We start from the raw sequence: 134,986 nt of genomic DNA on the forward strand, positions 1-134,986 counted from the left end.
AGTAAGATACCATTTTTGCTTAAAAAAAAAAACACACACACATACACAATTATTTATAAATCCACATGTGACACATGTAGAGAAAAGGATGGACAATTGAACACCAGACTCTTAACAGTGGAGGGAAATACACGGGATGCACTTTTTATAATTATCTTGAAGTTGATTTTTTTCCCTCTAACAAACATGTTTTTCATTTGAAATTGAAAGTTTTTTTATTTTGAAGAAAAGCCTAGCCACTTTCTATTCACCAGAAAATGCTGATTAGTGCATTGAGAATACTTAGGTGGATACTAAGGAAGAAGCTTTTTCTCTTAGTAAAACAAGACAGCTAATCTGCCTGTATTGAAGAGAGGGCTTGAAGGTGAGCCATGTGCATCAGACTCTAGATTTCATTACCAAGGGAGGATTTTCCACTCGTTTCTTTCCTTGGTTCCCAGTGGACTTGAAAAGGAGAAATATCTTTACCCAGTAAAATTTTAAAACTCTGCTGTTTTTTCACCTGTTCAAGACTTTGAAATGTGATTTATTATTACCGTTGATTTTTATGGAGACAGATGGCAGTAATCTTCTATTTCTTAAATGGAGAAACTAAACTTAAATCTATTATTCTGCATCAAATTATGGACAGAAGCACCAAGGAAAATTCAGGTATGAGTCTAATAAGTCTACAAAGAGGCAGCCTCAAAGGTCTGTCCTTTGATTAAAGGCTAAGTACTTAGTTATCTTTTATTATCTTGTCCCAAGTTTTAAAAACTTTGAAATAAGGACTTCCCGGATCCTCCAGTGATTAAGAATCCTCCTGTCAATGCAGGGGACGTGGGTTCTACCCTTGGTCTGGGAAGATCCCACATGCCACAGAGCAACTAAGCCCATACATCACAACCATTGAGCCCACAATCTAGAGTCCATGAGCAACAGTGAAGACTCAGTGCAGCCATAAATAAATAAATAAAACTTTTTTAAAGATTTTGAAATAAAATGATTATATATAAGCTATTAAGTGTTTCTAGAATTTAGGAAAATACCAGCTGAACTAGTTGAACTGCTACATCTGCTTTCAGTTATGCTTTGGAAAAGTGCTGCAGGGCTTTATTTTGTAGCTATAATTAGCTGTTTAGACCAGGGGTTGGCAAACTATTGGCAATGTGTCCTACCCTACACCTGTTTTTGTCAATAACAATTTTATTAGAACATAGCCACACTCAATCGTGTATGTATTGTCTGCGGCCGTTTCTCACTGTAATGGGAGCGTTGAGTAGTTATAGCAGGGACTGTATGACCCACAAAGCTTTAAATATTTACTGTCTAGCCCTTTACAGAAAATGTTTGTCAACCCCTGAAATAGATTAGTGAAATTTACAGAGTAAAATGTCATAAGCATTTATCCAAGAGTTTTCTTTCCTTCCATATCCAGGTAACACTTTAATATTTGACTGCTTTCTCCACTGGATTGTTAAGCATTGTGAGAGCAGGAGACTCTAAGTCTAAGATACCATTGTATCCCAACCCCCAGAATAGTCCCTGAACTATGTTCTCAAGAGTCTACTGTACTCCCAAATTTTCTTACATCCACAACTGGAAGATTTACCAATTAAACTTCATAGTGTTTTTTCTTTTTCTTTTAATTTTTCAAGGTGAAAATACCTTTAACATTTTTCTGATTATAAAATGACACATACTCATTATAAATTAAAATTAAAGAAGCAAACATAAAACATCCTGTACTCTAGCACCTTGAGTAACAAATGTTAAGTTATTTTTGGTGAACATCTTGATAATCTTTTCATTCACTTAACAACCATTTTTGCAGTGTCTCATGTATGTTAAAACACTTGAGCACTTTTATCAGCAGAAGATTATGTCAGATTATAATTTTGCCTGCTGACATTGACATTGTCTAAAGGACAGAGCCAAATACAAAAAGAAATGCCTGTATACAGTATGATACCTAATACTACACTCACAGTATATATAATATTGTATATATATTCATAGTATATATAATACTGTGAAAGTCTTAGGAGGTCACAAACTATTTCATCACAGTTTTTAAAAATTGAGGAAACAGTGTCAGAGCACAAAACTAGAGGGAAATGCCAGAATTTCTAAAATAACAGTTATCATGTAACATTTATAATAATATTGCTCTTTATTTGCTTTAATTCGTTATTTCCTTTTTGAATTGTGATCTCACCATGTGAGTACTTGCAATATATGGAGAGTAATATGGCATGTATTATTTTTGTGTTCTAGATGTGGAAATAGATTCAGAGAAGTTAAATAATTTCCCAAGGTCTCAGAGCAAATAAATGGGTTTTGAACTAATATTCAAGTGCTTTTTTGGTATACTTAATTTTTCTTGATTGCTTACTGTTCTAAGCACATTATGTGCATTTGTTTTCATTTAAATTCACATTACTGGTGTCCATTCTGCTACTATTCTATAACTCTCAAAGAAGAAAATTTATGTAAATGGAAAAGGAGACGTTCCATGGATCTTCAAAAATATGTTTTCTGTGGTTTTTGTAAAGAAAAATTGGGAGGTGGTGGCATAATTCTGTATTTGTTTTTCTTGAGGACACTGGTGTATGTTTGTTGTTTAGTCACTAAGTTTAGTGACTTTATTTCCCTCTTCATCTACAGCCAGGATTTACCAACATCTCAAACTTTTTAGTCTCATGATTCCTTTTTACTCTTTGAAATTATTGAAAACCTAAGGAATTTTTGTTTGTACTTGTTATATATATATATATAGTTATTTGTTGTTATTGTGTTCAGTTGCTAAGTCATTTCTGACTCTTTGCGATCCCCTGGACTGTAACCCATCAGACTCCTTTGTCCATGGGATTATTCTGGCAAGAATACTGAAGTGGGTTGCAATTTCCTTCTCTAGGAGATCTTCCCAACCCAGGGATTGCATTAGCAGGCAAATTCTTTAACGCTGAGCCACACGAACTTCCCTCATAGTGTTATTTACCATATAGAAATTAAAGCCAAGATATTTTTTAAATAATCATTCATTTGTAAATTGACATTAGCACAAGTAACATTTTTGAAAATAACAAATTTAGTGGCAAGAGTGGTATTGTTTTATATTTTTCAATCTTTTTAATTTCTGCCTTAAAAAGATAGCTCTATTTTATTATCTGTTCCTTCATTCAGTCTGTTCCAGGGTCCAAGTTGTGTAACCTCTGGAAAACTTCGTCGTTTACTGATGAGAGGAAAGTGAAGAAGGCAGATAACATCTTGGTATTATCATGAAGTAGTTTGAACTTAGGACCCCCTGGAAGGATCTTGAGGTCCTTTTACTTTACTTTGAGAATTGCTGCTCTAGACAGTAGACACAGTAATGTGTGTTGAAGACACAAGGCCTAATCTGTCCCCTGGAATTAATGCTATCCAAGACTAAAGAGAAGGCAATGGCACCCCACTCCAGTACTCTTGCCGGGAAAATCCTATGGGCAGAGGAGCCTGGTGGGCTGCAGTCCATGGGGTCGCTAAGAGTCAGACATGACTGAGCAACTTCACTTTCACTTTTCACTTTCATTCCTTGGAGAAGGAAATGGCAACCCACTCCAGTGTTCTTGCCTGGAGAATCCCAGGGACGGGGAGCCTGGTGGGCTGCCATCTATGGCGTCACAAAGAGTCAGACACGACTGAAGAGACTTAGCAGCAGCAGCAGCAGCAAGACCAAAGAAACAAAAGAAACAGTTAATTTATAAAAGAGCCTAATACATTCTATAAATTACTACTGAAACTGATCAAGACCCCCAAAACAGACAAAATAATGGTTTGATAAGTACACTTAAGAGTGCAAGGAAGAGAGAATCTGTTTCAGACAGGGTGACCAGGAGAGGTCTCGGAAGAAGTGACATTTAAGCTGAGACCCAGCAATGTGAAGAGAGGGAGGACCATGTCCTCTGAACTAGGAAGTAATTTGGGCTACCTTACATTATTTCCTTGTTTATTATCTGCTCCTCCCACAAGGAGGACAGGGTCTTTCTCTTTCTTGTCCTTTGTTACATTCCCAGCACCTCATACAGAACCTGGCATGTAGGATATACACATTGACAGGTTTTTTGTTTGTTTGTTTGTTTTTGTCAGCACCACACAGCATGTGGGATCTCAGTTCCCTGTTGTTATTTAGTTGCTAAGTCTTGTCTGACTGTAACCCCATGGACTGTAGCCAACCAGCCTCCTCTGTTCATGGGATTTCCTAGGCAAGAGTACTGGAGTGGATTGCCATTTCCTTCTCCAGGGGATCTTCCTGATCCAGTGATTGAACCCACGTCTCCTGCTTGGCAGGCAGATTCTTTACCACTGAGTCACCTGGAAAGCCCTCTTAGTTCCCTGACCAGGAATCAAACCCGTTCCCCTTACATTGGAAGCATAGAGTCCTAACCACTGGACCACCAATGGAGTTCCATAATGACAGGTTTCTGAATGAGTAAAACAAGTCCTAAAGAATAGTGAGCAGGAGAGAGACACAGCAATTCAGAAGACAGGATTCCAGTCCCACTAAGATGTGTGGGCTATTAGAAGGTTGGGACTGTATTCCAGACACATTGGGAGATATTTAAAGCAGAAGGAGGCCATGTTCCACTTAGGTTTGAGTCCACATTTTCAGCTGTATGGAAGATGGACTGGAGGGGAGCAATAGTGGAGTGACATCAGGTAGGCTTTTTGCAAGTCTGGTTGTGAAATGATGGCCTGGACTAATAGCAACAGTGATGGAGAGAAGAGGCAGAAGCAAGGTATATTTTAGACCTATAACTAACATGACTTGCGGATGGAGTTAATTTGGAGAATAAGGATAGGGTGAATCAAGATGATGCCAGAATTACTTATTAGACACCTGAACAGGTGGTCCAGCATATGGAGATGAAATAGTTCATGGGGCTGCAGTGGAGAAGACCAGGCTGGAAGGCAAAAATCAAGGGTACTTTTCTGAGTACAGTCAGTCCCCTCTTACACAGGCTTTCACTTTGCAAAGTTTCAGTCACCTACACTGAATTCCATAAATGGAAAATTCCAGAAATAAGCAATAAGCTTTAAATTGCACACTGTTCAGCATAGTGTGATGGCATCTTGGCTGCCCTGGGACTGAATCATCCTTGTCCAATGTATCTATCTCGCCCCTCAGTCACTTAGTAATCATCATCAGATTGTCATGGTATCACAGTGCTTGTGTTCAGGTCACCCTTATCTTGCGATCCACACAGTCAAAGGCTTTAGCGTAGTCAATGAAGCAAAAGGAGATTTTTTTTCTAACTCCCTTGCTTTTTCTATGACCCAGCTATGTGAAAGCCTTTGACTGTCAGGATCACAACAAACTGGAAAACTGTTAAAAGAGATGGGAATACCAGACCACCTTACCTGCCTCCTGAGAAACTTTTATGCAGGACAAGAAGCAACAGAACCCAACATAGAACAAGGGACTGGTTAAAAATTGGGAAAGGAGTACATCAAGGCTGTATATTATCACCCTGCTTATTTAACTTATATGCAGAGTACATCATGCAAAATGCCAGGCTGGACGAAGCACAAGCTAGAATCAGGATTGCCAGGAGAAATACCAACAACGGCAGATATGCAGATGATACCACTTTAATGGCAGAAAGTGAAGAGGAACTAAAGAACCTCTTGATGAAGGTGAAAGAGGAGAGTGTAAAAACTGGCTTAAAACTCAGCATTCAAAAAATAAAGATCATGGTATCTAGTTCTGTCACTTCACAACAATAGGAAATAGGAAAAAGTGGAAACCGTGACATTTTATTTTCTGGGGCTCCAAAATCACTGCAGATGGTGACTGCAGCCACCAAAATAAAAGGCACTTACTCCTTGGAAGAAAAGCTACGATAAATCTAGACAGCATATTAAAAAGCAGAGATATTACTTTGCTGACAAAGGTCCATATAGTCAAAGCTATGGTTTTTCCAGTAGGCATGTACGGATGTGAGAGGCCATAAAGAGGGCTGAGCACCAAAGAATTGATGCTTTCAAACTGTGGTGCTGGAGAAGACTCTTTCAAGAGTCTCTTGGACAGCAAAGAGATCAAACCTGTCAATCCTAAAGGAAATGAACCCTGAATGTTCATTGGAAAGACTGATGGTAAAGCTGAAGCTCAAATACTTGGGCCACCTGATGGTAAGAGCCAATTCATTGGAAAAGACCCTGATTCTGGGAAAGATTGAGGGCAAGAGGAGAAGGCGGTAGTAGAGGATGAGATGGTTGGATGGCATCACTGACTCAATGGACATGAGTTTGAGCAAACTCAGGGAGATGGTGAAGGACAGGGAAGCCTGGTGTGCTATGGTTCATGGGGTCGCAAACAGTCCAACATGACTTACTGACTGAACAACAACACCCTTAATAATGACCCCAAAGCACACAAGGAGTGATGTGGCAATTCAGATATGCCAAAGATAAGACATAAAGTACTTCATTTAAGTGAAAGAGTAAAAGTTCTCGACTTAGTAAGGAAAGGGAAAAAGTCATCTGCTGAGATTCCCATGATCTTCGGTAAAAACAAATGTTCTATAAAATTGTGAAGAAGGAAAAAAATTTGTGCAAGTTTTGCTGTCACATCTCAAACTGAAAAAGTTACCACCACAGCAAGTGATAAGTGCTTCATTAAGATGAAAAATATCCAATTTCTACACAGTATTTTGAAAGAGACCACAGTCACATAACTTTCATTACTATATAACTGTCCTACTGTTATCATTTATTGTTGTTAATCCCTTCAGTTCAGTTCAGTTGCTCAGTCGCATCTGACTCTTTGCAACCCCGTGGACTGGAGCACGCCAGGCCTCCCTGTCCATCACCAACTCCCGGAGTTAACTCAAACTTATGTCCATTGAGTAGGTGATGCCATCCAACCATCTCATCCTCTGCTGTCCCCTTCTCCTCCCACCTTCAATCTTTCCCAGCATCAAGGTCTTTTCAAATGAGTCAGTTCTTTGCATCAGGGGGACAAAGTATTGGAGTTTCAGCTTCAACATCAGTCCTTCCAATGAATATTCAGGACTGATTTTCTTTTGGATGGACTGGTTGGATCTCCTTGCAGTCCAAGGGACTCTCAAGAGTCTTCTCCAACACCACAGTTCAAAAGCAGCAATTCTTCAGCACTCAGCTTTCTTCACAGTCCAACTCTCACATCCATACATGACCACTGGAAAAACCATAGCCTTGACTGGACAGACCTTTGTTGGCAAAGTAAGGTCTCTGCTTTTTAACATGCTGTCTAGGTTTGTCATAGCTTTTCCTCCAAGGAGTAAGCGTCTTTTAATTTCATGGCTACAGTCACCATCTGCAGTGATTTTGGAGCCCTCAAAATAAAGTCTGGCACTGTTTCCACTGTTTCGCCATCTATTTGCCATGAAGTGATGGTGCTGTGCCTAATTTGTAAATTAAATCTTCATCATAGATGTATGTTTAGGGAAAACCATAGTATATATAGGGTTCAGTACTATCTGTGGTCTCAGGCATCCACTGGGAGTCTTGGAACATACTCCAGGCAAATAAGGGGATATATACAATTTGATATGTTGGTTTAAACACCTAAATGGATATGTCAGCTAGGCACTGTGGATATTCAAGTCTGGAATTGAGAATAGAGGTCAGGACTGGAGACAGAAAGTTGAGACTCTTAACTAGAAAAGATATTTAAATCCATAGAAATTGAGGCAGTCACTTAGGAAAAGAGCGTAAGAGAAATGTCTCAAGGCAAAATCTTGAACCCCAGCATTTAGGCTGGATAGAGGAAAGGGAGCCAACATAGGAGTGAAGAGTGGTCAGTGAGGTGGGGAAAAACCAAGAGGGAAGTAGAAGGCAGTTGAGTGAGGCTGGATGCTGTTGAGTAGGGGTGCTCTGAAAACAGAAGCAGAGAGTACACGAGGGTGGGGGGGGGGCGGGGTGGGGGTAGCCCTGGGAAGTAGGTGAGGTGCTATCCAGGTCTTAAAGGATCTGTAGGAATCATCCTAGCATAGGTAGGGGGAGGGTTGGCATTTTCTAGGCAGAGAGAACAGGTTTGACCGAAGTCCTGCAGACAAGGAGCAGGAGATTGGATATTCCAGGAAGTTACAATCAGAACAGGAGGAAATGAGCAGTGAGGCTTGAGAAGTGGGCAGGAACCACCATATCACAAAGGGCCCTCCATGTAGCAGGGTTGGATAGGACCTTCTATTCCTTATTATCAAGGTAATAAGATGGTCATAACCTTGTAGAATCCACCTGCAATGCAGGAGGAGTCTGCCTGCAGAGTCCACCTGCAATGCAGGAGACCCCAGTTCGATTCCTGGGTTGGGAAGATCCCCTGAAGAAGGAAATAGCAACCCACTCCAGTATTTTTGCCTGGGAAACCCTATGGACAGAGAAGCCTGGCTGGCTAGAGTCCATCGGGTCACAAGAGTTGGACACAACTTAGCGACTAAACCATTACAAGATGCTCATTATAGAAAATTCGTAAAAACAAGAAGTCAAAAAGGAAACCACTTCCCTGAGACTTTATATCTATTTTCCTATACATTTCCTTACATAGTTGAAACTGTATATTTTATAGCTTTTGTTTGTTTTATGTTTTAGGAAGTTTTGTTCAACACTTCTCCATGACACCAAAGGCTTCATAAACATCTTTAATGGCTTGACAGTATTTCATAATGTAATCAAAACAAATTAATTCCTTTAATGTTCTGTGTTTATTCCCAACATCGCAAACTTACATAGGATGCTTTAAAATCTTTTCGTATTTTACATAAATTGCTTTTAAAAATCCTTGGTAGACGTCAAACGGCTTTCTACCGAACTTCTGCGATTTACTCTTGGAAGATTCTGCTTCAGATTGTTTACAACAGTCACCATGGATGCGGTGTGATGGATGGATGAGGACGGGGTGGGAGTGGACACCTGTGTGGTCCAGGTATGAGTACCTGGGCGTCCTGCAGCCCGGCTACAAGGATGGGCGCCACCCCCAGGCGTGGGGCTTAGCCCGGGAGCTAGTCAGAAACAGAACTCCAGATCTCAGCTCAGCTCACCGCCCACCCGCCCCCCGCCCCCCGCCTCCCCCAGCCAATTCGAATCTGCATGTTAACAAGATGTCCAGATGACTCCTATGCCCTTTCAGGTGTGAGAAGCACTGATCTAGACCAGTGGTTTCAAATTGCACACTGAGAATCACCTGGGGAGCTTTAAAAATTCCAACGTCCCCGTTACACCCCATTCCTATTGAATCTCCGAGAGTGAAACAAAAAACAAAACCTCCAAGGGGTCCCCATGTATAGCCAATTTTGGGAACGTGTGATCTAGAGGCAGAGCCTAGAAGGAAACAAGGGTTTGTTGGGCTCAAGGTGGCTGAGGAACAATTATGAGGGGGGAAAACGTACATTGCGCTTGGAATTCTGCACATTGCACACCCAGCGCCCAGGCAGAATAATTACTGTAGGAAAGCCTGACTGATGCCCGTTCCCTGAACTAGGCGGTCAGCCAACCAGGCCAGGGCAGGTGGCCGCTCACCTAAGCGAGCGCTCCCAGATTCCGACTGCTCGCCCCGCCTCCGTCCGCTTGATCCCAGCGAAAGACTTGGGGCGCAGGCGCACTTGCCGCCGCGGCTGGGACGGCCGCCGCTGACGTCAGGACGCCTCGCGGGTTCTAGGCCCCCGCCCGGGCTCCCGAGTTCCGCGCGGGCTGTGCGGGGGCGGGGCGTTGGGCCAACTGAGCTATCCCGTCAGACCGCGCCAGTTTGAATGAAAGCTCCTCAAGATGGCGGCGGCCGGGGCCGAGGCGCCAGGAGGTGAGGGCTGGAGAGCGGCGCCCCGCACTGTCCCCTGTCCGCCGGGCAAACTCCCGAGGCCCGGGAAGCGGGGTCGGAACGCGCGGGCCGGCCGCAACTCGACGCGGCGAGACACCGCCTTCCGCGCGGCTGACACTGCGGCCCCCAGACGCGCGCCGAGGGCTCCTCCCTGCCCCCGGCCCCTGACCCTCCTCGCGGCTCGGCCCGCCCGCTGCCCGCAATCTCTTCCCGCGCCCGGCCCTCGCGAGGCCCGGCCCCCGCCCTCCGCTGCCGTCCCACGGACCCGGCGGCCCAGCCCCCGCCGCTGGCCGGCCCAGAAACCCCACCCCTCCCGACCGCTGTTTGGGGGCATCCGGGTGGCTACGGCGGATCCTTGGGCGCCTCGAGGTCCGTGGACACGAGGGGGGCGCGACTCCTTTGTGATGGTTTGAGCGGGACGTTTGCGGTCGGGCTGGTTTTGGAACTGGGAGCGGTAGGATCCCGGTGGTGTGGGTGTGACCTCAGTGTCGGAGGAACAGAGAGAGGTCGGGGCTGAGACGTGTGAAGGCTAAGAAAGGAAATGAGTGAGGATGTACCCCGATTCGTACGCACGGGGAGGACCGGTTCCCCTTTGGAGGAAGTCCCACTAAGTGGGTACTGGAGGCGTTAGCCCCTGGCTCACGGGAATCGTCATCCCCGCCGGGAGGGAACTTGCGTGCTATTTCTGTGGTCGCCAAAGAATTCGGTACTGAACGTGTGTTTGTGCGCGCGCTCCAAGACTGGAACTTTCAATGCCTTCTGAAACGGAAAGGTGTTTTCCAGCACTGCGCCTCTCCGCATGGATTATGGACTCATTATCGTCCAACTTTTCCTCCGCTAGGGGTTAGTGTGAACTTCTAGTGTCAAGTTTTTGTGGTGGTCATGAAATGTTTACTCTTACCAATGAATTCTCTTTCTACGTTATTAGAGACAGTCAGATTGGTTACCATGGGGGTTGCGGTGTCGTGTGTTCCAAGTTTTCTTACTCTCAAAACTAGCATTTCCGTGGAGGGTTGCGTCTTGAATTCTTCTGTTACTTGCACTAAGTGAAAATGTCTAAGCAGACATACACCTTGGGTAGAAAGTCCAGGTGATCAGGATAACGAGGTTAACTCCACACAAAACATCCTGAGGCTTTTTAAATGGAAGGGATGGATATAAGGGAGGGGGGGGGTTGTATTTCCACTACTCCCCTACCCTCAAACCACCCCTCAAATTTTTTAGGGGAAAATACATTTCACTTTCTTGATCTAGAACTGAGTTCTTTTTTGGGGGGTGGGGCGGCTGGAAATCATATTTCAGGTTTTCTGACCATGAGACCCCTGAGTGAGTTTGGGAGGGCGAGGAACGGGTATACTAGGAACAGCTCTTCTCTCTTCCTGGGAAATTACCTCCAAACCCAAAAGGTTATCACAACTACCTTGGAGAGCTGCCAAGTAAAGCGTGCGTTTACTGATGGGCTTTGTTTGGTTTACTCCCAGTTTACTTCAGCCCTCACATTTTTTTTCAGTGAAGCTGAAACGCGGAAAGATGGAAACCTCCCTCAAGTCATGTAGCTAGGGGGCCTCGCGGGGGCTGGAACAGAGGACCCTTGATCCTCTCTGGGGCTTCTCGTGGCACTAGCCGGAAAGCCAAGTTTATTCTGTGTTTCTAAACGTCAGTTTGTGTTAACCTATTTTAAAAAAATATATTTATTTACTTAATTTGGCTGCGCCAGGTCTTAGTTGGAGGTACACCGTATCTTTTGTCTTAGATGCAGAGTATGGGATCTAGTTCCCTGACCAGGAGTGAATCTGGGCCCCTGTATTGGGAGCTTGGAGTCTTAGCCGCTGGATCACCACCCTGTGTTAACCTGTTTTTAATGCAGTGTGGTGGCATACTCTTCACAGGAATTTGAGGGTAGACTCTTCCACAGCACTGTTACTGGCTTCTAGAAGGTTGATGATGAGAGTATCTAATTTTCTTCAGGCTTGGTGTAAATTGAATACTCTGTATTGTCATCCTTGGCTTTGAAAACAATACAGGAAGTGAGTATTACAAAACTCAATATACTCTTCATTATTTTATTGTAGCCCTTGGGTTAATTTACCTTGCTAAACTACATTGCTGCATGGGCAAAATTGAAGTTAAAACTTCATACAACCTTCTCAAATAGGAAAAGTGGATCATATGATGTCACGAGTATATAACTATAGAATTAGATTTCAGTTCTTATTGCTGGACAAAGAGAAAGGGAAAATTACTTTTTAACAATGTAAGATTATTTTTGAATATATTTAAGATGTATCTCTAACTAATAATTTTGTGCTTGAGGTCTACATTTGACTAAAACAGCAGTTCTATATAGAATACAATGAAAAAGTTAAAAATACTATCCCAGCCTATCTATGTGTAATCTTATGAAAGCTTATAGACATGAAACATTTTGTTCAGGTGGCCTAGTGGAAATTGATATAGTAGGGCAGACACACATGAGAAAATCCAGGAAGAAATATTTACTAAAATAGTTCTTCAGTGGTTAAATTTTCTTAGACATGTAAATGGTTTCTTGAATTTTTAGTCTTATAAAATTGCCAGTTGAAGGGTGGGGATATAGAAATCAAGATTTTTTTGTTTTGTTTTATTTTAATTGAGTAGCTATTTCATTAGTAAAGAATTCTATTTTCTTATTGTAGCTTGGTGTGTGCCTTGCCTAGTTTCACTTGATACTCTTCAGGAATTATGTAGAAAAGAAAAACTCACATGTAAATCGATTGGAATCACCAAAAGGAATCTAAACAATTATGAGGTGGAATACTTGTGTGACTACAAGGTAGTAAAGGTAAGGCAAATATCTAGACCCTTAAAAAAGACCTAATCAGACCTCCCTTTAGAATTTCATATTTCTGTAACATAAAAATAACCTTAAAAGTAAGCAAAGCTCTTCTTAATGGTTACAGTTCTTAGCCATGATAAATTTATATGTCCTGTCATCTGTTTTGCCAACTAACATTGAAAGGATTTTGAAGCATAAAATGTTCTTACATTCAAATATTTCAAGGTACTTATGTCATTGTACATCCAACTCTTGATTATCTCCATGTGGATTACCAGAGCAAATGTTTTAGCTCAGATTGGCTTCTCCTGTCATTCGTTTTGTTCCTGAATCATATTTCCCCACTATCACCTGAGATTAACCTAGAAATTCAAGCCAATTTTAATGTTACCAAATCTCAAGAAGCATCACCATTTGTATTTCCTGCCGTCCTGTCAAACTCCAGATAGCAATGAGGTTTTGTTGTGCAGTAGGACAGCCTGGAGTTCAGTCATTTCTAGCCTTTGTCTAGTACCTTGTGATTCCAGAAAAGTCATTTAACTTCCCTGGGCCTCCCTGTGTTTCTGTTTCTCTTGAAAATGACAGGGTTCTTCAAGAAGCTCTTAGAATCTAAACTTTACCATATACTTTTGAGTAATTCATTTCTCCATTGCCTACCTATTCTGTAAGAACTCTGGTTGTTCATCTGTCAGTTCTTCTGGATGAATGAATCAAATCCTGTTTCCTTGTTTTCCTTCTCTTTCATCTTCCATATGGATTCTGCCATTAAATCAAATTCTTCTTTTGAAGCATCCATCTTCTTTTGGTCTCACTGGCTTCCTCACTCAGTGGAATGTTGTGATGAAGCATTTCACCTACCTAGCAACTAAACAACAAAATTTTACCTACACTGTCAGCACTCTCTGTACTCAGGGTAGTAGTCTTCAACCCGCAGACAGCCCAGTCCTCTGCCATTTCAGTTTCTAAACTCTTGGCTGGCTAGTATAGCTGCAGGGGTCATATAATCACACTTCTTGGCTCCATTATATATTCTTTCTGTTCTCACACTGCTCAGTTCCACTGGACAAGCTTTTTATCTTTCTCTTGCTTCTTCCATTCTTGTCATCAGTTTTCCCAATTATAACTTTTCTGGTCTTCTTACTCTGTCCCTCACCCTATCAGCTGCAGACTTCTACCTCTTTGGATCCTTCAAGTATGACCTCTCAACTTACTTCACACCAGTTATCTGTATCTTTGTTCAGAGGTTGCACCTATTTTTCTTTTTTTTCCCCTGCCCATCCCCTTTAGAACTTTGCTTAATCTTTGATGTCTTTTTTTTAATCAAGTGCTATTTTTCCACTGGTTTATCTTAATTGATAAATCAGATTTTCCCTAATCTTTCTTTGATCTTGCATCCCCACTCAAGCATTTCCTATCTTTTCCTTCTTCCTCATTTCCCATCAACTTTTAAATACAGCTTTATTGACATATGATTCACATACCCTACAATTCACCAGTTGAAGCTGTACAGTTCAAAGCTTTTTGCACACTCACAGAATTATTCTAAAATTGGTTGTAGCAGTGGTTGCACATTTTCATTAACCTAAAAAGAAACCCCATACTGCTTAGCCATCACCCCCCAAACCTCTCCAGATCTTTTTCCCATTAACCCTCAGCAACCACTAGTCTACTTTCTGTCTCAATAGATGTCCCTATTTGGACATTTCATGTACATGGAATCATGTAGTATGTATGTGGTCCTTTATGATTGGCTTCTTGCACTTAGCATAATATTTTCAAGGTTCATTCATACTGTACTAGATATCAGTACCTTTTTTATTGCCAAATATGTCATTATATGGACATAGCACATTTGATTCATCTGTTTATTACTTCATGGACATTTGGGTTGTTTCTCTCTGGGGGCTGTTATAGATAATGTTATGAACATTCACGTGCAAGTCATGGTGTGGGCATGTTTTCATTTCTCTTGGATATATACCTAGGAGATGAGCTGTTGGGTCATATGGTACCTGTGTGGTTTAACCATCTGAGGAACTGCCAAACTGTTTTCCAAAGTGACCTCACCATTTTACATTCCCACCACCAGTGTATGAAGGTTTTGATTTCTCCACATCTTCACCAATACCTGTTATCTGACTTTGATTATAGCTGTCCTACTGGGTGTGGAACATCTCATTCTTTCGATTTGCATTTCTCTGATGGCTAATGATGCTGAACATCTGCTCCAGTGCTTATAGCCATTTGTGTATCTTCTTTAGAGAACTATCTATGCAGATCCTTTACCTATTTTTTAAAGTTTTTTAAAATTTATTATTTATTTTTGTCTGCACTGAGTCTTCGTTGCTGTGCAGGCTTTCTCTAGTTGTGGTAAGCAGGGGCTACTCTCTAGTTGTGGTACACAGGCTTCTCACTGTGGTGGCTTCTCTCGTTGCGGAGCCAGGCTCTAGGGCACAGGTTCAGGGTTAATGGTGCACGGGCTTAGTGGCCCCATGTATGTAGGGTCTTCTTGGACCAGGGATGGAATCTGTGTTCCTTTCATTGGTAGGCTGATTCTTTACCACCGTATCACCAAGGAGGTCCCTACCTATTTTTTTTGAATTGGGTTGTCTTTTTCTTACTGAGTTGTACTAGTTCTTTGTATATTCTAGATAGTCCCTTATCAGATACACAGATTGCAAAAAGTTTGTGCTGTAGCTTGCTTGTAGTTTCTCGTCTTACTTTTTAACCCACTCCAGTTTGATTTATGCTCCTATCAGTGACCTCCTGATTGCCACATTTGAGGACCTCAGATCTGTTCTCCTTCTTTGCAACGTCCTACCCTGTTGGCTACTCTTTCTTCCTTGAACCTCTTGTCCTGGAGATTCCGCCTCTTCCATGTACTAGTTGCATGACCTTCAATATATTACCTGGTTCTCTTTCCTTTGGTTTCTTCCCTGAGATGAATGGACAGTACGACCTCATAGGATTTCTGTTAGCAGACTGACCCGTGGTGGTCATGTGGGAGCAGCATGTGCTGTCATTGTTTCTCACCTCAATCTCCACTCTTTCCACCACCAGTTTCTCTTAACGTTCTATCTGAAGCTCCTTTGGTGTCTCTTGCCTGTCCTTCCTCTGAAATGTCGATACGTACTTGTCAAGGCGCTCTCCTCGGCCCTCTTCTCACCTGGAATCTGCTCTGTGGACGGCCTCTTCTTGGTGGTCTCTACTTACATTGATTTGGCTGCTGCTGCTGCTAAGTCGCTTCAGTCGTGTCCGACTCTGTGGAACCCCAGAGACGGCAGCCCACCAGGCTCCTTTCCCTGGGATTCTCCAGGCAAGAACACTGGAGGGGGTTGCCATTTCCTTCTCCAGTGCATGAAAGTGGAAAGTGAAAGTGAAGTCGCTCAGTCATGTCTGACTCTTCGCGACCCCATGGACTGCAGCCTATCAGGCTCCTCCGTCCATGAGATTTTCCAGGCAAGAGTACTAGTGACCCTCAAATCTCTGTGAAGCATTGTGTTCTTTTTGAGCTTCATTTCAAACTGGGCACCCTGTAGGTAACCACACTGAACATATTCAAAACTGTACCCATTTTCCCCATCAAACCTGCATCCTGATCTAGTGTCCCCTATCTAGCTTCATCGAATTATAATCTTCACAGTGACCTATCCTTATAAATTCTTCTTTCCTCCCTACCCTCTAAATCTAATAGGTCATCTGATTATATGGTCTCTACCTCTTAGAGACCATATGTCTCTGTTGTTTGCTGTTAATTCCTGATCCACTTTAATAGAGAGTTAATTACCAAGGAATCTGTGCTTACATTGAAGGAGCTGCCAATCTTTTTTCTTATTCAGAATTCTTAGTCTTACAGTTCAGTTTGGGTAACTTTTGCTGTCCTTCAACCTTCTCCTTTTGGTTTCTTACTTTGGAATAAGCATGCTTCCCGCACGTATGTCCTCGACAACCCACTTATATCCCTCACTTCTTCTGCCTAACACAGGTTATTGAGTCTGTAAGCCAGTATTACTTCAGTATATGTCTACCTTTTCTGTCTGTGTCTCTCTGTCTTATAGTCAGGGCAGGTGAGAGATCTTATGACCCTGTCCTTTTCTTAAATATTCCCCCCCATTTAACTCATAAAAGAGATTGTTCAGCACCATATTCTTCAGAGTCATTAGTTTCTGAAACACAGAAACTAATTGCACCTTCTGATTGCACTAGGACCTTCCTTTAGCCCTTTCAGTGGCTCCCTGGTGTCTGCCAATCTAAGCTGAGTCCTTTTGGACTGATGTTTTCTGTCATTGGGCCTCCAAACCCCTTTCCAGCTTCATCTCCTATAACATATCCTACTTCCCAACCACACTGATATTCTAGAAAGTTCTTCCATGTAGCTAAGGCTTACTGAATGTGTAGTATGGGCTGAGCAGTCTTCTGAGCATTGAGAATTTAGCTTAACAACAGACAGAGCTTATATTCTAATTCCTGAACACATCATACACCTTGGTGCCTTTTGACTTTTCTCATCCACTTCTCTCTGAAACATTGTTTTTCTTCTCTCCTTTGCAAAATCCTGCATGCCTGCAAAGTTCAGCTGAAAGGTTACACCAACCACAGAGGCTCCTTCCTTGCTCATCTCAGCAAAATTACTTTATGTTCAGGATAAGCACTGTTCTTGTCATTATTCTAAAACTTTTCCCATTTTGTGGCTTTGTTTCATACCTTCCCTGCTTAACTATCAACGATTTGAGGGCCAAGACTATGTCTTACTATAAACCATAGTATACAGTGGGTATTTAGTTCATGGTTGATGAATTGGTTTTTTATGTCAGTGGTTTCTCCAGTCCTCACAATGACCTTTGGACCATGTCTTCATAGCTTCATGCTTAAATGACAGCACCAATTTACTGACTGATGTCTGCCGATTCATCTTTCTGTAGTCTCACTCAGTAAACATTTGAGATTCTTCTTTGTATCAGGTGCTACATTAGGCAATGGGAACATAAAGATTAATGAGAAATGGTCCTGAACCTTAAGGAACTCACAGCCCAGTGAACAAGATTGATGAGTAAACCATCCAAGGCTGTATAGACTAGTAAGCACTAGGACAGGCATCCTGACATGATTGATGGGAGGAAGGCCTAGGCTGACTCAGAGAAGGCTTCCTGGAAAAGATAACATCCAGCTGGGACCTCGTAACACGAATGGAGTCTTTCCTTAAGGCTTTAGCACAGAGAATGGAGGGGAAGGATCTGGGATTTGGAGATGGTGAGAGACAAGTGAAGGAACTCCAGCCATCCTACTGCAGAGAGCATCATCTGGTTCTAAAAAGTGTGACACTATATTCAGAGGGTTTTCTCTTCTCAGTGAGGGAGAGAGCGGATTAGCAGGAAGGGAAATGACACATGTACAACTTACATGTTCTGAAAGGCTGTTGTAATGTAGGCGAGAAGTGATTGTGTTTGAACTAAAGTACTAACAATCAAGATGAAAAGAAGTAGATGATTTGCTTAATTATCAAGGATGTAAAATTTCAGTCTGTGGTTTAGCAGTCAGGGTGTTGGCTGGGGATCCAGCACTGGAAAGCTTGCAGTGGTGTTGGTAGTAGTCCTGTTCACCAAGACCCAGGAATACAGGAAGATGAGGCTTAATATAAGGAGGAGTAGGATAGGGGGCCAGATTGAGGTTGGAGAAGAAGGTTGAGAACATTTAAATGTGAGCTGAACCAGTAGGTGGTTGGAAGTGAAGTGAAGTGAAGTGAAGTCGCTCAGTCGTGTCCAACTCTGCAACCCCATGGACTGTAGCCTACCAGGCTCCTCTGACCACAGGATTTTCCAGGCAAGAGTACTGGAGTGGGTTGTCATTTCCTTCTCCAGGGGATCTTCCCAACTCCGGGATCAGGCCCAGGTGTCCCACATTGCTGGCAGACTCTTGACCCTCTAAGCCAACTTGAAGAAAACAGGTGGTTGGAAATGTGGCTTTAAATCAAGAGTGAGAACTGACTGGTGCCATGGCCCTTGAAGTGATTGGTGGAAGAATGGGGACTGAAGCCCCGGGACTGGGTACACTTACCCCTTCATTAACCCACAGATATTTCTCCAGTCTTCTACCACCTATCATGTCACACCCTGGGCACTAGCAATCTCAGTGGTGAATGACACAGAAGTATGGTCCCTGATGTCATGGAGTTTGCCTTTTGGTGAATGTAGAAAAACCTTAACTATCACTGTACCAAGAACTGAATAATAGTTGAGATGAGGCTAGTGTAACAGAAGGCGGTAACTCATCCTGGAGAGAGTAGGCAGTTGTCCATGAGGAACTGATTTCAGACTTAGTACTAAAGGGTGTAGAGATAATGGGGAAAGGTCTTGAGTCAGAAGAGAGCCTGACTCCTGCAAAGACTTTGAAGTACGGATGGAACATAATAAGCCAGAAGGATTGAAATGCGGCTGGAAGGATAGGGCAGGGCCCAGAAAGTGCCACTTCTTGTAGGCAGAGAGAGGAATTTTTGACTCTAAGTTCTGATCAGGGGAGTAACATGGGAGAGAGGGGTCAGGAAGGGGGCTGTTGCACCATGAGTGGATTGAAAGGATAAGAGGCCCATTACAGTAATCCACGCAAAAAAAATGGGAGATGAGCCAAGATCGAGGAACAGGAAGGGGTACTCACAGGGAAGAACTGTCCAAGGACAGGCACAACCTGGCAAGAAAGGTAGGAGAATCAGAAGAGTAAACCACGGAAGCCTGAGGAGCAGTTCTTGTCAGCAAGACAGAGTGATGACCAGCGGGGTCAAAGCAGAAGTAGAACGTTACCCTCTGGACTGAGTAGTGGACACTGATGTCCTGAGAGCATTTCTGTGGTTTGGATAGAAGAAGCCAAAATAGAATGAATTAAAGAATAAGTTGGAAATGAGAAAGTAAGGTCAAGTAGCGTGGGCAACTCTTCAAGAACTCTCACTTTCAAATATGGATGTGTAGGGTCTAAGAGTATTGATAATTTAATTTAAAAAAATATCTGACTAGATAATGTGAATTTTAAAATTGAATGTTATAAAGCATTTTATACTGAAAAAAAATCTTCCATTCCTTGACCTTAGTCTCTGATCTCTACACTTTTAGTAATTTATCATATCTTTTAGAGGTCCCTTCTTTATTCAAGCATTTATATCTCAAAGGAGGTTTAGTTTAATTTTGCTTTTAAAAAATTAGGGGAGAGTCAGATGCTAGTGAAAATCAGGAGAGAGCAAGAAACTGAAGAGACAGGAGAGGGAAGGAATTGATGGAGGAAGGGCATCTCTCCTGCCGTATCCTTGGTCCCCTTCGTCTCTAGTTCCATGTCCATGGAAGGATGGAAAGTCGAAAGTCAGGGCTATGTGCTCCCGAAAATAATAGGGGGAGGCGGGGGATAGGGACCCGGAAGAAAATGGTGAAGGTCTGGAATAGCCAACTCAGGACGGGGAAGGAATACCAACTGGGGGAACAACGGGACGGTTACCATGATGGGCTCCTGTTGGGGTCCAGTGGAACTCAAAGGATGTGAACTGGAGTCTCGGTGCTATGTGATTTTTTTTTTTTTTTAATGCCACATGTTTGCCATTGTTGCCCCTTCATGCAGAAAAATTTGTGACAAAACTGGGTGCTCTTTATTGACAAACTCAGCTCATCAGTGAAGAAGTCCTTAGGAATCAAATATTAAAGAAATATTACCTAAAGGTTTGACTTCTTAAAGTTTCCAGGTCATTCTCTGTCTCTAGGACTAGCACTAGACTGAATGACACATATTAACAAAATATCCACATTTCACCATAGTCATATTCCTTAAAGACAACTGCAATTAGGGTGGTTTGTTAAGAAATGGAATAATAGAAATCATTAGACTAAAACCCAAATTGTAGAGGTCAGGAAAACAGAACTCCAAGAAGGACTTTTCCAGGGTCATGTTGTTCATTTGTGTCAGTTTTGGGCCTCTAACCCAATCCTCACAATATGTATACTTTCTCAATTAGTGGTGCGAAAATCCAGTGACTTTCCATTGACCAGAATAATTCTCAAACTGTGTTCCCATGTAACAGTGTGATTTTCATATTCAGATTCATGCTCTTGTACCAGTGGCACCCCACTCCAGTGTTCTTGCCTGGAAAATCCCATGGATAGAGGAGCCTGGTGGGCTGCAGTCCATGGGGTCACTAAGAGTCGGACAAGACTGAGCGACTTCACTTTCACTTTTCACTTTCATGCATTGGAGAAGGAAATGGCAACCCACTCCAGTGTTCTTGCCTGGAGAATCCCAGGGACGGGGGAGCCTGGTGGGCTGCCGTCTGTGGGGTCCCACAGAGTCGGATACGACTGAAGCGACTTAGCAGCAGCAGCTCTTCTACCATTAATATTGAATATTATGATCTCAAAACTTGCAGGGGAAAATTAGCTAATGAGAGGTAGATTTTAATTGTTTTTCTTTTTTGTGCTCCCACATATATGCATTTTAAAGAGTTTGTGCTTGCTACCTCTTACTGGCTACAAGCAACAGGTAACAGATACTAACAGACATTTAAAAAAAAACACCATGAATTGTTATCTTCAGGTTAAATTGAACAGCTTGTATTTCTTTTAAGGATTCATATGGTTACTATTGTGATTTTTTAATATTGCGTACATATTGGTAGTCACAGTTTTTGTTACACATTCAGAAATGTTTAGTAAGTGCCTAGGATATAGTGGGGAATTCTGCTTGGTGCTAGGGCTACCAGGAATAAGATTGCTTCCCTCCTGCAAATGAGTTGGCCAGTATTGATTTGGCCAAAATATTTGTTTGGGTTCTTCCATCAGATTGTACAGAAAACCCAAACGAACTTTTTGGCTAACCGAACAGTTTCTATTAGAAATGGGAACACAAGTTGGCAATAATCAGTCCTCCTTGGGCAAGAGTGGCAAGGAAGACTCCACAGGAGAGAGGACATTTGAGCTGAGTTTTAAAAATGGGTGAGTTTTTCTGCACAGAAAAGATGAGACTGAAATAGGTGTTCAATAGACAAATGGAAGCAGACATTCTAACTAGAAATAACTGTGAGCAGAGCAACATAAAGGTAGGAAGACAGCAGTTCAGTGTGGCTAGAGGGTGGTATGTGAATGGGGCCATATTGGAACACTGAGTCAGGGGAGCATCAAAGACCCAATCAAGAATAATCTTTGTTATAATTGGAAGTTTGAGTTAATTCTTTAGGCAGTGGGGAAGCCATTAAAATTTTTTAGCAAGAAAATAACAGAATGACTGGTACTGTGGTGGGGGGGTGCTTTTTGTTTTTATTAAAAATCTACACAGTAGAGAAGGATAGATGGATTGTTGTTAGTCTGGAGGCAGGGAAAACAGTAGGAGATCAGTGCCATAATCTGGGCAAGACTGAAGGCTTGAAGTAAATAGCATTATGTTAATAGAGATGGGTGAAAGGATCTAAGGAAGCTTGCTGATGGGGGATTGAAGGGAAGAAAGACATGAGATTGACCTCCTGATTTGCAGCTTGTGTGACCAGGTAGAGGAGGGTAAGGCTGCTTTGAGGAGAATACAGAGGGGAACTGCTTAGGAACAGCAGTGGTGAGTTCCCTGTGGGTAGATGAAGAACCTACGGGACATCTAGTAAGTCAGTGACTCCATGGGGTTGCAGCTCAAATTCTGGGAGTGTCAGCATACAGTTAAAACCATTGGAGTAATGAGGTTGCCCAGAGAGAACGTTTAGAGGAAGAATTCTTAGACTAGAATCCAAATATCCTGAAATTACCCATTGTATCATACATGTAACTTTTGATAGGGGAAAGTCTGTAGCTCTCTGGAGATTCTCAAAAGAGACAAACACTTGTTTAGTGTGAAAAGGGACCAAGGACAGAATCCTGAGTGACTACATTGTTTTAAGTGATGAGCAGAGATCTCAGCAAAGAAGGCAGAGAAGGAACAAAAATGGAGAGAGAACTATGATATCAAAGCCTAAGGAATGGTCAGATGAGGACTGAATTGGCTTGACAGTTGGAAGATTGGTAAAATGTTCTAATAGACAAGATAAAATTAAATGTATTTATTTTGAATGACACTTCCTACAGAAACACCGTGGTTTCTAAGTGTTGTTAAAACCATTAGCCTACAATAAAGCTCTGATGCCTCAGTCAGGTGTTCAAGGCTATCCCAAATTTGCTCTTCCCTTGCTGTTGCAGTTTAATCTCTCGCTTCAGTGTTCTCAACCTCAAAGCTAGCTAAATCTGTCTCTTCACTGTTTTCTGGATACTTCATGCAAATCTTAGCTCCAAGCTTCGCTTGTGTTTCTCATCCTGCCTGCCCTGTGCCCTGCCCAACAAACGCTATCAGTCTTTCACAGCGTAGTTTGTTCTGCTTCCTGTGCCTTTTTCTCATTGACCTATATTGATTTCCTTCTTTATGTTTTAGTGGTATTTATTGTCTTACTTTTTTTGGCCTTTAAAGTTGTACCACCTCGCATTGCTCTTTATTTTACATACTACTGCCTTCCTTTCCCAATGAGATTTTACACTTAAAGGCTAATATTATCTTACATCTCATCCCGCCCCCTAGTGACTGAACTTCCATATGCTCATTATAGACACTAAAATATTTGAATGAATTTAACCTAAGCCAAACATAGTGGGGGAAAATGTCTTGAAGAAAAAATTTCATGTGATGCATTCCAAATTATACAGGAGTGATTAATGGATCATTTTTATGACTCCATTCCATTTTTATAGGTAATCAAGAGTTGACTGCATGTCTGAATAAGATAATTGACATCCTGTGAGACTTAAGAAATTTTTGACTTTTATTTGAGAGTTTAGGGTATTGAAGTCATTGCATTTAAGTCAAACTGATTTCTGTATAAAATTATCTTATTTTTTAAAAAGGGAAATTTTTTATATAAAAAGTAAAATGAGACATATATATAAAAAGTAAAATTTTCATTCTTATAAAATGAAAGAAATCTACAGAGTAGAAATAAAATGTTACTTATATTTACATTGCACTCATACTTTAGAAGCACCTTTACCATCCTGTAAGTTAAGTAGATACAATGTAATTAACATACAAAATAATCACTAAAAATGCAAATGACTCATCATTGAACAATATATTCTTTTGAAAGCGGACTTCAGTGGCTTAGTGTTTTTAGTGTTTCTTTCATTGTTTGCTGGCAACTTTTGGTGTATAACTCAGGGCTATGGTAGGAAAAAAAAAGAGGACCAGGGTTGCACTGTTTTATTTTGGAATCAGAAAAAAGTAACTTTTATTTATAATTAAGGGGAATAGGTAATGTTACACGGTGCCAAACCGTCCTCATTGTTATTGAGCCTATATCTGCTAACAACAGTTGCAAATTGTAGTCACCTGACAGGAGGGAGAAACCCATGTTATGTTTTAGTGAGCCAGTTTGACGAACACTTCAATATATGTCTAGGCTTTTTCTTCCCTGGAATCATAGTATATATTTTCATAGAAGTACAGTTTTTGTGCATATGTTCATGCCATAATTTAATCTTTTTTTTTTTTTGACTAAACATTTTTACCAGTTTCACAAAGAAGTAGAGCTCTTTTCATTAACAAGCATTATTGTGTATTGAGTAGAATATAGTAAAACATGGAGATAAGCTCCCTGACTAGCCAGGTGAGCTCCTGCAAGGCTGCCTTAATGCTCCTTACCCCATCGTGCCTCAATACATTTTCTGGAACTGCCAGGTCATATAAACTAGAACTAGTAGACACCCTTATTTTATAATAAAACCTCTATTTAAAATTCCAGGCGAAATCAAATGTATCCCAGTTAATTTTTTATCAATATCTATGAATTAAAATGCTAACTAAAAACCATAGAATGCAGTTTAATTACTTTATATTTCAGAAGACATTTTACCCTAGCACTCACAGGTATATGTTCGCTATTCTAGAGAACAAAGAAAATTGAGACTTTACTTGAATAATTTATTACGTACAGTATGTACACTAGACTTCTGCCTGCCAGTGCAGATAGATATAAGAGACCCAGGTTCGATCCCTGGGTTGTGAAGATCCCCTGGAGGAGGAAATGGCAACCCACTCCAGTACTCTTGCCTGGAGAATCCCATGGACAGAGGAGCCTGGCGGGCCACAGTCCATGGGGTCGCACAGAGTCGGACATAGTGGAAGCGACTTAGCACACGTGCATGTACACTAGACTACGTTTCTAAAGAGAAACGTAATATAGCGTTGGGAAGAAGACACAGCCTGACTCCTGGGGTGAGAAAGCAGGATTTCAGGTACCATGGTGGCCAACAGCAGACTGAAGGATAAATCAAAATATTTGATCTTTGGTGCTTTGAGGGCCTGTCACCTAATCCAGCCACAGGCAAGTGTCTCTGGAATTGTGCTGTTCAATAGAAATATGATGCAAACTACAGGTGTATACACTCGGCCCTCTGTATCCCCAGGTTCTGCACTACAGGATGCAACTAACCTCAGAGAGAAAATATTTGAAAAAGAGAAAGTTGCAAAGCAAAACTTGGATTTGCCGTGCGCTGGCAACTATTTATATAGCATTCACATTATATTAGATCTAGAGATGATTTCTTTGGAGAAGGAAATGGCAACCCACTCCAGTGTTCTTGCCTGGAGAATCCCAGGGACGGGGGAGCCTGGTGGGCTGCCGTCTATGGGGTCGCACAGAGTCGGACACGACTGAAGCGACTTAGCAGCAGCAGTAGCAGAGATGATTTAAAGTGTACAAGTAGGTTGTATGCAAATACTATGCCATTTTAATCTGGGACTTGAGCATAGTGGATTTTATTATCTGAGAGGGGTCCTGAAACCAATCCTCTGGTGAGTACCAAAGGACAACTGTAATTTAAAAAGCATTTTCTCGTAACTGTGTTAAACAAAATGGAAAGAACCAGGTGAAACTTCTTTTAATAATACATTTAATTTAACCCCAAATATTATTTCCATGTATAATCAATGTTTTTAAATTAATAGTGTACATTATTTTTGTGCTGCGTCTTTGAAGTGCAGTGTTTATCACACACAGAGCACATCTCAGTTTGGACCAGCCACATTCAGTAGTGACCTCCGGCCAGGCATGACGGAGACAGTTCACTCTAGAAGATCTAGGGAGGTGTGTCCTGGACATTAATGAAAAAGAACTACCCTCATATCCAGTGTAAAATATTAAATTATAGACCTTGTTCAGTCACCAAGTCGTGTCCAACTCTTTGTGATCCCATGGACTGAAGCACTCCAGGCCTCCCTGTCCCTCACTATCTCCTGGAGTTTGCCCAAGTTCATGTCCATTGAATCGGTTATTACAGGTCTTAGAGGGTGGTGCTTGCAGCTGTGCTGGCCAAGCAAGCCACTGACCTATGTCATAAATTCGTTTTGGTACAATTTATTTCCATATAAAGATAAATACTGTTTTGTTTAACTTGATCACTGGTAACATATTCATGAATTTCATTACTTTTATCTTTCTCCAGGTGTGACTCTTTTGCCTGCGGTCAAACATAATGCTATATCTAAGTTTTCTGTACATATTTTATGTAATATAAAGAAAAACAGGTTTATTTTATGATTTGTATTTTATCTGCTAGTAATCTGTAACTGTGTATTATGAACTTTATTAAGAAAAATAATAATACCCTTCAAGATATTAAATTATTTTCGATAAATGGATATGTCATAATCTGATTTGCATTTTCTTTTATATTTTAAGGATATGGAATATTATCTTGTAAAATGGAAAGGATGGCCAGATTCTACAAATACTTGGGAACCTTTGCAAAATCTCAAGTGCCCATTACTACTTCAGCAGTTCTTTAATGACAAGCATAATTATTTATCTCAGGTAAAGAAAGGCAAAGCAATAACTCTAAAAGAAAATCACAGAGCCTTGAAACCTGCTGTTGCTGAATATATTGTAAAGAAGGCTAAACAAAGGATAGCCCTGCAGAGATGGCAGGATGAACTCAACAGAAGGAAGACTCACAAAGGAATGATTTTTGTTGAAAATACTGTGGACTTAGAGGGGCCCCCTTCAGACTTCTACTACATTAATGAATACAAACCAGCTCCTGGAATCAGCTTAGTAAATGAAGCTACCTTTGGTTGTTCATGCACAGATTGCTTCTTTGAAAAATGTTGTCCTGCTGAAGCTGGAGTTCTTTTGGCTTATAATAAAAATCAACAAATTAAAATCCCACCTGGTACCCCCATTTACGAGTGCAACTCAAGGTGTCAGTGTGGACCCGACTGTCCCAACAGGATCGTACAAAAAGGCACACAGTATTCACTTTGCATCTTTCGAACTAGCAATGGCTGTGGCTGGGGTGTAAAAACCCTTGTGAAGATTAAAAGAATGAGTTTTGTCATGGAATATGTTGGAGAGGTACGTTCACCTTCTCTCATAGCAGATAATGTACAAGGAAGGTTTATGCTTTTGACAAGTTGCCTTTTTAACCTCCGTGACAAACATTTGATATGTTTTGATATTATCGTTGCCTATATGTACAAATTTCAGGTTTGAAAGAAGGGTTCACTGGCATCATTAAAAATATAAACTTGAATATGAATCAAAAAATTATATATAATGACAAATGTAGTAGTCATCTTTCAACAAACACCCAGTCATAGTCACTGAACTGGCATTTGTAAATTTGAAACTATGACAGCTATTTTACACAAGAGTCCTAAGACAATTTTGAAAATCAGATCTAAAAACATCCTGACTTGGAAACTTTGGGGGCAGAGGGATGGTTACTTTTTAATTGGAGGAAAATTGCTTTACCATGTTGTGTTGGTTTCTGCTGTACAACAACGCAAATCCGTCATATATATATGTATCCCTACCCCCTCCCTCTTGCGGTTCCCTCCCCACATCCCACCCCTCTAGGTCATCACAGAGTACCAGGCTGGGCTCCGGAAACTGTTAAATTGTAATTCACTTCATCCATTTGACCAAATATGATTATGTGTAGTTGGCAAAACTCAGTTTTGTATCAGTAGGAAAGACTGTAGAGTAAATGGATGTTTTATGAGCAAGCACTGTAAAATACACATAAAAACATGTATTGCACCCGCCAGCAAGGAACGTCCAAATCCTTTGTAACTCAGCTACAAAGACTGTTCTCTAAATTACCAAATACTAAGCAAATTTGTTTTTATATATGCAGTGTAGATCTACAGAAGATAGTATTTACCGCATACTATTCTAAGCACCTTGTGTTTTAACTTATGAATTCTGTCAACAACTCTATGACATGGTAGCATTCTCTCCGTTATTACACAGGAGGAAACTGAGGCACAGAGAAAAATAAGCAACTCATCCGGGGTCACTTAATAGTAACAAAGAACCAAGATTCAAAACCAAGGCTCTAGAATCTTGACCCCTGCACCATTCTTCCCCATACTGAATGGTGGGAGAGGCTGTGGCTAGAAAAATACAAGTGTGACGGCATATCTGGGGTTGTCAACTCAGTATTTTAGAAGTTGTTTGGAATTGGATCACCTTTAAGTATCTGCATTCACCCAGAATTCTCAGGTTAAATTGCATCCCTATTTTGATCCTTAAATTTTTAGACAGTGGCAGATTATTATAAATCACTATTCAGGAGACTGGATCTCGTATAATCAAATCATTCTCTTTTTGAGTTTAATAAATGCAGCTGAATTTGGTTGCCACCATGAATCACTTGAGACATTTTTGGTTTCTTAATCTGAGCATGTGGTGAAGCTGTGTTCTTCAGAGCGGAACTGTATAGATGATGATCGTGAGTTGCAGAATTTCATGAAAACCACCTGTTCTACAAAACTAAACTTGCCATACAGTTAACTGTGGATTTAACATACCTTCTCTCCTGTATTTGCAACTAATTTCCGTTTGTAACTACACACAGATTAATTATAGGAAAATTATGCTTTAGAGCACAGATACTTACTTGTAAACTTAGTTCTTTACATTCTGGTGTGTTCTACAGAGAGCTATCGTGTAGCTCCTGTATTGACATAGTGAACATATCAATAAATTAGAACCAAAGTAGTATACTATTTCAGCTTGATAATTGTTGGGTTGTCCTAATTCTCATTTAAGTAGTCATACTTGGCACCCTCATTTTCTCCTCTTGTTTCCCCACCTCTTTTCATCTAGTTTTTCTAGAATAGTTTATGGTAAATGTTTATTTTGATGGCACTTTTATTTCTTTTTATGTACTTGAAGGCCATTAATATATTAATAGATTTATGGATGAATGTTTCTTCAGTTCAGCAACAGCTATATAATACAGTTTTTTCTTTTTAGGTGATCACCAGTGAGGAAGCCGAGAGACGTGGCCAGTTATATGACAACAAAGGAATCACGTATCTCTTTGATCTGGACTATGAATCTGATGAATTCACAGTGGATGCAGCTCGATACGGAAATGTGTCTCATTTTGTGAATCACAGTGTAAGAGATACTTATTATAGACAGGACTAGGACCACTTACTACAGACAGGACAATTAGTACTGTTTTAAAAGATTTTCTGTACTTGAGGGATAATTATATACTTTTTCATTATTTCCAAAGTATTTTTATACAAGGGCCTTTTCTGTTAATTCCTGGTATTACTGCTCTTTTAGGAAAATTCATCAAGGTGCATACCAAATACTATCCATTTTAAGAATCTTTACATGTATTACTTCATTTAAACTTTCCAACAACTTTATAAGATAGGTATTATCCTCATATAGAGAAGGAAATTAATCACCAGAGGAGTTAAGAGGTAAAATGTTGAAGAATTAACAAAGCTTTATAAGTTACAGAAGTTAACACAGCTAAATTCAGGATGCATGACTAAAGAAAGACTGCTGTGTTCTCTTAAAATGTAAACATGTTAACATTTTTATAAAATTTTAGGATTTCTAGAGTACTGAAGTATTTAGGGCTACTTTTCCAAATTATGGATTAGTATTCTTAATTTCTATTTGAAACAAATTTAGAATACAGTTAGAACTTTAACTTCAGAAACTTACACTCTAAAAAACTACACTCTATAAAAACTATAAGGGAGGTTAGGAGTTATTAGACACCTATTTAGTGCTCGATGGATAACAAAGTTTTAGGCTTGTGAGATTGGCATTGTCTCCATTTTATAGATATAAGGAAAATGTATCTCACAGAGTAAGTCTTACAGTTGGCCATAGAAGGAAGGTAGCCCATGATAATCTTTTATTGGGTTTTATACCAAGAAACTAGTTTATGATGAGTAATGAAATATCAGAGACCTTCTGACATTTTAGTTTTCTGGTTTACTTAAACATTTAATTTTTTCTTAATGATAAAATGCTTTCAAAATAGTTACTCTATTCAAGGATAATTAAACAGTCATTTTTATTTCTTAGTATGATTCACTGGATCTTTCTTGCATATTATAGAATTTAGTGTAGAGTTCTCAAAATGATGAATAATTCCAATCAAAAATTTTAAGAAATGAAACTCCATGCAATATGAAATTGCATGATTTGATTTTTTAATAACAATTACTTGCAGTTCTTTAAGCCTTACTAGAGCATCTTTTACTTTTAATAATCTATTTCTAGATGTTCTGTGTGGGCCTTTTTTGACTGTTTCTAGGCTTTTCAATAAACTTTTGATACAGTAGTCCCTGTTTATCTGCAGTTTTACTTCCCATGATTTTAGTTACTGCTGTCAAACATTCTCCAAAAATATTAAAAATTTTAGAAACAAGCAGAAAATATATAGATGCCTTACTAAAATATTTACAGGTGAAATGATATTATCTAATACTTGCATTAAAATTCTCCAGAAACAATTAAGAAGTTGGGATTAGATGAAACTAGAATGACAAAAATGTTGAGTCCTTGAAGCTGCATAGTGGATGTATGTGAACTTACTTTCTCTAGGTTTATGTCTGAAATTTTCTGTAAGGGAACACTTTTTCAGTGTGCATGCCTCAAAACCCTCTAAACAGTAAGCCACTTAATTTCTCATAGAATTTAACACTAATACTTTGGGAAATTAATGATTTCATGTCTTATTCATTGATTTCATGAGCTTATTCATGTCATTTTTACTTAAGTGGGATCTCATGTTCCTTTTTAGTGTGACCCAAACCTTCAGGTGTTCAATGTTTTCATTGATAACCTCGATACCCGTCTTCCCCGAATAGCATTATTTTCCACGAGAACTATCAATGCTGGAGAAGAGCTCACTTTTGATTATCAAATGAAAGGTATGATTTTCAAATAGTTTCTTTGATGGAACTTCAGTGTGAAAAATCTAATTAGAATAGAAGACTTTAGAACATCTGAACCAAACTAAATACTAACTAAATAGAAAGGGGCAAAAAAGGCTATAAGAGTTTGTCTTTTCAATCAAGGGCACAAAGCTAATCTGATAGAGCTAATGCTAGAATCCAGGTCTGCCTGACCTTGGGGGCTGAGTAATGCTATTTCTTTATATCACATTGCTGCCTGCTTTTTTCAGAACTTCCACATAGAAGTTTATTTATTATAAGATTTTTTCAATATTACTTGAATTAAAAAAATTTTCAGCCTTACATTTCTGAATGTTTACTAAGATGTATATTCAAAAGATTGAAAATATGATGTAAATCATATATGAGCTTATTCCATTTCTACTTGAATCTGGCTTTTAAAAAGAACATTGAATTCTCTTTGCTTTCCTGTGAACACTTAATTTTATGTGCTTTACTGTTTTCTTTGCTTAGGAAAGAAAACACATACTGTTTTTCTAAGTATGATGCCCTTTACATATTGTTACTATTTGACCTTGCTTTGTGGCTCTTAAGAAATTTATGAAATGAATGCTTGTATATTGAATTTTACGAGTAAGTTTCATCATTTCACAAATCCATCCTCATAAATATCGGGTAATAACAAACACTTTACCTCTGACTAGCCTACACCATCCTTTCATGACATTTCATAATGATTTGTCTCTGAATATTCACACTTACTTGTAACTGATACAAAATTTGAAACTCATTATGAATTGTCTTGACTCTTTCTCCTGTATTTCTTTTTCTATATATCCAGGTTCTGGAGATGTATCTTCAGATTCTATTGACCACAGCCCAGCCAAAAAGAGGGCCAGAACTGTGTGCAAATGTGGAGCTGTGACTTGCAGAGGTTACCTCAACTGAATTTTCAGGAAATAGAACTTATGACGATTATAGTGTTTTTTCTAATGTTAACATTTTAAAAGTATTTTGGACTCTTTTCATATTATCAAGATTATACACTACGATGATTTACAATTCACCTTTCAGACTATTGACCAAATGCGTTACTGATCCTTTTGAAGAGAGGAACGTAGGGTCACATAGACTAATTCTACATATACATATTCAGTGGTTAGATACCAAACGTGAAGGGAAAACTGTTTGCAAATCAACAGCTATATACTTAACAGGAAGTCTATGTGACTATAGAGAAATGCCTCCTTCAGTGTTTAAGTGTTAAACTGATGATGTAACAGTTGCTAAGATTGAACATTCAATTTGCCATACACCTTGAATTTAGAATTGGACAAATACACAAGTTCTATTTTTGTTATTGTCATTCCTGTTTACCTACTTAACAACTGTTTGTACTTGTATTTGAGACAAATAGGTGATACTGAATTATACTCTATTTTCTACTTTCATTAAAACATTGGTATCTTAATGATATAGAAATTTAAGGTCTAAAATTAAATGTAAAAAAATTTAATTACAGCTTGATTTAATACTTTGAAGCAATCTAGACCAGTAGGAGGAATGGATATCTAAACCAGTAAAAGATTTTTTAATCTTATAGAGGAAAGGTATCTGAAGTTTACCTAAAATTCTAGAATGGCTGGCTGATGCACTTCTTAGAAAGGATGGGGCATGGGGTCATGAGGGTCTTTTGGAGTGCCAAGCAGGGGAGATGGAGCACTTTATAGGACCCTCTTGATAATATGAATCAGGCGATCTCTGCTGAATACCTCTGGTCTCCACAGTAAAAACAATATCTCTTTAGAGCAGCTGTATGTAATGATAATGTTCCACACAATAATTAACATTGCATCTTCTGAATTTCAGGTAGTTTTAACATTTCCTTGTCACTAAATTTAATTATTTTTATAATTAATAAAGGGCCTGCATGCCTTTCTTAAGAAGTGATGTATATTTTGAATGGATACTTATTTTATACGTGAATTTTTTTAATGTGATAAAGCTAAACTTGGCTTGGCCAAAGTGTGTCTGAATTATGAGACCATTTATTACTTGAACTCTGAAGACTGAAGTGACTATATTTATTGTTTGGGGCGAGGGGGTTGTTTTGTTTTTTCCTACATAGTGAAACCTAAGTTGGGAAAAAAACTATTTCCATCTCCCTCAGATCCTGGGACAGTGTGACAGCGACAGCAGCTGAGTCTGGCTGTTGGTATTCCTGACCCGCAGAGCCCTTGGGTAAAACTGAACTGACTTCAGGGATGCAGCACTTCACATCTTAATCCCTAACCTCTCTTCTTGGGAGAAGCTGCACTTTGTTAGTATTGCTGTCACAGGACTTTGCTTTTTCATAGTACAGGGTGAATTGTTTACATGTTTGGAGCCTCGGAGTATATCTGCTTACCAAAATTTGGAGGCGTCAAAGAAAAAAATATTTTTTTAGTGCCATTTCTTGATTTAAAAAAAAAATAGTCACAAGGTGTCAGTGATTTTTAAAAAAAAGTCACAAATTTACAGCTGCCCCCAGGGGCCAGACTCACTTTGAATTATAATTCTCACAGGTTCAAGATGTAACATTGGTCAGTGTTTTACTGTCTAGTTATTTGATCTTGTCTACTCTGTTAAAGAAATGTAAAGCTGGAGAACAAAGGGAAAAATGACTATTTTCGGTAAACTCGCATTTGGTCCTTATTATAATAGAAATGTAATGAGCTTTTGACATTTTAAATACCCGCATTAACCGTGAGTCGTTAAAAAAGCTGAACTTAAGCAGTAAAATAATAGAAACTAAATGAAGCTGTTAGGAGCTTTAACTATTTTAAGTCAACATCTAGCTTCTTGTTTCCTAAGTTGTCAGAATTTCTTCTCTCAATATCAAGCAAATATGCAAGGGTAATATTTAGGTCAAGTTTACAATGTTTAGATCAAGTTAACGCTGTAAATTAATCCACTGTTCAAGTTGTATTGATGGCACTGTTTTCAGTATCTACAGAAAAGGATTCTGACACACAGTCGGTAAGCTCAGGGTTTTCCCCACATATGCACAAAATCTAGACTGCACTTACTCATAGTTAAGCAGTTTCTCTTAAAATAAATGTAGTTTAGCATTTGGTTTTCTTTTATTATGCCTTAGCTGTATTTCTGAATATTTTACTGTCATTTTCAGTAAAGCTAAAGGGGCAGAAAATTATTGATGCATTCCTGAGTACCTGTTACTGAGATTAACCAAAGGTTTATACCATTCTTTTAAATATTACTTTTAAGAAAGTTTTTTTATTGTCATGGCTCATGCATTTGAATATTAAAGTACCATTTTGTGCTTAGCATAAGGTAGATGGATGCTTAAATTTTTTGAGCATTAGTCACCAAGTACTTAAACAATTTTGCTAAGTTCTGCCTGGAAGTACAGAGGAATTTTAGAATTAGAGCTGATAACCTTTGAGCAAGTCTTAGGCCCTATGTGTGTCCTCCTGTGCTTCTCATGAGTCGAGGAGGTTGGTGCTGTCTTCCCTAAACACACTGAAGAAATGGGCTTAGACTGCCGCGGTTAACATTAACATCCCCCAATCAGAAACTACACTTGACTGCTTTTAACGTATTTGACCAGCTTCAGGCAGACTTTTTTTTTTTTTTTTAATCAGTTTCTACTGTTAGTTTAAACAAACTGCAGAGTCCTGGATTCCTAAAGAAATGTGGCTAGCCATGGGTTTCTTTTGTGATAATATAGCTTGGCATTTTGAAACTTTTTTCACTTATACATCACAGTTCTTGAAGTAAAACTCAAACAGCCAGTGTTCTTTTTGAGAGGCTTTAGTGCACAGTGGTTAAGAGCATGGCTTGGGGTGCCTGAGTGTCTTGTTTGAGTTCTGGCTTCACATCTTACTAATGAACTAACCCCTCTGCCTTAGCCTCATCCTTTGTGAATGCAGATGGTAAGTGTGCCTACCTCATAGGGTGGTTGTAAGGAGTAAAAAGTATGTGAAAGAATTAAGCCTTGTTACAAAGGAAGTACCATATATCAGTATTAGCTGTAATTATTCTGTACTGTAAAATATTTGGTGATCACTGCAGGGTTTTTGATCAAAGTCTGTTGTAGTACTCTTAGCCATTAAATACATTCAGCCAGCATTTATTATGCTAGAATGACATATAAAACAATAAAAATATGGCCATATGGAATATTAAATTGATGGTGATCATAAAATACTACAAGTATATTCAGAAGAATGTTTACAGGCATGTTTTGAACACCCACCTTGGATCATAAGCTGTTAAGATGAAGTCTTTATGGTCAGTGAGTATGTACAAATGTATACAGTAGTTACATTTGATTATGTGACTTATGATAATGAAGTATAATTAATTTTTAGAGCTAAAAATTAAAAAGGAAGTCTCTGGGTTCCTGTAATAGGCCGGTTGTAGTTATGAGAGTTAAACATTTTGTAGTTGCCACTGGTAGTCTCTAGTGACTTTATATTCACGTTGAATTTAGGTAATGGTACTCACAGGGGAGCTGTGCAAAATAGAATAATATATAATTCTTCCCCAGTCACACTGAGTCTGTAGAGTGTATTTTATCAAAAACTCAGGGTAGCATCTGAACTAGAAAAAAGGTTCCGTGTCCCCTTAAAACTCTGCATTCTTCAGCTCCTTCGCCAGCAGCTATATGATGATGCTCAGCCCAGTTTCTGTTGGTGTATGTATTAACAAACTAATTGTTGAGTAATTTAGGACAGAGACACTTGCTGTAAATTATGATTCAACATATTCCTCAAAGAACAGAAAGGAGTAGCACCAGGCCCCCAACCCTCAGCCCTGAGCCTTATCATGTTGGGTTACCCCTCTCTGGTGCCAGTTTCTTAGCTGAAACTTAAAAGTCACTGTCCAGGTTTCCTCCCATGTAAATGGACATGGGCTGATTTATCCTTCTCCCAACACTTGGGAATGGAAAATTCCCTTCTGGACAAGTGAGAGGGCTGGCTTCCCAGGTCCATTGGTATTGGCTCCTCTGAACACCCAGTTTATTCTCCTCTCCCACTGATTCTGTCCTATAACCTTAATGAGTCTTGTGGATTCAGTACTTATTTTTGGTTTATCTACAATGCAGCATGGTGATAATGCATTTCAGTTTCACTGATCTGCAAATTGATTTTTAAAGACTCCACTTAAGTCAAAGCTCTGCTTTTGCTTTCTTAATATGAAATATCAGCAAACCAAAGTGTTTATGAATATCTGTGAATGAGTATATTAAATGCACATACATAACCTACTGGTGGATTTTAAAGAGGTTGAATGCCTTTTAAGTATTTTCTTTAGGTTTTAATTTTACCACTGTCTTCCCCCAATATTCTTAAAGATGATGGAACACCTGAGGTAGGTAAAGGGCTGACTTTCTTCTGTAGCCATCAATTTATAATAATAGATTCAAGCTTATTTAAGTTTGAAGTGTGTTTATGACCTAGGATATGATCCATCAGTGAACATCGTCCTGTGTGAACTTGAAAAGCTTGTATTCTGCTGTGAAGTGTACTTTTATCAGTTAAATCCAGTTGGTTGAGGGTGCCATTCTGTTCTTCCATATCCTTATTTTTCTAAACTTATTCTGTTATAGTTGTAATCGTGCATTAGTTTGTCTTCTTTCAGTTGTTTTCGCTTTGTGTATTTAAATGTTGTTAGGTACTTACTCATTTAGGATTCGATTCTGTCTCAGTGAACTGGACCTTTTAACATTAGAATATAGACACTGCATCTTTATGTAATGTTTACAGGGTAAAGTTTCCCATTCTTTCACTGGTACACCTACCCAAGTCTTTTGAAGTCAGTTTCCTATAGGTAGTATATAGTTGGTTTACTTTTTTCCCCTATTCCCATGTAATTATTGATATGTTTTGGACATGAGTTTGAGCAAACTCTGGGAGGTAGTGAAAGACAGGGAAGCATGGGGTGCTGCTTTTTCGGTCATCCATTTCCTCTTTACTGCCACCTTTTAGGTAATAGGATCATTTCTAAGTATTCCATTTTTACCTATTATGATTTTGACTGGTATCTGTTAGTATAGATTTTTTAGTGGTTGCTCTAGAATGAAGTAAGCCTTTTCTTTTTTCAACGACTATACTCTCCCCTGTTGCCAACTTCTCATATAAATACTGTAAATGTTCTTGTTTAGGAAGCTCAGCTTCTGGAGTGCAGGGAATTTCAAAATCAGAGGAGCTTTGTGAATCTGCACTGCTGCTAAGAGTCAATGGCCTTTTCTCCTGAAGCATCTGTTTGCTACCACTTAGAGTGGTGGTTTCTCCAGCACTAGGAAGCATATTTACGTCTTGATCTCCGCTTTTGGAATCCGAGTAAGTGGCCTTTAGGCAAAGCACATTTTGTGCTGGCTGAGGGGCAGGAATATTCTCTTTGATTCCTGGCCTATAGACCCCTTTGTTCAAGGAGCTAACATCCCCACTGTTTCTGTCCTGGGAAGATAACAAAACAGTGTCCGATTGGCTGTCCCAGCCTTGACTTCCTTGTTCTGATATGTGTGTTGACTGAGAGGAGGCCTGGGAAGAAATGTGCGTTGATTCCCCATCAGAATCGCTGAAAAGCTTTGGGGACTGGGAGCTCCCCGCCTCTGTGGAAGATGGGAGGTTTTCCAAACAGTCGTCTGTGCCTTCGGCATCTCTTTTAAAGAACACTTCCCACTGCGGTACTTCCCCATCAGCCCTCTGCTGGGGCTGGAAGACAGGACCCGTGTCTCCTTGAGCTGATCCTAGAACTTCTGATTCTTCACTTTCACTGTTGGATTCCTCACAATCTATAAAGTTTGCCCAAAGGAACGTTGGCATACTCTCTGCTTTGAAGCACCCTGTGCTTTCTCTCCTTTTCTCAGGCTGGTTTTGTGATATAGCAGGCGTGGGAAATACCTCAGGGTGAAGAGTCTGCTGGTTTGGAACCTTGTGCCTTAAAGGTGCCAGCAGAAGATCATCAAAGAGACCATCGTCGTCTTCCTCCTCTGTGAGACAAACAGAACAGGTGTGTAGGTGACAGAATGCAGAAGGAACCAATTCATGCTTTTAATTAAAAATCCAATTTGCAGCACTTAGCTGCATTTTTAAATTTGTAGAATTGCAAATAATGGGAATTCACTCTTCTTCCAGGAGAAGTTAAAAGGCCGCTTATTATTCTGAACAGTCTGACCTGACTACCAGCCTTTAGCTTGTCATAAAGCCAGGCAGGGAGTTGAGACTAGAGATCTGCGTGCCCCAAATAAGACCACAGAGTCTTAATCAGTGGTTCTTACCTGGAAAGCTTTTTAAACAAAATAGCTTTCTATGTTTCATTTCAGACCTACTCACTCCCTGAAAGTAGGGCCGAATAATTTATTTTTTAAGTTCTACAGCTGATTCTCTACATCAGTTCGGCTTTGAAACCATCTACACTAGGAGAGACATTTGCAAACTCTTTGTGCTCTGCAGCCAGTAGATGTTCAATGCATTGGCTGATTTAATAAAAAGACAATTTTTTTCTAAAGTTTTCCTTCTATGAAAATTTTTTGATATCTGTTAATTCATGCATGTTACAGGCTAAATGTCTGTGGTCCTTTCAAAATTCTTAATTTCTAACTCCACAATGGTATTTGGAGGTGGGACCTTTAGAAGCTAATTAGCTCATGGTGGGGGAGGGGGGACACATACGATGGGATTGGTGTCTTTGTGAGGAGAGGAAGCAGATTTCTCACTTTCTCTAGGCCCATGTACAAAGGAAAGGCCATGTGTGTGCACAGTGAGAAGGTGGTACAAGCCAGGAAGTGGGCCCCCACCAAGACCCAGACCTGCCAGCACCTTGATCCTGCCATCCCAGCGGCCCCCAGGACCGTGAGTAGCACCCAGTGTCTGCTCGTTGCCATGCAGCCTGTGCCAAGTGCACAAGGCCACTAGACACACCAGGGGGCGGGAGGAACAGGAGACTTTAACCAAAATGCCGAATAAGCCACGTCTGGTGTCACGTTACTGTCTCAAGCATGCTGCACTTGCCTGAAGTGAGCCTTGTCCACTTACATCCTGAAAATGAGGAAATCTTACATAGAGAATGTACTTTACGTAAGTGAAAATGACAAGGCAGGGAATTAGGGAAGATGGTACCTAAGTTTGAAGAATGAAACGGAATGCTCATGAGACTGCTTACTGGATAGGGTAACTTACTATTCTAGTGCTGAAGCTGGTGTTAAGACGCAGGTAATTATAAGTTAACTATTTTCCCAGTGACAAAGGGTATAGCTTAAAACTACATTTTTTAAAGCTGCTTTAATGGGGTAGGGGGGCAGGTATAGGAACCATCATCGAGCTTCCCATCTTAGCACTGAGGAGACAGGCCTGGAGGTGTGTGACAACGCGAAGGTCAAGAAACCAGACCGGCAGATTGAGGGACGAAACCCAGCTCTTAAAGTCCAGGGTTCTGTTAGAACTGATAATTGTTCAAACAAGCAACTGTTTATATCTTCTCATCTTCTAAAGGACTCAGGGTGACGTAAGATGTCTAGCTGCTGTATCTGTAGTCATCCTAATGTCCAAGTTATGGCTTTATTTTAAGCCAGGGATTAATACATTTGTTACAGCTCCTTCACAGTGTGCCAAAGTTACCTTTCTGTGGAATGTGTTTGTATCACCTCTAAAGCTGGACAGCTTCATGTTCTGAATCAGTGACTATAACAGTATCGTGGTATGTTTCAACTCTAATCTGTCAGAACATTTTCACATTAACTCACCTGTATGTGTCTGAAAAAAAGTAAAATTTCTATGCTATTAGAAGTTTATTTTGATATTATTCTATGCTATGACAATATAAACACTGTAATTTCTACAGTTCAATTTAACCCAATAATAATGAGAGCTGTGAAATAGATTTAACATATAATGTTCATCACAATATTTATACAACTGAAAAGTTCAAAATAAATGTACAATGACAAACATCAGATATACCATTATGTAGTTATGGCACCCAATAGGTGTGTAGAAAGGTGAGAAAATAAAACCTATAATAAGGAAAAGTCAAAATTGACCCAGAAATGATAAAATATGATAGTAAATCCTCATGATCTTGGATTAAGCAATAGTTTTTCTTAGATATGACACCAAAAGCAAAAGCTATAAAAGGAATTAGATAAATTGGACTTCATTAACAGTTAAATTTTTACACTTCAGAAGACACCACAAAGACAGCTTTCCCCAGACCAGAACACCCTGAAAAGCAGCCTTGCAGGGAAACCCATATCCATGATGCCAGGGTCATTCTTCCTACCTGGGTCTAGGTGGATTGTTCTAGCTCTCTTCAGTTTTCCAAGTGGTTTGTACTTGGGCTCAGTACTTTGGGAAGATCGGCATAAAGGCTTTAAGCTGAAATAATACAAACATGTTATTTTTCCTGTTGGAAAAGCTGCTGGAATGTAAGTGTTACAGAGGTTATGAAAACCTGACTGGGGGGCGGGAGCCACTACTGTTAAAAGCAGAAAAGCAATGTTTAATAATCAAAAATTACTTTCCTATAACAAAGTGGTAAATACGAGCATTTAAACAACCTAGTAGACCTCCATCTCTAATTGTAGGACTGGGGAGAGCAAAACTTTTCTCTTTGTTCTTGCACTGCAGAAAAGCAGGTCTTTATAGAGGAACACCTTCTGGCATTCAGGGAATTTCAGTATTGCAACAGCTTCCTTCTGCCAGATTCCCAGAAGCCTTTAGGATTATGTAGAACACACTTGCTTGAAGAAAGCCCATGTGCCCCTAAACTAGCCTGTTTCACATCCTTGCTCCCACTTTCAGCCCAAAACTATTCTCTAGGTCCATCCCATTCAACAACATAAATGCCCCAGGTAGTCCACTCACATTTCTTTAACTTTATCCATAGTTGTGCCCAACGGGATGACATTTGGATAGACATTCACGGGACAGATGTAGCTCAAGAAATCTTTAATCTGGAAGAAGGAAAACAAAATGCATCAAGTTATCTTTCCCATGAAAACCCTGGCTGTTAAAGAAGAGCGAAGCAAGGAGAAGCTAAAGTCTCTCAAGACTGTGGCTCCCAATGTCGGCTGCACCCGGGGAGTGTCTGGGCCGTTTCAAGAAGAGATGCACAAAGTGCAGGCCCTATCCCCCAAAGATCCCCTAACACCAAGCTGCATGGGGCCTGGGAAGCAGTGATTCTGGCTGCCAGTAAGGTGTGAGAAACTGATGACTGGGATTCAGAGATTCTGTCCTTCACACGACATTAGTTTCCTTACCCATAGTGACCCATTAGGTCACTCACCCATAGTAAATACCTCTCCTTCCAGGAAGCTGGAATTTAGCTGAGTATTTAATATGCACAAGGAAACAAGGTCTTCAAACTCCATTCCTTTCCTCTGACATGAAATTGTTAGGAATACACCAAGAGGAACTACACCTTTGAGATTGCCTAATTTGTTCTCAGGATTTATTCTAAACAAGGACAATGACATGCAAACATGTCATGTCATGAATACCCTCTGCAAAGCTCGGAATGCTAAACAAGAACCTCCTCAAAACATCTCTTAACAACCCAGACAGGCTTCTGCTTTGTCACTTACTAGATCTTGGTGAGCTTGTGATTGATCTCAGTCAAGTTACCTCATGTCTCTTCGATTCTTCATCTAAGCATATAAATGGCATAACGCGTGTGATGTGCTTAGCCTGATACCTAGCACATGGTTAAATATTCAATAAAACTATTAGGAGTTGGTCGTCATGGCAACACAAAGATTTTTTTTTTTTTCTTTCTGCACATGGGGAGACTGAGGCACAAAGTAAGTATTAGCACTCAACTTTTTCAAGTAAAGCACCACAAGAGGTAGGGAACTCAGCAATTATTAATAACTGGTTTAAAACAAAACGGGAACCTTAATTAAGCCTGGGGGAAAGACAAAGATCCATTCTTTGGCTACTTTTCATAAACAATTTCATTTGCACTTTGAGAGCAGGCATGCAATGAAAAACCATTGTTACCTGCCCACAACCTATATGATTTGTACAATTGTCCAAAGTTGAGGCTGGTAGAAATCTGAGGCTTTTGAAGGGAATAAGAATGAGGAAAGGAAGGTCAAACCTACACACCAGAAACAGTTCAGGGAGACAGACACCCAGTACACTCTCCTGCTTGTCCATAAAGTCACTGCAAACAGTGGACCGCTGTTCCTGGTGGAGTAACTACAGGGTTCTTGTGAGCCTCTAGTCACAGCACTTTGTCAACCAATCAAATACACAGTCTTGCTTTATGTGAGTTTCTCTTTAAAGATATCTTACATAATATATACTTTTGGTCCATGGACACTGAACTCATGGCCAGTGGCTCTGTAAGTCACAACTGAACAAAAATCAAACAGGTACCTCCTCCATAAGGCACACTGCAGCCTCCTTGCGCTTAGGAACACTTGCCAGCACTTCAGCATTACACCTGGGGGCTCTTTCAAACAACAAAATCACCCCAAAAGCACAAAAATATGGAAAATGTAGCAGTAAATAGTTTAAAGGACACTTGTTTACAGTCTACGAGCTGAAACATGAAGGCAGGAGACCACCATGTGTAACCTGAGTCAGGAATGTGCGTGTCAGGCGAGTCCAATCCTTTGCTTCCCGGGTGTACATGTGTGCAAAGGACCACAGAGCACCATGCACACTGATGTAAGGGTTCATACAAGTGTCAGTAAACAGGCGGGTTTGTAATAAGGAATCTACGAATAATGAGAATCAATAATACTTGGGGGCGGGGGGAGGGAGAAAGGATATAGAAAACAAACCTATGGTTACCAAAGGGGAAAGGGGGCGGCAGAGGTATAAATTATGAATTTGGGATTAACAGATACACACTATAATGTATTAAATAGATAAACAAGGACTTGCTGTAGCACAGGGAACTATATCCAGTATTTTGTAATAACCTATTAAGGGAGAAGAATCTGAAAAAGAATGTATGTGTGTCAAATAACTGAATCACTAAACATTAGTGAATTTGCTATACATTAGAAACTAACACAACATTGTAAACTAACTATACTTCAATAAATTTTTTTTTTTTTTTAAGAATGTCATTGCCTGGAGCTGTTCAAATCACTACCATGCCCACAGCTCACTGCTGCAGAGCTGTATCTGTGTAGCTCCAATACGAAAAATAACCATTATCAGGGAAATGCATTAAGTGCAGCAGTGGCAAAACTACAATCATATATGACAAAGTATCATAAAAAGCCAGCTTTGATCTCGCTTTTTCTCCCATATATGAAATTACTGAACCCCTGCACTTGTAAGATGCTAGCATTTACTTTGGAAATGCTTGAGAATTTTGCAAATAAATTACATATGTCAGGCTTCCATCCTAGTAGGTCAATATCCTATATAAAAAGTATCCTCACATAACCATATTAAGTCCTCTTCAACTGAGTAATTCTGCTATACTGATCCTTACTCAGGACAGAGTGTATACCCAAATCAGCTTTGTTCTTCCACACTTCTGAATATTGAGGACTATTTTGTAAATGGCTTTTCAGTACCATCAAAATCCAGAAGGGGCCAAGAATCTGGCCAGTACCAGGCAGCTTATCATGAGGTTTTATCTGCAGTGCTCCTTCAAATAAGATTTAAGATATTTTTTCAGTCTTTCTTTTTATTGAAGTACTCCTTCAAAGAAGATTTAAGATTTTTTTTCAATTTTTTTATTGAAGTATAGTTTATGTACAGTATTATATGTCATAGGTATACAATGTAGTGATTCATAACAGGTTATACTCCACTTATACAGTACTGACTATATTCCTTGTGTTGTATAATGGAGTATTTTACCTTAACTATGACTTCATTAGGGACACTTTTTTTTTGTCTGTTAGCCTTTGAATTTTATTTATTAAACTATAGCTGATTTACAGTATTGTGTTCACTTCAGGTGTACAGCTTCAGATTCTTTTCCATTATAGGTCATCACAAGTCAGTGAATATAGTCCCATGTGCTGTGTAAGATTTACGATGCTTTTATGACAAACAGAACTGAAGTGGGGTATTTCAAATAAATTTAGAAAGCAAGGCAGAGAGAACACCTTAATCGTATGTTTTCTTTAATGTTTAGGTTGAAAATGGTGATGATCAGCAATTTCCTTTAGACTTAGTGACATACCTCATACACTGAGATGTCTTCCCTGCATTTCTTTAGGAAAAGCCACAGCCCACCTTGAGCAGTAGAAAAAGAGATGCCCCCAGAAGCCATGAAGGCTGCCGAGGTTCTGAGCCTATGGGATCCTCTTACCTCACTGTAGGAGGAATGAAAAGAAAAGCAGGCTCTGTAGGAACTCTCTCCAGTCCTGGTGGGAGATGCAAACACAAAATTAAAGGTCACTTGATCAAAACTAAGTTCTAAACTTCAAGTATTTTCATGTAGGCTACTGCAGTGTGAAATCATCCTATCATCAGTAATTTCTTCCTGGCACAGGGGAGAATCCTTTCCAGAAATATAAATTTTTGTAGACATTCTGAGGAGCGAACATTAAGGAAATGTGCTAAAACACAATGATCAGTGTGGGGCTCCTCTACTCCACCAAGGGCTCTACTTCCTACAACATCCATTCATGACTCCCCGCCAAGCAAGACACCTCAAATCTAACCCTCTTGTCTGTCTAATGCAGGTAGACCCTGGGAGATACTGGCCAATAGATAGGTTTGGAAGCAGCATTTCTTTAGTTCAAACAGAGTTTAAATTTCAGAGGTTATTTTCCACAATTGTAATGTATTCTCTTCTTGGGCTTAGGCTGCTGCTGCTGCTGCTAAGTTGCTTCAGTCGTGTCCGACTCTGTGCGACCCCATAGATGGCAGCCCACTAGGCTCCTCTGTCCCTGGGATTCTCCAGGCAAGAATACTGGAGTGGGTTTAGGCTAGACTGCATTTAAACCATTGATTTAATTGATGCCTTCAAATTGTGGTGCTGGAGAAGACTCGAGAGTCACTTGGACTGCAAGGAGTTCAAACCAGTCAATCCTGACTGAATATTCATTGGAAGGACTCATGCTGAAGCTGAAGCTCCAATCCTTTGGCCACCTGATATGAAGAGGCAACTCACTGGAAGAGACATTGAGGCTAGGAAAGGTTGAAGGCAAGAGGAGAAGGGAGCAACAGAGGATGAAATGGTTTGGATGGCATCATCAACTCAATGGACATGAGTTTGAGCAAGCTCTGGGAGATGATGAAGGACAGGGAAGTCTGGTGTTCTGCAGTCCATGGTGTCACAAAGAGTCAGAAATGACTTAGTGACTGAACAACAAGGTTTCTCTCCAAAGACACTGCTTGCTTACCTCATAATGATGTTGGTTTTTCTGGTTCTTTCTCCAAACCACATGGTAGATGGCTTAATGCTGATTGTGTGGAGTGGAATTCTATTTTTGGAAGTAATGCCACATGGTAACTTATTCCACTGAAAATATTCCTCTGCCTAAAAACATTTTTTAAAAAATCAGTTTTAACATTTTCAACAAATCTGTTTGTAGGCAGGGTCTCAAAAACAAACATAGATGGATTTTCAGACATAGATAATAGACAGAGAGACATGAGGAAACAGGTAAGTCCAAAGTGAGGAACATTCCATACAATAACTGGCCTGGGCTCTTCAAAAATGTCGCTGTAATGAAAGAAAAGCAAAAGACTGGAGATTTACTTGATTTACATCAAAAGAAACTAAGGAGATCTGAGTGAATGCAACACATGATTCTAAATAATATCCTGGGGACTTCTCTGGTGGTCTAGTGGCCAATACTCTACACTCCCAATGCAGGGGGCCCAGGTTCCATACCTGGTCAGGGAACTGGTTCCTACATGCCGTAACTGAGAGGTCATATGCCATGCTAAGATCCGGTGCATCCAAATAAATAAATATATATTTCTTTAAATCCTGGACAGCCTTGCTTCTCCCTCCACAAGCCATAAAGGACACAATTGGGACAACTGGATATTTGAATATGGACGACATCACATCCAACAGTGTTGTATCAATGCTGAATTTCCTGAGTGTGAGAACTGTACTGTGGTCATATAGGAGAATGTCCTTGTTTATAGTGAAGTGTCATGACTCAGATGGGTTGGTGGGGAGTTGGGGGGGAGTGGCGTGCTGGTTACACACACACAGGAGAGAGAGATGAGGCTGCCAGGAAGAAGGCATGGGGGTGTTAACACAGTGGAATCCGGATGAAGAGGACGAGGTGCTCATATGACTCAGTGATTCCACTCCAGGGTATACATCCGGGAAAAAAAAAAACAAGAACACTAATTTGAAAAGATATATGCACCCCAGTGATCACAGCAGCATTACTTATAATTGCCAACATGTGGAAGCAACAAGATGTGGTACATATATACACCATGAGCTATGAGAGGGAAGTTTGGGGGAGGATGGATACATGTATATGTATGGCTGAGTCCCTTCACAGTTCACCTGAAACTATCACAACGCTGTTAACTGGTTATACCCCAATACAAAATAGAAAGTTAGACAAGAAAAAAATAATACAAAATGAGCATTATCACCTCAACTAATGCTGATAATGTGCCGTAAGAAAAGAATGAAATTTTGCCATTTGCAACAATGTGCATGGACTTGTAGGGTATTAAGTGAAATAAGTCAGACAGAAAGACAAATACTATATGATATCACTTATTTGTAGAATGCAAAAAATACAACAAACTAATGAACATAACAAAAAACAAGCAGACTCACAGACACAGAGAACAAACTAGTGTTAACAGTGGGGAGAGGGGAGGGGGAGGGGCAGACAGGAGTAGAGGATTAAGACGTATAAACTATTAGGTATAAAATGAGCTACAAGGACATACTGTACAGCATGGGGAAACAGAGCCAATATTTTATAATAACTATAAATGGAGTGCAGCCTCTAAAAACTGTGAATCACTATATTGTACACCTGCAACATGTAATATTGTACATCAACTATACAAAGTGTAGCACTCAGTTGCTCAGTCACGTCTGACTCTATAGCCCCATGGTCTGTAGCTCACCAGGCTCCTCCAACCATGAAGTTTTCCAGACAAGAATACCGGAGTGGGTTGACATTTTCTATACCAAGCAAAAAGAAATCTGCCAATTAAGACATTTATGGGGTGTTGGTGGGGAAAAGACTACAAGTCCCACAGAAAAAGGACAAAACAGTTTCTACTTGGTATCAACATTATTTTTATCCATCCATTAAATAACTGCATGGTGTGTGTCTGTGTTTGTGTGTATATATACATAAACAAAATGATGAAGTAAATTCATGATGTAAATTATAATATGCAGCTGAACAATCATCAAAAGAATTTCTTAGCTCGTATCTCTCCCCTAAGGTGGTTTGAAATAGAATACTCCATGGTATGAATAACAATCTTTTTTTTAAATTTTGCTTTACTTTAGGGCAAAGAAACTTTAGGATTTTGGCTGATGGAGTTACATAGTATTACTACTACAGTGATTATCCAAATGTATAAATGTGCTATTTACTAAAATAAAAATTACTCAGCATTTGAATGCCAAGATTAAAAATTTAGAGAAAAATTATGATCACACAAACCCCCTGCATTTGACGGTCACTAATTAGTAGTTGAGTTACACTGAATGACTATATAAATTAAAATGGAACTGTTAAAGCCAAATTCAAAATTGAATCCCTGGCAGTTAATAAGAGAAGGAAGTTCTATGATGGCATCAGAAAGTCAATTACCAGTGAGTTTGAAAGACACTAAAAATATTCATTTGAAACTGGATCACCAATACACGTAACTACTTCCAAATTTAAGGGACTTCCCTGATGCTCCAGTGATTAAGACACCACACTTCCAATCCAGGGGGCAAGGGTTTGATCCCAGGTTGGGGAACTAAGATCCTGTATACCGTGTGGTGTGGCCAAAAAATTAAAAAAAAAAAAAAATCAAAGCAAAGTTATATTTAGATATTTACCTCAAATGATAAAAAAATAAAGTTTATAAATATGCATGTGTCATGAGTTTCAAAAGTAAACCACAATGGATGGTGATTACCTTTTGTTAAATTTTCAATTATAAGCTCTAATGTTACTACTTTCCTTACAAATAAATTGTTCGTTACATAATTCATTACAAATAAACATATATCAATTGTATAAATATATTTCATTAGAAATTACAAGTATCTGTGTCTATTTACTAATTAGGTTTATGATAATGGAATATAGTGATGTAATGCTGCATGACCCTGATCTAATACTGGGATCTCAGCCTCACTTTTCACATTTGGAAATTGAAGAGCCTAGAAAATGGAATTTCTGAGGTTCCTTCTGAATCTAAAATTCTGGTTTCTGTGAATCATACAAACAGTAAGAAAAAGAGTTCACCATGTACCTTTGGATGTCGACACGCGTGGATCTGAGTGTCACGGTCTGTTGTCAGATGATGGAGAATGTCAGGCATGTTTCGAAACATGTCTAGTTTATCCACATGAACCTGAGGAAAACAACACAAATAAGCACGTTATTGGAATTGTATTTCCTGTAAATAAAGTATTCAAGGGTAAATCGGGCAGGGGTAAATCATCCAGTTAGAAAATAACTCTTTCTTCTTCCTCAAAGCCTAGTTTTCAACTCTTTCAATGCCTTTTAGTATCTGCCAGGACATCGAGAACCCATGCTGTGCAATCAGCATTACTGCCCATTGTGGGTGGCAGTGAAAAGTGTGGTGACTTGGCTGGTGGATTTCATTGGATCCGTCCATCAAGTCATTCAATTCATATTTCTTGTACATCTGTTCTACATCATGCTGTATTCTAAATATTGGGTTTATTGCAGTGTACATAGCAGACGAAAACAATCAAGAATCACTTGCTGGACTTCCCTAGTGGTACAGTGGATAAAAATCTGTCTTCCAATGCAGGGGAAAAGGGTTTGATCCCTGATCCAGGAAGATCTCACATCCAGCGGACCAGCTAAGTCTGTGTGCCACAACACCTGAGCCCGAGGGCTTCAACTACCGAAGCCTGCCTAAAGCCTGTGCTCTGTAACAAGAGAGGCACCACAATAAGAAGCCCGCACACTGCAATGAAGGGTAACCCTGCTGCTGCTGCTAAGTCGCTTCAGTCGTGTCCGACTCTGTGCGACCCCATAGACAGCAGCCCACCAGGCTCCCCCGTCCCTGGGATTGTCCAGGCAAGAACACTGGAGTGGGTTGCCATTTTCTTCTCCTTTGCATGAAAGTGATAAGTGAAAGTGAAGTTGCTTAGTCATGTCCGACTCCTAGCGACCCCATGGACTGCAGCCCACCAGGCCCCTCCATCCATGGGATTTTCCAGGCAAGAGTACTGGAGTGGGTTGCCATTGCCTTCTCCAAGGTTAACCCTACTTATCGCAAAAAAGAAATCCTGAGAGCAGCAATGAAGAACCAGTTAAACAAAAAATTAAATAAATAAATAATTTAATAATAATTTTTAAAAAAGAGTCACTTGCTCATGGAATTCCTTAGCAGGTTTAGTCTGTAGGACTTGGTGCTTTCACTGCCAGGGCCCAGGTTCGATTCCTGGTCAGGGAATTAAGAGTCTGCAAGCAGTGAGGCATGACCAATGAATAAGTAAATAAAATGTTTAGAAAAGGACTCACTTGCTCACAAAACACACACAACATGCTGTATACCGGCAGCTGGCAGGAGGGGAGGCCAGCAGGAAGAGGAAGCAGAGACCCAGATCCTCCCTTTCCACACTCTTCTTTATTGGGTGAAAGGAGGACTCTGGCAGATGCAACAAAGCAAAACAGAACAAAGCTCAGCCACCTTCAGAATTTTAAAGCTAATACATTTTAAATTGTTAAAACCAACATGTCGGTTTTACTTAAATCTTCTGGGTATTTTAGAGTAAACAACAAGTACCTAAATTGATATAAGGATAATGAAATGGCACCCTCCCCAAAGCATTCTAATTTTGAAGTCTGAATAACAAAACAGATTAGACTAATGTTAAATCAGTGTGGAAATTAAATACCCAGACAGGTGTAGAAAGAATCCAAGCCTGACTGTGACTTAGCCTTATTCCTCTCGCTGCCTGTTTTCCTAATGTCTAACAAGAAGAAACAACAAATGGATTTTTCTGGCCTAAGAAGATAAAAAGAGGTAAATTCTGAGATGTACAGAGAGACAGGGAAATTTTCATCCGCACGAAAATGAAGGTGCTTGAAGAGGTTGCTATAAATCAACCCTCAGATCTCATCTCTCAGATCCCTCTGACAAAAAACCTCACTTTTCTCCCCTTTTCTGTGTGCTCTTTTCCCACCAGGCATGTAGGATCTTAGTTCCTCAACCAGGGATCGAACCTGTGCCCCCTGCACCAGGAGTGCAGAGTCTTAACCACTGGACCGCCAGGGAAGTCCCTATACTCCCTTGTCTCTAAAGTTGTTTCTGTTCCCTACAGAGGGATTAAGAGACTGGCAAGAGGGCTCACTCCAGGGTCACTTTCCTAGGACCTGCCTCCTCTCCACCATCCCTGGGCACTTCCTAGGCCCAGGGTTTCTCCCTGCCAGGCCTCAGAGCTGGAGTTCCAGTCTTGTAGATTTCACACACCACTGAAATTTACAAAATAAATTCAGGATTGACAACTGGTGGCTAGCTTTATATTTTGCCAAGAAAGGACATGAGGGGGAAAAAAAGCAGACTGTAAACTATGCAAGTTTGCGCACACACACAACATATAATTACTGTGATTTTTATTTAAAAGGCCATTTTAACACCAAAAACACATACGAACCACAATCTCAGAATGAAAGCAAATCTGTCCCAAAATGGAGAATTGGGAGCTTTATGCCAAAAATATTTGGACAGGAAAACTTAAGGAAGGAAGAAATTAAGGAAAGAAGGACTTAGGAAGTAAGGCTTATGGACAGTGGCAGAAATTGTTTAAATTTCAAATATAAAAGACTCAAACCTTTTTAGTTTTACTAAATTGTGTTGTATATAAGTTAAGTTCATGGCAGAAGTCTGTTAACCAGAGGATCAATAAAAGGTGCCAAATGAAGCAGAATTTAAACGTCCAACTCGTTCCAGCATTTGTTTTGTTCAGAGCCACCACCAAAAATCCATCTTCTCTCAGGGGCCGTGGGCACTGCCAGAAGCACTCTGCTCACCTTGTTGCCGGGGTTCCCAAAAGCCCAGCACTCAGCTCCCATGGAAGGGACAGGTGAATATTGACTCCCAGCCTAACCTGACATGTTTCCTTCAAGGGGAAGAGGCTTAGTGCCCTAGGACAGTATTCTCCATACACTTTTGACCATGATCTCCAGTAAAAAATATTTTTTGAATTGTGATCTTTTCCCAAGCTGGCGATTTGTGGCACACTCCTTTCTCAGGATACTGGGCAGAGGCAGAGCCGCAGCCCCTGGCCAGGCATGCAATCATGAGGGTGAACAGCTCACACACTTATTGTATGCTATAAGTGAAAACCAGAATGGTTGTATGTCCAGAACACACAACCATTCTGGTTTTCACTTACAGCATTCAATAAGTTACACGAGACTCCCAACACTTCATTTAAAATAGGCTTTGTGTTAGACGGTTTTGTCCAACTGTAGGCTAATCTATGTTCGGAGCACATTTCAGGTAGATGAGGCTAAGCTATGATGTTCAGTGGGTCTTGGCTATTAAAGGAATTTTTGACTTAATGGTAAGCAATGGACTTAGCAGGACAAAGCCCTGTGGTTAACTTGAGGAAGGTCTAGATAGGCATGTGTCTGATTCCTGACGTAAATTTTCACAAGACAGTCATTACTCTTAACTGTAAGCAACCCCCTCAGATATTTCCTAGTTCAAATGTATTCTCATTGCTGGTCACAAACACTAAATTTCATGACCCGCGATTTTGAAAAAAATACGTCCTTTAGGGGACTTCTCACCAAAGGGCTCTTCCCACTGTCCATTCTCCCAAGAGGAAGCAAATAAAGATGACAAAGGCTGTGCTCAGGGCTTCCCCGCTGGCTCAGTGGTGAAGAATCCACCTGCCAATGCAGGAGACACATGTTTGATCCCTGATCCAAGAAGATTCCACATGTCACGGAGCAATTAAGCCCATTCGCCACAACTATTGGGCCTGTGCAGCACAACTGCTGAGCCCAGGTGCCACAACTACTGAAGGCTGCGTGCCCCGGAGCCTGCGCGCCACAACAAGAGGAACCTCTGCAAGGAGAGGCCCGTGCACCGCAGTGAAGAGTAGCCCCAGCCTGCCACAACTAGAGAAAACCCCACACAGCAACCAAGACCCAGCACAACCAAAAATAAATTAAATAATTAAAGACTGCATTCATCTGTTATGGTTTTCAGTCTGGGGGATGCTGGGAGCGGGCATGAGGAAGGGGAGGAGACGAGAGGGGAGGATGGAAGCTCAGAGCAACAGAAAAGAAAAGAGTCGTCAGGTACCTGGAGTCCAAACTCCTCGCTGAGGTTGGTGAAGAGATACTCGTAACCATAGGCAGCCTTGCAGTTCAGCCACACCACGTGGTAGCGGCTCCGTGAGATCCAGCTTCGGACCAGCTCCATGATTCCACGCAGACACTCCTCCTGGGCAGGAGGGTTCAAAGGCAGTTAACACTGCTCCACGCCCGGGCTTCCCAGACACCCACGGCAACAGGAACAATTAACATCCCATCTGTTACACCCCAAACCACCCTCTTAAGAAATACAGCTGTGCTCCAAGGAGACGTACCCGACTAGGAATTTGATAGTATTTTGGGTCGCAGAAAGTTGTGTCTAAGTACACACTCTGGATGTCTTTCACTCTGAAAACAGTTCAAACAAGGGGTGTGACTCATTTCACGGGAAATAAAATACGAAGCCTACACTTTCAGTTATTTTACAGTTTGTTCTGTCATTTGGATTTTTTTCTTACATCAACTTTGTTGGGAAATGATTTCCATATGATGAAATAATACAGCTCTTGCATATATAGTTCAGTGAATTTAGACCAATTCATGTAATTACCACCTTGATCAACACATGGAATGTTACCATCCCCTCATTTCAAGAGGAAAAAGGTGCCTTTCTGTTACAAATATTATTATAATCCAGCTAGATTTCTAAGAGAAACAAAGCCTGGTATTTAGTGGGGAGAAATGAACAATAAAACCTTTAAAACAATGCAGTCATTAGGTTCCAGAACTCCACAAAGCCCAGTACCTGCCCCCAGAGTGCAGAAGCTCCATTCTGGCAGCTTCTCCTTTAGCCAATCTGAAGTCTCCTGTGTACAAGACAGTTCCATTGTTGCCCTGAAATAAAAACCTGGAAAGAAAATAGATCTCAGTGGCTTCTAAGTCTCATACAAAATTCTAGTAAATTTATTCTAAATCCATATACTAAATATATGTGCTGTGCTTAGTCACTCAGTCATCTCTGACTCTTTGCGACCCCATAGACTGTAGCTCTCCAGGCTCCTCTGTCCATGGGTATTCTCCAGGCAAGAATACTAGAGTGGGTTACCATGCCCTCCTCCAGGGGATCTTCCCAGCCCAGGGACTGAACCCAGGTCTGTCATATGACAGGCAGATTCTTTACCATCTGAGCCACCAGGGAAGCCCAAGAATACTGGAATGGGTAGTCTATCCCTTATCCAGGGGATCTTCCCAACCCAGGAATCAAACCAGGGTCTCCTGCATTATAGGTGAATTCTTTTTTTTTTTTTTTCTCATAATTTTTTTATTTATTTGTTTTTGTCTGTGCTGGATCTTCCTTGCTGCATGGGCTTTCTCTAGTTTCAGTTCGCAGGCTTCTCATTGAGGTGACTTCTCTTGTTGCAGAGCACAGGCTTAGTAGTCGTGGTGCATGGGCTTAGTTGTCCCGCAGCATGTGGGATCTTCCCAGACCGGGGATTGAACCTGTGTCCCCTGCATTGGCAGGCAGATTCTTTACCACTGAGCCACCAGGGAAGCCCTGCAGGTGAATTCTTTACCAGCTAAGCTACCAGGGAAGCCCACTAAATATATACTAAATACAAATATATACTAAATCCATAGCCCATGTTGCCTGCCAAACGCAGCTGCTGTGATACGGTGCTGATGTAATTCCCAAACTGTTAAACCACACTGAACCCTCAGCTGCCATGTCTTGCCAAAGAGGGAAAACATAACATGGTGGAGATATTGCTGAGTTTGCAAGAGATGTCCCCTAAAATGCATCAGCACCTTTGACTGTATACAGGAGAAATCTTTTTCTCCTGCTCATGGAGAAAAAGATCCATATGACAAGAAAATGCAAAGCCCATGGAAAGATTGCTACTGAAGTCTTCCATTGTAAGAAAGCCACATTTCGAACTTGACCTGTGCCCCAGTCCCCCCTAGTTTAACCCTGGAAATGAAGGTTAAAAGAATTGCTATCACAAGAAGCAAATCTCCTGGTACATGTTATTTTCTAGACCCTACAAGTTTATTTCTACAAATGTAATACATATCAACACAAAATAAATGGGTAAAATAAATGATCCCCCTTACATAACTGATCCTGGGCAATGACCAGCAGGTAAAAGAGTCACAACAATCTCTTCCTTCTAAAAAGAAAGAAAAAAAAATAATAATAGAAGTTATCATTAGGACCCAGCTAAACAAAGCCCTCCTGAGTAGAACGTACACAAGTACTTCTCAAGAACGTGCAATATCTTGCTCCTTTCCCCACTCTCCAAATCCTGGAAACAAGTGGACTCCTCATTCACAAAACAAATGGTTAAAAGTAGAGTTCCAATGCAAAACAGCATTTCCACTCTTGGGAGGAAAGAAATGAAGTGACGGGCCTAGAGATTGTCATACTGAGTGAGGAAGTCAGGCGGAGAAGAAATATCACATCCCTTACATGCAGGATCTAAAAAGAAATGATAAAAATGAACTTATTTACAAAACAGAAGCAGACTCAGAGACTTAAAGAATGAACTTATAGTTACCAGCGGGGAAGAATGGGGGGAAGGGAAGGGATAGTTAGGAAGTTTGGATGGACATCAACACAATGCTGTATTTAAAATGGATAACCAACAAGGTCCTGCTGTACAGCACAGGGAACTCTGCTCAACGTTATGTGGCAGCCTGGATGGGAGGGGAGTCTGGGGGAGAATGGATACATGTGTATGTATGGCTGAGTCCTTTCGCTGTTCACCTGAAACCATCACAACATTGTTAATCGGCTATGCTCCATCATGGCAACCCCTCCAGTTATGTTTCACATTGTTCATTCCCCAGGCCCCTTTAAAACAGGCTCTCCCACTGGTTGGAGCTGGAGACAAACACACAAGCTTCAGTGTGTGAGAAGAAACAGAAAGGACCAGAGTGGGGCGGCAGGACTCTGACCACTGAGGGCCACCTGCTGCCTGCTGTCCAATTCTGAGAAAGCCACTCACTAACACAGGCCGCCAGCGACTGAGAGCATCTCCCAAAAGTGTCAGCTAACGGAGCTCAGGATGGCATTCAGGAAGGTTCCAGGCCATCCCTTCCCTCTCCCTCGGAACAGTTACTGTAAAAGTACTTCAATGTCTGATCTCCTCCAGGGAGGACATGTGAAAACTCCGTCCCTGTCCCATGACAGCCACACCACCAAGGACACTCTTCAGATTTAAACGTGTCAACAAAGCAGGTTCTAATTGGGCTACGTAACAAATGTTAACTGGATTTGCTGTAAGACAGGAAAACACCTCCCAGTCCGATGTATAATTTGACGTAAAAATAAATACATACATAAATGGTGGGTCTGCAATCCTAGCTACAATTAAAAAAAATTTTTTTTGAATGCACAACACAAAAGTACCTGCATCTGAATTTAAGGACAAAAAAATAAACTAGATCCACTTGAACATGTCTTTTTCTTGAATAAGAAAATGATTCAGAAAAAAAAAAATCACAATATACATAAATTTGCTGCAAAAACATTAAACACTGTTTTATATACCTAACATTATAATAAACTTAATACATGTGACAGTCATACTACATAGTAATCATACCATTACTATGGCACTCCTATAACTAGCATGTGACACTAATGGAAGCAATTCTGTTCTTAGAATTGGATAGAAGCAACGTTCAGTCCCTTAGATGTAGAAAATAAATACATCACAAACTTTTTTTTTCCTTACAAACTCATTCATTTACTATAAATTTTATTTCTGGCTAAATGAGCATTCAAAATCAAGGAGAAAGATAATCATTTAATGCTAAATAACAATATTTAGAAATACAATATTTAATATTTAGTTACCTCGCCTGATGCTTCATCGACTAAAGATATCTGGGTAGGAGTTTCAATTTCAATTGATACCTATTAAAATAAGACATCAGGTATATATCATATTGTACACAGTCTTTCATGACTTTATATGCCTTTGCCATCTAAACACAGAAAGGGAACTAAGAGATATTACAGACTCTCAGTGGAACAATTTCTGATTTCACTATAAAAACAGTTTTACAGCTTGAAAACATGATAAAGTTAAAATTACACCTTTCTTGAGGTTGATATGGCAATATGTATATATATTGGATGCCTTACAAACCTGTACATCCTCTGACACAGCATTTCTACTATGAATTCAATTTCCCCCCTTCACCTCCCCAACCCTCCCATTCCCATTGAACTTGAGTCTTTGTACAACATGTAGTCACATGTTCTTTGTAGATTTTCTGCTGCAGAACACAGTCTGCCATCAGTCTGTGATGTGTTGGCCTAATTCACAGATTCAAGAAGCTATCCGCACACTTTATAGAATGGCAACCAGCACAGAGAGGCATTCAGTAAGTAGTTGATGAATGAAGATAATTTTTCATCTTTTTAGTCCACTGATGTCATAATACCTTCAGTGAGGTTCAGGTGTGAAAATAACTTTCATTTTTGGATTAAACACACAGTATTCATGATGTACTATTTTTTTAATACTGTTAGATTCAGTATTAGGATGTTCAAATGTGCTCATATAGAAATGGCCTTTTTTCCCCATGTATTATCCATTTGACAGTGAGGTTGAGCAGCTTATCTTTTTATTCTTTCCTACAGTAGGGATTATTTGTTCTTCGAATATTTGGCAAAAGGCAAGATAAAACCATCTGGGCCCGAGGCTTTTTTTGAAGAAGAGATCTTTGAAAACTGCTTTAATGTCTTTGATGGTTACTTCTTTATTCAAGTTGTCTACTTTTCTTGCCCCAATTTGGGATTTTCCTACTTTTCCTGGTATTTATCCACTCTAGCTAAATTATCAAATATACTATATTAATTTTCAAAACAAGGCACTGCTGTTCATTAAGTTATTTTCCTTTATATCATTTGTTATTTTTATATGCATCTTTGTTTTTTTCAGTCTTGGCAGAAGTTTATTTCTCTACAGACCAGCTTTTACTTTTATTCATCTTCCTTTTTATTTTCTGTGGTAGTTTATTTTCTATGGTAGGTAGGGTAGAACCCAGGCAGGGACAAAGTGGCTTGTGTGGCCTGAGAAAATGGGAGTGAGTGGTCCTGGTTTTTACTGTGGTTACAGGGTGGGCCTGGGATTGCATCTTGGAATGCCATGTAGGTGCCAAGGAAGGTGTAAACTTTTTTAAAAATCAGTTTGCACACAGGTAGGGCAGAAGGGAAAGGTGGACATGGGAGCTGAAAGTTGCCAGCAGTCAGACATCAAACAGACTCTTGTTCAGAACTCTCTGCTGCTGCTGCTGCTGCTAAGTCGCTTCAGTTGTGTCCGACTCTGTGCGACCCCATAGACGGCAGCCCACCAGGCTCCCCCGTCCCTGGGATTCTCCAGGCAAGAACACTGGAGTGGGTTGCCATTTCCTTCTCCAATGCATGAAAGTGAAAAGTGAAAGTCAAGTCACTCAGTCGTGTCTGACTCTCCGCAACCCCATGGACTGCAGCCCACCAGGCTCCTCCGTCCATGGGGTTTTCCAGGCAAGTGTACTGGAGTGGGGTGCCATTGCCTTCTCTGGAACTCTCTGCTAGCTCCCCTAATTATTGATGGTTTAATCCATATAACAACCCCTAATTCTATCTACTCATTGTGGTTGTTTCTCTGATCAATCACTGAGTCATCAGGGACTACTATATCTGGTTTGAAGCTATTTTGTTAGTTGCATATATGTTGATATCTTTTCTCTCTTTTTTTGGCTGCACTTTGCAGCTTGCAGGATCTTAGTTCCCCAACCACAAAGTGGCATCTTCTTGATACTTTTAAGAGGTTGTCCCTTTGAATAGTAAAAACACAGTCTTTGAAATTAATGATATTTTTTTTGCCTTCAACTCTCTGCGTGATATAATAGTTGCTACCCTGGCATTTTTAGTTTCTACTTTTCAATATATCTTTCCCCCTTTTTTTTTTCTCCCACTTCAACCTGAACTTTTCCTTTAGTGTTATCTATGTGTCTTGTAGACCAAAACTTGGGGATCTATTTTTTTTAACCTAAATCAAGAATTTGTCTTCTGATCAAAAGTTGAAATAAATCCATTTATATTTAGAGCAATTACTGTTATGACATAACCTTGCCTGCCATCTTCACATTTTCATACCATGCTTTGTTTTTCTCCCCTTTACTATAACTTTCTATTGGAGCTATCCATTTTATTTGGCCAGATTCAAAATTATCCATTCTACTTTTATTTCGGTTCTTTATTATAAATAATGTTATGTTTATTTTTCTTATTATTTTTCCTAATCTATTCCATGATCTAAATAAAAGGTTTATTAGTTCTGTCAATAAACAGTTTACACTTTAAAGCATTAAAATGCAACTCAGAAAGACACCTTGTGAGATTAGACAAAACTAAGCATCTAGGTCATCATGTTGGGGGACAAGAAAGAAAAATCAACAATAAAATGTCAACTTCTTCTAAACTAATGAATTGCAAAGGCTGAATATTGACATGGTGGTTACTGTGGATAAATACATTGTGAGGAAGTGGGCTTTGAATAACGACAATATTTTGTTCAATACACCTCAAAAAATATTTTCCACTTGAAAAAAAGAATTAGTATCATTCAAAAAATAAAACTTACAATTCGTTTCTCCCAAAACCTGTACTTCGGGCTTGTTAACAACAACTCTTTAGTAACAGGTGAACAGTATAAGCAAACCTTCAAGCTGGGGAAAAAAGACAAAAGAAAAAAGTCATTTGAGTGCAATTCAAAATGAGCCGCCATCTGGGTGACTAGGAAATATGTTTCAATGTGTGTCAGTTGTCTCGAATAAATCAGAAACTGCACTGACACAAACGTATTAGAATAGCTCCCAGCAGGCCAACAGTCCAGTGACCACTTCAGTCCCATGATGGTGTAAAGGGACAGGCAAGCAGCAGAGGACAGATCAGACGGGGCCCTCTGACCTCCTCAAAGGCTGGTCCTCACCATTCTCATCTTAAAGACAGGAATTTTACAGGATCAGCTGTGTCTGGAGAGATACGTGAGTAAACTACCTCTGCAGAAGGGGCAAGGGGACAGAAGACATCTGCCTTGTACTTCATACAAATCTATTCCATTTATGTTTTTAGTTGGTAGAAATCAATTTCATGACAAACTTTAAAACTTCAACACTCCAGTTTCAGTTCAGTTCAGTTGCTCAGTTGTGTCCGACTCTTTGCGACCCCATGGACAGCAGTACGCCAGGCTTCCCTGTCCATCACTAACTCCTGGAGTTTACTCAAACTCATGTCCACTGAGTCGGTGATGCCATCCAACCATCTCATTCTCTGTCGTTTTCTTCTCCTCCCGCCTTCAATCTTTCCCAGCATTAGGGTCTTTCTTCACATCAGGTGGCCAAAGTATTGGAGTTTCAGATTCAATATCACCCCTTCCAATGAATATTCAGGACTGATTTCGCCTAGGATGGACTGTTTGGATCTCCTTGCTGTCCAAAGGACTCTCAAGAGTCTTCTCCAACACCACAGTTCAAAAGCATCAATTCTTCGGCACTCAGCTTTCTTTATGGTCCAACTCTCACATCCATACATGACTACTGGAAAAACCATAGCTTTGACTAGACGGACCTTTGTTGGCAAAGTACTATCTCTGCTTTTTAATATGCTGAGGTTTAATATGCTAGGTTGGTCATAACTTCTCTTCCAAGGAGCAAGTGTCTTTTAATTTCATGGCTGCAGTCACTATCTGCAGTGATTTTGGAGTCCAAAAAAAATAAAGTCTGTCACTGTTTCCCCATCTATTTGCCATGAAGTGATGGGACCAGATGCCATGATCTTAGTTTTATGAACGTTGAGTTGTAAGCCAACTTTTTTACTCTCTTCTTGCACTTTCATCAAGAGGCTCTTTAGTTCTTCACTTTCTGCCATAAGGAATCAGCCTTCAATGCAGGAGACCCCGGTTCAATTCCCGAATTGGGAAGATCCGCTGGAGAAGGGAAAGGCTACCCTCTCCAGTATTCTGGCTCTGGAGAATTCCATGGACTGTATTAGTCCATGGGGTTGCAAAGAGTTGGGACACTGCAATTTAGAGGTTAGGAATGCAGTCTATGGCAGATCATACTTTCCAAAGACGGCCATGTTAACCATATATCCCCCCAACTACACACGGCCTTCTTAACAAAATGGTCATGGAACTTCCACTGACAGGAGGGGTCTGTGTTGACCTCCCCTTGAATCTGAACCAACAGAATGTAATGGAAGTAATACTGTAGGGCTTCCGAGTCTAGATCTCTGGACAATATGGCTGCCTCTAGATCTCTTTTATAGGTCTCAGGTGGCCAGATGGTCAAGAATTCGCCTGCAATGCAGGAGACCTAGGTTCAATCCCTGGGTGGATTGATACCTTGGAGAAGGAACTGGCAACCCACTGAAGTATTCTTGACTGGAGAATCCCAAGGACAGAGGAATGTGGTGGGCTATGTCCATGGGGGTCGCAAAATTGAGTCAGACACAATTGAGCAACTAACACAGCTCTCATTTGGGATGTACACTTTTTTTTTCCCTTTAAAAACTCCAGCTATCCTGAAACCACTATGCTGAAGAGATATTTTTAGAGGTGGAGATACCCAAAGGGCCCCAACTGTTTGAGTCTGCCTAACTCAGGTGTCAGACATTGAATGAATAAGCCTCCACGACGTAATGCCAGCCCCATATAATACCCAGTCAGGCAGAAACCAGCCATCCCCACTATGCCCTGTCAGAGCTCCTGACCCTCAGAAACAGAATAGAGACAGAATACATGATTAGGGTTATTTTAAGCCACTGAGCTTGTGGGTAGTTTGTTACACAGCAATAGATAACTAATATACCGGCTTTAAAATCAAACAAACCTGGTAGGAATCCTGGTCCTGCCACATTACTAGCTGTGTGGCCTTGGGCAACTAATCTAACCCCTCTGGTTCCTCAATTTCCTCATCTATAAGATAGAATTGATTTTACAACCAAAAGCTAAACAATGATGACAGAAGTCAGAAGACAGGTTATCTGTGAGTGGGAAAGACTGAGTGGGGGAGGGACAGAGTTCTGTACCAGGTGAGTGCTGTTCTGTTTCTCAGGCTGGGCAGAAGCTGCACATGTGTTTACTTGTGAAAGTTCATCAGACTGTTTCCTTATGATGTAAGTACTTTCCTATGTAGATGTTACAGCTCAATTAAAATCTTTACTTAAAAAAGCCCACACAAATAAATAGCAATAAAAAATTACCTGCATTCCAACCTTCTTTTCAAGCTAGGGGCTCTTAATCCTTTCATATGATCTGAAAACATAAAAGAATCAGATATCATAAATACATTATTTTTTCAGAGGATTCCTTGACCCAGGGAAACTGAGTTGTCTGTTGTTTATAGATTTCCTTTTAAGAGAAAATAAATGAGAGTTTCACTTTTATAGGAGCATTGATTTGTATGAGCTCTTGCTTCTGCAAGTGAAGAATCCACCGAAAACAGGACAAAACCACCAAAGTTGACCATCTCTGAGCCAAGAGAAGCCATTTAAAAGGAGAATGAGCCTCTGTATTTTAGGGCAGAGTCTAAATCACTTGGAGTACCCACAGAAGAATGCATGACCAGGGTCTCATTTGGAACTGCTTCCATCATTTTCCTCTACTCTCTTTTATTTCAATCCAACCATCTTCAGACCATGCTCTCGCTAACCCCTTCAATTCCAGTCACTAAGTTAGTCCATCTGGAAATTCAAGTTTGCTTCCATGGAATCCTTGAGGAAACCATTCAGGCTTAGGCCAGAATAAGAAGAGTTTCATTAACTTCTCAGCCAACTGTGACTGCTGGGTTGAAAATCATTAAAGAGACACTGGACTTAAACAAACATTAGAGTAGATGAACTTCACAAATATATACAGAACGTTCCATGCAAAAGCAATAGAACACACATTCTTCTCAAATGCACAGGGAACACTGTCCAAGACATACACATATTAGGCCACAAAATGAGTCTCGATATATTTAAGAAGATTAAAATTATATCAAGCATCTTTTCCAACTACAATGGTATAAAACTAGAAAGAAAATTAATTATAAGAAAACTGGAAAATTCACAAATATATGGAGATTAAACAACACACTACTGAACAACCAATGGGCCAAAGAAGAAATCAAAAGAGAAATTCCAAAATACCTTGAAACAAATGAAAATGGAAATAAAACATACCAAAATATGTGGGATGCACAAAAACAGTTCTAAGGGGGAAATGCAAGTGATAAATCTCTACCTCAAAAAATAAGAAAAATCAACCTAATTTTACACTTTAAGGAACTAGAAAAATAACAAAGCCCAAAACTATTAGAAGGAAGGAAATAACAAAAATTAGAACAAAAACAAAGAAATAGAGACTAAAAAGGCAACAGAGAAAAATCAATAACAGCTGGTTCTTTAAAAAGATAAACAAAATTGGCGAGTCTTTGCTAGACTCACCAACAAAAAAGAGAGAGACACATAGGACTCAAATGAATAAAATCAGAAATAAAAGAAGAGTTATTACAACTGTTGCCACAGAAAAGAAAGAGTAAGAGACTATTATGAACAATTATACACCAACAAAGCAGACGGCCTAGAAGAAATTGATAGTCTTAGAAACATACAACCTAGAAGGACTCAATCATGATGAAACAGAAAGTCTGAGCAGACTGATTACTAGTAAGGATATCAAATATCCTTTCTAATATCAGTAATTTTAAAAAATCCAACAAACAAAAGTCCCAGACCTGATGACTTTGCTGCTGAATTCTACAAACATTCAAAGAACTCATTTTATGAAGCTAGTATTACCCTGATACTAAAACCAGACAAGGACACCACACACAAAAAAAGAAAATACAGCCCAATATCCCTGGTGTACATAGACTAAAAAATCCTCAACAAAATATTAGCAAACAGAATTCAACAATATATTAAAAGGATCATATATCATGGTTACGTGGGATTTATTCCAGGGATGCAAACTTGGTTCAACATCCACAAATCAATCAATGTGATACTCTCATTAAAAAAATGAAGGATAAAAATCATATAATCATCTCAACAGATGCACAAAAGCACTGGACAAAACTCAATATACATTTATGACAAAAAATCTCAATAAACCAGGTACAGATGGAACATATCTTAATATAATAAAGCCATATGTAACAATCTCTCAGCAAACATTCACAACTACATCAAAAAGAATAAAATGCCTAAGAATAAACTTAACCAAGGAAATGAAGGCTTGTATATTTAAAACTATAAGACATTAATAAAACAAATCGAAGATGACACAAATAGAAAGCTATTCCATGTTCATAGACTGAAAGAATCAATATTGTTAAATTGTCCATACCACACAAAGCAATCAACAGGCTCAATGTAACCAATATCAAAATTCCATTGACATTATCCATATAAAAAGTTCGAATAATCATAAAATTTGTATAGAACCACAAAAGACTCCAAATAGCCAAAGTAGTCTTGAAAAAACAAAACTGGAGATATGTTTTCTGATTACAAAATGTATTTCAAAGCTATAGTAATTAAAACAGTATGGTACTGGCATAAAAACACATAGATAGATCAACAAAACAATAATAAGCCCAGAAATAAACCCACATATATAGTGTCAATTTATGATAAAAAGTGAAAATGTTAGGCACGCATTTGTGTCCGACTCTCTGTGACCCCATGGACTGTAGCCAGCATGCTTCCCTGTCCATGGAATTCTCCAGGCAAGAATACTGGAGTGGGTTACCACGCCCACCTCAAAATTTAAGACTGCTGCTGCTGCTGCTAAGTCGCTTCAGTCGTGTCCGACTCTGTGCGACCCCAGAGACAGAAGCCCACCAGGCTCCCCCGTCCTTGGGATTCTCCAGGCAAGAACACTGGAGTGAGTTGCCATTTCCTTCTCCAATGAATGAAAGTGAAAAGTGAAAGGGAAGTCGCTCAGTTGTGTCCGACTCTTAGCGACCCCATGGACTGCAGCCCACCAGGCTCCTCCATCCATGGGATTTTCCAGGCAAGAGTACTGGTAGAGTGGGGTGCCATTGCCTTCTCCAAAATTTAAGACTAATTACTCCCAAATCCATTGTTGTTTATATATATATATATATATATATATATATATATAAAATCTTTACTTTTTTATTTTTGGCTGTGCTGGGTCTTTGTTGCTATGCTCAGAATGAAACCTAACCACTATCTTATACTATACATAAGAATTAACTCAAAACAGATTAAAGACTTGAATGTAAGATCTGAAACTATAAAATTTCTAGATGAAAACACAGGCAGTAAGCTACTTGATATGGGTCTTGATGATGATTTTTTTTAATCTGATACCAAAAGCAAAAATAAACAAATGATCAATACAAAGTGATTTTTTTTAATGGGCAGATCTAAATATACATTTTCCCTAAGACATACAGATGGTCAACAGGCACATCAAAAGATGTTCCACATCACTAATCACCTGCTGCTGCTGCTAAGTCGCTTCAGTCGTGTCCGACTCTGTGTGACCCCATAGACAGCAGCCCACCAGGCTCCCCCGTCCCTGGGATTCTCCAGGCAAGAACACTGGAGTGGGTTGCCATTTCCTTCTCCAATGCATGAAAGTGAAAAGTGAAAGTGAAGTCGTTGAGTCGTGTCTGACTCTTAGCGACCCCATGGACTGCAGCCCACCAGGCTCCTCTGTCCATGGGATTTTCCAGGCAAGAGTACTGAAGTGGGGTGCCATTGCCTTCTCCGCACTAATCACCAGTGAAATGTAAATCAAACCCAGTATAAGATATTACCTCATACCCATTAGAATGGTTATTATCAAAAAGAAAAATAACAAATGTTGAAAAGGATGTAGAGAAATGGAAGCCCTTGTGCACTGTTGGTGGGAATGTAAATTAGTGCAGCCCATTTTATAGAAAACAATATGGAATTTCCTCAAAAAATTAAAATATAGAACTATCATATGATCTGGCAATTCCAAATCTGTGTATTTATCTGAAGAAAGGCATCTGCACCCCAGGTTCATTGCACTGTTATTTACAACAGCCAAGACATGGAAACAACCTAAGTGTCCATCAGTGGATGAATGTATAAAGAAAACTGTGGTTTACATGCACGAAGGATATTATTCAGCCATAAAATTGCTGTCTAACCACAAATTAACAACCTTCATTATAAGTTTTCTAAAAGCTGATAATAAGTTTAGTAAGTTTAAAGCTAATTAAAACAAAAGTATTCTCTCTATATAACTTTTTTTTCAGCTCTTTTAAGGTTAATACATAAATGCTGCTGGAAATTAATTTTACTTAAAACTATAACTAAGTTGGTTATTTTGAAAGTTATTCCCTCCTCAAATCATTTACCAAAACTGACTTTCATTTGCATTTATGTAAACACTGCCCATTATCACCCCTGATGAAAGCAAAGACAGTCAAGCTTGGTTGTTGGGGAGACAATGTTAAATAGCGTGGCAATAACCCACAAGACAAATATCTAATTACCCTATTCACTACCAACACTGGAAAAGGTCAGTTTTCATTCCAATTCCAAAGAAAGACAATGCCAAAGGATGTTCAAACTACCCCACAATTGCACTCATCTCACACACTAGCAAAGTATTGCTCAAACTTCTCCAAGCCAGGCTTCAACAGTACATGAACCGTGAACTTCCAGATGTTCAAGCTGGTTTTAGAAAAGGCAGAGGAACCAGAGATCAAATTGCCAACATCCACTGGATCATCAAAACAGCAAGAGAGTTCCAGAAAAACATCTACTTCTGCTTTATTGACTATATCAAAGCCTTTGTTGTGTGGATCACAACAAACTGGAAAATTCTTAAAGAGATGGGAATATGAGATCATCTTACCTGCTTCCTGAGAAATCTGTACGCAGGTCAAAAAGCAACAGTTAGAACTGAATATGGAACAACAGACTGGTTCCAAATTGGGAAAGGAGTACATCAATGCTGTATATTGTCACCCTGCTTATTTAACTTATATGCAGAGTACATCATGCAAAATGCCAGGCTGGATGAAGCACAAGCTGGAATTAAGACTGCTGGGAGAAATATCAATAACCTCAGATATGCAGATGATACCATCCGTATGGCAGAAAGCAAAGAACTAAAGAGTCTCTTGATGAAAGTGAAAGAAGAGAGTGAAAAAGTTGGCTTAAAACTCAACATTCAAAAAACTAAGATCATGGCACCCAGTCCTATCATTTCATGGCAAAAAGATGGGGAAACTGGAAACAGTGACAGACTTTATTTTCCTGGGCTCCAAAATCACTGCAGGTGGTGACTGCAGCCATGAAATTAAAAGACACTTGCTCCTTGGAAGAAAGTATGACCAACCTAGACAGCATATTAAAAAGCAGAGACACTACTTTGCCAACAAAGGTCCGTCTAGTCAAGGCTATGGTTTTTCCTGTGGTCATGTATGGATGTGAGAGTTGGACTGTGAAGAAGGCTGAGCGCCAAAGAATTGATGCTTTTGAACTGTGGCGTTGGAGAAGACTCTTGAGAGTCCCTTGGACTGCAAGGAAATCCAACCAGTCCATTCTGAAGGAGATCAGCTCTGGGATTTCTTTGCAAGGAATGATGCTAAAACTGAAACTCCAGTACTTTGGCCACCTCATGTGAAGAGTTGACTCATTGGAAAAGACTCTGATACTGGGAGGGATTGGGGGCAGGAGGAGAAGCGGACGACAGAGGATGAGATGGTTGAATGGCATCAGTGACTCGATGGACATGAGTTTGAGCAAGCTCTGGGAGTTGGTGATCGACAGGGAAGCCTGGCATGATGCAATCCATGGGGTCTCAAGGAGTCAGACACAACAGAGCAACTGAACTACCAACACACACATCCTCAAATTTGTATGTAATGATCCTTAACTAATGAAAATAAGGCCATCACCACACCTCACGTGGCCGACACTGACCAAACACATGCCTCTACAGGACAGTCCACCTGCCCCCTCAGAGGGTGCATCTCTTCACGTCACTGCTGGTCCAGGCTTTTCAGGACAATGAGCACATCCCAGAGCAGGACTCTCTGTTATGTAGTTTCTAAACTGTTTGAGTCATGACAAATAGAAGGCTGACTCAGGACTCTGCTCCATGTTCCCAAACCAATTCAGTGGGCAGCACCCTGTTCCATCAAGACAGTCCAGCCCACCACCCCAGGCTCCTTCCTCATGGGTAGTCAAGGGAACCTGGATGCCTTTACTTTGTGATGCTAGTGGCTCAGTGGTAAAAAATCTGCATGCAGTGCAGGAGACCCAGGTTTGACCCCTGAGTCAGGAAGATTCCCTGGAGGAGGAAATGGAAACCCACTTCAGTGTTCTTGCCTGGGAAATCCTATGGACAGAGGAGCCTGGTGGGCTACAGTCCATGGGGTCACAATAGTTGGACGCGACTGAGTGACTCAACAACAACAAGGACTGCACCCAGAGTCTCTCTTCCAGGGCCTTTTTTGTTCTCCTTGACCAGAATAAATTATCTTAAGTTGTCTCCAGAAGGGGTCCTCCCCGGCTCTGGGCCACTGTCTTAAGGCTATGGGTCCCCTCTTGTCCTCCAGGCCTCACTGGTGCTTAGTCAAGTCTGCCCTGAGCACAGCACTGGATTCCAGATGGGCCATAAGCAAGCGTCAAGCAGGTCCATGGCCCACCTTAACTTTCATCAAGATGTGATGCTAAGAGTGTATGTGCATGTGTTAACAAGAGGCCATAGATCTTGTCAGACATCCTGTGTCCCTCAGCTCAGACTGCAGTAACAAAATATCAGAGTCTGTGTGGCTTAAACAGAAATGCATTTCTAGCACTGCTGGCAGCAAAAGTTCAAGATTAAGGTGACAAGACTGGTTTCTGGGGATGCCTCTCCTCCTGCCTTACAAACAGCCATGTTCTTGCTATGTGCTCACACCTTTCTTCACTGTGCAAATGGAGGGAGTGAGCTCTCCTCCTTTTCTTCTAAGGCCACCAATCCTATCAAATTAGAACCTCACCCTTACAATCTCATTTAACCTTCAGGTGTTATTTACTCATTTGTGTCTGACTCTTTGCGACCCCATTCAGTGTAGCCCACCAGGCTCCTCTGTCCATGGAATTTTCCAGAACAGTGGAGTTAATCACCTCCTAAAAGTCCCTTTTCCAAATGCAGTCACACTGGGAGTTAGGGACTCAGTATCTGAATTTGGGTTTGGGGGGTGTGGTGTACAAGTCACTGCATAACACATCCAAAGAAATCTGTTTCCCATAAACCACCAGTGGGCAATGTGGCAAACCTCAGAAAGCAGAAGGAGAGTTCTTGCCCTTGATGAGTCTACATCCTTATTGGGAAAACAGACCCACATGGGATCAGAGAACAGGAAAAGTTATTATAAAGTGCTGGACAGGAGAGTCTTCGTTAATGTACAAATTAATGATGATGATTTCACAACTATTCCTCAATTTAAAAAAATAAGTAAAAATATAAATACACATATAAATACAAAAACAAGCAAACACACAAATTCCGTTAGATGAATATGAACTCTTTCTCCAAACTCACTACTGCAAAATATGAAAGCCAAGCCCTGAATCCATTCTTTCATTGTGGCCACCACATGTGAGTTCAGACACCTCCTGTGGAGACTCAACAGAAAGGGTAAAAATATTCTCACCCAGCAGTAAATTCCCAATGAAAAACAAGGCAAAAACAGAAATGTTATCAAGTCACAGAAAGACTGTACAGAGGCTCCTATGCTCTTCAGTGAATCAGGAAAAAGGAGGTCCAGATTTTTCTCATTAAAGAGAGGAAAAAAAAAAAAGGAGCTGAGAGCTGGAAAGCAGAGGCATTTCCCCAAAGCAGAAATTTCATCAATTTACACTACCTTAAAGTGACTGATTCCACACACAAGACAACAGCTGGTCTTCACACCAACCGCACGACGAGAGGCAAGTTTTGGTATTTGCAGTTTACTTTAATATCACACGGTGTGGTTTGTACATGAATAAGTATCTGAGTCACTCCTCAAAATAGGGTTGCGGATCCTACTTAAGCTACTCTGGAAGTCCACACTCAAGAGGCAGCTTCCAGACCGCTCTAGTTAAGCTTCATCTCTGGTCAATGCCCAAGGCTGTGCTAATTAGCACAATGAATATGGAGCCTGTTTTCATAGGTAAAGTTAGTGACCTATCAGTCAGTATGTCAGATGTTAAAATGGAAAGTGGTTGTGAAATCAGCAGGTACCTCAGCCCTGGAGACTGGCTAAAACGTTTTAGAGATGCTCCAGCCTTGCCTGGAGCAGTTAGCCTTGGGACCCTATGGTTAGAGGGTGATGCCAGGCTTAATTCCTAACAGCTTCCAGCTGTGAAACATTTGTATTCTAGTTGCCTGACCTGGCCCTCTAGAAAAGAAACCTGCATCCCACCTCTAGAGAGAACATCTATAAGGGAGGGGAGCTTGCACTTCGTTGAGCTTACAGACAGGACTTTTCAGTGCCTGCATGCTTGCTTATCTGTGTGTAGGAGTATGGCACAAGACGCTTCTCCTCGGAAGAAAAGCTATGACAAACCTAGACAGCATGTTAAAAAGCAGAGACATTACTTTGCCGAGAAAGGTCTGTCCAGTCAAAGCTATGGTTTTTCCAGTAGTCCTGTATGGATGTGAGAGTTGGACTATAAAGAAAGCTAAGCACAGAAAAATTGATGCTTCTGAACTGTGGTGCTGGAGAAGACTCTTGAGAGTCCCTTGGACTGCAAGGATATCCAATCAGTCCATTCTAAAGGAAATCAGTCCTGAATATTCATTGGAAGGACTGTTGCTGAAGTTGAAGCACCAATACTTTGGCCACCTGATGCTTAGAACTGACTCATTGGAAAAGACCCTGATGATGGGAAAGATTGAAGGCAAGAGGAGAAGAGGACGACAGCGGATGGGATGGTTGGATGGCATCACCGACTCGATGGACATGAGTTTGAACAAGCTCCAGGAGTTGGTGATGGACAGGGAAGCTTGGCATGCTGCAGTCCATGGGGTCGCAAAGAGTCGGTCACGACTGAGCGACTAAACTGAACTGTATGGCATAATCCCGAGGATGTGGGGGAAGAACTAAGTAATACCCGTCAACCTCTGATTACTGGGCACTGGGAGAGCTTTCAAAAGAACCGAACAGTTGTGGCAGATCAAAGTGGCGTGGGTCAGTGGCAACTGGTAGTTGCTGTTCTATCCCGCAGTATGAGGGATGAGAAGATAAAGCCTCGGATAGACTGAAGAGCTCGGCTGGACAAGGTCCAAGCTAGTTTCTCGCATAGTCTCCCAAAGCCTGCACTCCCTCCTGCAAGACCCTCGCCTTCCCTCTCTCCAGACATGGGTGACCTCCTCCAGGGGCCCGATCCCGCGTAGCCCGGGTCCCCGGGAGGAGGCGACGCGCTGCGCTCACTCACCTTTGTGGCAGTGGGACAGGAAGTAGGCACGGGCCCTCAGGTTCTCCCTGTCGAAGCGGTCTATGGAGATGGTTGGATACTCTGCCATCTGACCCTCGAAGCAGCTCATAGCGTCGGTCAACCTTGGCGGACTAATCGCCTAGCGAGTGAGCCGCGTAAGCCCCAGCCTCCGCCGGCGCCGCTACTTCCGGGAACTTGCCACCGCCTCACCATTGGCCAGCCGGGCCCAGCAAAGTCCAATCAGAGCAGCTCTGCTTCCGGGGTGGGCGGTGCCAACGAGCTTTCTGTCATTTCCTGCCTCCCGTCACCTGTGGGTTAAAACCAACCACCTGGGCTGCTCTGTGTCCACAGCTGAGAGGCTGGGTGGAATCTAGGCTGTAACGCGAGCAGTGGGCCTCCTCCCGGATACCTTGGCACAACACATTGTCGCCTTGCCTGAGTCTGTGCAGGAACAAGAATGCGAAGGGAGACAACGTCCAGAGCAGGCGACTACATCCAAGGATGCGAAGCGGGATGCGGAGCTTGGCTTTGAAATCAGACTGCATTCTGCTTCCTTCTTGTCCACTGTGTTCCTGAAAGCTTGCTTTGGCTTCTCTTCTTTCTGTCCCTTCCCACTGTCTTCTTTATGGGATAATCGTGAAGACTGTGTGAGAAAATGGTATCAGTCTTGTGGTATATTCGAAAACTATTAGTCCCCGTTTCCATTTATAATCTACAAACTGAGTAAAATACACAATCTCTGACAATCAAGCTCAGATGCATGATCTTAGGGTAGATAAGTAACGATCTCAGGGAGAGTTTAGCTGCTAGCCTCCCCAACCTCCAACTCTTCTGAGGTGTTTTGTTGTTGTTATTGTTTTCTGGAAGTTAGAAAGATGTATAAAAGAAAAACAATGGTAGGGTGATAGATGAAAGGTATAAGTTTTTAAACATCAAAGCAACTTTATGGAAAGGTTTGCTAAAGTATTGTGTGGGCCTACATGCTCAGTCGTGTCTGACTCTTTGTAACTCTATGGACTGTAGCCCACCAGGCTCCTCTGTCCATAGGATTTTCCAGGCAAGAATACTGGAGTGGGTTGCCATTTCCTCCTCCAGGGGATCTTCCCGAACCAGGGATGGAACCCATGACTCTTTTGTCTCCTGCACTGCAGGTGGATTCTTTATCGCTGAGCCATTAGAGAAGTCTTGTGAAAATATTAACATTCACCAAATAGTCGCAATAGCATTACCTGCACCCCCTTTGTAGCAAGTCTCCTTAGACACCACAGTATTATTTTAATCACAACTCCAACACCTGTGAGTTGTGCTCAGCGTTGTGCAAGCTACTACTTTGTGCTAGCACCGTACAAGCCCTGCCATGATGACAGAGATGACTAAGATGTGCCTACGAGTCATTTTCAATCAATTTGGAGATAGACCTTTGTAGAACATGGTACATAAATGCTTCCACAGAGACACAAGGTAACGTAGGAGTAATTCCAGTAACAATTCGTTCTAACCAGGGAAATCAAGAATCAGAATGTCACCCGCAGGGAATATTAGCATATTTCTGCAGCCCTGGCAGTCAGTTCTATTCAAATACAGATTCTGATGAAGTGCTGAGGAGGAGGAGGAGGAGAGGAAGAGTAAGAAGAGAAAGGGGAGAGGAGGGGGGAGGAGTACACACCATTGTCACTACTCTGAGTAAAATACTCTGCTAGTATATATTACCAACACATTTGATTTGGTATGAGATGGCTTGTCATAGGATAAAAGAGGGTGTCACTGTGGCTAGGCTGTCTATACCTAAAACCAGATCTTGCACTGAGCCTGATATATGCAGAATCCAGTGTGTTTACTTCTGAGAATGAAGCTCCTGACCACAGGTCTTGATATGGCTCATATTCTTATTTTTTTATTTGTCCCTTTGTTTATCCTATTCTCTTTCAACAATGGATACAGTACAAGAGAATAAAGACAAATAGAGAGAATAAAAAGAGGATAGGATAGAAAATAGTGAAGATGGATAAGCATAGCCCAGAGGCATGTAATGTGTACTCTTAAGATGAGCGAGCCATATATTTATGTTGTGCTTTTTTTTCAGCTGACAATATAAATAACTTGCATTATACACATACTATGTTCTATGCTATTCTTAGAAAAGAAAATACAGGCCCTGATTAGCATTTCATCTGAGTCACTACTATTTATGTAATCCTGGTTAAGGTAACGTCTCTGAAACTCAGTTTTATCATCTTAAAATGGAGATAACAATAAAGCCCACACAAGGCCCTGGAAAATGCTAAGAGCTCAATAAATAATAGACACTCAGTCGTATCCAACTCTGTGCGACCCCATGGACTGTAGCCCACCAAGCTCTTCTGTCCATGGGATTCTCCAGGCAAGAATACTGGAGTGGGCTGCCATTCCCTTCTCCAGAGGATCTTCCTGACTCAGAGATCCAACCTGGGTCTCCATTGCAGGCAGATTCTTTACCATCTGAGCTACGAGGGAAGCTTCCAATAAATATTAGCCATTATTATTTAGTGGGCATCTACTACTATATGATCTCACTGATATGTGGAATCTAAAGAAATCCAACTCTTGGAAACAAAGAACAGATTGGTGGTTGCCAGAGAAGGGTGAAGGGTGTGGGAGAGATAAGTGAAAGTGGTCAAAAGCTACAAACTTCCAGTTATAAGATGAAAAAGTCATGGAATGGAATGTGCAGCATAGCAACTACAATTGACAATACTGTAGTGGATACTTGTGCTTAGTTGCTCAGTCGTGTCCAGCTCTTTGCGACCCCATGGACTGTAGCCTGCCCACCAGGCTCCTCTATCCATGGGGATTCTTCAGGCAAGAATACTGGAGTGGGTTGCCATGCCCACTTCCAGGGGATCTTCACAACCCAGGGATCAAACCCAGGTCTACCGCATTGCAAGCAGATTCTTTAGCATCTGAGGCACCAGGGAAGCCCAGTGTATACTTGAGAGTTACTGAAGAAGTGGATATTAAAAGTTTTCATCACAAGAAAAAAAACTAACTATATGAGGTGATGGATGGTTAGCTAGATTTATTGTAGTGATCATGTTGGTGCAGCATACACATGTTTCAAGACATTATGTTGTTCACCTTAAACTTATGCAATGTTATATATAAATTATATCACAATACAATTGGAAGAGAAAAAGAATGAGCTATTAATACAACAAAACAAAAGGGATGAGTCTCAAAATAATTTTGCTGAGCAAAGGAAGCCAGACAAAAGAAGAGTACATACTACATTATGCTATTTATATAAAATTATAGAAAAATGTAAACTGATCTAAAGTGACAGAAAGCAATCAACAGTCAACTTTGTACACAAGGAAACAAGTTCATTAACTCAATGTGGTCATGATTTCAAGGGTATATATATATATATATGCCAAAACCTATTGAATTACATGCTGCTAAATATGTGCTATTTATTGCATTTCAATTATAGCTCAATAGATTTGAAAAAAAAATTAGAGAGTATATAGGGCTTCCCTGGTGGCTCAGCTGGTAAAGAATCCACCTGCAATGTGAGAGACCTGGGTTCTATCCCTGCATTGGGAAGATCCCCTGGAGAAGGGAACAGCTAGCTACTCACTCCAGAATCCTGGCCTGGAGAATTCCATGGACTGTATAGTCTATGGGGTAGCAAAGAGTCCGACACAACTGAGTGACTTTCACTCACTCACATAGGAGAATGTAAACAAGATTGGTAGGGATATTCCTTCTCTATAGGAGCCGACTGATTAAGAAGACACTACCTAGCTATGAGGTTTCCCTGGTGGTCCAGTGGTTAAGATTCCACATTTCCAATGTAAGATTCAACACAATCCTATCAAAATAACAAGAGCATTTTTCACAGAACTATAACAAATAATTTTAAAATGTATATGGAAACACAAAAGACTCTGATAGCCAACAATATTGAGGAAAAAAGAACAGAGTTGGAGGAATAACACTTCCTGACTTCAGACTGGACTACAAAGCTACAATCATCAAAACAATATGACACTGGCACAAGAACAGACTCATACATCAGTGCAACAGGATAGAAATCCCAGAAATAAACCCATGCACGTATGGTCAATTAATCTACAACAAGGGAAGCAAGTATATCTAATGGAGAAAAGACAGTCTCTTCAAAAGTGGTATTGGAAAAACCAGACAGCTACATAGAAAAGGTTCTAATTTCATTCTTTTACAATGTCATATACAAAGATAACTCAATATGGATTAAGGACCTAAATGTAAGAACAGAAACCATAAAACTCTTAGAAGAAAACACAGGTGTAATACTCTGACATAAATTATAGCAATATTTTTTTGGAGGTCTGCTCCTAAAGCAAAGGAAATAAAAGCAAAATAAACATATGGCACCTAATTAAACTTAAAAACTATTGCACAGCAAAGATAGCCAGTGACAAGACCAAAAGATAACCTACCAAATGGGAGAAAATATTTGCAAGTAATATGACTTATACAGCCCATGGTAATCTCAAAAGAGTCAAACATGACTTAGAGACTAAACAACAACATAAGGGGTTAATATCCAAAATACATAAACAGCTCATACAATTAACAGCAACCTCCCCCAAACAACCCAGTTTAAAAATGGGTAGAAGACCTGAATAGACATTCTTCCAAAGAAGACATACAGATGACCAACAGGGACTTGAAAAGATACTCAGCATCACTAATCAACAGAGAAATGCAAATTAATACTAAAATGAGATAGCACCTTACACCTGTCAGGATGACTATCATCAAAAAGAACACAAATAACAAATACTGGTGAAGACGTAGAGAACAGAGACCCCTTGTACACTATTGATGGAAATACAAGTTGGTGTAGCCACTGTGTAAAACAGTATGGAAGTTTCTCAATATCCAAAATACCATATGACCCATCAGTTCCACTCGTGGGTACATATCAAAAAAGAAACCCATTAATTCAAAAAGAATTAACCAATGTTCATTGTTGTCATTCAGCCGCTCAGTTGTGTCCAACTCACTGTGACCCCATGGACTGTAGCATACTGTCCTTCACCATCTCCCAGACCTTACTCAAACTCATGTACATCAAGTTGGTGATCCATCCAAACATCTCATCCTCTGTTGTCCCCTTCTCCTGCCTTCCATATTTCCCAGCATCAGGGTCTTTTCCAATGAGTCAGCTCTTCAAATCGGCCAAAGTATTGGAGCTTCAGCATCAGTCCTTTCAATGAATATTCAGGATTGATTTTCTTTAGGATTGACTGGTTTTATCTCCTTGCAGTCCAAGGGACTCTCAAGAGTCTTCGCCAACACCACAGTTCAAAAGCATCAGTTCTTCAGTGCTCAGTCATCTTTATGGACCAACTCTCACAACCATACATGACGACTGGAAAAACCATAGCTTTGACTAGATGGACCTTTGTTGACAAAGTAATGTCTCTCCTTTTTAACATGCTATCTAGGTTGGTCATAGCTTTTCTTCAAAGGAATAAGCATCCAGCAGCATTATTTACAATTGCCAAGACATGGAATCAACAGATGAATGTATCTCCTAGCCACCATGCTATACTGCTTCCACACAGTAGCAGTGGTGGTGAAATACATTTATTCCGAATATGCTGTTTTAGTACCTACTTAGTGCTAGGCACTGTTCTTGGAATTTAGTTAACAATATCTCTCTCGATGGAAACTACATTTGGGTGAAAGATAAATACTAAAATATAAACAGGCAATGGGGGTGGAATGAATTGGGAGATTGGGATTGACACATATACACTACTGATACAATGTGAAAAATAGATAACTAACAAGAACCTACTGTATAGCACAGGAAATTCTGCTCAGTGCTCCAAGGTGACCTAAATGGGAAGGAAATCCAAAAATGAGGAGATATATGTATATGTTCTCTGGTGGATCAGATGGTCAAGAATCTGCCTGCAAGGCAGGAGACCTGGATTCAACTCTGGGTTGGGAAGACCCCCTGGAGAAGGGAATGTCAACCCATTTCAGTAGTCTTGCCTGGAGAATTCCACGGACAGAGGAGCCTGGTGGGTTACATTCCATGGGGTCACAAAGGGTCAGACATGACTGAGAGACTAACACTTTCACTTTCATAGCTGGTTCACTTTGCTGTACAGTAAAAACTAACACAATATTGTAAAGCAACTATACTTCAATACTTTTTTTAAAAGAAACAACCAATATAAAAAACATTACGCTAAGAAAAGGAAAAAAGAAGCAATATAAAAATAGTATATTAGGAGGTGATCAGACTTGCAGAAAAAAGAAACACTAGAACATAGTAAGAGGACTAGAGAACACGATGGAAAGAGAGAGCTAGCTGGATGAAAATGGGTGAATTGAGATATTAACAACTGAAGACAAGGAAGTGAGCCAAGGGGATAAATGGAAGGAGGCAGCTACGACTAAATCCTTACTGTGGGGGCTAGGAGATGAACAGCCAGGTCACTGGTGCTGAGCAGTGTGATCCAGAGCTACAGAACAAGGGAGGAGTGATTGAGTGCAAATCTTGCTGGGCTTTGGTGGTTTTTACTCTGAAAAATGGGAAATCATTGCAGGATTAGGAGAAGAGAAATGACATAATTTTATAAGATCAAGTCTATTGTTTTGCCGAGAATAGACTGCAGAGGACAAGAGAATCCTGTTGGGCACTACTGTAATAACCAGAAGGGTAAAAGTGATGGTTGCTTGGGCTGGATGGAAGCAGTAAAGCCAACAGATTTTGCAGATGGATGGATATGTTGCTGACAAATAGCAAGAGAAAATGGACTCTAGTGACCACTTACTGAAAGTGGGAGACCATGGAAGGGGAAGAATTAAGCATGGGTGTTTGGAGGGTAGTAGTTTTGGACAACCATATGGATGTTGAATAGAGCTTTTCTTGTGGCTCAGCTGGTAAAGAATCCGCCTGCCATGTGGGAGACCTGGGTTTGATCCCTGGGTTGGGAAGATCCCCTGGAGAAGGGAAAGGCTACCCACTCCAGTATTCTAGCCTAGAGAATTCCATGAACTGTATAGGCCATGGGGTAGCAAAGAGTCAGACACAACTGAGCGACTTTCACACACATGGATGCCATATATACCTTGGAGTTTAGAGATCTGGATTAAGGAAATAAATTTGAGAGCTGTAAGTAAAGAGGCAGTATTTTAAATACAATAATGAAGGTAATGTTGGAAAAAATAATTAAAGCTATAGATGTCATTTATCATAGGTTTACTGGTGGCTCAGATGGTAAAGCGTCTGCCTGCAATGCAGGAGACCTGGGTTCGATTCCTGGGTTGGGAAGATCCCCTGGAGAAGGAAATGGCAATCCACTCCAGCACTCTTGCCTGGAAAATCCCATGAACGGAAGAGCCTGATAGGCTACAGTCCATGGGGTCACAAAGAGTCAGACACGACTGAGCGATTTCACTTCTATGCTCAGCTCTATGGATTGGTTAATTTAAGAGGTGGGACAGATAGGAGATATTTAGCATCAGGGACCTGAAGCCCAGTGGCCTCTATACCTTGATCAGCTTTTTAAGGGAATGCTATCTGTGACTGATGCAGTGGCAAGTGACACAGTCCTCTCTCCACCTCTAAGGGGGGTTGAGACAACTGTAAGGCTCCATCCAGAGACCCGCTTTCAAGCTCCAAACTGGGCCCCGCCCCCACGCGCTTGCGCACACAGGCCCGTTCACAGTGGGTGGGGCCTGAGTGAGTACAAAGGGGCCTAAGTAAGCTGCTAAAGGCGTTGCCAAGTAAAGGAAGCGTTGCCAAGGCCGTGACAGTTGGCCTCTGGCTGGCCCAGCCCTGGCCACGGATCCCGGATCCCGAGTGGAGAGCACGAGCACAGCTGGGCTCGCTTGCAAGCCCCTGGGCGGGGCGCCCCGGCCTCTCAAGGATGGCTGAGCGAGGGTTACCCCTGCGAGCAGGACCCAAGGGTGAGAGGCCCCATTGCGGAGGGATGGGTGCGCCCTCTCCGAAGCCATCCAGAGTCCACCCCTTCTTCTTCAGGGTACCTGAGATTTGTCCGCCTCCCTCCTCTATTTTCTCGTTTCCTCTTTTTATGGAAGGGTCTTTAATTTCAACTCTCCGTGGTTTCCAGGCGGCCCTGTGCCCCCTTTGTCTTTAGGGGTCGCGATTCTGGGGCTCCTTTCTGAGTTCCTCCTGCAGGGCGACCATTTGATCCCCAGTGTTGAGGACACTTTCTCCATCCCAGCCTTCTCTAGGCAGATTTTGCCTTACAGACGTGATTGCTGATTTCTGGCAGGGAAAAAAAAAAAGTTTGAGGGACCAGAGAAGTCACATTAGTCACCTTGCAGGGTCCCCGAAAGGAGGGGCTTTATGCTGAAGAGGTACACAGCACACCTGGACGATGGACCACCAAGGCTTGGACTCTGGGAACCAGTTTTGTTGTTCAACTGAACACCAACAACTTTGGGAACTGTGAGAAATTTAGAGGTTATCAAGTGACTTACTAGTTAAAGGGCCCTTCTGCCGTATCCTGCCTTGTCTAGGAACAGAAAAAAATAAAATGGGCAAAAAAAAAAAAAATGGGAGATTAGCCTTACTGATGACTCTTGGAGTTTGAAAAGTAAAAGCACTTTTAAAAGCGAGAAGAAGGTGACAGATGTTTGCACAGAAAGGAGTTTGACAGTACATCAAATGCTTCTTCTGTTAGATCTGAGCCTCAGATTGTCAGGGAATTAATATCAGTTGGATTTTTCAATACCCATGTAAATCCTAATACTGTTTAATAAAACCTGATCTTTGCATAGTAGGGAGGCATTGCCATTTCCTGTGTCTACAGATACAACTTAGTATTACAGAGGTAAAAAGTACTTCATATCAGTAATTTTTTGCTACAGCTATCATTAAAACTTACAAAGTGCTAAAGTTACCAGCAGAATTAGTGCAGTCACTGAATTTCTGAGAATCACTGAAATCTTTAAGGAATTTTAAGTTGATTTTTTCCTATTTTTAGTTTCATTCTGTTTTTAGTAAATAGAAAGCTGTAAGAAGGTTTTGCAGGTGGCACAGTGGTAAAGACTCCACTTGGCTTTAACATCATAAGCATTCATTATTATAACTGAAATACAAATTCACTTACAGGATCTACTTTATTAGGTCTGATTTTAATGTATTTCAGCTAATAGAACCATACTGAAATAGAAAAATGAATTCAAGGAATCATGGTGAAAATTCTGGGCACTATTTTCATAAATGACTATAATATATACTGATACATAATAATTATATTAAAATGTAATATACATATATAATATGTACTATAAAATATTACTGTTCACTGTTTGGTCACTAAGTCATGTCTGACTCTTTATGCCCTGTGGTTTGCCGCACACCAGGCTTCTCTGTCCTTCTCTATCTCCCAGAGTTTGCTCAAACTCATGTCCATTGAATCAGTGATGACATCCAACCATTTCATCCTTTGTTGCCCCCTTCTCCACCTGCCCTCAATCTTTCCCAGCATCAGGGTCTTTTCCAATGAGTCAGCTCTTCACATCAGGCAGCCAAAGTATTGGAGCTTCCGCTTCAGTCCTTCCAATGAGTATTCAGGGTTGATTTCCTTTAGGATTGATTGACTGGTTTGATCTCCTTGCTGTCCAAGGGGCTCTCAAGAGTCTTCTCCAGCACCACAGTTCGAAAGCATTAATTCTTGGGCATTCAACTTTCTTTATGGTCCAACTCTCACATGCGCACATGACTACTGGAAGAACCATACATAACTTTGACTATATGGACCTTTGTGACGCCTCTGCTTTTTAATATGCTGTCTAGGTTGGTCATAGCTTTTCTTCCAAGAAGCAAGCGACTTTTAACTTCAGGCTGCAGTAATTTTGGAGCCCACTAAAATAAAATCTGCCACTCTTTCGATTTTTCACTATCTTTTTGCCATGAAGTGATGGGACTGGATGCCATGATCTTGGTTTTTTGAATGTTGAATTTTAACCCAGCTTTTTCACTCTCATCTTATATATAATAAATATTAAATGAATGATATTTTTGGGTAATAAGAAGTAGCTGAGAAAACAAGTGCAAGATTATGTCTTTGAAAAATTGGCTATACAAGTTTGATGACTATACAGTTACTTAAACGAGTTGAAAATTTAATTTCAGAAACTGTTTTTTTTATTTAAAAAATTTTTAATATAAATTTATTTATTTTAATTGGAGGCTAATTACTTTACAATATTGTATTGGTTTTGCCATATACTGACATGAATCCACCACGGGTGTACATGTGTTCCCCATCCTGAACTCCCCTCTCACCTCCCTCCCCATCCCATCCCTCTGGGTCATCCCAATGCACTAGCCCCGAGTACCCTGTATCATGCTTCGAACCTGGACTGGTGATTCGTTTCACATATGATATTATACATGTTTCAATGCCATTCTCCCAAACCATCCCACCCTCATCCTCCCCCACAGAGTCCAAAAGACTGTTCTATACATCTGTGTCTCTTTTGCTGTCTCACATACAGGGTTATCGTTACCATCTTTATAAATTCCATATATGTGCATTAGTATACTGTATTGGTGTTTTTCTTTCTGGCTTACTTCACTCTGTATAATAGGCTCCAGTTTCATCCACCTCATTAGAACTGATTCAAATGTATTCTTTTTAATGGCTGAGTAATGCTCCATTGTGTATATGTACCACAGCTTTCTTATCCATTCATCTGCTGATGGACATCTAGGTTGCTTCCATGTCCTGGCTATTATAAACAGTGCTGCGATGAACAGTGGGGTACATGTGTCTCTTTCAATTTTGGTTTCCTCAGTGTGTATGGCCAGCAGTGGGATTGCTGTGTCATATGGAAGTTCTATTTCCAGTTTTTTAAGGAATCTCCACACTGTTCTCCATAGTGGCTGTACGAGATTTCATTCCCACCAACAGCGTAAGAGGGTTCCCTTTTCTGCACACCCTCTCCAGCATTTATTGCTTGTAGACTTTTGGATAGCAGCCATTCTGACTGGTGTGAAATGGTACCTCATTGTGGTTTTGATTTGCATTTCTCTGATAATGAGCGATGCTGAGCATCTTTTCATGTGTTTGTTAGCCCTCTGTATGTCTTCTTTGGAGAAATGTCTGTTTAGTTCTTTGGCTCATTTTTTGATTAGGTCTTTTATTTTTCTGGAATTGAGCTGTAGGAGTCGCTTGTATATTTTTGAGATTAATTCTTTGTCAGTTACTTTGTTTGCTATTATTTTCTCCCATTCTGAAGGCTGTCTTTTCACCGTGCTTATAGTTTCCTTTGTTGTGCAGAAGCTTTTAAGTTTAATTAGGTCCCATTTGTTTATTGCTGCTTTTATTTCCAATATTCTGGGAGGTGGGTCATAGGGGATCCTGCTGTGATTTATGTGGGAGAGTGTTTTGCCTATGTTTTCCTCTAGGAGTTTTATAGTTTCTGGTCTTACGTTTAGATCTTTAATCATTTTGGGTTTATTTTTGTGTATGGTGTTAGAAAGTGTTCTAGTTTCATTCTTTTACAAGTGGTTGACCAGTTTTCCCAGCACCACTTGTTAAAGAGATTGTCTTTTCTCCATTGTATATTCTTGCCTCCTTTGTCAAAGATAAGGTGCCCATAGGTGTGTGGATTTATCTCTGGGCTTTCTATTTTGTTCCATTGATCGATATTTCTGTCTTTGTGCCAGTACCATACTGTCTTGATGACTATGGCTTTGTAGTAGAGCCTGAGGTCAGGCAATTTGATTGCTCCAGTTCCATTCTTCTTTCTCAAGATTGCTTTGGCTATTCAAGGTTTTTTGTATTTCCATACAAATTGTGAAATTATTTGTTCTAGCTCTGTGAAAAATACTGTTGGTAGCTTGATAGGGATTGCATTGAATGTATAGATTGCTTTGGGTAGTATACTCATTTTCACTATATTGATTCTTCCAATCCATGAACATGGTATATTTCTCCATCTATTTGTGTCCTCTTTGATTTATTTCACCAGTGTTTTATAGTTTTCTATATATAGGTCTTTTGTTTCTTTAGGTAGATATATTCCTAAGTATTTTATTCTTTTTGTTGCAATGGTGAATGGAATTGTTTCCTTAATTTCTCTTTGTTTTTTCATTGTTAGTGTATAGGAATGCAAGGGATTTCTGTGTGTTGATTTTATACCCTGCAAATCTACTATATTCATTGATTAGCTCTAGTAATTTTCTGGTGGAGTCTTTAGGGTTTTCTATGTAGAGGATCATGTCATCTGCAAACAGTGAGAGTTTTATTTCTTCTTTTCCAATCTGGATTCCTTTTATTTCTTTTTCTTCTCTGATGGTTGTGGCCAAAACTTCCAAAACTATGTTGAATAGTAGTGGTGAGAGTGGGCACCCTTGTCTTGTTCCTGACTTTAGGGGAAATGCTTTCAATTTTTCACCATTGAGGATAATGTTTGCTGAGGGTTTGTCATATATAGCTTTTATTATGTTGAGGTATGTTCCTTCTATTCCTGCTTTCTGGAGAGTTTTTCTCATAAATGGATGTTGAGTTTTGTCAAAGGCTTTCTCTGTATCTATTGAGATAATCATATGGCTTTTATTTTTCAATTTGTTAATGTAGTGTGTTACATTGATTGATTTGTGGATATTGAAGAATCCTTGCATCCCTGGGATAAAGCCCACTTGGTCATGATGAATGATCTTTTAAATATATTGTTGGATTCTGTTTGCTAGAATTTTGTTAAGGATTTTTGCATCTATGTTCATCAGTGATATTGGCCTGTAGTTTTCTTTTTTTGTGGCATCTTTGTCAAGTTTTGGTATTAGGGTGATGGTGGCCTCATAGAATGAGTTTGGAAGTTTACCTTCCTCTGCAGTTTTCTGGAAGAGTTTGAGTAGGATAGGTGTTAGCTCTTCTCTAAATTTTTGGTAGAATTCATATGTGAAGCCGTCTGGTCCTGGACTTTTGTTTGCTGGAAGATTTCTGATTACAGTTTCAATTTCCATGCTTGTGATGGGTCTGTTAAGATTTTCTATTTCCTCCTGGTTCAGTTTTGGAAAGTTGTACTTTTCTAATAATTTGTCCATTTCTTCCAAGTTGTCCATTTTATTGGCATATAGTTGCTGATAGTAGTCTCTTATGATCCTTTGTATTTCTGTGTTGTCTGTTGTGATCTCCCCATTTCACTTTTAATTTTGTTGAGTTGATTTTTCTCCCTTTGTTTCTTGATGAGTCTGGCTAATGGTTTGTCAATTTTATTTATCTTCTCAAAGAATCAGCTTTGTTGATTTTTGCTATGGTCTCTTTTGTTTCTTTTGCATTTATTTTTGCCCTAATTTTTAAGATTTCTTTCCTTCTACTAACCCTGGGGTTCTTCATTTCTTTCTTTTCTAGTTGCTTTAGGTGTAGAGTTAGGTTATTTATTTGACTTTTTTTTTTTTTTTTTTTTTTTTTTTGCGGTAAACCTGTATTGCTATGAACCTTCCCCTTAGCACTGCTTTTGCAGTGTCCCATAGGTTTTGGGTTGTTGTGTTTTCATTTTCATTCATTTCTATGCATATTTTGATTTCTTTATTTCTTCTATGATTTGTTGGTTATTCAGCAGCGTGTTGTTCAGCCTCCATATGTTGGAATTTTTAATACTTTTTCTTCTGTAATTGACATCTAATCTTACTGCATTGTGGTCAGAAAAGATGCTTGGAATGATTTCAGTATTTTTTTTAATCTACCAAGGCTAGATTTATGGCCCAGGATATGATCTATCCTGGAGAATGTTCCATGTGCGCTTGAGAAAAAGGTGAAATTCATTGTTTTGGGGTGAGATGTCCTATAGATATCAATTAGGTCTTACTGGTCTATTGTATCATTTAAAGTCTGTGTTTCCTTGTTAATTTTCTGTTTAGTTGATCTATCCATAGGTGTGAGTGGGGTATTAAAGTCTCCCACTACTATTGTGTTATTGTTAATTTCCCCTTTCATACTTGTTAGCATTTGTCTTACATATTGTGGTGCTCTTATGTTGGGTGCATATATATATTTATAATTGTTATATATTCTTCTTGGACTGATCGATCCTTTGATCGTTAGGTAGTGTCCTTCTTTGTCTCTTTTCACAGCCTTTGTTTTAAAGTCTATTTTATCTGATATGAGTATTGCTATTCCTGCTTTCTTTTGGTCTCTATTTGTGTGAAATATCTTTTTCCAGCCCTTCACTTTCAGTCTCTGTGTCCCTTGTTTCGAGGTGGATCTCTTGTAGACAACATATATCGGGGTCTTGTTTTGTATCCATTCAGCCAGTCTTTGTCTTTTGGTTGGGGCATTCAACCCATTTACATTTAAAGTAATTATTGATAAGCATGATCCCATTGCCACTTACTTTATTGTTTGGGGTTCGAAGTTTATACACCCTTTCTGTGTTTCCTGTCTAGAGAAGATCCTTTAGCATTTGTTGGATAGCTGGTTTGGTGGTGTTGAATTCTCTCAGCTTTTGCTTGTCTATAAAGCTTTTGATTTCTCCTTCATATTTCTATGAGATCTTTGCTGAGTACAGTAATCTGGACTGTAGGTTATTTTCTTTCATCACTTTAAGTATGTCCTGCCATTCCCTTCTGGCCTGAAGAGTTTCTATTGAAAGATCAGCTGTTATCCTTATGGGAATCCCCTTGTGTGTTATTTGTTGTTTTTCCCTTGCTGCTTTTAATATTTGTTCTTTGTGTTTGATCTTTGTTAATTTGATTAATATATGTCTTGAAGTGTTTCACCTTGAGTTTATCCTGTTTGTGACTCTCTGGGTTTCTTGGACTTGGGTGATTATTTCCTTCCCCATTTTAGGGAAGTTTTCAACTATTATCTCCTCAAGTATTTTCTCATGGTCTTTCTTTTTGTCTTCTTCTGGGACTCCTATGACTTGAATGTTGGAGCATTTAACATTGTCCCAGAGGTCTCTGAGGTTGTCCTCATTTCTTTTAATTCTTTTTTTTCTCTCTGTTTCCTTTATTTCTACCATTCGATCTTCTACCTCACTTATCCTATCTTATGCCTCCATTATTCTACTGTTGGTTCACTCCAGAGTGTTTTTGATCTCATTTATTGCATTATTCACTATATATTGACTCTTTTTTATTTCTTCTAGGTCCCTGTTAAACCTTTCTTGCATCTTCTGGATCCTTGTCTCCAGGCTGTTTATCTGTAACTCCATTTTGTTTTCAAGATTTTGGATCATTTTCACTATCATTATTTGGAATTCTTTATCAGGTAGATTCCCTATCTTTTCCTCTTTTGTTTGGTTTGGTGGGCATTTATCCTGTTCCATTACCTGCTGGATATTTCTCTGCCTTTTCATCTTGTTTATATTGCTGTGTTTGGGGTGGCCTTTCTGTATCCTGGCAGTTTGTGGTTCCTCTTTTTTTTGGAGATTCCTCACTGTGGGTGGAGTTGGACAGGTAGCTTGTCAAGGTTTCCTGGTTAGGGAAGCTTGTGTCAGTGTTCTGGTGGGTGGAGCTGGATTTCTTCTCTCTGGAGTGCAATGAAGTGTCCAGTAATGAGTTATGAGATGTCAGTGGGTTTGGTGTGCCTTTGGGAATCCTGTATATTGAAGCTCAGGGCTATGTTCCTGTGTTGCTGGAGAATTTGTGTGGTGTGTCTTTCTCTGGAACTTGTTTGGCCCTTGGGGTGGTGCTTCGTTTCAGTGTAGGTATGGAGGTGTTTGATGAGCTCCTATTGATTAATGTTCCCTGGAGTCAGGAATTCTCTGGTGTTCTCAGGATTTGGACTTAAGCCTCCTGCCTCTGGTTTTCAGTCTTATTCTTACAGTAGCCTCAAGACGTCTCCATCTATACAGCACCGATGGTAAAACATCCAGGTTAATGATGAGAAGTTTCTCCACAGTGAGGGACACCCGGAGAGGCACACAGAGTTACATGGGGAAGAGAGGAGGGAGGAGGGAGATGGAGGTGGCCAGGAGGAGAAGAGGGGGAATCAAAAAGGGTGGGAGCAAGCTAGCCAGTAATCACTTCCCTATGTGCTTTCCACAATCTGGACCCCCTCAGAGATGTTCACGGCGTTATACAAAGAGAAAAGAAGAGAGAGGAAGGAGACAGAGGTGGCCAGGAGGATAAAAGGGGGAATCAAAAGGAGAGAGATCTAGGCAGTAATCAGTTCCCTAAGTGTTCTCCACAGCCCAGAACACACAACGAGATTCACAGAGTTGAGTACAGAAAAGAAGGGGGAGGGAAGAGATAGAGGCGACCTGGTGGAGAAAAAGAAGAGTCCAAAGGGGGAGAGAGCAATCCAGCCAGTAATCTTGCTCCCAAGTAAAAATGGGTACTGAAGATTGGGTTCTTAGAGGTACAAAATTGATAACAAATACCAAAAGCAAAGATTAAAAATCTAGAGTAGAGGTTAGATTCTCAAAAATACAATATTAAAGAAAAAAAACAAAGTCACAGAAATTATAAAATATATATATATATATATATATGAAGTTTGCTTTAAAAATAGGGTCTTTTTTTGCAAAGTAATAGTAGGTTATAAAAATGAAAATTAAAGGAGTAATAGAGGACTTAAAAAGTAAAAAAAAAGTTTTAATTAAAAAATGATAGTAGTAAAAATATATCTAGAACTTTCTCTGGTGGTGTTGTGGACAGTCTGGGGTCAGTTCATTTTCAGATAATTCCTTCAGTTCAGTTCAGTTTAGTTCAGTCACTCAGTCGTGTCCGACTCTTTGCGACCCCATGAATCACAGAACGCCAGGCCTCCCTGTCCATCACCAACTCCCAAAGTTCACTCAGACTCACGTCCATCAAGTCAGATGCCATCCAGCCATCTCATCCTCTGTCATCCCCTTCTCCTCCTGCCCCCAATCCCTCCCAGCATCAGAGTCTTTTCCAATGAGTCAACTCTTCACATGAGGTGGCCAAAGTACTGGAGTTTCAGCTTTAGCATCATTCCTTCCAAAGAAATCCCAGGGCTGATCTCCTTCAGAATGGACTGGTTGGATCCCCTTGCAGTCCAAGGGACTCTCAAGAGTCTTCTCCAACACCACAGTTCAAAAGCATCAAGTCTTTGGCGCTCAGCCTTCTTCACAGTCCAACTCTCACATCCATACATGACCACAGGAAAAACCATAGCCTTGACTAGATGGACCTTTGTTGGCAAAGTAATGTCTCTGCTTTTGAATATGCTATCTAGGTTGGTCATAACTTTCCTTCCAAGGAGTAAGCGTCTTTTAATTTCATGGCTGCAGTCACCATCTGCAGTGATTCTGGAGCCCCGAAAAATAAAGTCTGACACTGTTTCCACTGTTTCCCCATCTATTTCCCATGAAGTGACGGGGCCAGATGCCATGATCTTCGTTTTCTGAATGTTGAGCTTTAAGCCAACTTTTTCACTCTCCACTTTCACTTTCATCAAGAGGCTTTTTAGTTCCTCTTCACTTTCTGCCATAAGGGTGGTGTCATCTGCATATCTGAGGTTATTGATAGTTCCTTGACCCAGCTTATACTTCTCAAGATCTATAGGCCCCTTCCTACGTAGTCGTTGCTAACTGCAGGGTTTTAATCTATTGCACCTGTCACTTCCAAAGCGATTCCCTCTGTTCATTTTAGCTTCTTCTGTTTGCTGGCCTCTTCAGTGTCTAATTTACACCCTGACACAAGGGGGCGGTGGTGGTCACTTATTTAGTCTCACTTGTTCAGTCGTGCTGCAGGGAGAGAGGAACACTGCAAACAAATACCACTGGCATGTGTGAGGAGTGCTCACAGTGTCTCGGCCACACTGGCTTTGCCCCCGCTCATAGCATGTGAGCTTTCCCAGTCTATACTGTTCAGGCTCTAGGTTGCTGTGCTGGGAACTGTCTGAGGCAGGCCCTGGGTTGCATGCATTTTCCAGGTCTAAGCTGCTCAGAAATAGGTTCTTGGGTACTCCACAAAGGCACAGACTTGGTTGAGCCTTCATTTTGTGTCCTTCCCAGGTCTGAGCAGCTCAGGTAACCAGGTGCTTGGTGAGCGCAGTTGCCCCAATTGGGGGCTTTGACTTATTGCCTCCCCCATCCCTGCTGCTCAGTTTCCTGGGTGTACAACTGGCGCGCCTTCTCAGGTGTGCCATGTGTCTCTTCTGGGGAGCTGATCTCTGGCTGCGACCCTCCCGGTGGATGTCGACCATCCAGAATCCCAAGAAGTGTTGGTTAGCAACGAAGCCTGCTTGTAGGTTGGTAGATGATGCCTCTCTGGGGCCACGATTGCCCTCTTCCAGCTCTGGCTGCCCTCGCCTGCTTGTCTCCGGTGGGGGATGGGCTGGTCCACAGTGGGCTAGCTCTGCTCAGTCCTTTGTTCTGTGAGCAGGCCTGGCAGTGTCTTAGGTTAGGGCTTTTCACGGGATAGCTATCCCACAGTTTGGGTTGCTATCTCTAGTTAGTTCTCTCAGATTGCCCTTGGGGCACTCAGGCCCAGTCCTTACCCTAAGCAATGCAGCCCCCGCCTCCCTGTCCAGTCCCCACTTGCTAGTGGCAGATGGGGGTGTCTGCGCTGCTTCTCTGCTGGTAGTTGCCGTTAGGCATGTAATCTGTGGGTTTTAATTATTTATTTATTTTTCCTTCCGGTTATGTTGCCCTCTGAGGTTCCAAGGCTCGCCACAGACTCCCTGGTGAGAATGTTTACTGGTGTTTGGAAACTTCTCTCTTTTTTAAGACTCCCTTCCTGGACGGATCTCCGTTCCTACCTCTTTTGTCTCTCTTTTTATCTTTTATATTTTTTTCTACCTCCTTTCGAAGACAATGGGCTGCCTTTCTGGGTGCCTAATGTCCTCTGCCAGCATTCATAAGTTGTTTTGTGGAATTTGCTCAGCGTTCAAATGTTCTTTCTATGAATTTGTGGGGGAGAAAGTGGTCTCCCCCTTCCTATCCCTCTGCCATATTAGCTGTCTTGCTCCTAAGTTGTTTTAAACTCAGTGATCTCAGTACCAGGACAGAGAGATAGCTTTTACCAACTGCATAGATAGTCCATCTTCTCTCACCAGAGCACAGTGACCTGAGTTACTGGCCTGCAGTGAGTGGCATGTTTCCGAACAGTTAAGAAAAGAAAAAGGAGGAAACCATTGCTTCCCCATAAGAAGAAAAGGAAGACTGATCTTACATTCCCTCTTTAGGGAAAAAGAGGGAGATAAAAATTTGAATATGATTAAATGAAATGATGGTAGGATACTTTGGCAATCTCCTGAGCAGTTAAAAATAAGAGAGTGAGGGGTGGCTTCCCTGGTGGCTCAGTGGTAAGAATCCACTTGTCTGTGCAGGAGACACAGGTTCAATCCCTAATCTGGGAAGATTCCATGTGCCTCGGAGCAGCTAATCTGGTGCACCACAGCTATTGAGTCACCTGGGAGCCACAATTACTAAACCTACGTGCTGCAGCTACTGAAGCCTGTACACCCTAGAGACCATGCTCTACAATAAAAGATGCCCCAGCAATGAGAAGCCTGCACTGCAACTAGAGAAAAGCCCGCGCAGCAAAGAAGACCTAGCACAGCCAAAAACATACATAAATAAAATTAAAAACAAAAATAAGAAAAGGATTTCAGAAATGTGTAAACTATTACTTGAAATGCCAGAATCAGTCTGCACCATTTAAGACATCACTCCAGGATTGACTTTATTTCCAAAATAGAACATGAATCCTTCTTACTTTTTGAATTGAATGTTCAAAAAGCTAACATATTTAATGGGATTCTTAACTCTAATTTTTAAAAAATCTGGTTTGGTTCATTCTTAAAGGGGTTTCCCAAACTGTCACTACTGTGTTATCTAATAAACTTTTTTTTTAACATCCTTCAGAAATACTTAGTAAGAAGACCTGTGTAGCCATGGCTAATTCTGACGTGAAACCAAAATCAATAAGTCGTGCCAAAAAATGGTCAGAAGAGATAGAAAATCTGTACAGATTTCAACAAGCAGGATATCGAGATGAAATTGAATATAAACAAGTGAAGCAAGTTTCTATGGTAAGATTTATGCCTCTACAAATCTGAACTCCAGATGAATTTGTTAGAGGGTGAAAAGCACTAAAAAATAAAAACAAACAGAAAACCCACCACCAATAAAGCACTAGAGAATACTGAAAGGGAATTCTACCCCAACCCCTTGATTTTATTGATAAAGAGACTAAGGTTCAGAAGAATGATTGTCAGGTAGACTGCAGCAAGCGGTCTCAGCACAGAAACATTAAGAATTTTCTAGCTTTTACTGAGCAACTGTGCTGTGACAGACAAATCCTTTATGGTAGGCCATAAAAGCCAGAGTCTCTTTCTCTCACTATGGTGAGGGCTCTGATAAGATAAGTTCTCTTATCAGATATTCAGGTTTTTTTCCTTTCTGTATTTTTTTATTTCAACTGCAAATTATATGCTTAGTCGCTCAGTCATATCTGACTCTTTGCAACACCATGGACTGTAGCCTGCTGGCCTTTCTGTCCATGGCAATTCTCCAGGCAAGAATACTGGAGTAGGTTGCCATGCCCTCCTCCAGGGGATCTTCCCAATCCAGGGATCAAACTGGTTCTCTTGCATTGCAGGTAGATTCTTTATCAGTTGATCTACCAAATTCTGTCTTAGGCAACAAAATCTCCTGACTTTGGCTGTATACTCCAGGCTTTCTTGAGAGAGTGGAGACATGGTTTTGCTTTTCAAAGACTAGACAAAATCTAGATATGGCCCTAGTTTATTATGTGTTTTTAAAAATTCATTTATTCTACTGAATATGGGGAGACTGAGTTTTGAGGAATATTATAGAATATGATATAGTATTCATAAATGTATATTAGGTTTTGGAGTTGATATTACCACAAAGTGTTTATTGTTTATTTTCAAATTGTTTTATTATTATTAACTATTTTTCAGAGACTCATTCATGGGCAGGTTTTTCAGATCCCCTTATTCTTTTTCTTTCTTCATTCTACTTGTTGATCTACACTCCACATTTCCTAAAAAACTAGACAGAAAAAAACGATGAAGGCGACACAGAGCTAAAGTGTAATAGACTCTTTTGTTTAATGGATATTAACTTAATAGAGAGTATTAGCAGTGATGAGGTATAAAATTTAAAATACTGACCAAATGAGGATTTGACTGATGACTGTGACCATCCCATATCCATTTTTTTTCAATTCTAGTAGCATTTTACACTTTGGTCCACATTACCAAAAGGGAGTTTTCATTACTTTATTATCTGTGGCTTTTAAATAGGCAAAGCACAAGCATTAACATTTTACTGTAGGTCAGAAACAAGCTCCATATACCTTGCCTTCACACTGGGATGCCCCTGAAAGGTACATAAGACCCAGGGACATACAGGCACTCCCGCACCTACACCACCATTCCAGAAACTGTTGGGACTGAGCTCAGAGATAAGATCAGATTTAAGGGAACATGAAGAACGCCTTCCAAGAGGAAGTCCCCGAAAAGCACCTGAGGGATTTGTGTGTGTATGTGGGTATAATGAAAGGAAGAGCACCTTTAGCCATTGAATGACTTGACAATTACAGAGACGTTTTGTATTTCACTTCTGTGTATATTTTTTGGGTACCTGCCTTGTACCAGTTTCTGTGCCAGAAGCTTTAAAAAGATAAAGATAAAATCAAGTGCCTGACCTCAGGAAATTTAGTGGGTAAGTGGAAAGAGTACAGACTGTGAGATCAGTCTGCCCAGGCTTTGCATCCTGGCTCTCCTCCTTGGCTGTGTAACCCTGAACAAGGTTAATGCTTACCTTGCTGAGCTCAAGTGTAAAAGGGCCTGCTTTGGAAAAATGTCTCAGAAATTAAATGAAATCAAGCATTGGAAATACCTGATTTTGTGGTGTTCATTCATTAATTGAATGAATGGTGTTTGGTGAATGATAGCTCTTATTATTCTTGTATCTTGGAGTGGAAGATTAAAAGTGACAAATAGTGAAAACCTACGTGAGTGAAAATATATGCCCCTCCCCCCAAAATTAGAGGAAGATAAAAATTTCTTCCTTTAGAGACAATCTTCCAAAAGGGCTTTGTTCCTCAAGAGTCATTTGCAGTGGGCTGTAGAGGATGGACAGGATGATACCCAAAGGCTTGCTTTGATTGGCAGTGGTCTGAAGGGCTTGAGTGGTGGTCTTTGTTCTTATCTGAAGTACATGTCCTTATAGACACTATCAGTACTGACTGATTTCCTGCCCAAGGAGAGCTGACTTGAAGACTATATCAACCCCCCAACCCCATCCCCACCACCACTCTCTAAGGAATGAAGTTTTCCTAGGTTGAATGGGAGTGATGGGTAGAAAACCAAGAAGGAAAAATTATGAAAGAGCAAAGGGTTATAGAAGGGAAAAAAGCCTAGAGGTTGATGAGACAAAACCAATATAGCTACTTGGAGACCCCTACTGATTTCCAAGGACAAGGCAGCTGGAAGCAGGACCTTGGTCCTTGTCTTCCTTGAAGAAAAATTCAGCAGAGAGACTGTGAAGCACATAAAGTGTTTATTGGAAGCAAAGAACCTGTAGAGGAACACCCAGGCGGGCTCAGAGTGAGCTGTACCCAATAGGGGTGGCTTAGATCGCTGATATGGGGGGCAGTCGCCTGGGTTATCTCTGACTAGCCACCTTTTTTGTGCCCACATTTGGTCTGACTCAAGGTCCTTCGTGGTAGATGTGTGTGCATCTCTCACTCAAGATGGATTCCAGTGCAAAGATGTCTGAGAGGTTGGCAGGACATACTGTGAGCTGGTGGCTCCTCCCTCTTCTGTCTCCTTCTGAGACTGTTGACCTCCTCTGTACATGTGTCCAGCTGGGAAATCCCCTTGACCACAAGAATGAGAAAAATGGGGTCGCTTTGTCTTCTGCCCCAGTCAGGGCTCTCGTCCTGCTGGTCTTACCTCAAAGTGTCAGCGGGAGAAGTGGCCACAGCTGCTCAGCCTGGGCCCCCCTTCCTCACTCCACATGAAGTGCAGTGGGTAATTCTAAAGCAGTGGCAGTCTACCGCTTCACTGAATGAGGTGGTTGGGGGACCCTAGTAAATGAGAGAACCTGCTGTTGGCCTCAAGAGAAAGAGAGCCGCAATGATGTCTTGAGAACTTCTTTCTTTCTCCACTGAGGGTAATGGAAACCACGAAGTCAAGCAGGCTTGACCTAAGTGATGGAAAACATTGCTTTTCTCTGTGATGTACCTGTCAGAGAGCCTGCCAGGGTTCATCAGATAGGCTGCTACCCATTCTTGCTAACTCCTAAATAAATGAGATGACAGGAGAAAGCAAAAATACATTGTTAGAAAATAAAAGATGTATATTTATTTATATTCATGGAGCTTTTGTACTCCAGTTTGGAAGTTGTGATTTATAAGTCTGGAGAATGAGTGGCTGCCAGTAGAGATGATGTTGAAGAACAAGACTTGGTTTTGAATGCCATGAACACAAAATCCAAATAATTGGGTTTTGACAGTGATGGAGTAGACATCACACCATCCAGAAGCAACATATTTAACCAGAGCAGAAATGCACTGGCCTGAGCAAGAAGGTATAATGTGAATTCACAGAGGAAGGGGAAAAAAAGGTCCAAACTGAATCAAGCCAAACAATCAAGTAAGCAAACTAATATGGCAAATGAGAAAGACTAAGGTGGAGAAGCTAAGAAGAGGTTGCTGAAGACTCTGTTCATGACCTCAAATTTCTATGAAAATGAGCTTCAAGGTGTGCACGTGAAATATGGACATGAAATACACATTCACCTTTAGAGACATTCAGTCTAGCTTCTTCCTGTTGCCTGGGCCTAGCCCTAATTCCCTCCTTAGGTATTATTTTCAGAAGTTAGTAAGTAATAATGCCTAAAATCATTTGTATATATAAGAATAAAGTTTAGACTATTCTGAATGTTTTATCTTGGCTGCAGAGTAGAAACTTAAATCTAGAAATTGGGATCTAGGAGAAGCTTTGAACTAGTTGTCCTTCAGTATAAGGTTACAATGTAAGACAAGTGTGTTGTATATGTGTTTTTTATGTGTGTGTGTCTATGTGTCTACAAGTGTAAGACATCACTAAGAGCTGTGTTTGATGTGACTTGCACTTTTAAATGTTTGATAGTGAACAATTATATGGAAGGACCATTACAATATTTGTGTTTTGGTTTTGGATGTACAGGTAGATCGTTGGCCAGAGACAGGATATGTGAAGAAGCTTCAGAGAAGGGACAATACTTTCTATTACTACAACAAACAGAGGGAGTGCGATGACAAGGAAGTCCACAAAGTGAAAATTTATGCTTACTAGACTTTCTTCTCAGTATTACTTGCCGTGATCTTTTAAAAAAATCTGTTGTTTCATTTGACATCATGTAAGTGTCACTTTACAAAATACCCCCAAGTGCAGACTCCGATGGAATGTTTTGAGACACCAAAAGTTGGTCTCTGGTAATCATCACCTTTTGTTCTAAAATATAACTGCAGTAGCATGCCACTGATGCCTGCCTCAGTCTGGTTCTTCCTGTGTTTTTTTTTTTTATTTTATTTTATTTTTAGACTTTACATAACTGTATTAGTTTTGCCAAATATCAAAATGAATCCGCCACAGGTATATATGTGTTCCCCATCCCGAACCCCCCTCCCTCCTCCCTCCCCATTCCATCCCTCTGGGTCGTCCCAGTGCACCAGCCCCAAGCATCCAGTATCGTGCATCGTGGTTCTTCCTGTTTTAACTGTGGTAATGTTAACAGCTGTGCAGGGGAAGAGAAAGCACCCCCCCCCAGGAAACCACTCAAGTGGTTGTGTAGAGGTTAGGCCCACCCCCAGCGCCCCAGCCTTTACCACTTCACTAGACCATCACTTTGAACTGCCAGATCTGCATTTTGTGGCCCGGGAGCTTTCTCTTGCCTCTAGATTCCTTTGCTTTTCACTGAATTGCCAAGAAATGATGGTGCCTGGGGCAGACAGGTGCCAGCCACCTGCTTCCTCTAGAGGAACGTTAATCTCCTGAGGTTAATCTCCAGTCACATGCCACAGTATCTCACTGGATGACATAGGCAATTGGTTATCTCCCTTCCTCACCCCTTCTCCCACTGCCCTGCTGGTCCTGGATCTGAGGAATCTGAGTCACTTCCTTGGACTTGAAACCTTGTCCTGGGTCAGCTTCTGGGTCACCCTTGAATCACCACCACAGAAAATATGTTCCAGTGCTTCCTTTAATCACTGCAGAAACAGCCCAAGTACAAGGAAGGCTATCATCCTCGGAGACTTAAGAAGTGCCCCCACATCAGTGAGTCCTGAGGACTTTGAATTTAAATAGATGAAAGATAGCCTTTTATTGTAAATTTTTGTCACTGGGCTTCCCTAGTGGCTCAGATGGTAAAGAATCCACCTGAAATGCAGGACACCTGGGTTCAATTCTGGGATTGGGAAGATACCCTGAAGCAGGGCATCGCAACCCACTCCAGTATTCTTGCCTGGGATCCCCTGGACGGAGGAGCCCTGTGGGCTACAGTCCATGGGGTTGCGGAAGAGTCAGACACAAATAAAGCAACTTAGCTTTATGTGTCCCCATTGATAAGTTCTGACCATTAAATAGATTTCACGTCATGAGCTTGATAGCTTACCGGTGAACAATGTTGGATACGTTGGATCTCTGAAGAAGATTTAGCTTGGGACCAGGGACCAGGCTTGATCACTCAAGAGCTTATATGTAGCAGTTTTCTTAAAGTATAAAAGGGGACAGAGAAAGCTTCTGACATAGACATCAGAAGAGGGACAGAGAGTGGTCCCCTTGCTAGTCTTAGCAAGGGAGCTATATAATTTTTCAATTGGTTATTACTGTAAATGAAAAGAATGTCTCAAGGTTGTAAAGGTCTTATCAGACCCACTCCCATAATATACATTTTATGATGACAGAATTAGTCAGAACGTTCTCAAGAAGGAGAAACATGTCCTCAAGCAGGATACAATGTTATATTAACTATGACAAAGCAATGTAGAAAAAAAATGTGTCCTTTTCTCCTCCTTGAGAACTTCAGACTCCTATCTCCTCCTTGGGGACCCCAGACTTCTTATCAACCTACCCAGGAACTGACTCTCTTAAGCTCATATTTATCAATTCATTCAACTCCAGGTCCCCTTTTGCAGAATTATGTTTCCTCATGAAGCTCCATTAGTTTTCCTCAAAGTTGTGCCTTTTCAGAACAAATACATGATGGAAAGGATAAACAGACGAGCAAGCCTCTTGTATGCCTTTCACATGCTGCCTGGTGTCATCTTATTTACCACTTGTTTCAAGTCATGTTTCTGTACCTCTCTGGTTAGGATCACAGGCTATCATTTTCCAGATTTGACAGACCACTAGGTGCTGAGCATAGGAGGTCTTCTGAACCTGATCATGCTTTTTAAAAACTTTACCAGTAGAATAATTGACCCCAAAGACAGCCACATCCTTAACCCTGGAACCTGTGGGTATAGCACCTTACCTGGCTAAAGAAACCCTGCAGATGTGATTAAATAGAGGACTTGATATAGGGACATTAACCTGGAAAACCTCAGCAGACCCCATGAAATCACCCAGGTCCTTAAAGAGGGCAGACAGGCAAGTCAGAGTCAGAGGCTGCTGCTGCTGCTAAGTCACTTCAGTCGTGTCTGACTCTGTGTGACCCCATAGATGGCAGCCCACCAGGCTCCCCCGTCCCTGGGATTCTCAAGGCAAGAACACTGGAGTGGGTTGCCATTTCCTTCTCCAATGCAGGAAAGTGAAAATTAAAAGTGAAGTCGCTCAGTCGTGTCCGACTCTTAGCAACCCCATGGACTGCAGCCTACCAGGCTCCTCCATCCATGGGATTTTCCAAGCAAGAGTCCTGGAGTGGGGTGCCATTGCCTTCTCCGCAGAGTCAGAGGAGATGTGATGAAAGAAGCAGAGGTCTGAGAGAGAGAAGGCAGAAGCCAAAAGCCCCCCCAAAACCACATAAAGGCCCTGCTGCTGCTGCTAAGTCGCTTCAGTCGTGTCCGACTCGGTGTGACCCCATAGATGGCAGCCCACCAGGCTCCCCCGTCCCTGGGATTCTCAAGCCCCTAGAAGCTAGAAAAGGCCAAAAATTGATTCTCCCCTCCTAGAGTCTCCAAAAGAAACACAGCTCTGCAAACCACTTGGTTTTGCCAAATAAGACCCCTTTTAGACTTCTGGTTTCTAGTCCTGTAAGAGAATAAACTCATGTTCTACACACCAGTTTATGGTGATTTATTACAGCAGCATCAGGAAACAGACATTGACACAGCATAGATAAAGCCAGTAACATCCATAGTCTTGAACCATCCATGGCCTGCCATTTCTGACATTTTGTTTCAGGTTAAGGTTCAATCCAAGGGGGACTTCCCTGGTGGTCCAGGTGTTAAGGCTCTACCTTTCAGTGTAGGGGTCGTTGGTTCAATCCCTGGTTGGAGAACTAAGATCCCACATGACTTCAAAAAGTTTGGAGTGAGGCCAGACTTTAAAAAAAAAATTCAATCCAAAGAAGTTGCTCAGGCAGGTTTTGTCTGGAATCCTCTTAGTAATTAGCTTGAAGGTTCTAACTGCTACAGGACCTCTGCCACAAGACTCACTTTACAAACATGGCCCTAGGGACCATGACATGCAGTTTTGGTTCACAGAGTCCACATGGCTGGCACTTTCTGCATATGCCTTATGGTAAGCTCAAGATGGTGCCAATCTTAACAAATGCAAAAGCCACTTTCTTCTTGGTCACTTCATAAGTGCTGGTGCCAGCTTACCACCATGGTGCTAGAGAGCAGCATTCACAATTACTCGTAGTAGGGTACCTGTTCTGTAGTGGGACTCAGCCCACACACCTTGGTCCGTGGTGGAAACTGCCTCCCTGCCAAGAGAAGCCCAGTCCTGTTTCATAATGGACAGTGGGGAATAGCTTTTCTAACACACAATTGCCAGTTTCAGCCTGAAGCTGCAAGAGGGCCAGATGGTGCAGCTGTGGTCCAGCATCTCCGGTAGGAATGAGTACTGTCGGGGGATCTTTCTTGGGAACCAGAGAACTGTTTGGTTTCTGCCATTAAATTGTACTCGGTGATGCCTGTCAAGAAGCTGCTGGTTGGAATATTACTCAGCCATAAAAGGGAACAAACTTGGGTCATTTAAAATAGTAGTAGAGTATGAATTTAAGGTTTTCAGGCTTTTTTGTGGCATTATGTTGGTTGAACACTAGGCCAACTGACTTTTTTCTCAGGACCAATATCACATGTGGCTCAGTGGTAAAGAATCCACCTGCAATGCAGATGATGCAAGGAGACTTGGATTTGGTCCCTGGGTCAGGAAGATCCTCTGGAGAAGAAAATGGCAACCCACTTCAGTATACTTGCCTGGAAAATCCATGGACAGAGGAGTCTGGTGGGCTACAGTCCTAGGGTGGCAAAGAGTAGGACACAACTTAGTGGCTAAACAACAGCAGTGGGGATCTGCTATATAAAACAGGGAGCCCAGCCTGGTGTCTTGTGATGATCTGGAGGGGGGGTATTGGGGAGGGGAGGGAGGCTCAAAAGGGAGGGGGTGTATATATATATAATTATGACTCATTTGCATTGTTTTTTGGCAGAAACCAGCATATTGTAAAGCAACTATCCTCCAATCAAAAAATAAATAAAGAGAAAACCAAATACCATATATTAATATTAACACATAAAGGTGGCATCTAGAAAAATGGTACAGATGAACCTATTTGCAGGGCAGGAACAGAGACACAGACATAGAAAATGGACACGTGGCCATGGTGGGGGAAGGGGAGGGTGGGATGAATTGATAGACTGGGATTGACATATGGACACTGCCATGCACAAATAGATAGCTAGTAAGCTGATGATAGCACAGGGAGCTCAGCCCAGTGTTGTGTGGCAACCTAGAGGGATTGGGATGGGGGGATGGTGAGAGGGAGGGTGAGAGAGGGAGGGGATAGATGTATACATATAGCTGATTCACTTTGTTGTACAGCAGAAACCAACACAACATTGTAAAGCAATTATCCTCCAATAAAAATAAAGTTTTAAAAATTAAAGAGCACACATGGATGAGTTACAGTATGAAATGTACTTCTTCCTGACCTATGTATCAAGTCAAAAATGCTGGAAACCACTGCTTGGGCCCAGTCAGCCACACTCCAATTTTAATCAGGGTCCTCCAGAGAGATCACCATCTGGGGCCCAGATTCCCAGACATGCCCCCATCAGGCCAATTAGAGCAGATGCTTGGAACTCTTAACTGCGACCTCCATGCCCTACTTTTATAGAATGGGATAAAATAGAATAGAACCAAAAGGCTGACTCTCTCTGGCATGACAGGGAAACTCCTTCTGCCTAACCACGTGAGTTGGGACAATAGTCTTTTTCTGTCCTGACTTGAAGTGAAATTTCAGCTCTTCTTAGACCCTGAACCTGCTGGTTTTCAGACTGAAAGTTATACCATTCACTTTCCTGGGTTTCCAGCTTGCGGACTGTAGAGCTTGGGACTTGTCAGGGTCCATAGACACCTGAGTCAACCCCATATAGGATATTCTTTATATTTCCTGTTGGTCCTATTTCTTCGAAGAACCCTGACTAATACAACCTTCCCACCAGGGACCCACCATCCAGTCAAGGAGATAAACTCATGATGAACCGAGTAACAGGGCCCAGCAGCACATCATTTGATGCCAAAGCATGGGTAGGGAAAAAAAAAAAATACTGTGGGCTGCAGAAATTAGGAGAAGCTATTTTAGAGAGTTTGGGACATGAGCTGAATCTTGAAGGACTAAAATCTGATCAGAATAGATCTAGTCATAGGTACAGAATGCCCAAACCTGTAATAGGTACTCCCTGTACCTGCACGTGTCTTGCCAAATAAATTTCAAATTGGGTTAGGTGGCTCCTTGGGGAGCAACAATAACAGCTTGTGTTTGTACCCGAAGCACTGATATGTGATAAGTACTCAGTTAATATTTGTTAAATGAATAAAGAAAGGATGGTGCCAACAATTACCATACTGAGAAATGCCACTGATGAGAGATTTAGGTGGACAAAGATGATGTAAGTAAATCCAACAGGGTTCATTTCTCTACAGGAGAACATGCAACCAGGTTGTACAGCCGTGATGGGCCTACAACTGGCAGACACCTTTCTCGGCTAAAGGTGACTCCAGCAAGCACTCAGCTATGGATGATAATACTTGAGAAGCTGAGGATCACCATGAGTATGGAGGAGGGTCATTCTCTTTGTCTCCAGCCTCATCTTCCTAGAGCACTTGTAAATGTGGCTTTTAGGCTATGTTGGCAACCCTGCCACCTGGACCAAGTGCCCTTCTTCCATCCCAGGGTCTGTGCACATCCTCACAACCTCAGCCCTGCCCACAGGCTTTGCTGAACCCAGTGTTGAGACATGGTTCCTCCCTTCTTTGTAGTTCTAGGAGTTGGGCTCACAAGCTCTCAGAGGAGCTCTGAGACTCATCGGCAGTGTGGATCACCCCGAAGTTTTATCAGGGGCACAAGAAAAATCCTAAAGACAGACAGGAAGGATCATTGGGTGACCCAAAGAGTCTTCCTATGGTTTATTTACGGACTTGTTTCCTTGTGATTATCTTAATTGAAAGGGAATCAAAAACAAGCTCACCTTCTTTTGCTTTGGTATGAGTGGCTCTTCAGGGACTTATTAATACATCATTTGAATGTTACTTCAAAAATGTGTTCCTGCTTTCCTCTCAGAAACATTCATTTGTCCAGGTCCCACAGTTGAGGATCAGTTTATTTTAATTTATATTTTAAGCTCAAAAATGTATTTTTTAAATTGAAATATAATTGATTTACAATAATATGTCAATCTTCACTGTACAGCAAAGTGACTCAGTTATACACATACATACATTTAAAAAATTCTTTCCCACTATGGTTTACCCCAGGAAACTAGATATAGTTCCCTGTTCTATACAGTAGGATCTTGTCATTTATCTAAATGTAATAGTTTGCATCTACCAGCCTCAAACTTGCACTCCATCCCTCTCTCTTTTCCTCCCCGCCTTGGCAACCACACATCTGTTCTCTATGTCTGTAAGTCTATTTCTGTTTTACAGACAGGTTCATTTGCACCATATTTTAGATTTCATATGTAAGTGATATCACACGATATTTGTCTTTTTCTTCCTGACTACCTCACTTAGCATGGGAATCTCTAGTTGTATCCGTGTTGCTGCAAATGGCCTTATCTCATTCTTTTAATGACTGAGTAGTATTCCACTGCATATATGGACCACATATTTATCCCTTCATCTGTCAATGGATGTATAGATTGTTTCCATGTCTTGGGTATTGGGGTGCATGTATCTTTTTGAATTACAGTTTTGTCCGGATATATATGCCTAGGAGTGGGGTTGCTGGATCATATGGTAGCTCGATTTTTAGTGTTTTAGTGTTTTGAGGAGCCTCCATTCTGTTCTCCATTGTGGCTGCACCAACAATGTAGGAGAGTTTTGAAAGTCAATTTAGATTCTATGATCTTCCTTGGCCCCCAGGTCCTATGGATTCTTCCCAAACAAGACATTTCTCTGAGCTCCCTAGAAGTTCTGTGTCCATGTTGCCACCCTAGGCACCTACTCTTTCTGCATCATCACAACAACTTCCATACTGATTTCCCAGCCTCCACTCTTGCCCGTTCCAGCCCATCATCCTTACCATAGCCAGAGTGAACTTTCTAAACCACAAACACTTGGAAATTCTCTATCATTCTTAAGATGAAGTATAAATGCTACTCAAAGTTCTCCATGGACCTTCATAACCTTGTTACTGCTTATTCCCTGGGCATCTTCTCTGAAAGCTTCCAATTTCCACGCCTAATTGACCTTTTTTTCAGACTGTTAAGGCATCTCATTGGCTGCCTGCTGCTCTCCCCACAAGCTAGACTGATGCTTTTTTCCTAGCTGGCTTCCACTCTTCTCTCTTTGCTCAACTGGGTCACATTTCAGAGGAAGCCTCTTCTCATAGTTCCCACTCCCCTCAGTCTGGGGTAGGTGTCCTTTCCCTGACACCTAAGTAACAGACATCTTTTATTTTAGCACTTATCACACACTGTTGCAAAAGGTCTGTTTTTTCACTCCTCTTGCTGCTCTACAAGACATGAGCTCAAGGAGGCAGAACTGCCAGTGTTCATCCATCTTTGTGTGTCTTCGCATTGAAGTTCTAGTAAGGATGGGTAAAAGTGAAAGTTAATTGCATACTCATGTCCAGCTTTTTGCAATCCCATGGGCTGTAGCCCACCAGGCACCTCTGTCCATAGAATTCTCCAGGCAAGAGTACTGGAGTGGGTTGCCATTTCCTTCTCCAGGGGATCTTCTGACTCAGGGGTCAAGCCCAGGTCACCTGTACTTCAGGCAGATTCTTTACCAACTGAGCCACTAGTGGACAAATGAATGAATAATATGAATACTAAACAAACTACTAAGACTACTACTAATGACTAATAACTAACAAAAGTTGTTACAACTGAAATAGAGCCCTATGATACAAAGGTAGGGATAATTTATTACCAGAATAAACTGGATCCATTGGAAAATGGAATGCGAGTGGAATCTGAAATGGAAACTTGCAATACATTTATTTTTCTTTTTTTCATTTGAAACCGATTAATGTTTATTAAACAATATTTAGGGACTTCCCCGATGGTCCAGTGGTTAAGAATCCATCTGCCAATGTAGAGAACATGGGTTCAATCCCTGGTCTGGGAAGATCTCACATGCTGTGGGGCAACTAAGGCTGTGTGCCACAACTATTGACCTCATGCGTTCTAAAGCCTGTGAGCTGCAACAAGAGAAGGTAACCACAGTGAGAAGCCATGCACCACAATAAGATAGTAGTCCCTGCTCTCTGCAGCTAGAGAACACCCGCACGCGGCAACAGAGACCCCGCACAGCCACAAATAAAGAAATAATATAAAAAACAAACAACATTTAGGAAATTATTTTGAGTAGGAAAAGTTAAGTCACCTATGTTTTTGAGCTCAAATACAAGATATCTTACAAGGTTCATAATATATGGTATTTCTTTCTAATCAAAAGGACAACAGATAAAATTTGAGACTCACAAATTCTCATCATAACCCTGTATGGCACAGAGAGATGCAGTAACTGGCTCCATGTCACAGAGCTGGTTAAAGGATAGAGTAAGAACATGAACCAGGAACCTTGGCTTCAAAGCCCTCACCATACCTTTCTATTCATTCTAAACGATAGCTACCTAGACCTTTACAATTGAAGAAAAGGTATTTTAAGTTTGGTTACCTCGTTATATCTTTCACAGGATGATTTAGTTTACAAAGTTCCTTTTGTTATTGCACATAATCTATAAAACAAGGATGAAAACAGTTGAATGAAAACTGCCGTGAGGGCCATATAGATACTGCTTAGCATCTTTCGGAGAAGGCAATGGCACCCCACTCCGATACTCTTGCCTGGAAAATCCCATGGACGGAGGAGCCTGGTAGGCTGCAGTCAATGGGGTCGCGAAGAATCGGACACGACTGAAGCGACTTAGCAGCAGCAGCAGCATCTTTCCTGTGTTGCCTTATTGCCCAGACATTAACAGGCAGTTTGCGGAAATCTTAGCATGATGCGCGACAAGAACACAAATATACTCTGCAAGTGAAACAATCCTAACAGAGAAATTTATGACTTGCTGTTCAAATGCCAGATGCATTAGGCTTCTCACTATTGACATTTCTGGCAGAAGAAGGGATTTTTGAAGTAGTTCTCAGAAGGTATAAGGTCAGTATATTCTTAAATTCAGAGAAGCAGAAACTAAATCCTGCTCTCCCTCTCTATCTTGTGTGAAAAACAGATTTCTTCATTCTGATCTATCAAGGAAGGAACATACTGATTCGTTGAGCAATTTTCATGACTTTGGATTTCGGATTTAGCAAGAATAACTGCTAGAACTCTGTGGTTCCTTAATTTTTAAGGTCCGTAAATTCAGATTTCTAGACATGCTTAATCAAGATAATGGGTGATGGAAAAGGCCAAATCCTTTCATGAGTAAAAATCTAGGTTTATAGAGGCATGACAGTCTCCTTTCTTTATCAATACATATGCATAGAAAGAAAGAGGTAGAGAATGAGGAAGAAAAGAAGAGAAGGTTGGGGGAAGGGAGAGGTGTGGAGATAGTAAAGGAGAAAGACAGACAGACAGGGACTGGTAAGGTGGATGCTTGAAGAAAGCTACTGGAGGTGGGAGCCTGCTGGCTCTTTAACAAAGCCCATGAACAGCCCTCCCTGTTAGTTACGATTTCTAACTCAAAGAAGGTTGTCTCTCCCACTAATCCTTACCTGGAACTGCTAGTGGAGAAAGAGGTGAAGACATTTTTACAGGAGCCAAAGAAGCATTTAGGAAGAGAGGGAAGTTCAGTTCAGTTCAGTCGCTCAGTCGTGTCCGACTCTTTGTGACCCCATGAATTGCTGCACGCCAGGCCTCCCTGTCCATCACCAACTCCTGGAGTTCACCCAGACTCACGTCCATCGAGTCAGTGATGCCATCCAGCCATCTCATCCTCTGTCATCCCCTTCTCCTCCTGCCCCCAATCCCTCCCAGCATCAGAGTCTTTTCCAATGAGTCAACTCTTCGCACGAGGTGGCCAAAGTACTGGAGTTTCAGCTTTAGCATCATTCCTTCCAAAGAAATTCCAGGGCTGATCTCCTTCAGAATGGACTGGTTGGATCTCCTTGCAGTCCAAGGGACTCTCAAGAGTCTTCTCCAACGCCACAGTTCAAAAGCATCGATTCTTCGGCACTCAGTTTTCTTCACAGTCCAACTCTCGCATCCATACATGACCACAAAAACCATAGCCTTGACTAGACGAACCTTTGTTGGCAAAGTAATGTCTCTGCTTTTGAATATGCTATCTAGGTTGGTCATAACTTTCCTTCCAAGGAGTAAGCGTCTTTTAATTTCATGGCTGCAATCACCATCTGCAGGGATTTTGGAGCCCCCCAAAATAAAGTCTGACCTGTTTCCACAGTTTCCCCATCTATTTCCCATGAAGTGATGGGACCAGATGCCATGATCTTCGTTTTCTGAATGTTGAGCTTTAAGCCAACTTTTTCACTCTCCACTTTCACTTTCATCAAGAGGCTTTTTAGTTCCTCTTCACTTTCTGCCATAAGGGTGGTGTCATCTGCATATCTGAGGTTATTGAGATTTCTCTTGGCAATCTTGATTCCAGCTTGTGTTTCTTCCAGTCCAGCATTTCTCATGATGTACTCTGCATATAAGTTAAATAAGCAGGGTGACAATATACAGCCTTGACGTACTCCTTTTCCTATTTGGAACCAATCTGTTGTTTCATGTCCAGTTCTAACTGTTGCTTCCTGACCTGCATACTGGTTTCTCAAGAGGCAGGTCAGGTGGTCTGGTATTCCCATCTTTTTCAGAATTTTCCACAGTTTATTGTGATCCACACAGTCAAAGGCTTTGGCATAGTCAAGAAAGCAGAAATAGATGTTTTTCTGGAACTCTCTTGCTTTTTCCATGATCCAGCAGATGTTGGCAATTTGATCTCTGGTTCCTCTGCCTTTTCTTTTTTTTTTTTTTTTATGGCCAAAGATGTGCATCAACTTATATTCTCATATATCACTGATTAAAAGGGAAAATGGTACAACAACTTTGGAAAACAGTCCAGCAGTTTCAAATAAAATTAAATACATATTACATGACCCAGAAATTCTACTCTGAGTTATTTCCCTCCCCATGAAAATAACCATACATTAAACCAAGACTTGTCACCTCTGCCTTTTCTAAAACCAGCTTGAACATCAGGAAGTTTACGGTTCACATATTGCTGAAGCCTGGCTTGGAGAATTTTGAGCATTACTTTACTAGCATGTGAGATGAGTGCAATTGTGCAGTAGTTTGAGCATTCTTTGGCATTGCTTTTCTTTGGGATTGGAATGAAAACTGACCTTTTCCAGTCCTGTGGCCACTGCTGAGTTTTCCAGATTTGCTGGCATATTGAGTGTGGCACTTTCACAGCATCATCTTTCGGGATTTGGAATAGCTCAACTGGAATTCCATCACCTCCACTAGCTTTGTTCATAGTGATGTTTTCTAAGGCCCACTTGACTTCACATTCCAGGATGTCTGGCTCTAGATGAGTGATCACACCATCGTGATTATCTGGGTCGTGAAGATCTTTTTTGAACAGTTCTTCTGTGTAATCTTGCCACCTCTTCTTAGTATCTTTTGCTTCTGTTAGGTCCATACCATTTCTGTCCTTTATCGAGCCCATCTTTGCATGAAATGTTCCCTTGGTATCTCTAATTTTCTTGAAGAGATCTCTAGTCTTTCCCATTCTGTTGTTTTCCTCTATTTCTTTGCATTGATCGTTGAAGAAGGCTTTGTTATCTCTTCTTGCTATTCTTTGGAACTCTAAATTCAGATGTTCATATCTTTCCTTTTCTCCTTTGCTTTTCACTTCTCTTCTTTTCACAGCTATTTGTAAGGCCTCCCCAGACAGCCATTTTGCTTTTTTGTATTTCTTTTCCATGGGGATGGTCTTGATCCCTGTCTCCTGTACAGTGTCATGAACCTCATTCCATAGTTCATCAGGCACTCTATCTATCAGACCTAGTCCCTTAAATCTACTTCTCACTTCCACTGTATAATCATAAGGGATTTGATTTAGATCATACCTGAATGGTCTAGTGGTTTTCCCTACTTTCTTCAATTTAAGTCTGAATTTGGTAATAAGGAGTTCATGATCTGAGCCACAGTCAGCTCCTGGTCTTGTTTTGTTGACTGTATAGAGCTTTTCCATCTTTGGCTGCAAAGAATATAATCAATCTGATTTCAGTGTTGACCATCTGGTGATGTCCATGTGTAGAGTCTTCTCTTGTGTTGTTGGAAGAGGGTGTTTGCTATAACTAGTGCATTTTCTTGGCAAAACTCTATCAGTCTTTGCCCTGCTTCATTCCATATTCCAAGGCCAAATTTGCCTGTTACTCCAGGTGTTTCTTGACTTCCTACTTTTGCATTCCAGTCCTCTATAATGAAAAGGACATCTTTTTTGGGTGTTAGTTCTGAAAGGTCTTGTAGGTCTTCATAGAACTGTTCCACTTCAGCTTCTTCAGCATTACTGGTTGGGGCATAGACTTGGATTACTGTGATATTGAATGGTTTGCCTTGGAAACGAACAGATTCATTCTGTCGTTTTTGAGATGGCATCCAAGTACTGCATTTTGGACTCTTTTGTTGACCATGATGGCCACTCCATTTCTTCTGAGGGATTGCTGCCCACAGTAGTAGATATAATGGTCATTTGAGTTAAATTCACCCATTCCAGTCCATTTTAGTTCGCTGATTCCTAGAATGTGGACATTCACCCTTGCCATCTCTTGTTTGACCACTTCCAATTTGCCTTGATTCATGGACCTGACATTCCAGGTTCCTATGCAATATTGCTGTTTACAGCATCAGACCTTGCTGCTATCACCAGTCACATCCACAGCTGGGTATTCTTTTTGTTTGGCTCCATCCCTTCATTCTTTCTGGAGTTATTTCTCCACTGATCTCCAGTAGCATATTGGGCACCTACTGACCTGGGGAGTTCCTCTTTCAGTATCCTATCATTTTGCCTTTTCATACTGTTCATGGGGTTCTCAAGGCAAGAATAGTGAAGTGGTTTGCCATTCTCTTCTCCAGTGGACCACATTCTGTCAGATCTCTCCACCATGACCCCGCCTGTCTTGGGTTGCCCCACAGGCATGGCTTAGTTTCATTGAGTTAGACAAGGCTGTGGTCCTAGTGTGATTAGATTGACTAGTTTTCTGTGAGTATGGTTTCATACTCGCAGCTGCTGCTCCTTACCTTGAAGGAGGGGTATCTCCTCACTGCCGCCCTTCCTGACCTTCAACATGGGATAGCTCCTCTAGGCCCTCCTGCGCCCGCGCAGCCACCGCTCCTTGGACATCATGGGGTTGCTCCTCCTGGCCGCCACCCCTGACCTCAGACTTGGGTAGCTCCTCTCGGCCGTTCCCGCGCCGTCGCAGCCTGGCACTCTCGGCCGCTGCCCCTGACCTCGGACGTGGGGTAACTCCTCTTGGCTGCCACCCTTCGGGTATGGGTCTCCTGGCTTCTGCCCCTGACCTCGGATGTGGGGTAGCTCCTCTCGGCCGCGCTTAGTGAGCCGGTCGCAGCCGCCCGCACTTAGTGCACCCTTTTTGAAGTTCAACATTATTAGAACTTCTGTGATGGGCAAGGGATTCCAAAAGAAGATGCAGTGAGGGGAGAAAGTCAAGGCCATTCTGGGGTCTAAGGGTGACAAAGGAAAACTAGCCCCTGGCAGAGTGCACTGAGGCTGGAAGCAGTCTGTGGACCTGCCGTCTTGGTCTTGCAGATACTATCCACCATAGACTAATGAGTCATCATCTTGGGAGTCCACTTTGGCCATTGCTGAAATCGCAGGGTATCTGAGACTGCAGAATCAGTTTCCCAGTGGGAAGCCCTGAAAGATAAAAAGCTAAGGTCCTTCACCGAACTTCCCAAAAGTAGTAGTTGAGTAGGAGCCAGAAATCCCATGGATGGAGGAGCCTGGTAGACTGCAGTCCATGGGGTCATGAAGAGTCAGACACGACTGAGCGACTTCACTTTCACTTTTCACTTTCATGCATTGGAGAAGGAAATGGCAACCCACTCCAGTGTTCTTGCCTGGAGAATCCCAGGGATGGAGGAGCCTGGTGGGCTGCCGTCCATGGAGTCACAAAGAGTCGGACACGACTGAAGTGACGCAGCAGCAGCAGGAGCCAGGAGGAAAAGCAGCAGGGGAAGGCACCAGCCTGGGAACGTGGAAAAGCAACAGGAGAGAAAAAAAAGCCACAGACCAGAGAAAGCATGGTCTCTTAGGTCTGTGACATTCCAAATCCTGGGAACAGCATCATCTTTGGTGCCCACTTTTTCTTTCCCTTCAAAAGTGTCTCATCCTTTCTTTCTGTGGGGCTGTGTTGGGACCCCAGGAGGAAGTGCAGAGGTAGAACTGCCCCTGTGAGATGGAAGAAACACAAGCACTTTGCATCCCAGATGGCACTAGTGGTAAAGAACCCATCTGCCAATGCAGGAGACTTAAGAGCCGCAGGTTCAGTCTCTGGGTCAGGAAGATCCCCGGGAAGAGGGCATGGCAACTCACTCCAATATTCTTGCATGGAGAATCCCATGGACAGAGGAGCCTGGAGGGCTACAGTCCATAGGGTCACAAAGAGTAGGACACAACTGCAGCAACTTAGCATGCACACATGCATACCATTTTCCAACTTGGAAAGTCATCAAATCAAAGAATGTTAGGACTAACACAAGCCTCGGAGAACACATGGCCCAGCACCCCTTCCTTTCCTGTTCACACCATCCTCAGATCTCACACCCATCCAAGTAAGGCAGTGGGAGGAATTCAGGCCCACAGAAGTATGTGGTTTGCCCATGGCCTCAGGGTGGCCTAGATGCTACAAGAAGCTGAAACTCCTACTCACCACAGTGGTGTCGGCTGGAAGGAGGAGGCCACTAGGAAACACTGCAGGTGGACCTTTTTAGAGGCTGGTCCAGAGGCTCATTAACTGTACATTTAAGTCACATTCCTGTCTATTTAATTATGGTCTCAGCTATTTCCTGAGATGTCAGATCCCCTAAGAATTATGATTAGAAAAAGTGGATACATGGGACTTCCTTCACAGTCCAGTGGCTAAGACTCTGTGCTCCCAACGCAGGGAGCCCGGGGTTCAATCCCTGGTCAGGGAATTAGAGCCACAACTAAAAGATCCTATACGTGTTGTAACTAAGACCCACTGCAGCCAAATAAATAGATAAATAAAAATAAATATTTTTTAAAAGAGAAAGAAAAAGTGATACATTACTAGCTGTCATTGTGACTGTTTGGGCAGGGAGTTCTACACAGGAAGATGTCATACCCTGGTGGCCTCTTCAACAAGACACAACTCATTTCTCCTGAGCTCTCCACAGACAGTGGAGAAGCTGAGTGGGGCAAAGAAATGGTATGAGAGTCCTGCAAGCCCGAAGCTCCTGAGCTGAGTCTCTGCATTTGGGAGGCACTGAACTTCAGTGGCCTCTTCAGTGTATGTGCTGGTCTTTACTCTGACAGCAACTTTGCCTGGGAACAAGACTTCTTGGAGATGTCCTCTGTACAGCCAAGGCAGAGAGCCAAAGTCCAAATCTGTGGTTTGGATGGATCAGGAGACGGACACCCTAGCCCTTTGGTGCAAACAGGTGTGAAGCTCTGGCAACCTGACTCGAATTGGAGAGATTTCAGGAGAAAACACAGGAAGTACTAACAGTAACTAAGAGGGAATGTGGTGATGACTTTGAAGGTCAGATTTTTAGAGAATTTGCCAAATGTCTGTAGCATGACTCCCCTCCCCCGCTCACCTCCACACTCTGGCAAAATGGGCAGCTCATTAAAAAAAAAAAGAAAAAAAGCTGGAGTCTTAAATATCTCCCTATAAATCTGGGCTTGTAGGTGTGTGTGTGTGTGTGTGTTTTTTTTTTGAGACTTTTGGCCTACATATTCCTTCTGAGATTGTGCCCACACACTGACCAGAGGCTGGGCCCAGGCTACTGTATCTCTGCCTGAGTGACTTCTTGCTCACTTTCTCTCCCATTTTCCTGGTTTCCCCATCCAGGCTTCTCTGTCTGCCAGCCACTTCAACACAAGTACAGCCAGGGCTCTGTCCTCACCCATGTTCTTGTTACTCTTAACCTGAAACCCACTGACCCTCTGAGAATCTCTGAATGCTTGACGGAGGGGTCCACACCCCATCCCCCACTCCCACAAGGGCACCAGGCACCAATACAATGAATAGGCATGAGAAAAAATAGGCAGGGGCATATCTTCTAGAAAGAGGGTCTGCAGTACATGTCTGATTTGAGGGGCAGCCTCTGACCCCTCCCCCATCTCCACTCCCGGTGGAGACCCGTTTTCCGTCCTCTCCCAGGCCTTCTCTTGCCCTCCCCTGGATGCAGACAATCCCCAAATCTACTCCCAGACACACTCCTGAGATCCAGATCCCTGTGGCCGAATACTCTCTGGAAATCCCTCCATGGGTGCCTCACAGATGTTGCTGTTGAGTCCGTTTAGAGTCTTTGAGACCCCATGGATTATAGTCTGCCAGGCTCCTCTGGCCCTACTGGAGTCCACCTTGGGAATGGCAATGCAGGACCCAGGTTTGATCTCTGAGTAATGAAGATCCCCTGGAAGAGGGCATGGCAACCCACTCCAGCATTCTTGCCTGGAGAATCCTATGGACAGAGGAGCCTGGTGAGCTACAGCCCATGGGGTCACAAAGAGTCAGACACGACTGAGCGACTAACACTTAACCTTAACAATCTGAAACTAAACACCTTGCCTTTCCCCACAGTCCTCCCCTCCTGTTTTCCATCTCAAGACCGCCACATACCCTATCCATTGCCTAAGTCAGAAAGCTGGGAGTCATGCTATTTATAGCTCTTCCACACTCACCATGTCTAATAAAGCACCAGATCCCACAGATGCCAGGGAAGGAGGCTGCCATGGCGCACAACCCACAGTGGTGGCAGGCACTGGGCTTTAAGAGCTTCTCAAGCCAGACTAGCTGGGTCTACTCCTTGCCAACATATGTCTTCTAGTCACTGAACCTCTCTGTGCTTTAGTTTCTTTATCTTCAAAATATAGGTAATAATAATACCTTCAGAATTCCCTGGTGGTCCAGTGAGTTAGGGCTCTGTGCTTCTAATGCGGGGTGTGGGTTCAATCCCTGGTTGGGGACTATATGTATATGTGTGTGTGTGTGTGTGTGTGTGTGTAGAGACATATATGCAAACATAAAAACAAATATATTTTATAATATATTATAAATTTATATAATAAATAATAATGTACAAATATATAATAATAAATATATATTTATATACATATTTATATTTATATATTATTGTATTTGTACTCATATTATATAAAATAAATTTGTATAATAAATTATATAATAAATAAGAAATATATAATAATATAGATGTGTTATAATAAATATATAAATAAATTTATATAATAAATTTATAAATAAGTTTATATTATACTTTATGATAATGAAAATAATGTTTTATAATAATAATACCTTCATCATGTGGGGGGAAGAATGTTCACATAATTTTAAAAATTAAAAGACTTAATACAGGATGTCCCTGATGGTCTGGTAGCTAAGACTTTGAGCTTCTAATGCAGGGGGCCCAGGTTCAATCCCCAGTCAAGGATCTAGATCCTGCAAACTCCAATTAAGATCCTGTGTGCTGGGCTTACCTGGTGGCTCAGTGGTAAAGAATCTGCCTGCCAATGTAGGAGACACAGGTTTGATACCTGATCCAGGAAGATCCCGCTTGCCACGGAGCAACTAATCCCATGTGCCACAACTACTGAGCTTGTGCTCTAGAGCCAGGGAGCTGTGACTCTGAGCCCATGCACCTAGAGCCCGTGCCTGTGCTGTGCAACCAGAGAAGCCACCACAATGAGAAGCCTGTGCGCCGCAACTAGAGAGTAGCCCCTGCTCACCAGAACTAGAGAAAAGCCCTCGCAGCAATGAAGACCCAACAGAGCCTAAGCTAAATAAATAAAATTACTAAAAAAAAAAAAAAAAAAATCCCATGTGCTGCAACTAAGACCCGGCACAGACAAATAAATAAATTAACAAATACAATAAAAGACACTACAAGTATGAGTGATGCCTGGCCCTTAATAACTGTTCTGTGTTTCTTAATGTCAGGATGTTAGCCCAAGTCATCATCCTTTCTCTCCTGGATTATTACAAGGGCCTCCTAACATTCTCTTTGCTGTGATAACATTCTCTTGTTACCAGAGCCATCATCCTGAGCTGTGACGCAGATCACTGTATCTTCTCATGCATTCTCTTTGTTCTTAAGACCAAGTCCCAGATTCCTTAGATTTCTTGCTCACAAGGTTGGCCACAACCTGTCTCCACCTTCCATCCATGCTCCGCTTTCCATCCATGCACAAATCCTTTCGATTTCTGAATTACCATGCACCACCTCACCTCTGGGGATAAGGCACCTGTTGTTCTTTCTGCCTTGTTCTCCGTCACTCCTTTCCCCATGCCTTCTTTTCCATTGCCTAGCTGGTAGCCAATATGTTTCAGAACTTGTTTCCTCTGTGGCAGAGCCTGGCATTGACTATTTTACACTTGAAATTATTTTAAAATCTTAAGAATGATATCTTCTTAGATACATCTTATATACCCAGCATTATAGCTGGAGTACTTTTTCATCCAACCTGACAATTTTGCATCATACTTAGAGAATTTAGCTCATTAATATGTAATATAAAACTGGGACTTCTCTGGTGGTTTAATGGCCAAGACTTCTCGCCCCCAGTGCAGGGTGATGGTGGAACTAGATCTCACATACCTCAACTAAGAGTTCGCATGCCACAACTAAAGATCCTGTGTGCTACAACTAAAACCTGGCACAAACAAGTAAAAATATTTCTAAAAACACAGTCAGTGATATTTGGGGTTTAAATCTGCTATCCTGTATTGTGTTTTCTCTTTGTTTTACCTGTTCTATGTTTTTCCTCACTTTTCTCTTTTTGATTCAGTAAACATTCCTCTCTTCCAGTTTGGGTGGCATATGGTATGTTTCTATTCTTTTAAGAAACTTGCCTTAGAAATTAAAACATGCAGTTTAAATTTAATAAAACCTCAAAGATAAAAAGAAATCCCTTTACTTGCTCCTGACATATACATTATTTTTGCTCAATATTTTAATTCCATATATATTTAAGGCCAATTAGAAATTAGTTACTGTCTTATGCAACTAATATTTATTTACCTTGGCTCACTTATTTACCATTGTCTTTTAAAATTTCTTTTTGCATCTCAACTCTCCCATCTGCAGTCACTTACTTTCCGCACAAAGTATATATTTTCTTTAAAGTTTCATTTAGAGAATGTTTTCTGGGTGGCAAACTGAGAAAAGACACTTGAAAATGTTTTTATTTTGCCCTGCTTCTTTTGCTTATTGAAGTATAGTTGATTTACAATATTATATTATTTTCAGGTGTACAGTTGAGTGATTCAGTATTTTTGCAGATTATACTCCATTTTTAGCACAAGACCATGGCTATAATCCCCTCTGCTATACAATACATCCTTGTTGCTTTCTACTTTATACTTAGTTGTCTGTATCTCTTAACACTGCTGCTACTGCTGCTGCTAAGTCGCTTCAGTCGTGTCCGACTCTGTGAGACCCCAGAGAGGCAGCCCACCAGGCTCCCCTGTTCCTGGGATTCTCCAGGCAAGGACACTGGAGTGGGTTGCCATTTCCTTCTCCAATGCATGAAAGTGAAAAGTGAAAGGGAAGTCGCTCAGTCGTGTCTGACTCCTAGTGACCCCATGGACTGCAGCCTACCAGGCTCCTCCATCCATGGGATTTTCCAGGCAAGTGTACTGGAGTGGGGTGCCATTGCCTTCTCCCTCTTAACACTAGACCCTTAATTTGTTCCCCTCCTTTTCCTCTCCCTTTGGTAACCCCAAGTTTTTTCTATATGTATGGGTCTATTTCTGTTTTGAATATACACTCATTTGTATTATTTTTTAGATTCTATAATATAAGTGATATCATACAGTATTTTTCTTTTTCTGTCTGACTTATTTTATAATCTTTAGGTCTACTTGTGTTGCTGCAAATTGCAACATGAATTTCATTCATCTTTATGGCTAAGTAATATTCCATTGTGATATCTATATATATGAAGTCAAACTGTTAGTTGCTCAGTCATGTCCAACTCTTTGGGACCCCATGGACTGTAGCCTGCCAGGTTCCTCTGTCCACGGAATTCTCCAGGCAAGAATACTGGAGTAAGTATTCCCTTTTTCAGGGGATCTTTCCAACCCAGAAATCAAACCCAGGTCTCCTGCATTGCAGGCAGATTCTTTACTGTCTGAGTCACCAGGGAAGCCCATCTAGCTCTACATTATACCTTCTTTATCCATTCATCTGTTGATGGGCACTTAGGTTGCCCCCATGTCTTGGATACTGTAAACAGTACTGCTATAAGCACTGGGTTGGATGCAGCTTTTCAAATTAGTGTTTTCATTTTTTCTAAATATATACACTGGATCATATGGTAGCTCTATGGACAAAACTCTGTACTGTTTTCCACTGTGGTTGCGCCAATTTACATTTCCACCAACAGTGTACAAGGGATCCCTTTTCTCCACGTCCTCACTGACATTTATTATGTGTAGACTTTTTGATGACAGCCATACTAACAGGTATGAGGTGGTATTGCGCTGTTGCTTTGGTTTGCATGTCTCTAGACAGAGGAGCCTGGGGGCTGCTGTCCATGGGGTTGCACAGAGTCGGACATGACTGAAGCGACTTTGCATGCATGCATGCATTGGATAAGGAAATGGCAACCCACTCAGTATTCTTGCCTGGAGAATCCCAGGGACAGAGGAGCCTGGTGGGCTGCCGTCTATGGGGCTGCACAGAGTCAGACATGACTGAAGCAACTTAGCAGCAGCAGCAGCAGCAGTTATTAGTAGTGTTGAGGACTTGCCTGGTGGCTCAGTGATAAAGAATCTGCCTGCCAATGCAGGAGACATGGGTACAATCCCTGATCTAGGAAGATCCCATTTGCTGTGGAACAACTTAAGCCTACACACTGAAACTATTGAACCTGTGCTCTAGAGCACAGATGCCACAACTACAGAAGCCTACACACTGAAACTATTGAACCTGTGCTCTAGAGCATGGATGCCGCAACTACTGAAGCCTACGCACTGCAACTAGGAAGTAGCCCCTGCTCACCACAACTAAAGAAAGCCCCACACAGGCCAAAAATAAATAAATAAAATTTTAGAAAAAAAAAAGAGAAGAATATGTTTTCTGCTGATTTTGGATGCAATATCCTATAGATCAAGTCCAACTGCTGTACCGTGTCACTTAAGACTACTGTTGCCTGATTTTCTGTCTGGACGATCTGTTCATTGATGTCAGAGGGTATTATTGCATTATTACAATAATACTATACTACTAACATGCTACTATTGTGTTTTTATAATAATATACTACCATTGTATTATTGTAATGATATACTAATAACACACTACTATTACTATACTATTGTTAATTTTTCCCTTCATGTCTGTTAGTATTTGCTTTATATGCTAGGTGCTCCTGTATTAGGTGTGTATATGTAAAGGAGTGTAATATCCTCTTCTTGTATTGATTTTCTTATAATGCCTTTCTTTGCCTTTTGTTATAGATTTTGTTTTAGTCTATTTTGCCTGATATGCGTGTTGTTACACTTGCTCCATGCAGGCTGGGGAACACAGCGAGGTAGTTGGGGAAGACCTCTCCCCACCTTACCTGGGGGCCAGCCAGCACCTGTGCACTATTGAGTGGTGTCTGGGCTGCTCCAGCCTTTTAACCTGTGCCAGCAATTCTGCAACCAGGCAAGGGGACTTGTCTTCTCCACATAGGACCTCAGGACTGGGATGCTCAGTCTGAGCCTCGACCTGCTCACTCCCTGGGGCAGCGTCCACACGTCCAATCCCCCTTTTCCTCTTACCCCCTTCAAGGGGCACAGGTCCTGACCCAATGCTTTTCTTCCTGTTTTACCCAGTTATGTGTGTATCTTTCTTACAGCCTTGTTACAGGAGTCCTTCTGCTAGTTTCTAGTTAGCTTTCAATAGGAATTGTTCCACATCTGGATTTTGCTATCATTATTTGTTTGTTTGTTTGTTTGTTTTGGCCATGCTATGCAACTTGCTAAACTGGAAACTGGCAATTTACAAAAGTGTAGGAGGGCTCCCTTTGCTCCATACCCTCTCTAGCATTGATTGATGGTGGCTTTTTTGATGATAGCCTTTCTGGCTGGTGTGAGGTGATATCTCATTGTAGTTTTGATTTACTTTTCTCTAATAATTAGTGATCTTGAACGTCTTTTCACGTGCTATTGGCCATCTGTATATCTTCTCTGGAGAAATGTTGTCTATTTATGCTTTCTGCTCATTTTTTGAGTGGGTTGTTTCTTTTGAGGCTGTTAAGTATCATGTTGAGTTCAGTTGCTCAGTTGTGTTTGACTCTTTGTGACCCCATGAACCGCAGCACGCCAGGCCTCCCTCTCCATCAACAACTCCCGGAGTCCACCCAAACCCATGTCCACTGAGTCAGTGATGCCATCCAACCATCTTATCCTCTGTCATCCCCTTCTCCTCCTGCCCTCAATCTTTCCCAGCGTCAGGCTCTTTTCAAATGAGTCAGCTCTTTGCATCAGGTAGCCAAAGTATTGCAGTTTCAGCTTCAGCATCAGTCCTTCCAATGAATATTCAGGACTGATTTCCTTTAGGATGGACTGGTTGGATCTCCTTGCAGTCCAAGGGACTCTCAAGAGTCTTCTCCAACACCACAGTTCAAAAGCATCAATTCTTCTGCGCTCAGCTTTCTTTATAGTCCAACTCCCACATCCACACATGACTACTGGAAAAACCAAAGCCTTAACTAGACGGACCTTTGTTAGCAAAGTAATGTCTCTGCTTTTGAATATGCTGTCTAAGTTGGTCATAACTTTCCTTCCAAGGAGTAAGCGTCTTTTAATTTCATGGCTGCAGTCACCACCTGCAGTGATTTTGGAGCCCAGAAAAATAAAGTCAACCACTGTTTCCACTGTTTCCCCATCTATTTACCATGATGTGATGGGACCGGATGCCATGATCTTAGTTTTCTGGATGTTGAGCTTTAAGCCAACTTTTTCACTCTCCTCTTCACCTCCATCAAGAGGCTCTTTGGTTCTTTTTCACTTTCTGCCATAAGGGTGTTGTCATCTGCATAGCTGAAGTTACTGATATTTCTCCCAGCAATCTTGATTCCAGCTTGTGCTTCCTCCAGCCCAGCATTTCTCATGATGTACTCTGCATATAAGTTAAATAAGTAGGGTGGCAATATACAGCCTTGACATACTCCTTTTCCTATTTGGAACCAGTCTGTTGTTCCATGTCCAGTTCTAACTGTTGCTTTCTCAAGAGGCAGGTCAGGTGGTCTGGTATGCCCAACTCTTTCAGAATTTTCCACAGTTTATTGTGATCCACACAGTCAAAGGCTTTGGCATAGTCAATAAAGCAGAAATAAATCTTTTTCTGGAACTCTCTTGCTTTTTTGATAATCTAATGGATGTTGGCAATTTGATCTCTGGTTCCTCTGCCTTTTCTAAAACCAGCTTGAAAATGTGGAAGTTCACAGTTCACATATTGCTGAAGCCTGGCTTGGAGCTGTTGGCAGATTTTGGAGACTAATCCCTTACTGGTTGCATCATTTGCAAATACTTTCTTCCAATCTGTGGGTTGTTTTTCTATTCTATTTATTGTTTGAGTTGTTGTGCAAAAGGTTTTAAGTAGATCCTATTTGTTTATTTTTGTTTTTATTTCCATTATTCTGGAAGACAGATCAAAAAAGATGTTGCTACACTTTATGTCAAAGTGTTTTGCCTATGTTTTCCTCCAGGAGTTTTATAGTGTTCAGTCTCACATCTAGGCCTTGAATCCATTTTGAGCATATTTTTGTGTATGGAGTTAAAGAATGATCTAGTTTCATTTCTTTACATGTAGTTGTTCAGTTTTCTCATTGCAGAAACCGTCTTTCCAACATTGTGTAGACTTGGGGGTAGGTGAGTTTTACATCCCTCTGCTCCACATTTTGATCTCTCTCAAGCCTGATTCTTATGATTTTCCCTGCTTGAGAGTTGTTCTGAAAATCCCAATTGAGCAATTTTTCTTTTAGCACTTGAGATTAGGCTCTCTTCTAGCTTTTCACTCTGCTGTTCCTTCCAGATTATAGTCCATCCCCTCATCCTCTGGGATTTTAATATTTGCCCCTTGTCTTTGTTTTCCAGTTTCATCATTACATACATTTCTTTCTTTGTAGTCTATTCTGCTCAGAATGTGCTGGGCATCTTTACTCTTTGGACTGGTATTATGTATCAGTTCTGGGAAAATCTAAGCCACTGTCTCTTGAATATTGTCCCTACCTCATCCCTCTCTTCTCTCCTCCAGGATTTCAGTCAAATAGATGCTTCTATTGTTTTTTCTTGAGGACAGAGTCACTATTACTTTTGTCTGAGGATAACTCCAAATGTTGAGAAATGACCCAGGACGTCAGTGATATCTATCAAAGTAAAATGTCAACTGAGTAAATTGGCATTTACTCAATTGACATGTCAACAAAATGTCTATTGAGTAAGTTTTTAATTTTTATTTATTTTTGATTACAGTGGGTCTTTGTTGCTGTGTGTGGGCTACTCTCTAGTTGTGGTGCATGGGCTTTTCATTGTGGTGGTTTCTCTTGTTGTGGAGCACAGACTCTAGCGTGTGCAGGCTTCAGCACTTGGGGCATACAGGCTTAGCTGCTCTGTGGCATGTGGGATCTTCCAGGACCAGAGACTGAACCCATGTGCCCTGTATTTGTAGGCAGACTCTCAACCACTGGACCACCAGGGAAGACCTATTAAGTAAAAGTAAACACTCCTCCTGCCTATAACTGATCACAAGATGTGCCAAGTCAAAAATAAGATGATATCAGAAAGAAGAATAGGTTTTATTTGTTTCTATTAGAAACAGCTGATGGAATTTAGCCTCATTTTACTGAAGGTCTATAGCCCTCAGTAAGAGCCTTCAATCATAAAAACTAAAAATATGCATCCAACCTCTGATTGCCAATTTTTCTTGGTAGGCAAAGCTGTCTCTTCTGGCATTTTATGTCTTTTCTTAAGGAGTCAGTGAAATCCTAATGAATCAAGCAGGTGGTGTTTTTGAGAATTTGTGATTTCTCCAGGCCATTCTTACTAAGAAAACAGCCTGAGTGACTAAGTGATTCCTTGCCTCTGGGAACTTTCTTCCTCTAGTTAAACAGGTCTTTCAGTTCCTCCAGCTTCCGTGCACTGCACTATAAGAAGTCAGCACACTGAGAGATCAGCCTGGTCTCCGGGGAACACTCCTGAGGCTCACAGCTGAGTGATCCAGGGCCTTGACATGATTCAAGGAGCTTCTAGGAAGTAAAAGGATAAAGTCCACTTGTGGGGTGGTAATTATTCTTCCTTTCTTTTCTGAATATTTGCAGCTTGCAGAGTTGGAAGTTTGGTATTTTATTTTATTTTTTATTTGCTTATCTTTGGTTGTGCTGGTCTTCACTGCTGTGTGTGTGATTTTTTTAGTTGCAGCGAATGGGGGCTACGCTTTATTGTGGTGCATGGGCTTCGTGCTGCAGTGGCTTCTCTTGTTGGAGAGCACAGGATCTAGGCACACAGGCTCAGTAGTTGTGGGGCATGGGCTTAGATGCTCCATGGCAGATAGAATCTTCCCAGACCAGGGGTTGAACCCATGTCCCCCGCATTGGCAGTGGTTTCTTATCCACTGAGCCAGCAGGGAAGTCCCAGAAGTTTGGTATTAGCAGTAAAGTTTTTCTAAGACTTCCTAATTCTTCCTTAAGTTTTAAAACTTTATAAATAGCTAGAAAATGAAGACACCAATATTTTAAAAGCAAACCTCCCCTCAGACTCCAATTTTCTTGTAAGTATTGAGTGTTCTTGGCTTGATTTGGCTGCAGGGTGTTTACTAGCTAGAGTTTTAGAAATGTTGCATCTTTGTCTTTCTCTGTATTAGCCGGGGGTTCAGCTAATGGAAGCACTTACTGATGATTGAATGTGAGCTGAGGCAGGTGACTCCAACATTACATCTGTCATGTTGCTTTTAACCCATTTCTTCTCTTTTTTTAAATAGGGCTTGGAATAATCAATACAATCAACAGATTTTAAAGTGTACTCAAGGCTGGTCAGAGGTTTTATATCCAAAGAGGTACTGAATTTGGCACTGGCCAGAAAGTTCCCGAGAGCAGCAGTTTTGCACCATTTCTTCAAAAAATGGAGAGGAGAGACAAAGCTGAGACCATCAGGTATGTCACTGTGTGCAGTCTGGGTCTTTCCAACCCCAGGTGCTCTAATACTCTGCCTCTGGAAGTTGCTCTTTTACATGGAAAGGGGCTTCTCAGAGAAACCTCATTTGATGGCCATTGTCCCTGCTGCTGCTAAGTCACTTCAGTCGTGTCCGACTTTGTGTGACCCCATAGACAGCAGCCCACCAGGCTCCGCCATCCCTGGGATTCTCCAGGCAAGAACACTGGAGCGGGTTGCCATTTCCTTCTCCAATGCATGAAAATGAAAAGTGAAAGTGAAGTCGCTCAGTCGTGTCCGACCCTCAGCGACCCCATGGACTGCAGCCTTCCAGGCTCCTCCATCCATGGGATTTTCCTGGCAGGAGTACTGGAGTGGGGTGCCATTGATTGTCCCTAGTGCAAGGCATTTGTGTTTTTGCCGCACCATGTGGCATGTGGGATTCTAGTTTCCCCATTAGGGACTGAACCCATGTACCCTGCATTGGAAGTGCAGAGTCTTAACCACTGGACTGCTAGGGAAGTCCTGTAAGGTATTGTAAATGGCACCAACTACTCTCTATGTAAAATGGTACTGACTTGGTGGTGAGCTTAATGTGAAATTGTAAATCCATGACTTGGCCAAAAATGTGAAAGCAGGATTCCATTTACACCCATAAGTAGAGTAGAGGTCTGTGTCCCTGGCTCTCTCATCTGAAGCCTCCCAGGTATGCTATCCACTTCCTGCCACTTATGGGTCCACCTGTTTGTTGATGCTGAGAAAACAAGAAAAGGGATAAAGTGGGGAAGTAGCTCTTAGGATGAACAGGACTTGTGTTCTAATTCCTGACTTGTCACTGGCCAGGTGACCCTGGGCAAGTAACCTAATGTCTCTTGGCCTCAGTTTCTCCAACTGTCAACCCAGAATTAATAGAAAACATTCATTTTTGTTTTGTGGGTTCCTAAAACCATGCTAAGTATTTTTGAGACATTTAATCAAAATGTAAGGAAGATGCTATGATTGTCCTTATTTTACAGATGAGGACATTGAGACTTTCAGTCACTCAGGTCATTTTCCTAATGTCATATCAATGGACTTGAATTCAGATCTCTTTGTTTCCACAGGATCTTGAAAGTTAAAGTCACTCAGTCGTGTCTGACTCTTTGTGACCCCATGGACTATACAGTCCATGGAATTCTCTAGGCCAGAATACTGGAGTGGATAGCCTTTCCCATCTCTAAGGGGTCTTCGCAACCCAGAGATCGAACCCAGGTCTCTCACATTGTGGGAGGATTCTTTACCAGCTGAGCCACAAGGGAAGCCCAAGAATATTGGAGTGAGTAGCCTATCCCTTCTCCAGTAGATCTTCCCCACACAGGAATCAAACCTGGGTCTCCTGCATTACATGCAGATTCTTCACCAGCTGAGCTATCAGGCTGCTGATAGTGGGTTAAATGATCACTCTAATCCCTCTCAACTCTAAAGTCTTAGAATTTTATGATTTAACCAAAACCAAAAATGAAGAAAGGGGAAGATAAAGAGAAGGCAAGTGCAGGTAGAAGGCTTCCACCCAGAGGACTGACTCAGAAAGGTTAGCTTTTCTTGGTCTTCGTCTGTTTTTCTCAGGAGATGCAGGAGATTGGATGGATGCAGAGGACAGGCAAGAGCCCAAGAATGAGAACATTCTGCTAACTGTCCAGGCTTCACAGCAATGAGCACTACCCTATCAGGCTCTACCTTCTTGAGAGATCCTGGCCGTGGGTTTGCTGTGGAGGACAGGCACCCCATCAATGTGGGTTCTGAGGACCCACTGTGACACTGGCCTGGCTCTAAATAAGTGAAGGGCAGCTCCTACCCCCACTCCCAAGGCAAAGAAAGATGGTTTTATCTTGAAGCAAATAATCAAACGGTTTCGCTGGTGGCTCAGTGGTAAAGAATCTGACTGCTAACACAGGAGACACAGGTTTGATCCCTGGGTGGGGAAGATCTCCAGGAGAAGGAAATGGTAACCCAGTATTGTTGCCTGAGAAATCCCATGGACAGAGGAGCCTGGAGGGCTATAGTCCATGGGATTCCAGAGTTGGAAATGACTTAGCAACTAAAAAAAACAGCAATGATCAAAGTGTCTACACCTAATTTTGTGTTTATGGCTTTGTATTGTTTTCCTTATAGAACTCCCCTACTTCTGCTGATTACATAGTCTTCAGGTATGGCAAGGCTAGTCTTATTCTGACATTTTTGTTCATGAGAATGAAAGTCATTGAAATAGACTGAAGTAGGGCTCCTTGGCTTTAAAAAATATGGATCTGTTCTAAAGTAATGTTGAATTCAAGTCATTTTACTAGACTCTTCAATAGCTTCCAGAAATAAGGTTCAGAAAACTCACCCATTAGCTATGCAGTTTTTACCAAACTATGGAAGGCACTATGGAAGGCTTTTGTATTCCTTTAAAAAATGACTCTAGCGTTTTTCCAGTAAATGGTTGATACCTATGAAGCTCTTATTTAGGGCTGATCCATGGTCAGTGAGTTTGTTGATAATAAGTTTAGTTAGAAGGAATGTAGCCTCAAGTACATAATGTCCCTTTTCAAAAGAAAACATTAAAATTACCCCTTTTGGGGGACTTCCCTGACCATCCAGTAGTTAAGACTTTGCCTTCCAGTACAGAGGGTGTGGGCCTGATCCCTGGTCGGGGCGCTAAGACCCCACATGCCCCATGGCCGCCAAAACACCAAAACATAAAAAACATACTGTAACAAGCTCAATCAAGACTTTAAAAATGGCTCACATTAAAAAATCTTTTTTAAAAAATTGCCCTTTTGTTTTTTCTCTTTAAATTGGCAATTATTAACATAAATGCTCTGATACAAGCCAAGGAGTTTTTCTCCAAAAGTTATTCTTCCCCCCAAGAAAGGTTTTAACTTATGCTTAAGTTTGTGTAAAGTTTCTCATAATTAGTAGTGTTCTATTATATTATCATGAAAACCAAAATCCTCTTTAAAGAACACATGTAAACCAGACAAAATCTCAATCACTGTTAGTTTTGGATGCTTGTAGAGATCAACTGGGGGTGTGTCCCTGGTAGTTCCACTGGTAAAGAATCCGCCAGCAATGCAGGAGACCCTGGTTCAATTCCTGGGTTGGGAAGATCCCCTGGAGGAGGGATAGGCTACCCACTCCAGTATTCTTGGGCTTCTCTGGTGGCTCAGATGGTAAAGAATCCACCAGCAATGCAGGAGACCTGGGTTCAATCCCTGGGTTGGGAAGATCCCCTGGAGGAGGGCATGGTAACCCACTCCAGTATTCTTGCCTGGAAAATCCCCACGGACAGAGGAGCTTGGAGGGTTACAGTCCATGGGGTCACAAAGAGTTGGACACGACTGAGTGACTAAGCACAGCACAGCACAGAGATCAACTGACTAAATGGGAACCTAAAAAAGAGAGAGGCAAGACAGATTTAATCACGATAGTAGGGTTGATTTGAAGAAGGCAATGGCGCCCCACTCCAGTACTCTTGCCTGGAAAATCCCATGGATGGAGGAGCCCGGTAGGCTGCAGTCCATGGGGTCACTAAGAGTCGGACACGACTGAGCGACTTCACTTTCACTTTTCTCTTTTCATGCACTGGAGAAGGAAATGGCAACCCACTCCAGTATTCTTGCCTAGAGAATCCCAGGGATGGGGGAGCCTGGTGGGCTGCCGTCTATGGGGTCACACAGAGTCGGACACGACTGAAGCAACTTAGCATAGCATAGCATAGGGTTGATTATCTCACATTTGGCGCGACTATATAACTTTTTAAATAATTTAATGATAAATTTGAAAACTTTACAGGAAGTGTTTAAATTATGGATGATGCAAATGTATATATATTGAATGTTTATGTTGAATATATATATATTGAATTTTTAAAAAAGCAATTATCTGGAATACTAGGTGAAAGGATGCTTGGACATTGCAGTAAAATTTCCAATGATTATATGCAGATGCAAAAAGGTGTCTTTAATAAACACTCAGAAGGGAGTGAAAATTACGTGCTCTAGAAAACTTACAGATGACCTGAAATCATGAAGACATTGAGATAAAACTGTGTAGATACAACTCTTCCCTGAATTGGGAAAAAGGTGATTTCTAAATTAGCATGTCTATCCCTTTTAAATGTGCATATGAAATGTATTTCTGAAATAGTACATATAGATACTTGACTATTTCACTTACATCTATCAAAGTTTATGTACACTAACTGTTAGAAATGAATCCACGAAAAATTTTTTTGGCCGTTCTTGTTGGAAAAAAAAAAAGGCAATCCCTTTACATATGAATACAGTCTCCTTATAATGAATAAAAATTTCTGTTAAAACACACCTAATTCAGTTAGGACAGGTGAACTGACTTTACAGCATGTTAAATATTTGAATTTTTTCCCTAGGAATGAAAAAGTTGTGAACTGCTTATACCAGAATCGTAATGCACTTTTTAGGCTGGTTTGCTTCCCTTGGGGAGGAGGTGGCTCCACTTACTTTGCCAAATGGGGCCAAGATTTTCACAATTCCATGGAAGGTATGTAAGCTTTCATCAGTAAGTGATTTGCAAGGTCAGATAACATGCACATACAAACGATACAGATTTCCTTACTGGGGGATAGTTAATATTAATCGACACTCAAGATTGTTCAATAATGTGATTTTTCTATTTCCAGAGCAAGAAATTCTGTTATCTTCTGTTACTGAATTAAACATGTTATACCGTTTGTTAAGGCCAATAGGTCACTGAGATTCTGTTCAGACTCTGTTCAACTTTTTTATGCCCCTTGTCTGTCTATTACCCTGTCTGTCTTAGGAATTTTCTTTCTTTCTTTTTTTTATTGTTGTTGTTGTTTAGTCTCTAAGTCATGTCTGACTCTTTTGTGATTCCATGGACTGCAGCCCATCAGCCTCTGTCCATGGGATTTCCCAGGCAAGAACACTGGAGTAGATTGCTATTTCCTTCTCCAAAAGATCTTCCTGACTCAGAGATCAAACCCGTGTCTCATGCATTGGCAAGTGGATTCTTTACCACTGAGCCACCTGGAAAGCCCCTGTCCTAGGCACTTTCTTATTGGTGGACTGTGAACTTGAATTTTTTTTTCACAGCAGCATGAAAGTGAATTAAACACCACTCTTAAGTCATTTTCTGATTATATTTTCTTATTCCCTGACATGGGTAACTTAAGATAAGTCAAAAGCCTTGAGGGACAAAACACTGTACCTCTTACCTCTCTGAAACTGTAAGTCGCTCAGTTGTGTCCAGCTCTTTGGGACCCCCATGGACTGTATAGTCTGCCAGGCTCCTCTGTTTATGGGATTCTTTAGGCAAGAATACTGGAGTGGGTTGCCATTTCCTTCTCCAGGGGATCTTCCCCATCCAGGGATTGGATCCAGATCTCCTACCTTGCAGGTAGATTGTTTGTAGTCTGACCCACCATGGAAGTCCCTTATATCTGAGGTCATGGCATCTAATTCTTGGCTGACATTGCAGCACTGTTTTCTAACTTTTGGCTCAGCTGGTAAAGAATCCGCTTGCAATGCAGGAGACCTGGGTTCAACCCCTGTGTTGGGAAGATCCCCTGGAGAAGGGAAAGGCTACCCACTCCAGTATTCTGGCCTGGAGAATTCCATGGATCATATAGTCCATGGGACTGCAAAGAGTCAGACACGACTGAGCGACTTGCACTTTTCCAACTTTCCCTCTCTAGCCCTGTGGGAATACATACAGTGCTGCTGACTTCTTGGCCTATTAAAAGTAAAGCAACTATATTCCAACAGAAATTTAAAAAGAAAAAGTAGGCCTCCACCTGCAGTCTAGAACTTGCAACCTGTACCAGGTAATTGACACATCTCTACAACAGGAAAAAGGCTGGAGAAATCGCACTTCACTTCTCCAGAGTTTTCCTCTCTTCAGGGAGGTCCAGGTTGCCCCAGCAGTTCAATGATGCCTTCAGACAGGTACTGTGTGTGTGTGTTATTCAGCTTCCCTACCTGTTCAATGAGAGGATTTTTCTGCTGTAATGCATTGAAAAAATATTTTTTATTGGATTATAGTTGATTTACAATGCTGTGTTAGTTTCAGATGTGCAGCAAAGGGACTCAGTTATACCTATATTCACTCTTTTATTTTTTTTTCTTTTTTTATAGACTCTTTTCCCATATAGGCTATTACAGAGTATTGAGTAGAGGTCCCTGTGCTATATCGGATCAGATCAGTCACTCAGTCATGTTCGACTCTTTGCGACCCCATGAATCGCAGCACGCCAGGCCTCCCTATCTATCACCAACTCCTGGAGTTCACTCAGACTCACGTCCATCGAGTCAGTGATGCCATCGAGCCATCTCATCCTCTGTCGTCCCCTTCTCCTCCTGCCCCCAATCCCTCCCAGCATCAGAGTCTTTTCCAATGAGTCAACTCTTTGCATGAGGTGGCCAAAGTACTGGAGTTTCAGCTTTAGCATCATTCCTTCCAAAGAACACCCAGGGCTGATCTCCTTTAGAATGGACTGGTTGGATCTCCTTGCAGTCCAAGGGACTCTCAAGAGTCTTCTCCAACACCACAGTTCAAAAGCATCAAGTCTTCGGCGCTCAGCTTTCTTCACAGTCCAACTCTCACATCCATACATGACCACAGGAAAAACCATAGCCTTGACTAGACGAACCTTTGTTGGCAAAGTAATGTCTCTGCTTTTGAATATGCTATCTAGGTTGGTCATAACTTTCCTTCCAAGGAGTAAGCGTCTTTTAATTTCATGGCTGCAGTCACCATCTGCAGTGATTCTGGAGCCCCGAAAAATAAAGTCTGACACTGTTTCCACTGTTTCCCCATCTATTTCCCATGAAGTGATGGGGCCAGATGCCATGATCTTCGTTTTCTGAATGTTGAGCTTTAAGCCAACTTTTTCACTCTCCTCTTTCACTTTCATCAAGAGGCTTTTTAGTTCCTCTTCACTTTCTGCCATAAGGGTGGTGTCATCTGCATATCTGAGGTTATTGACATTTCTCCCGGCAATCTTGATTCCAGCTTGTGTTTCTTCCAGTCCAGCGTTTCTCATGATATACTCTGCATAGAAGTTAAATAAACAGGGTGACAATATACAGCCTTGATGAACTCCTTTTCCTATTTGGAACCAGTCTGTTGTTCCATGTCCAGTTCTAACTGTTGCTTCCTGACCTGCATACAAATTTCTCAAGAAGCAGATCAGGTGGTCTGGTATTCCCATCTCTTTCAGAATTTTCCACAGTTTATTGTGATCCACACAGTCAAAGGCTTTGGCATAGTCAAGAAAGCAGAAATAGATGTTTTTCTGGAACTCTCTTGCTTTTTTCATGATCCAGCGGATGTTGGCAATTTGATCTCTGGTTCCTGTGCCTTTTCTAAAACCAGCTTAAACATCAGGAAGTTTACGGTTCACATATTGCTGAAGCCTGGCTTGGAGAATTTTGAGCATTACTTTACTAGCATGTGAGATGAGTGCAATTGTGCGGTAGTTTGAGCATTCTTTGGCATTGCCTTTCTTTGGGATTGAAATGAAAACTGACCTTTTCCAGTCCTGTGGCCACTGCTGAGTTTTCCAGATTTGCTGGCATATTGAGTGCAGCACTTTCACAGCATCATCTTTCGGGATTTGGAATAGCTCAACTGGAATTCCATCACCTCCGCTAGCTTTGTTCGTAGTGATGCTTTCTAAGGCCCACTTGACTTCACATTCCAGGATGTCTGGCTCTAGATGAGTGATCACACCATCGTGATTATCTGGGTCGTGAAGATCTTTTTTGAACAGTTCTTCTGTGTATTCTTGCCACCTCTTCTTAATATCTTCTGCTTCTGTTAGGTCCATACCATTTCTGTCCTTTATCGAGCCCATCTTTGCATGAAATGTTCCCTTGGTATCTCTAATTTTCTTGAAGAGATCTCTAGTCTTTCCCATTCTGTTGTTTTCCTCTATTTCTTTGCATTGATCGTTGAAGAAGGCTTTGTTATCTCTTCTTGCTATTCTTTGGAACTCTAAATTCAGATGTTCATATCTTTCCTTTTCTCCTTTGCTTTTCACTTCTCTTCTTTTCACAGCTATTTGTAAAGCCTCCCCAGACAGCCATTTTGCTTTTTTGCATTTCTTTTCTATGGGAATGGTCTTGATCCCTGTCTCCTGTACAATGGCACGAACCTCATTCCATAGTTCATCAGGCACTCTATCTATCAGATCTAGGCCCTTAAATCTATTTCTCCCTTCCACTGTATAATCATAAGGGATTTGATTTAGGTCATACCTGAATGGTCTAGTGGTTTTCCCTACTTTCTTCAATTTAAGTCTGAATTTGGCAATAAGGAGTCCATGGTCTGAGCCACAGTCAGCTCCTGGTCTTGTTTTTGCTGACTGTATAGAGCTTCTCCATCTTTGGCTGCAAAGAATATAATCAATCTGATTTCGGTGTTTACCATCTGGTGATGTCCATGTATAGAGTCTTCTCTTGTGTTGTTGGAAGAGGGTGTTTGTTATGACCAGTGCATTTTCATGGCAAAACTCTATCAGTCTTTGCCCTGCTTCATTCCATATTCCAAGGCCAAATTTGCCTGTTACTCCAGGTGTTTCTTGACTTCCTACTTTTGCATTCCAGTCCTCTATAATGAAAAGGACATCTTTTTTGGGTGTTAGTTCTAAAAGGTCTTGTAGGTCTTCATAGAACCGTTCCACTTCAGCTTCTTCAGCATTACTGGTTGGGGCATAGACTTGGATTACTGTGATATTGAATGGTTTGCCTTGGAAACAAACAGAGATCATTCTGTCCTTTTTGAGATGGCATCCAAGTACTGCATTTCGGACTCTTTTGTTGACTATGATGGCCACTCCATTTCTTCTGAGGGATTCCTGCCCGCAGTAGTAGATATAATGGTCATCTGAGTTAAATTCATCCATTCCAGTCCATTTTAGTTCGCTGATTCCTAGAATGTCGACATTCACTCTTGCCATCTCTTGTTTGACCACTTCCAATTTGCCTTGATTCATGGACCTGACATTCCAGGTTCCTATGCAATATTGCTCTTTACAGCATCGGACCTTGCTTCTATCACCAGTCACAGCCACAGCTGGGTATTGTTTTTATTTGGCTCCATCCCTTCATTCTTTCTGGAGTTATTTCTCCACTGATCTCCAGTAGCATACTGGGCACCTACTGACCTGGGGAGTTCATCTTTCAGTATCCTATCATTTTGCCTTTTCATACTGTTCATGGGGTTCTCAAGGCCAGAATACTGAAGTGGTTTGCCATTCCCTTCTCCAGTGGACCACATTCTGTCAATAGCGTAATCTAACAAACCATCAGGTATCAATTACTACTGCCTTTTCAATACTACTATTTTGAAATATTTGCTTCACTTTTTATTTTTACTTTTGATTAAGATCTCTATTAATCTTCTTAAAATACAACTATTTTTTAAAATGGCCTTAGATTTATGGAAACATTGCAAAGTTGTTCTCAACTATCCTTCATCCAGTTTCCTCAATTATCTTCGACACACAGTTTCATGTCATTATATTTCAGGGACATTTACATGGATTATAATTTCAAATATTAGTTCTTTACCAGTCTTTTAGTTTGTTTACCTTTCTTGAGAGTTGCCATTTATTCCTGTGTTGGAACACTCTCTGCCTTTTATGATTATCACCTTCTTTGGGGATCTTTTCCTTCTTTCTTTGTTTTCTTATTCCCAGCTCTTTTATTCCTGTCCTCCATATCCATTTAAATACACTGCATCTGTTACCTCGCAGACAACATTCAGTCATTTTAAAAATAATTTTTGTCCCTTTAATCAATTTCTTTCCAGTATTCTGTCAGCCCTTTGTGCAACTGTCTGACTATTTCTGTTCAGGATTTTCAATTTCTGAGTTAGAGTGTTTTTTCATATCTGCAATTTCTCATTTGAATTTATATTACAGTTTTGTATGGTTTGCTTTGCTTTGTGAGCTTTTAAAAAAGCATGTTCAATCATTAGCTGAAAAAGTTTGACTCTTACTTTCTTTGTTTTGTGTGTTACCCTTACTTCTACTCATGATGAAGTATGTTGCATTTTCCTGACCCACAAAAACAGGTCATTCTGGGACTTTGAGATGTTTTGAGGAATAAACTCAAGTTCTAAAACAGTGGGACTCATATGCTACATTTTTGCAAGGAGGGGATGAGGAAGGAAATGAACTTACATTTACATATGCATAAAATACCTTTCAAGGCTTCTGTTAATAACTGATACATTTGATTGCCCCTAGCTGGTTAACTAGGTGGCAAGGAAGGAATGATGCTGAAGCTGAAACTCCAGTACTTTGGCCACCTCATGCAAAGAGTTGACTCATTGGAAAAGACTCTGATGCTGGGAGGGATTGGGGGCAGGAGGAGAAGGGGACGACAGAGGATGAGATGGCTTGATGGCATCACTGACTCGATGGTCGTGAGTCTGAGTGAACTCCGGGAGTTGGTGATGGACAGGGAGGCCTGGCGTGCTGCGATTCATGGGGTCGCAAAGAGTCGGACACGACTGAGCGACTGATCTGATCTGATCTGAAGAGCAAGATTTGGAGAGATTCTTGCATTGCAAGCATTTTTGTACCTCTTGAATATTGAACCATGTATGAATTTAAACTGCCCTGGAAATTTAAAAAAAAATTCTGTATGAAAAAACAAACAACCACCCAGGTCATTCAGCAGGGAGTAGCCCAAGGCAATTAGTTGCTTACTCTGTTTATTAGTTCAAGGGTGTCCTCTTCTGTCACTATAAGTGAAGTGCAGTTTATAAATAAATGACACTGTAGAGTTGGGGGGGTTCATTCTTCTGATTCTCTGATGCTACCTGGCATCTGTAGGGCTCTTATCTTCAGCCACTTCCTTATTTATTTTCGCCATCAGGCCTCCAAGGGATGTCCCTCCCTTTCCAATGTGCTTTTCTCAGCCACTACAACTCTGCTCCCTCATGCTTTCCAAGCCCCTTTCTCTCCATTTCCAGGTACCAACGCTCTGCCATGGAGGTCTCCCCAAAACCCATGCACTGGAAGAAGAGAGCCCTGTTACTAATATATAAATATATTTTACAAATTATTGAAGGTCATTTCATATGAGGTTTTCAACCAACAGTTGACAGTTTAAGATAGATATTTCACATATTTTTCTGACTTTATAGAAATGTAACATACTGTAAATGTTCCTCTGAAGCTTGCTTTTTTCTCCTCTGTTTTTTTGAGATTCATCCCTTGGATATGTGACTCTCTACTTCACTGACTTTTAACTAGTATATATTATTCCACTGTGTGACTATGTGTCTAGTCTTCTCTTTATAGGTGTTAAGGTCTTTTTCTGCATGTATAATAACTTTTGTGAGCAGTCTCATATACAGTTGACCTTTAAACAGTGCAGGAGTTAGGGATGTTGAACTTCTGCACAGTTGAAAATCCATGTATAACGAGTAGTTGGCCCTCTGTTTTCAGGGTTCAGCATCTGTGGAATCAACCAGCTGCATTTCTTGTGGTACTGTAGTACTTACTATTGAAAAAAGTCTGCATATAAATGGACTCTCCCGGTTCAAACTCTTGTAGTTCAAGGGGCAACTGTATGTGTTCATGCATGCATGGGTAAAAGTCTATACTTAAAGGTAGAATTTCTGGGTATTGAAATAGGAATGTCTCTACTTCAAACCGTCCTCCAAAAGAACTGCAAAGATTTATACTGCCAAAGCAGCACATGAAAATTCGTATCCCTTTATATCCTTGACGACACTGTTACTGCCAAGGCTTTTAATTTTTTTGCCAATCTGTTCATGAAATTATTCTGATTTTGTTCTAATATTTCCAGTGTTATTGAGATGTAAATGACTGGATAAGCTTGGGGCTTCCTAGGTGGTGCAGTGGTAAAGAATCCATCTGCTAAGGCAGGAAACGCAAGAGACACAGGTTCAATCCCTGGATCGGGAAGATCCCTTGGAGGAGGAAATGGCAACTCGCTCCAATACTCTTGCCTAAAAAATTCCATGGACAGTGGAGCCTGGTGGGCTACAGTCCATGGGGTTGCAAAGAGTCATACGTGACTGAGTGACTGAGCGCACGCACACACACATATGCACGCACATGGTGAATAAATTTAAGCTGAACCACATAACTTGACATATATATATTGTGAAATGATCAACATGTAAGTTTAGTTAACATCTATCCTCTCAAATAGTTTCAGCTATCCTTCCTGTGATAATTTTTTGATCTATTCTCTTAGCAATTTTCAAATATGCAAAATAATACTGTTAACTATAGTCACCATGTTGTACATTATATCCCTAGAATGTATTCATAGTAATCAAAATAGTATTCTATTGGCATAAAAACAGACACCCAGGCGAATGCAATAGAATCGAAAGTCCCAAGATAACCTCCCAAATACACAGTCAACAAACATTTGACGAGAGTGATATGAAAGTCTCTCAGTTCTGTTGGATGTTTTGCAACCCCATGGACTATACAGTCCATGGAATTCTCCTGGCCAGAATACTGGAGTGGGCTGCCATGCCCTCCTCCAGGGGATCTTCTCAGTGCAGGGATCGAACCAGGTCTCCTGCATTGCAGGTGGATTCTTTACCAGCTGAGCCACCAGGGAAGCCCACAGAAAAGACAGTCTCTTCAATAAATGGTGCAGGGAAAGCTGGATATTCACAGAAGAATGAAACTAGAGCACTCTCACCACTCACTCAAAAAATTAACTCCAGAAGAATTAAAGACTCAAACATAAGACCTGAAATCATAAAACTCCTAGAAGGAAAGAAAGAAAAAGCTCCTTGACATTAATCTTGGTTACGATTTTTCAGAGATGACACCTACAGCCCAAACACAAAAGTAAGATAAATAAATAAGATAACTCCAAACCAAAAAGCTTCTGCACCACAAAAGAATCAGCAAAATGAAAAAGCAACCTACCAAATGGGAGAAACTATTTGCAAATAAAACCTCTAAGAAGGAGTTAATAGCTAAAACATATAAGGAACTCATACAACTCAATACCAAAAAAACAATGATTTTAAAACTGAATAAACAGAGGAACTGAATAGATATTTTCTGAAAGACAACTTACAAATGGCCAACTGGTGCACGAAAGGATGCTCAACATCACTCATCATCAGGGAAATGCAAATTAAAACCACAAGGTATCACCTCACACCTGTTAAAATGATGGTTCCCAAAATGACAAAAGATAACAAGTGTTGATGAGGACGTGGGGAAAAGGGAGCCCTTGTGCACTGTTGGTAGGAATATGAATTAGTCAAGTTACTCTGGCAAACAATATGCAAGTTCCTCAAAAAATT

General features: G+C 41.1%; 3 protein-coding genes across 9 annotated transcripts; 2 read left to right on the forward strand and 1 right to left on the reverse strand.

Annotated features, from left to right (window-relative positions):
- Positions 1-9,594: 9,594 nt before the first annotated feature.
- SUV39H2 (SUV39H2 histone lysine methyltransferase) lies at positions 9,595-32,781 on the forward strand. Of its 4 annotated transcripts, none has more exons than XM_055543878.1 (6): positions 9,595-9,793; positions 12,487-12,632; positions 26,335-27,006; positions 28,915-29,061; positions 30,719-30,848; positions 31,675-32,781. In XM_055543878.1, the coding sequence occupies exons 1-6, from the start codon at positions 9,763-9,765 to the stop codon at positions 31,779-31,781; spliced, it is 1,233 nt and encodes a 410-aa protein (XP_055399853.1). In that variant the 5' UTR covers positions 9,595-9,762; the 3' UTR covers positions 31,782-32,781. The 4 variants fall into 4 exon arrangements, with proteins under 4 accessions (XP_055399853.1, XP_055399854.1, XP_055399855.1 ...); XM_055543880.1 differs by lacking the exon at positions 9,595-9,793 and adding an exon at positions 10,161-10,180; XM_055543877.1 differs by lacking the exon at positions 9,595-9,793 and adding an exon at positions 10,410-10,654.
- DCLRE1C (DNA cross-link repair 1C) lies at positions 28,240-73,177 on the reverse strand. Of its 4 annotated transcripts, none has more exons than XM_055543873.1 (15): positions 70,697-73,168; positions 61,490-61,541; positions 58,869-58,953; positions 56,090-56,149; positions 54,343-54,398; positions 53,036-53,137; positions 52,566-52,638; positions 52,280-52,420; positions 51,760-51,861; positions 48,236-48,337; positions 45,166-45,302; positions 44,127-44,181; positions 40,706-40,794; positions 40,122-40,216; positions 28,240-37,833 (listed from the first exon to the last, which is right to left on the reverse strand). In XM_055543873.1, exons 1-15 carry the CDS (start codon positions 70,803-70,805, stop codon positions 36,857-36,859), a joined length of 2,235 nt encoding a protein of 744 aa, XP_055399848.1. In that variant the 5' UTR covers positions 70,806-73,168; the 3' UTR covers positions 28,240-36,856. The 4 variants fall into 4 exon arrangements, with proteins under 4 accessions (XP_055399848.1, XP_055399850.1, XP_055399851.1 ...); XM_055543875.1 differs by lacking the exon at positions 70,697-73,168 and adding an exon at positions 69,142-69,461; XM_055543876.1 differs by lacking the exon at positions 61,490-61,541 and having other exon boundaries at positions 70,697-73,177.
- A 5,187-nt stretch (positions 73,178-78,364) lies between these two features.
- On the forward strand, positions 78,365-95,207 carry MEIG1 (meiosis/spermiogenesis associated 1). The gene is made up of 3 exons (XM_055545398.1): positions 78,365-78,652; positions 90,506-90,672; positions 94,825-95,207. Exons 1-3 carry the CDS (start codon positions 78,613-78,615, stop codon positions 94,951-94,953), a joined length of 336 nt encoding a protein of 111 aa, XP_055401373.1. The 5' UTR covers positions 78,365-78,612; the 3' UTR covers positions 94,954-95,207.
- The last annotated feature ends 39,779 nt before the right edge of the window (positions 95,208-134,986 follow it).

The sequence above is a fragment of the Bubalus kerabau genome, chromosome 13 (genome assembly GCF_029407905.1).
Source record: "Bubalus kerabau isolate K-KA32 ecotype Philippines breed swamp buffalo chromosome 13, PCC_UOA_SB_1v2, whole genome shotgun sequence".
NCBI lineage: Eukaryota > Metazoa > Chordata > Mammalia > Artiodactyla > Bovidae > Bubalus > Bubalus kerabau.

Coding starts and splice junctions, on each gene's coding strand:
- SUV39H2 (XM_055543877.1), top strand. CDS start 10,564: ATGCCTTCTGAAACGGAAAGGTGTTTTCCAGCACTGCGCCTCTCCGCA. Junction 29,062..30,718: donor CTCATTTTGTGAATCACAGT/GTAAGAGATACT, acceptor GTTCCTTTTTAG/TGTGACCCAAACCTTCAGGT. Junction 30,849..31,674: donor TTTTGATTATCAAATGAAAG/GTATGATTTTCA, acceptor CTATATATCCAG/GTTCTGGAGATGTATCTTCA.
- DCLRE1C (XM_055543873.1), bottom strand. CDS start 70,805: ATGAGCTGCTTCGAGGGTCAGATGGCAGAGTATCCAACCATCTCCATA. Junction 48,338..51,759: donor ACAGTGGGAAGAGCCCTTTG/GTGAGAAGTCCC, acceptor TGTTTTCCTCAG/GTTCATGTGGATAAACTAGA. Junction 40,795..44,126: donor TTCATTCCTCCTACAGTGAG/GTAAGAGGATCC, acceptor TCCTTCTTCCAG/ATTAAAGATTTCTTGAGCTA.
- MEIG1 (XM_055545398.1), top strand. CDS start 78,613: ATGGCTGAGCGAGGGTTACCCCTGCGAGCAGGACCCAAGG. Junction 78,653..90,505: donor CCTGCGAGCAGGACCCAAGG/GTGAGAGGCCCC, acceptor AACATCCTTCAG/AAATACTTAGTAAGAAGACC. Junction 90,673..94,824: donor AAGTGAAGCAAGTTTCTATG/GTAAGATTTATG, acceptor TTGGATGTACAG/GTAGATCGTTGGCCAGAGAC.